Genomic DNA, 107,317 nt, shown 5'->3' with positions numbered 1-107,317 from the left:
TTTTTTTTTTCAAAAGAAACTTTAAATATTATGGTGTCTATTACTAATGTTATTCGCATTAAATGTATACAAATTTACATCATTGCATCTTCTAAATATTCATCAGTACTACGGTAACATTTATTTATAAGAAACAGTTTCAACTTTCGCGAAATTTCATTTTAGTACAAAAATATGCATATCAATTAATAAATTATCCAAAACGGTAGTTTAAATCTTTAAATGTATCTCATTAAATATTAAATCAAACATTCACAAACACAATTATCTTAAATTTACGGCCAACTAACTGTTCAAAACGGTTTCTCCTGTTTCCAAAATCAGTATTTATTTTTGATTGTCTGTCGGTTATTGGAATATTAGCTTAGTTTTCAAACATTAAAAACCAGTTATACTTTTTAAAATACCGTGTTAGAGGATATTTTTCCATAATTAATAGGTTAGTAGCTGGCTTTTATGTTTACCTGATAAACGAGAAACGACATGGTCCAAACAAATACACGCGTAAAACTTTCGATTAGATAGACAATTAAGAAAGTACCGAATGTCTGTAAGCTTTCTAAAATGTTATTTTATAAATTCATCATCATCATCATCGAAACCTTATCCGCACCTAATGATGCATAAAGCACTGTATTGGAAAAGTGCATACAGCGTATCTCGATCATGCGTTACTCGATACTGTCGTGGCATGATCAGATAAACTTAAATCTCAAGTCCGGCCATTTCAAAAGCAGACGCAACCGAAGGGCATGTATGACAAGATGAATTTGGAAGAAGCTAGGAATGTATGTCAGGATGAACGCGTGTGGCGGTTCATCCTCTCCGCCTATTCCAACTAGAAAATGATAGTAGTACTACGGTAAAATTCCAATTATCTTGGTGCCAGACGTTATCCGGATATCTTGAAATCCGAATTAGCCATTAAATTAAGGCAATTTTTTTTTTTTTATAAAACGCTCAATTTTCTATAAAATCACTTTTTTAATGCTTTTGAAATAATTCAGCAAATTGGAATCACATTATAAACATGCCTAGGGCCAGTTGCATTATAAAAAAAGGGAAAAAAATGTTTTAAGTGTAATGGTTGCATTTTCGTAAAAATGGACAAAATAAGTTTCTTAAAAAAAATAGATAAAGCTGCTCTTTTTTGCAATTTTTTAAAACTTTATTTAACTTTTAACGATGCAACTGGCTCCGTAAATATGTCCAGAAAAATTCATCGCTTTGACTAAGAAACTCATTACAAGTTATTATAACAGTTGTTTTATCTTTGGCAATCCGAATGACTGGATAAACGGAGTTCTATTGTCAACAATGTTTGAGTACGTCCAAATGCTTGCAGATTGGCTGGATTTCCTCCCTAGGGAGTTATTCATATTTAAATTTATTTCAACAGAGAGGGAAAACATTTTTGAGAAGGGAATATGGAACTCTACAGGGCTTATGACCTGTCATCGGCTGGTTCAGTCAACAGATGGAACAGTCGAGGAAATGTGGATTTTCAAACATGGGCAGAATGGTGAATGTTACACAATGTGTTAAGTGGCCACTTAAACCAGCCAATAACAGGCCCTGTAAATGCCTAGACTTCCATATTCCCTTCTCAAAAATGTTTTCCCTCTCTGTTGGAATACATTTTAATATGGAGTTATATTGTACCTACAGTTTTAAATAATTATTACAACCATTATTTTATGTAGTCGGGTTCGTTTCAATATTCCTTCATCGTGTTTTATCAGAAATTGTTGACAAGTGTACTCACGTGAAAAAGGAGATCATGTTTGTTCGACTTTTAATACCTGCGACATTCGGTAAAATATGTGTATTTACTCAGTTTGTTTTAGAATATCAATCTCTGTGAATAGTTATGTTTGCTTGCAATATTGTAGGAGTGCATATCGCTTGATCTATTTGCCTCCTTTCGTGTTTGCTCACCCAACACGTCTTTGCTTTCATCCGTTCTGTTTGTTAGTCACATCTCCAGTGTGCAAACTCCAAACTTCTCCAGTAGTAAAGTATCTCCGCACCAGAGGCGATTTCTTAGCGCGTACATAGTTAGTTATTTTCAAAAAAATCATAAAATATTACATAAAAATTACCAAAACATCGACATTCCCCTCTTTTGTGACTTGTTATTTTTTGTTATTATTATTATTTATATATACGAGGAAGTTCAGTGTCTTTTCTTTTCTTTTTTTTAAATTTATTTATTTATCAAAACCATACAAAAATTAACAAATAAATTATTAAGTCCTACTGAACTGCTTAAAATGCAGTTCGTCAGTAGGTGCTTATAGTTAAGTTCTAATATATATGCATAACCTTATCTCTTCAATTCTATAAACATATAAAAACTCTTATTATTATGGAAAAAAATAAAAATATGTACATCGAAAATAAAAAAATTGTCCAAATAAAAAAGAAAAACACAAAAAATCTTAATATAAAAAACCACGTACTAAAAGCCAGATTCTCAGACGTCTTTTTCTTAAGCCAGATAAGTTTTTTTGATTTTTAATATAAAATGGGAGCATATTATAAATTTTTGGTATATTGTACTCTAGTGTTCTTTTCTCGTATTTTTTATTGAATTTAGGAAGATCTAGTCCATCTACACTAGTAAACCGAGTATTATATATAATATTATAATTCTAGGGGATAGAAAAGATTTATAATTATTGCAACCCAGAAGTACATAATCTGTACTTTATTGGATTGTATAAAAAAGAGATGTGGATTATACACGAGGATATCTGTTGGACTAAATAAACCCATGTTTTTTTTAAATTCTTTTTATATTCGGAAGCCGCCTCTGGTCCTCACACTTCACCTCTCACCCCAAGTTCCCCATGTTCCGTGTTCTTCCATCTTCAGCCTTCACACTAACTTTAATCTAAAAAGTCCAAGTACTTAACTTACTTGCATTATTGCTCACTGTAAAATCTTGCAATGTGAGCTTTTCGTAACAATTTCATTTGATTAAAATAACCAAAGAACAACAGCGTATTTTTGTCTCTCCTCTTTTGTCTTGTGGTTGGATTCGAAGAAGATTTTCACTGGCGCTGGCTTGAAATTGAATGGCGCTAACACGTTTCACCACGCATTAATTTTTTGCAATTTATTTTTACTTCACAGATGAAAATATTTGATAAACGGTAACATGAAACTAGACACGGAACAATAAAGGAAACAAAAACAAATAAATATAATGGATACACATTATGGGGTCCAGGTCGATTATCATAATCACACTTTTCAAACCTAATGGCGCTGTGTTGATACACTAATCGTGGCATCTTAATTAAGTTTGTAACATGAAGGTAAGATGATCAGTCTTACGCTTCAGATGCCAGTCCAGGAACTATGAAATATTCATGTTTAAAATTACATTTAAAAAAATATATTTAATGTCAACCAAGTCGGATTCGAACCATAGACTTCTTGCATTGTAGTTAAACGTGCTGACCATCGAACCATGAAGCAGACTATGTCAAACCTATATGATTTTTTTTTCTGCACCACGGCAAGTCAAGAAATCCAATTACAGTGGTGATGTATCATACAGAATACACTGGCTTGAAAATATGAAAAAATCACAATTTGAGTATAGTGTTCTTACCGGGATCTTACCGGTAACTTACTGGGAACTTACCAGGAACTCGCCGGGAACTTATCGGGAACTTATTATAAAACTTCAATTCATTAGTAAAGTGTTTTAATTTACAACCGAAATAACTCAGATCCTGATTTTCGTTAACGAGTCTGATAATTTTGGGTAGAGGTGCCTGAGGTGGTATTCTGAACGATATTGCGCCCGTAGAAAACGCTTTTTAGCGCGTTTTACGTACGTGTTTTATTAGTACGTGGCAACAAAGCGTTCTCTACGCTCGTTATACCGATCAGAATACCAGCCTGGAAACCATCATTATTTTTATGATCACCGAGGAACAGAATTTCATTATTTCTGAGTCTTCGTAATGGAACATTAAGCGGTATTTGTTGGAGAATAGTCGGGACATCAGTTTATCATACCTTCAATTTTAAATCAGAAAATATAAAATCTAACTTTAGCTCAGTTATAATGTAAGTTTGCGTATACAATTGAAAAGCGCCCTTAAGGTGATTTTTCTCAGCAATGGCGCTATATAAATCAGCCAAATATTGGCATTATTATTATCAAACAATACATTAAGTATTTTAAATAATTCCGATTCAATCTGCATTTAATCTGCGTTTTCAAAGACTCAATAGATTGAGAAAAAGTTTCATATCGTGTGATTCACATTTTTTTGGTATTTCTTTTTCGGCAAATAATATGTCATTTTTTTTTTTAATAAAGCATTTTATGCAAATCCACTGAGTACAGTGTTTGTTTTTATTTTGTTTAAAGTGATTCTTCGAAAATAAATTGTTATGTCATTTACTTAAAATTAAATTTTCCTCTAACTTTGTAGGCCACTAATATATATATATTTTTTTTAAAAGAAATATTTGCGTTCTTATAATTTACCCAACTATTTGATTTTGAGGGCCATTTTCAACGAGTTGTAAATAACTGACTATTAGAAACTGGGAATCAAGTTGGGGTAGAGTGGGATTCGAACCACGGACCTTTGATACGTAGGTCCGAGACCCTAGCCACGGGACCGCAACCCGATTCTTGTTACTGTTTATAATCGTCTTTTTTATATTTTTTTTTTTTTCAAATTGACTATGTTCGTAAATGTATTAAAATAAATAAAATAAATGAAGTTGCTCTTTATTTTTATGGGCATCAAGGTGTTAGAGCGTACTTGACTCTTTGCAGTCACGACTGACCCCACGGTGTTTACTTTGACCTTGTTGCACTGTTTGTCGGAAGATAATTCCAACTTCGTACCGAGTGCTTATATGCTGCTCGGGAACCCTCCCCAGCCTCGAGTGCAGGTGGGTTCGTTAGTGTGGAACCTCTCAATGCTCAATATGGATCACCAGTTCCACCTTGTTCTACTATTTCGTCCACTTCTTTATTGCCAGCGACTTTTTTCGTTCGATTATTTATATCCCGCTTCGGTTTCTAAGCTGACTCCATTCCTTCCTTAACGCTCTAACAACCAAAATGAGTTTAAGGCGTGATAATAATTTTAATGACTGTGTCAGTGCCGCATGCCACGGTACAGCAAATCGTTTTATTTGTCTTCCTCGTGAACTTACGATTTGGTCAATGTCATTTCTCGTGCTATTTAATAAGGTTGACTAAGCACCTCTAATTTTAATGGTTTTATTACTGCTTTTCACCTGGTTTTGTGTCAATTTCAAAAAGTTTAAAGCAATGTTTTTAACAGTATAATCAGTAATAGATTTCATCGCCCTCGCGACTCTTGAATAAATATGTGTTGGTCTTTTTTTTTAAATTGAAAAATGCCCTTTTTTTGTCCGTTTTCAATGGAAATTTTACAAAACTTGGTTTGCGGAAACTTATTGCGCCATCTATGAATAATTATTTTGTATATTATCGTTTAGAATCACCTTAATAGTTTATTGGGACAAATTTTCGGTTTATGGTTTTTTTTTTTTATAATGCATTATATTGCAATAACATCTGCATTTTATAACATATAAAATTTTGACATATTGTTAACATTATGGGGTAAGGTTATGCAAAAAAAATAATTGATTTGATTATTAACAGAAAAGTTATTGAAAGAAATATGCTACCTGAGGGACCCTCGATACCCTTAGACCCGAAAAGGTTAACGAGGATTTAATTTCTGGCAACTCAGGACATTAAAACTTTAAGATATCGTGTATTTACTGTAAATAACAAAAAATAATTTTATTTGGGTATGTCCAAATCTGTGTAGACAAACTCTGGATTTTTCCTTGACTGGATTGATATCAATATTTGAAAGATGAATGTTACAGTGAACTAAACCCAGCCGATAACAGATCATAAGATCTGTAAATATATAAACTTCAATATTCTCAACAGCGTCATCTCTGTGGAAAAATATATTTATCTTTTTTTTTTTTTTTTTTTTAATAAATATTAGCCTTCTTATAATATACCCAAATATTTCAATTTTGGTGACCGTTTTCAACGAGTTGTAAATATTTAAATTTATTTCGACAGAGAGGGAAAACATTTTTGAGAAGGGAATATGGAAGTCTTATGCATTTACAGGGCTTACGACTTGTCATTGGCTGATTTAAGTCGCCACTTTACTTACACACTGTGTAATATCCACCATTCTGCCCATGTTTGAACAGCCACATTTCCTCAACTCTTCCATCTGTTGACTTTTGTGAAGTAAAAGAGCTGAAACTTTTATTACGTGGGTGAGATTCATCCGACTGAACCAAATCACCTACTGGCAACGCTTGAAAACAATTTTCCAATTTTTATATTTCTTCTTTTACCAGGTAGTTAATTCAACAATGTTTGGGTCTGTCCAAACGCTTGCAGACTGGCTGGATTTCCTCTCTAGGGAGTTATTTATATTTAAATTGATTGTAATTTATTTTATTTATTGTGGTTTCACAAACAATTAACAATACTTAAGAAATAGGTATTATAATCACAATAAGTTATGTTTAGATATTGTTCATCAGTTATATGTGAACACAACATGCGCAAATAAGTTTTAAAAAGTTTATATATAATTTCTTCTGAAAACTTACTAGCTTAATTAAATTCTATTAATATTATGAAAGTTATAAAATTAAAATATACTAACAGTTTATTAGAATTATTTTACCTAACTAATTTAAGGGACTATTTTATTTATTTTTATTTATTCATATTTTTCGCTTACAAACTATAAATTAATAATAAAAATAATGTGGCCTCACTGGGGTTTCCCGTGCCGAGGACACTTAACAATTTAGTTTTTTTTTAATTACATTTGAGAATAAACAAAGAAGACTCACTTAAAAAACAAACATAATTAACAAATATTCAGACAGTTTTAAAAACAAGGTATTTATATACATCTATATTATTTATATTACAAAACACACAATGAAAACAACAAAAACCTAACATAAGCCATACAGTTGTGGAGCAGTTGATTCAGCATTGGTATGGGCGAATGAGACAATCCATTTTACTTCTACCTAGCTCCACTATCCATTTTTTTATAGCCATTTTAAACATTTTCTCATTACTAATTGCTTTAATAGATAGTGGAAGTAGGTTATAGATTTTAATTGAATAATACTCAAAATCCCTTTGTCTGAAAGTGGTATTAGTTTGTATTTGATTTGATTTAATACATTGCATTACAGTTATCCTTTAATTATTTAATGTATCGTTAAACACATCAATATCAGCATTACCGTCTACATAATTATATAATCTTAACATACGTGATAATGCATTAAAGTGAGCCATATTATTATTGAAGGTTGGAAAATAAAATGTAGTGTACGATCTCAATCGCCGACTGGGGACATCCAGCGGTACATTCTCTAAACAAAATGCCGAATCAACATTACAATGAATTATTATATCAAGTTACATCAAATATATAATCAGTCTCCTAAATTCCAACTTATCTAGACCAAAATGTTCTAGGCGGCCTAGGCGCTGATCATTAGACTGAACGGTTCTGCCCAGGCTACATTTAAATGTTAGGTTATGAAGATTTTTTTTTCGCACAGATTTAATTAAATTAATGTGAGTTACGTTATGTGGTGACCAGACTACACATCCAAATTCCTACGAACTTATGAATTGTACAAACAAATTATCGATGATACATATTTAAAAGGTTTACATATTCTGTATATGAATCCTAACATCTTTATGGCTTTTTCTTTGATGTTAATAAAACGAGAGGAAAATGTAAAGCGTGAGTCAAGAGTTATTTCTAGATCTTGAATCGTGTTAACTGAATTAATGCTCATATTATTAATACTGTAAATTATATATTTTGTTATTCTTTTCCTTGTAAATTTAATTATATCACAGAAACACTCAGAATTGAAAAATCACATTTATTTTTGTGATTTTATGGGAATCCAACCCGGAATTCACCGTGCGTGAGGCAACGGACAACGAAAAATGGACAAAACACATAGACGGACTCACTAAAGTAATGGCATCACTACATAGCCTCTTCTACAAAATTAAAGATTTTATACCAAGAAAGGAAAAAATTATGATGTACGAAGCCTATGTCAAAAGTAAATTGAGTTACATGATCGCCTTCTGGGGAACTGGCAACAAGACAGAGATAACAAGAATACAAAGACAACAAAATAAAATTCTTAAACTAACATACAACCTACCCTACCTGACCTCTACGACTGAACTGTACAAAAAAACACACCAGTTTGACATAAACGACTTGACTAAAATTGAGACCTTAAAAATTGTGCACAAAATAACACTGGGAAACATACAAGACGACGACATAATATTAGTAAAAAATGCTGACATACACACATATAACACCAGACAACAACAACACTATCATATTGAAAAAGCAAAGACAAACACAGGACAGTCAAAAATACTACATAATGGACTTAAACACTACAACGACCTATCTTACCACTTGAAAACTTTTAATGGAGACAAATTTAAAATCAATCTGAAAAAGCACATGATGACTGAACTAACTAGACTAGACAATATTAATTTTCTAAGGTAACCCTAACGGGTTTTTTAAAATTGTAAATAAATAAAAAAATATAAAAAAACCATCTTTGCCATTGCACAACGGAAGCGCCAATATTAATGTCATGTTACGACTAAATAAAATTTAAAAAAATAAAAAATACTGGAGACCCTATTCCACATTGTGGCATTCGGAATAAGCTAATTCGAATTTGGAATATCGTAAGTTTATTTTAGCTCTACTGAAGAGTGATTTTCTGTGTCCATGCGGATGAAAAATACAGTTTTGTCTCTGAAATCGATCCAGAATCTTAAACGAGTATTTCTGACTCCATATGTGCTCTCATTTAAAAAAACATGGATAAGGAAAGTGAGTGGAGATAAGTCCGCATTGTTGTGTATTGGTTGTCGCGTTTGCCTACCATGTTTGAGGTCCTGGGTTCGATTCCTGGCAGGGTGGGCGTGAAATTTAATTCTATTCCACGGTTCCACATGTTAGCAAACAAACATGGAAACTTAGACTTATTTAATTTATCTTTTTACCAATTAAAATCATTACTTTTTAATAACTTATTTTCTAAATTATAAAAATGTACTAAGTGTTATACTTGTTTTACTGTTTATGCTACTATGATACATCGCCTCTGTTACTTCGATACTTTTGTATTTAAACCCTTTATTTGTTGTTAATTTGCTTCATATCTATGTTATGATTTCTTATTTAATTTTTCTTTATTATTTCCTTATTTTCTGCTGATTTTATTTTATGTATCTTTATTTTTTTTACTGTGTTCAGATATTTTGTTTGATTATAAATATTTTTCAATATTATTTTATACTTTGCCAAAGGCGTAAGCCGTCGAAATAAATAAATAAATATTGATTTAAAGGTTATTTAAACCACAATATTTCATTGTACCTGAACTGGCACCTGAGACGTGGGACTGATCACGTTACCTTCATGCAACATATGATAAAACACGCGACGTTTGGTTTGCAATTGCAGCGCTCTATGTACCACGGGGTGCGGAAAGAGGTATGATGATGAAAAGTAAAGTTTTTCGACCCATCCCTTCACGCAAACCGTCGAAGATTTATTATGCAGTTAATGATGTTGTGAAAGACAATCAATGCAGCGTGAAAATAATGATGCTGTGAGGTGCTTACTACCAGGACCGCGATCATAAAGGCTATCTCCATCGGTACGTGCCGAGACGGTATACTCAGCTTATGTACTATCTCTGTCTACCTCGGTATGTTCTACCGACTTGTCGTCTCGGTATCACATGATCGAATCCCCTGAATGACCCTGAAAATTTAGTCCGCGTCCCTTACTTCATTAACATTTAAAATAGTTCTCATTCATGGGCTTCTGTTAAAAAATATGGCCGCTTCAAAGCGATTATAAACTCAAATAAATCCCAATTCAAGCAAAAAATGCTCGCTTGAACATAATTTTCATATGACTTTTATGTACGTATGCTTAACTTTTGTATGTATTTATCTACCATGCGATTACAAAGCCGGCTCTTTTAACATCTAGATACATACAATTAGGAAAATAGTAAAACAGATGGAAAAAATATGATATCTTCATTATTTTTTTTAATTGGAAACATTTTTACGGCTAGTTGCTCTTATTTATTAATAGGTCAAAACTAAAAGTTATGTCAGAATTTAATTCGACTTAAAAATTTACTTATTTCTTCATCATATTTTAAATGCGCTTTTAAGAAAAAATTGGCCATCTGAGAACGATTAGGAAATTAAGTTAATTGTAATTAAAGCAAAAACTGCTCAGCGGAATATTTTTTTTGTCACTTTTAATGAATAGATATGTGTACCGTAAGATACTAGACCCGTAAAACTTAAAACGGGGGGGTCGGTACTGTGTCTTCGTAATCGCTCGGGAAAATTTATCTTCAACTATGGCGTCATAGTAAAGGTATGTCACTTAAGTGCATAGATATGTGTACCGCGACGTACGCTTCCCCTTGTTACAAATCAATGTACCTACTCAAAACACGAATGCGGGGGATCAGTAGTGTATCTTCGTAATCGCTCGGGAGAATTTATCTTCAACTATACCGTCATGGTGAAGGTATGACGTCCTTAGCTTCCCATTGTAATCGCGGCCCAGCTATCGAAGAAGGTTGTCGCTATCATCCATTAGCTATTAGCCATTAGGAGAGAAGAGGTGATTAGGAGACCACAGGCTCCACACCACAATCCGCTGTCTCTTCTCTGCCCTTTCTTTGTCTTTTCCTAGGTTAATGTTCCGCGACGTAAAATGTACCAGCGAACGATGCAAAAAGATGGATGTAACAATCGTAAAGTCGGATATCGTTCCGTGGTAATGTTGCGGATAGGCAGATGAGAGTTCCGTACCTACAGTGCGTTCAAATGTTTAATAACCCTATGTCAAAAGTCGGCATATATATGTATTATACAGTGTGGTCGGCTGTTTGCCTACCATGCTGTTGCATGCATGTTGATATGAAATATTGATTTAAAGGGGTGTTTTTGCACTAAAATATTTCATAGTCCCTGGACTGGTACCTGAAGCGTAAGACTGATCATCTTGCCTTCATGAAACGAGCAAGGTACGCTGCAATTGGTGTACCAATGCAGTGCTCTTTGCATCTCTAGGTGCCGAAAGTAAATGATGATGAGATATCTCGGTAGATAGTCAGATGGCAGAAGGCACCATATGTGGTTTTCAAAATTGTTCAGCAGAGCTGAAATAAGGCTTTTTTAAAGCCAATCAACAGCTTATATAAGCCTTAGCAGATTGGCATCAATGAGTGACTCTTAATCTAAACAGTCTTAAAATTTATGAAAATTTACAAAAGTTAAAAATATGGCATAATCTAGGCGGACATGGCAAGTGTGTGTAAATAGCGAGTCAGGAGTGACAACACCGCTTGCTTATTGAATGCTTGCCCTTGCTGTAGGAACACATCGACAGTACCGTTAAATGAGATTTCGTTCACTATTTTGAGGATCATTGGTAGAGGGGAAAAAAATCCGATGTTACTTTTATAATATCCCACAGCAAAGGCAGGATTGGTACACAAGTTACGGCGAGGTACATTCAATCCGTGTTATATGAATATTATAATTAGGAGACCATATTAAAGAATTAAATTCAAGCAAACTACGAACAAATGATTTATACAAAGTAATTGCAATTTTCGGGCTTTTGAATGGCTAGATATTCGCAAATTAAATCCACAGATTTTGGACGCTTTCTTAGAAATATGGTCAATGTGATGGTTGAAAGACTTAATTTCATGACTTTAATCCACAAACTAAAATATTTTAGCATTACTTTTCAATAATAAATTACCATTCCAGATGGTGCTGTTTTTTTTTTTTTTTTTCTATGTGTATTTACTGAAATATTTATTAAAACTTTTGAAAACTGAAAAGCAAAAAAAAATACTGATGGTGCCTTCTGCCATCTGACTACCGATCTTCAGTGTGTTAAAAGGTAACTCCTCTGGTACCATAATTAGGAAGTTCATTCAGTAGTAATTTAAAAGTTACTAAACCTTAAAAAATCATGGCGCTGAAAATACGATACATGAATTTATTTTTTTTAGCATGGAATTAACAAGTAAATATTTTTTAAACCACTGTTAGGAAGAATATACCAGAATACGTTTGTATGAAGAAAAGTCAGGCCGCATTTCCTCTTAAGGAACATCCAGTCCGATTCCTTTAAAAATGATTTTGTCATTTGGTCTTATTTATTTATTTGACTTATTTTTACAGAAACAAACAGTCGACAATGATATAATAACATAAAAATGACACGGTTCGAAGACAGACCGGCAAAGTTCCTAAATAAAAATCATATGTATTAAATGGTGGTACAACAAAATGGTGTGTTTGTGTGTAAGTGTAGAGGTGTGCTTGTGTGGGAGTAAGTCTTCAGGTGTGTGTAAACGTGAGCATCATTAAATAGCAAGTGGGAACGTATCGCAGCCAGAAAGAATGAGTCTTAATTTATTTTGAAATAAATTAAGGGGCACTTTAAATATATTCACAGATGAAAAAAAAAGCATTATAGTCTAAAGCTAGGGTTTCCTAGGACAGCGGTGCTCGTATCTTTACGGCCGTAGTGAACGGTGATGCGGTGGACAGCCGTCGTAGAGGTGGCTAGAGAGTGGTTTTATATTTTAACGGTGTTATCAACACCGTTTTCCCAGGAAACAACTCTCTAGTCACCGTTACGACGGCTGTCCACCGCATCACCGTTCACTACGGCCGTTAAGATACGGGCACCGCTGTCCTAGGAAACCCTAGCTTAAGCAAGAACGATAGAGGAAAGAGTGTTGTGCATAGTTAGTGCTACAGACTGGCAGATGGAATAAATACTTATTTCTTGTCACGCGAAAGGGGAAATTAAGATTAATTTTGGAGAGTTTGTTAAAAGAGTCTACTTTATTATTTAATAATTTATATAAATAGCATAATTCAAATATAGCGCGTCTATTTTCAAGGGTAAAAAATCCATTTTGTTTAGCAGATTGGCTGTAAGTGCAAAGCGTTTTATTGTTTTTATAATCTAGGTATTTAAAAATTTTCGTTGAACATTTTCAATCCTTTCAATGTTTTTTATGTATAGTGGGCTTCACACAACGGATGCAAACTCCAAGTTACTGCGTACAAGTAAATAATTCGTTTAATAAATTCATTCGGATCGTATGCGACGGAACGAGAGCGAAATATGGTTTTGATTGCGTTAGAATGAGATAAATATATGAAGACCTGTAATAAAATTGGGCCTAAGCACCAGAAAAGTGAAAAAAAGTTACAAGGTTTTAAAGATATACTCAGTTTTTTTGATATTCAACATATATTTTTTAATTCTTAAAAATGTGTACAAATGTGTAAGAAATAAGTTTAGTGAAAATTATATACTAAAATATTATTTTAAAAGGGTTTAAAATAACAAAGTAATTGAGAAGGCCTTAAGACCAACTGCTATTTCATTAGTCAGGCCTAAGTGCCTAGCGTAAAAACATAAAATAGGGCCTATCACCAACATCCATTAAAATGTCTGATTTTTAATTCAAGGATGCGTAAAACTTATAATTTTGAACAAAAAAATACATAATTTATAATGTAGGTATGTAAAATAAAAATAATAATTATTAATCAATGGAAAAAGATATCTATCATAACTCTCTACTGGAAAAGATTTTTATAGAAATTTTTGTGCTCTTCAGAAGGCATATACTCGATCATGTTGAGTAAATCTTTTTTTTTCGTCCGTGATCCGGCTTTGGTAATCTAATTAGCGTAGTTCATAGGTTTTTATATCGCCAATTAATTTATTTCTTTTTAAATTTAATTAATTTATTACTTGTCTTAGCTCGTGAATATTGGCTTTCTTGTCGTGGAAACAATTTAACATGCCCGATGACTTGGTTTTCGTCTTCAAGATCGAATTTTCGATATTTTTTTCTTATTACCCCTTTTTCGGTGAGGATAGTCTCTCCGCGTTTTTTTCTCTATTAGTAGCACTCGAATTATCTTAATACTTACTCCAAATATATCAATAAAAGTGGCACGACAGACATTGACTACTTGACCATTGTCATTAGGGACAGTGAAATAAACAGTACACAGCCTTTTGCTTTCTGATGGGTTTTCGAATTTCCCATTTCTCCGTCTTTTAATGTTTGAAATATGGAATAATCCCATTAAATATACACTTTGCTTCAACCAGTCACCAGTTTCGTAAAATTATTTATGCAACTGCAGTTTTTGATCATAAAGAAGACTTTTACAGTCATTCTGGCACTTGCAAGTGAACTGAAAAAAAAAGTCAACTATACTGAGGACTGTCAAAAATAACCCTAAATGCCACTTTCTAAGGTTAACATTCAAGCAATACTACAAATTATTTACCTGGGTGAATATGTATTTCACTTTTGACATTTCGAAAAGCCGTATTTTTATCACTTTCTTGCCAAAAAATAAATATCCACCCACCTATCTGATAATTTCGCAGGAGTAATTAGGAAAATGCCCAATGCTTCTTGTAAATTAAGCTATAAAGCTATTAATCTTCTAAATTATATATGAAATACATACTAAATTATACATGAATTTTAGTTAAAACGTTTGAATAAAATTTGTAAAATTTGGTATAACGGGGTCAATTTAGCACTTAGCTATAAATATAGAAAAATCCTTTTAAAATCTCAGAATAAATAAGGCAAAGTATCATGCGAATGAACATAAAATACACCGCTATTCTTAAAACTTTAGTGATTCACTCAAAGATTGTATTTTAAGCCGATATTTTTCTATAGTAAAATAATTGAAATATCAGACGCCGTGCAATTCGAAAACGAAATTCACCGACAATTATTTCGAATTCCCCATACAAACATAAACATTTTGACAGCCGGTTCTTCATTTAAAAAATGGCAAAAAATATCACTCACTATAAAGTGATCGTGTTCACTCGATTTCTCCTCCCAGGCTTCGTGCTTTGATCCCTGTGCACCTCAGACATCGTTTGCACATCCCTAGATTTTGAACGCTAGTTGAAACTTGTCAAAACAGATTTTTAAAAACAAATCGACTTACCGAAGTATTCGGAGGACTTATTGCTGGTACAATCACATTTTTAGTAGAACAATATTGTTTTCCTTGGGTTTTTAACTTTTTATTTTCACTTAACTTATTAAAACCACTTCTTTTCCGCTTTATTGTAAAAGGCGTATCCGGATCACAAGTCTCGCGTCCAGCCATTTAGTTTGAAATGCTTAGCGCTGCGATTAATCACGTAGGCCCTTATATGCGTTAATGGGTATCGTACTTAGGCTCCATCCCATATACATGACTTCAGATTGATATAAAATATTTTTTTCTGGTACATAAGTTCTAATTTGTGTTATTGGCGTAGGCATATAGAACATTTCCTCATACTCAACTTCATTTTTGATTTTTTGGTATTTAAGCCCTATTTTATTACAGGTCTTCATATGACGAACGAACGAACTTACGAAACGAAATTGTGACGGAATAAGCCTGCTGAGGTAATATCTAATATCCGTGTCGGATAATGGCGAAGATCGCAATGCGTAAATGAGATTCATTGGGTTTTTTTCCGCAACACGCCACAGATACAAAGTAAATAAGCCGTTTTTAGATCGGAAACTATATTACGGAGCGTGATTCAAGTGACAAACTTTATAGACAAATTATGATTCGAATTCCTGTGTCCGAGCAAATGAATAATACAGCTATGTTTGTGTAATAGAACCAGATCCCTGAGCAAAAACTGTGTGTTCACACTGTTTACCCTGAAGATATAAAGCGGCCTCCGTGGTTTAGCGTCTCAAGCCTGGGTGTTCTGTGCTGTAATTTACCACTTTAATTAAACATAGTTATGCAGAAAGCAGCCAGTCCACAATTTTGAAAAAATAAGATATTGGTGTTATCGGGTGCAGTACGGTTAATTCTATGTTCTGCTAAAAACAGCCAGACCGCTTTCATGCAAAAAACTGGTACAATCACCTTCTGAAAATGGTGTCGATCACAAAAACGGCATTTCTCAATTTGCAGAAAACACCCACAGCACTAGGAAAATCTTACAGTACCTTAAAACTCGTTAAAACTGATATTTGAGCTAAAACTAACCATATATTATTGTTTGTAATATAACAAAAACTAATTAATTTATTGTTTATCATTTGTTAAAGTCAAAAACATTCCAACTGTTGTGTAGATTTGATTATTCATAATTTTCAGAGGAGTGCTATTATCTCAGTTTCACTTTTCTATAGCTGGCTGCTTTCTGCATAACTTCGTTCAATTAGCCTGTAGTGGTGCAAAAAAAATGGAACAAAAAATAGCTCCTGCAATGGTAGCCGAAACGTCGGAACGAATCCAACTTACACGGGATCACTAAAAAAATATATATATTGATAACAGTGACCTACGCACATATTTAAGTCCCATCATCATCATCATCATCATCATTCCATGTCCACTCCCTAATTGGAGCATATGGTGTCCTCGAAGATCCTCCAGGCATCTCTGTCGGCTGCCAGCTCCTACGCATTCTCCCGAGTCATTTTCGCGTCCCGTAGTTCTGACATGAACTGCCGGCGAACAGTCAGCCGTGTATGTCCAGGACGTCAAGAACCTGATGTCTTATAAAGTAGGCAAGCGTGGCTAGGGCTCTCAGGAGCCAACTGTATCGCCTTCGCTTGATGATAGTTGTCACCGGAGTTTGCTGCATCCGTTCTTTTATTACTTCATTCCGAACAAAGTCAAACCACTGCACACCCAAGATTCTTCTGAGACGCCTATTCTCAAAACTTAGTATTTTGCTGTTTTGGGCCTTAGTGAGGTTCCACGATTCGCATCCATAGAGAAGAATAGGTGTTATGCAGGCGTTTAGGGATTAAATATCCGATCTCCAGACAGCCTTCATACTGTTGAATGTGGCGTCTGGTATTTCTAGCCGTTTGAAGTCTATGAATCGTGTATATTGCCAGTGACGACATACGGACTAGAAATCATGTCTGTGACTTAGAAAAGTTGTCAGAAATTAATATTCATGCAACGATCCATGGAAAGACAGATGCTCGGTGTATGTCTAAGAAACAGAATAAGAAATAAGACGCCGAACCGGAGTCGTAGATATTATAGATCATGCAGCTAAATTAAAATGGCTGTGGGCGGAACATTTAGCAAGACAAAATGATGGCCCAGAATAATAAAGTGGAGACCATGGGCAAGCAAAAGAAGTCTTGGAAGACTACAAAAAAGATGGGTCGATGACATTGTCTCGATAGCCGGTAAAATATGGATGGTAAAAACGGGTGATAGGAAGGAATGGAGACGTTTGGAAGAGGCCTTTAATCAGCAGTGTAGAGAACAAGGCCTACAGTAAAAAATAGTTTAAATTCGTCATTATTAGTGATTTCCAGTAATCCAGCGTTTCCAGTAATCCGGCAGTGCTCTGATCCGATATCTACCGGATTACCGAGAGACTACTGGATTATTTTTAACAGCAAAGAAGTATATACATTAAAAAGTGTTTTCATACATTGTCTAGTAGGTAAAACAGTTCAGCTTTTTTACATTACAAAAGTCAAAAGATAGAAGAGTCGAAAAAATGTAGATGTTCAAACATAGGCGTAATCTCAATGAGATATGGGCGTAATATAATGTAATGTATTTATTTAGATAATTGTAAAAATAAAATTTAAACACTTAGTTATACCCTAACTAATAAACAATATAATATATACAAAAATAATTTGAAAAACAAAACATGATTATAAAATTCAGACGCTTTCCGTAATGGGATTTTTACGCAGTGAGTAAAGTGGCCACTACTAATTACCATCACCATACTGCTTAATGCAAAATTAAATAAAAATAAATGGGTTAATGCGTTGTATCAGATTTATAACCTTATTTGCTTGGATGTCGGCCTCGTGGTGTAATGGTCAGCACGTTTGCCTGCCATGCAAGAGGCCTCGGGTTCGATTTCTGACATGGTTAACATAAAACACTTATTTTAAAGGGTGTAAGACTGATCATCTTACCTTCATGTAAGAAAAAAAATATCAAGATGCGCTGAGATTGGTGTACCAATGCAGTACCCTATGCACCATTAGGGGCAGAAAGGTAGTGATGATGATGATAATTTGGTTTGTCAGTCTGTTTTTTTTTTTTATTAATTTTAATATGTGCTAAATACGTTTGCTTTTATTTCGAATAATAAACATGTTTTTTTTTTACCTCTTTACCGACATCTGTCGCAAATATTTATAAGCTTAACGAAATCCTTATAAAAGCGACATTTTTAGTTTACTTTTGCAATCACAGAGTGTTTTTTAACAGCCTAATCTTCAAATAAACATACTATCACCGAAGGGTAGGCGGAGAGGATAGAACGCCATATCACTCTGTCTTTGCATACAGATTTCGCTTCAAACATTTAATGCACATGCGCCGATTATGCCGACTTTTGACATGTTCGTATTCAAGTATTTGTTGACTTTAATTTATTTATTTATGTATTTCACAGTTTTAAAACGTACAGAGTTTCTTTGTTTCAGGTCCCGACTAGCTAGGAAATTCCTGTGTTTAGGAATGACCTTATTTTTTACATGCGTTTTTTTTATCTATTATTTCATTAAATGATGCTTAATAAATTCAAAGAATAATAATAACATAAGAAAAAATCAATATAAATATAAATTAGAAAACATGCAAATAATAATAATAAAAATTGAACCATAAAAATAAATTATAAAATATGGCATTAATAGTAAAGAAATGAGACATAATTATTATAAAATAGAAAACTTACCGATAATAATAAAAATTGAAGCATAAATACACATTATAAAATATAACATTAGTAATAAAGAAATTAAACAAAAATATAAATTGGAAAACATACTGTTAATAATAAAAATTGAAGCATAAATATAATTTTGAAAATATATCGTTAGTAATTGAAAATTAAAGAACAAAAATAAATTACAAAATATACCATTTATAATTAGAAAATTAAAGATACGTGTAAATACTAGTATTAATAAGAAAAATAAAATATATGTAAATTAATAAACATAAAAAGTAAACATAAAATATACATAATAACTTATAAAGATTATGCCATGCCTTTCTTGGTTTTCCTCAATTTCTGTATCATTATATCAAACTTTCCATACTACAATATTTATATGATTCTTTTTTTTTATTTTTGATAAAATACTAAATGCATTGGTGGGGAAAGCAAATTCTCCTCGCGGGTGCGGGATGATATTGGAAGAGCGGAATGGACTGTAATTAACTTTTAGTATCGTAATGTAGCGATGCGGTATACAGCATTAATCGTCGTTCACAACCTCGAAGAAGGACGATGGACTCGGATGGGAAGCCGCTTGCCTGTTCCTGTCGTTTCTCATTCCTGCAGGGATCGTCGGATCTCTGTTGGATCCCGTCAGTTGACGCTGTTGAAGATGCAGCATAGAAACGCGTAACGCGGAAGGCCGTCTGCAGCGAGCTTCGGGATACCACACTGTCACAGTCCACAGGATAAATAAATGTGAGGTTGAACACAAGGTTCAATTATGGAGGGTGACAAAAGAATACTGGGATATGGAAAGCAAGGTTGTAGGTAGATTGAATGTTGAGATGAGGACAATAATTGACACCAGTGCATCATCATCATCATTCCATGTCCGCTCCCTAGCTGGAGCATAAGGTGTCCACGAAGACCAATGCATACGTACATAATATTCTAGTTTTTCCAAGATAGTGAATTTTAAATTTTCTTCTTGTATATATATTATTATTAATTTGGTTAACTTTTATTTTATCATCATCATTCCCTTTCCGCACCTTATGGTGCATAGGGCACTGCATTGATACACCAATTGCAGCGTATCTTGATCATTTTTATTACATGAAGGTAAGATGATCAGTCCTACTCCAGTCTAGGAACTACGAAATATTCCAGTGTGTAAACACACTTTTTCAATCAATATTTCTACCATTTGGGGAATCGAACCCGAGACCCCTTAAACGGTAGGCAATTGTGCTGACCATTACACCATGAGGCTGACATAAATTTATTTTAAATTGTTTTAAACTTCTACTGAATGTGTTATATAATTTTCGGGTTTAATTTTTTTTCTAAATCTTGAGTATAACGTAATGTTTGTTTTTTTTTAAAATAATTCAACCAAATATGTTAATATTATAAGTTTTATAAACAGTAATCTTGCCGTTTATGTAAATAAAATATAAATAAAATAATATGCACTGCCATTGCTTTTACCCATGTCTGGGCGGATTAGAACACAGTTCTATGTGTGGTACCCGTAGACACAAAATGTGCGTAAGCGGTTTTATTCTAATATTTACTAATATTAGTTATACATTATTTATTAAAAAAACACTTCAAGATTTTTTTTAAAATTTATATTACTTATAAGCAATCAATTGAAATGTTTTTTCTTTAAACCTTTTTTTTTATTGACAGTTAAGAAAGCCTCATTAGAACCACCGAAATTAAGATTTTCAGAAACATTACTGACAAAATCCTCCGTGACAGAATACAAAACACAGAGATCCAGATAATATGCGAAGTTGAGGATATTGTGAGACTGAGATGGAAGAAGGTTCCAGAATGAATATGTGACCAGAATGGGAGAATTAAGAGCTGGAAGAACAGCAAGGGACGGTTATCGTAAAGAAGCAAATCTCAAATACGACCTTCAAAAGGTGGAGAGAGAGTAACAGACTAACAAAGCCCTTATTCTGTCACTATTTCTTTTCGTAAGTTCATCCGTTTTTTATACATTCATTTCACTCTAACACAATTGAAATCGTATTTCGCTCTCATTCTCGCTCATATGATTACAAATAAAATAATTACAGATAAAGGGCTCAGGCCTAATATAAGTAGAAGAAGCAGTAGAAATATAAGAGTAAATTAGTACATTTTATTTTATTATAATCAAATATGCATATTTAAAAAATATATTAAAATTTGTCTGTGGGCTGTAGTTTGCATATTGCTGTCCTTCACCATACACATACACATAGTAAATCGCAGTCAATTTGTTTCACATGTTCAAACGTAACCCATTTCTGAATTTCACTTTTTTCATATTATTAAATAAAACAACAAAATATTATAGAAAACATTTATTATCAAAATCTACACTCCATAACATTACATACATAGTGTTGTTTTGCTAACACGTGTTAAACATTGTACATATAAACAAATTCTTCTGCACTCTCGGTTTTCTACTTCTATAACTCGAAGCACTAATCTTCTCATTAAAGCAATCCTCTCGCTAAAAACAAATATGATTAAAACTAACTGCTACAGGAAGCTCGCTACTTAGGAGTATTTTTAAATATTTTCTTCAATATTAAAAGTATCGACTTATTTATATTAGGTCCTTATGTATTGATAAATAATTTACACTATAATATAGTCTTTTCAATCTTTAAAAGTATTTTTCGGTCTTCTTCGTTGTACTTTTGTATAAAACTAAAGAAATTCGATCAATAATCCAAGAAAGTTGGTCATGTTTGCTGTTGAATCTACTTTATACGGAGTCATTTAAAATAAATTTTGAAAGCAACATTCATGATTTACTCCATATGATAAATAAAAAAATTAAAAAAGGTTTTAAAGTCAAACTAACACTAACTTTGTGTATTTATTTGTATTGAAATCAACCTATTTCTTTATATAAACTATTAAACAATATAACTTGGAAGGTCATCTACACACATGCATCGAATCAAAAAGATATTTAAATATTAAAACTTACATTGTATGACTGTAATAAATAGATTTCTTAATTCTATTTTTTTTACATAAATATAACATACTATTTATGTTACTCAAAATGGAATACTAAAATACAAATTTGTTTTAAATACATTTTTGATAAAACATCTGTAAAGCTTTTTTTACACATTTAATAAAAGTAGATGTTATATTTTTTAAACATAGTTCAAGAAATAAATATAATATAATAGTACCTACTACTAAATGCTAAACATTTGGGTGGGAATAACTTTTGGCAAAATTAAAAAATATTTTTCCATACTGTTCTTTTGCGCTATTAACTCGTAAATTGGGTAGTTATGCATTTTCATTTAATGTTTGTTTTTTTATTTTTTGATGGCACCCAATACACAATTTTAATATTTTTAAAATACTAATTCGAGGTATGTTGTTTAACATGGCAACTACGGATAATACAAAAAATAAATTAAACAAAGAAATATAAACAAACTTTGTAGTAATAAAAACATAAATTATTTCATAAATATATATCTTCACATGCTGGAATGACGTGCAAGTATCAAAATTAAAAACAAAAAATACTCAAATAAATAGGTGCAATATATCTACGCTTCAGTCTCTTGGCACTTTCATTGTTTTTCTTCATTTAACTGGTGAAATCACTTCGCGTCATAACAATTATTGTATGCGTTGTTTCTCTACACTTTTCACTTATTATTTACTAATACGTCGTCACTCAACGAACACCTATTTCTTTCATTAAATGTGATCTTTTTTGATACACAGCGGTACTCAAATTAAATTCAAAGTTACTTTGGAGTTATTTGAAGAAACATTTTACATTACAATGGTTAAAAAAATTTAAAACTCATAACGAAAATAGCAAATGATTGATTGATTTGATCGGTAAAAATTTGCTTATGTATCTCTAAAATAAACAGCTGTCGAATTCGTTGCTTATATTTCGAAAAACTTAAAACTCAAACCATATAATAAATATAATAGTAATTTTGAGATTTTCTATGTTGTCAAATATAAATTTTTTATTGTGTTTTCAGATTTGTTTATTTGGTTGTTACTGTGCATTATATTGTTCACTTTCAATTTTAGTTTTATTAAAAAAGCCATTTTATATCACATTGGGCAGAATTTCACTTTTTGGATAATGTTTTGTCTTTAAATAAAAAGCTTCTGATTTTACAGTGAATGCCTAGAATATTCATTATATCCATTGCATCCGTAGTGTTTTATTACTTTTTTAAGTGCCTCTTAAAATCATTCTTAAACTTTTGTATTTTGAATTTTCCTTGGTTGTATTCAAATTTAATTTTTACTTTGTTACAAAAGCCACTTAAAATCATTCTTAAACTTCTTTTTTACAGTGGATTGGGGAAAATATTCTCAGTTTTGTAAGGTGTTTAAGAATTTGTCCATTGGGTAGTCCTCGCGTCGCACCAGACCTCACTCCGGGGGTGTCATGGGCATGCAGTAGCCGGAGTATGTTCGGATGGCTTCCTCGGTATACGTGCGGCCCGGAAGGACGCCAGCGGACGTGTGGCGCCGCGGACACCCGTGGTCCCTCGGGCACTGGCACAGCACGCTCGTGTTGACCTCGTCCAGAGCCTCCTGTCGCTTCCTCACCGTGAACAGGCGACACGGCTCTTTTCGGGAACATCGAAGCCTCTGTAAAAATATAAAAAAACATTAATTATAATGTATTACTTGCATTGATTTTGTCTTTTAAAAAAAAACGTCAGATGGCAGTAGGATGAGAAACTGTATTTCAAGTCATGGGCAGAGTTGTAAATGTACATTGTATAATATCGTCATAAAATTATCCGCACTTAGTGGTGCAACTTGACCATTTGTTACATGAAGGTAAGATAATCCAGCTTACTCAGAAGTCTGTCCAGACACAATGAAATATTTCGGTATAAAACTGTACTTTAAATGAAGCGGTCGGCGCACAAGTGACGTAACCCACAAACATGTGGAACTGAGATAATTGCATTCAATGTTAAAGCATGTGTACAAATCGGTGATGGTGTGAGCCGCACCACTTATTAATGGATGAAATGAAGTGGGTCCGATCACTTCTACTTTATAAAACGCATGGTTAAGGACCCTTTTCAATGTTTAAGACAATTTATACTTCTGCGCCGACCGCTTCAAATAAATATTACTCGTCGACTTTGTTGGTAGGGTCAAAACGCCTACCTGGATAATGAGTTATTGAGTTATAGTATTTATGAGTTATTATATGAGTTAGCGAGTTATAAATTATGAAAAATGGGTAACATTGGTAAGATTACCAATGACACTTCATAAATCTTGTGAATGCCTAAACTTGCATATATTTATTGATTGATTTACTGTTTATTTTGTAGAACTCCATATTTAAACTTATAATAAAAGAAATCAAACAATGATTTGAGTCTACTGAACACTTTATTTTATTTTTATATTTGTAAAAATAAAATATTCAGTCGACTCAAATCAGTGTTCGATTTCTTCTATTATAAGTTTGCATATATTTTATATATATTACCATTTCACCAAAATGGTATTTGCTTTTGTAGCAATATTTTTTATAAATGCAATGTTAATCGTAATTTTCAGAAACTCGCCCTATAAGTCAACAGAAGTATTTTAAAGGTAAACAAATTAAACTATTTGCTGACTTTTTTGTTGTATAAAAGCGTTTACTTTTTCATTAGGATTTAATAAAACAAAATGAACATTTTTATTTTATTAAAATTAGATGATCAAGGGTATTTAAACTTACTTGACTTGTGGCATTTAAATAACGACTTATTAAAATTAATTTAATATCTTATGAAAATTAGCCGATACTCAAACCACAAAATAAGAATAACTATACTTACACTTTGCGGCGAGCACGCGAAGGTGTACTGGTAACCAAAGTGGCCGCTAGATGTCTCGTACGCCTGCTTCTTGAGCAGATAGGTGACCGAGTTCTTGGGGCAGTGGCAGTGAACTATCTGCTCCGTGGCGTTAGCGTCAGGACTGGAGATGAGCGTCCACGTGGGATCCTTGAAGTATCGACACTTGGTCAACTTCTTGACGGGCTCGCACGTCTTGTAGTGCCGCGTCTTGTCCACCAGAGTGTGGCCGTCATCCGACGACAGATTGCTGCGAAAAGACCATTATTATAGAGCGGATGTTGTATAATCTTAATCGGATAAAATGTAACGTAATAATGACCGGTTTCCTAACGCATGCGCGGTAATAATGAGACAATACTTTTTTAGACTGCGGTTTAAATTGTTTTCTGTTTCTTGTATGTCCGCTCACTCCATAATAATATAATATAATACAACGTAAGTAAGTACCTCCCAGCTTCAAAAATGCTTATGATACCTTTTTTATTCATTTTTACGTTAAAGTATTTGAAAAAAATCATTAGACTTATATTCACTTTGGTATGGTTACCATATCGACCCCTTGAAATAACAAGGTTCCAACTAACAATTTGAGTTACCGAATGAAAACAGTTCCATTTGTAAAAGTCTTAATTCCTTCCATACGCACTAACACCATATACTGGATATTAAAGAAATTACGTAGTTTAGAAAGGAATTAAAAAAGGTTTCAGGGCCCCGATTACAATGGAAAGTTAACAGAGTTATCTTCGAGTATATTTGCATGAACATTTAAAGTATCTTCGTCGGTAAACTATAATTGAACATGTTTAGAAGAAAAACTTTTATGCTTATTCTGCTTTTCATACAGAAAACTTAATTTTACTTTGTAGATGAAGTTGAAGATAAATGTTAACTTTCCATTGTAATCGGGGCCCTGCTGCATCCAGTTATTTAATACCTACAATTTGTAAAAATAGGTTCACAAATTGTATCAAATAATAAAGTATCAGTGTAAGGTGGAACCTTGTTATTCCAAGGGCTCGATATTAAAAAATAATCATTTTAAAACTTTTAATAAAAAGATACCTTAGTTTATTCCAAAGTTTTTCGATCGTTATATTGGATATAAAAAACTTTTTCTTACACGCGGTAAAAATTAGAACATTTGATTGAATATTTATCGAAAACGTGTGAAAAAAATAATGAAAATGAACTACTTTGAATTTCGTCACAAGGAAGTGTTGTGATATATTTCCGATTTCGGGAAGCCAATTCATCAATTAGCAGAACTCTCCGACTATAACTTGTGACGGCACAGGCGGAGTAACCGATTCAACCCGCGTTACAGAAATATTATAATTAGGAGACCATATTATAGAATTCGAATGTAATGCAGAAAACATTTTACTCTATCTTTACCACTACACTCAGTGAAAAAGACGAATCACATCAGTGTTTTTCCACTACCGAATAAATACCCTAGCTTAATAAAAATGCGCTTAATTTCAATGTAGATATTTAGTAACATTTTCACTACTTGGACAAAAATAAATAAGAAAAGAATTACGTTCCATAATGGCTTGAAAAAGTAAGACAAAAGAAAATATTTCAGTAAAAACTCTTTAATGTCTCAGACATCAAATCAGAGTCATCATACATTACATGGTAAGCAAATGCGCTTTCCACTATACACGGCTGACACTAGGGCTGGTATTCTAAACGTAAAAGCGCGCGTAGAAAACGCATTTTTAACGCGAATTTACTTACTAAATACACGCCGCGATACCTTCGCGTGAAATTCCGTTAAGAATGCCAGCCCAGGGCTGCCATCGCGAACGCTCTCGCATCCGTAGAAAAAGCTTTTATAACACGTATTCACATACTAAATACGCGCTATTAAAGTGCTGTCTACGGCCACGATTTTTATTTTCATTTGAAATCCTATCTTCTAACTTTACAATTTACTATCTAATAAATTAATAGGGCAAAGAATATAAATATTGTTTACCTCTTACAAGCGTGATGTCCTGCGCAGCGGCATTGCCTCTCCACCCAAGGAAGGTTCTCGTCATACAAGTCTACCTTATTGCATACGGCATGGGGACTGCATACGGGGAGATCTTCTTCAGAATTCTGCAGACAACATACAAAACACACATATTAGTCTCACTGACATGAACTATGTATCAAAACTGAAATTACTTTAAAATGGCATCACAAAAAAAAACAATATTTTTAGTTGATTTGCTTTCCGCATCCTAAATTTTCTGGAATTCTAATGTACCTAAATAACCCTAAAAAAAACGTGACGTGTTTTGTCCCCTCTCATAACGTAGGTACTTTTTATATGAACTCCGAGTTTCATTCTTTACCATTCGTTAAAGTATTTCCTACTTGAACCGTTTTTTTATTAAATGAATAAAAAATAATAATATGAGATATTAAATATGTATCTACCTACAATAAATTATGAAAGCAATATTTTCGCCATGATGTTCAATAAGTTTTCACATTAATTTCCAAATATCGACAGTGAAAATGTTTAACTGTTTAATCCACATTAACGGCTCTCACACTAATCATACAAATTTCAGTTGACATTCGAGAAAATACATCGTTTTCTAATCAAAACTACATACATATGGGATGGGGAGGCACTGATAAATCAATATTCAAACCTCTCAAATCTGCTCAAAAATCAGTCATCTTAGATATAAGGGAATTATATATTTTTAGAATAATAATGTTCGTGAAAGCAAATTATTCTACCAAATCCCAAAAGGAACACTCCCACACTACCAGAAGTAAAACTAGAGGATGGGTCACGGGGTTTACCACAAACTCTGAATTCGGGCAAAGAAATTTCAGGTTTCTGGGCTCCAAAATATTCAATATGTTACCCAAACATTGCAAAACCATGACCCGGATTCAATAAAATAAATTTGTAAAAAATTGGCTACTGGATTTAGGTCGAGAAAATTCGGAAAATTTACTCAAAAACATTCTTAAATAATAAATGGTATAAATTAATATTGTATAACTGTATGATAAATTAACTAGTAGGTAGTAATTTTATTGTTTATTTTGCATAAAAATGTCTGCCTTAAAACAGGTTGTACCTAGTTAGGTAGACTAGACATGATTCAGAGAAATTTATTACCTGAGTGTGTATGTAGTAGATAAACCATGATTGTTATTATTTTTTTATTAATATATTTTTTTAAATATCTCATCGTTTAAGCGATACATTTAATAGAATCCCTCGTATGAAGTAAAAAAAAACGAAATTATGTCAAAAAGTTCTGTATTGTGTGGTTTTTTACTGACAATATATAATTCCCATTTTTTCCGATTGGTAGATTAACATTGAAAGCGCTGTCATTATTATGCATAAATGAATTCGAGATTTGAATGAAGACGAGCATATTCACCTTATCAGCAGATGTGGTAATAACGATACCTTGTGGTTACGGTTACAGAAGCAATCCTCAGCTCGACATTATCTATGCACACACCGCGTATCGTCTTACTCTCTCCGCTTCATTATTAAAATATTGTTATTCATTTTGTTTTGTACGAATAACGACTCGTTTTCTCAGGTTTCGAGACTCCCACCGGCCACCGCAGGTAATATTGTGGTATCGAGTACTAAGTATCTAGGTATATGATCACGTGTCGGCTGTCTGCTCATACTTCGTATTTTATTATTTTATCAACATATACGGAAAAAATGCCTTTTAAAAAATTATAATATAAACATAATTGGTTTAATTAACGAATACCTACAATATATATTTATTCAACTTTTTGTATATAATGTTATTTGTACATTGGCAGGCTTATTGCCAAATGGGAATTTCTTCCAACCAACCAACAAAATAATAGCTTTATTTTTGTAATTCAAGTTACAGAACATATTCAATAGAAAATAAAGATTAAAAAGCGAAGATATATAAAAATAGAAATATACGTATTTGTTTATGAAAACCTTAATTCAAAACTATTATTCAATGGGCAAAAGGAAATGAGAGGAAAGAGGAAAGGAGAAGAGATAAGGGAGAGAAAGGATGAAAGAAAGGAAAGATGTTTCTTCAGACGTGATTTAAACAGAGATGATGTAGTAACATCTTTGATGGTGGATGGGAGATGATTCCACAGCCGACAATACTTTTTACCCAAGATTTTGAAACAAAAATTAAACCTAATAATTATACAACTCATTCAAAAGAAGTTTAAAACAACTTAAAAATAAATATAAAAGTCAAATTCTTTAGTAAATTATTTTAAGGGATTACTATAAAAATAACATCACAAAGCACTGTTTAATAAAAAACGGGTACAATACTTTTTACCCAAGATTGAAAAACAAAAATCAAACCTAAAAATTATACAACATATTTACTAGAAGTTTAAAACAATTTAAAAATCAAATTAAATAATAAAATATTTTAAAGGATTTAATATAACAAGAAAATCATAAAGAACCGTTTCATCTAATAAGTATACTAGAGAAATAAGTGCGAAGGATTTCGGTCACTGTTATCAATATTTTTATTGTCACCCAAAAAAAGAAACATAGTAAAGTATACTAGAGGTTAATTATCTTGGAAAAAGTTCAAAAGGTTTGTTCTGTAAGAACAATACTCTACACTAAATATATCCTATTCGTGGAAAATGTATATACGGTTGAAAATGGCCCTCAAAATTAAATATTTGGGTAAATCATAAGAACGCAATTATTTTTTTTTTTTTAAAAATCTTCGTCGGTAAATACTGAGACGGTATAAAGTGATATCGATTCTTATGTGCGAAAGTGTTCATATTTGTATGAAAATTTAAAGTATTTTCTTCGGTTACCGGTAATTGAGCATGTTAAGAAAAAAAATTGGAGACATATTATATTTTTCATACAGAAATCTTAATTTTACTTTGTCGATAAAATTGAAGACTAATTTTAACTTTTAACCCATCAGAATCACCCTGGAATCTATTTAATACTGCATTACAAGTATACACTGTCATGTACGTGTGTTTACAATTTATTTATTTAATTCTATGGCATAAATACTTTTTTATTTACTTAAAAATACATCCGAAATTAATGTCTTATATCTGTGTAGATAACTGTGTCATTGTGTGAAGTAAGAACGTAAGTGAATATCGGTTTCTGTAGATTTTTGTAATAAGGAATTTTATTATTTCTTATTAACTCGCTACCTGGCTCACATTCTTCGTCATTTAATAATTATATTATATAATATAAGTATTTATATTATTTAAGTTTATGAACAAGCATTATCTACCCACTAAGAAAATATCCTTTTTATAAAATTAGTAATGCAATTTTTTTATGTACAATTTTTTATGAAAATGAAAAATGTGAAAAATTTCATACAAAAATAATTAAACAGTTTTTATGTATTTATCAGTCTTATTTTGTTCTTTAATTTATCAAGCTTGATAATACGTCCATAGATTATATACATGTAATATTAATATTGAATATACCGATTTATAAATATGTATAAAATAAACTATTTCCATAATTTACTTTTTGTTTTTATGCCCCAATGTCCAAAATGTGTGGTTTAGTCAATTCGTCACACAACTTGAAATTCTTTGGGATAGACCTTCCGGTTTTTCGTAGATATTTTTCACCATTAAAACAGTGTGGGATGAGAAGATTGGCATGGTTTAGTTCGAAGTCTTGTATATTTATCGTGTTTATGAAAATATTATATACCATTATTGTATTGCCTATGTTTGTCTTTGCTTTATAGTTGTGTGTTCTTTTTGTTCAGCTTCTTGTTTATATATTTCTTTATATAACTGTTGAGAATAGCTAAGGCCAATACAATAAATTAATTAATTATCACGCCGTTCGCGTTCGCTAGCTAAACATCGTATTATTTTTTTTTAATATCGACTATTTATGTCTTAATTATAGCATTTAAGAAACAATAATTTCGAAAACACTTTATGTGCCCGATGATTATTTTTTTAATTCAATCAATAATTTTATCTGCAAAGCTTTTAATATTATATCGAATGTACCTTCAGATACAACTTATAGGTATGCGGTTAAACTTAATCAAGTGTTTATATTAATAATAATTTTAATTAAAATATTGTTACAGCATAATAAAAAACCCGTTCAATTATTTTAGTTATAAATAGTCGTGAGATTTGATTGATTGAGAATATTGAGATTTTCTTCTATACATCTAAAGCAAACGTTTACATATTTTTGTGTTACGAATGGATAAAGGTACTGCATTAATTTATAGTTATTTACATCGGTGTAATATTCTGTCACTTCACGACAGAGGACCGTGTCCGAGGGAGATGTAAGTTTAACGCTTCATTGAGCCAGAAGGAGATGAAACCACGAGATTGTGACCACTAGCTGTGGCGACATGTACCGAGTACCATTACCGTAGTTATGGTTACCCGACACCGAACCTTCTCGAATTCACTCTCCCATTATTCCTCTACTTTTCCTCCTAAAGTTATGCCAACATAACAAAAAAGCACATTAAAAAACTCGACGAATAACAGTTCGAAAAAATGAAATTATTGTTTTCGGACAAACGCGTATAGAAAATTCGTTTACACTTTTTTCTTTCATTGTGCGCGCGCTTTAAACCGTATTTTTGCTGGTTCGACTCAGGCGTGAACACGAAGCTACCACGGGATCATAAACTCTACATCAACTTAACACTGCACTTATAATATTTATCTTATTTTTATTATTTTATTTATATATATTTATATATTGGTTTATCATATGTTCATTTTTTTTTCACTTTCCCAGCTAACAAGTGTACATACCCCGTTCCAAGCTACGCAATCACATTTTTATACATTATAATAATCACCAAGTTAATAGAACCAACAGATAAATAAAATATAAACAATATTTAAAACAAAATATAAACTTACTCGTATATGCATATTGATACATATATACACACACATATATATACATATATATATATATATATATATATATATATATATATATGTATATACATGTGTATACATAATGATTGCTATTTGTATTTTTAAAATTTTTATTTATTTTCATATTTTATTTTTAACATTCAGTTAGAATCTCCAATCCGCGGCATGCATCAATCTCTCTGACTCCCACGACCAATGTCATGAAAGAGCGAGGTCAACACCTTCCTCAACTTGACAACACTCCCGCTTTTCCACAATTCCGGCAAAAAGTTATGGACCTTCTTGCCAACATAATAGTGTTGCCTCGATGCCAGAACAGTTTTGACCCCTTCACTTAGTATCAGGTCCCTATTGGAGTATCTTGTATTATGGTATGCATTACGCTTTATGCATTACGCTATATATGAATTTACCCATTTTTGCATTCGAAACCATTTTTTAAATTATTAGTTGCTTGGTTGGAAATGTAAACAATATCTTTTTTTAATCTTATAATATTATAAATCAAACACTGATTTGAGTCTACCAAACAGTAGACTGTTCAGTAGACTCAAATTAGTGTTTGATTCTTAGATGTATAAGGTTTGATTTCTAATATTATAAGTTTAAATATGGAGTTCTACAAAATAAACACCAAATCAATCAATATCTTTTTTTAATGTTTGATATTTTAAACTCGAATATGATTTGGGACAAAAGATGGGATAATTCGTATTTGGTGTTGAGATATTTCAAATTCTCATGTGATTAGTGTCTGGAAGAGATATTTCAAATTCGAATATTATTTGTGCCAAAAGATAATTCACATTAGAATAATTTGTGTCTAGTTTGGATATTTCGAGTTTAAATATATTTTGTCTCGAAAAGAAATATGTGTTTCAAATTCCAACTTGAATTTTGACAAAAAATAATAATTACATTATAATTTGTGTCAAGTGAAATTTTAAATCTGAATATGATTTATGATATTTGATATTTCAAGTTCCAATATGATTTGTGGCTGCAGAAAATTTCACGGGAATACGCATAAATTAATTTATTGACAGTTAAAGCTCTTTCAGTACTCCTAGACTTAGAAATGAAAAGGCGTTAGCATTGACCCAATAGTCGGCTTCCACTCGAGTGGCGTGGTTATTGCTTGAATTTCTCATGACGTGACATCTGTTGGTATCTCCGTAATCTTCCACGCACGAAGTACAGACACTAATCCGCAATACTCGACAAGTTGCTAATTACCTCTAATGGATGGATTTCCTTCCAACAGCCACTAGCGAGTGGAAGAAACTGCCTAAAAAAACATCGATAGAAACGTTCTTGCTTCATTCGTTCTCTGCGATTTCCTTGTAACAGTATTTTCGTGGTAATTAGCGAGAGATATTTACGAATCTACAAGAAGTATAGAAAATGGTGCAAAGTATGTCACAGAAAGGAAACTCCGAGTACAAAATTGGATAAAATATTCAAACTTTTATATCATTTCTCCGTTAGGGTAGGCAGAAAAGATATAATGCCATATCAATCGAATTCGCTTCATTAGTATGGTCCCCTCAGTATAATGTAAATATTAATCAAATTGAAAACATTCAAAAGAAATTTAAAAGGAGCCTGGAATATTATTTTGGCAACATTGAAAATGATTTCGGCGCATCTTTGATCAATTTTAATATAGAATCACTACAAAAAAGGCGCCTTACATGTGATTTAATTTTTCTTTTTTAAATTCTCAATAATATAGTTGATTCGCCGTATCTTTTACAAGATATTGGTTTCCGTTGTCTTCTTCGCTATACCAGATTTAATTCCCTTTTTATGTACCAACTTGTAAAAACAATTATACCTCGAATTCATTCATTAGACGTACCTGTAGAAATTATAATGGACTCAGTATTGATGGAGACATTGCACGTTGCATTTGTACAGAAAATTTCTTCATGGGGTCGATTATTTGGGATAGTTGCTGAATGTGCATCTTGAGTGGTTTATGCTATGTATATGTGCCGCATGTAATGTATATGTTTGTGTATGTTTTATATGTGCGTTCATGTGTGTGCGTGGATGGCTCGGAGTGTACATTCGGTATTTTTATTTATTTTAATTTATTACCTCCATGGAAAACTCAAATGTTAACAATTATTCTTTTCTCACTTAAATTCTTATTTATTTATTTTTTTGTCACATTTAATGTTTATATCTTTTGGATAGTTTATAAAAATTTAATTTGTCTTTTCATGTTAAAAAAATGTTGTTTTTAATTCTTATTATGTATGACTGTATGTTTTTTGAATAAAATAAAATAAATCACTCTGTCTGTATACAGATCTCGCTTCCTCTATATTATTCTATCTATTCCGACAGACGGCGATAATGCTCGTCCCAGCCTCACATAACGCATGGATCTCGACATTGTGCACCTAGCATAAAAAGTTTTACCACACAATCGCCTGAGAGATTGTATTTCGACTGCATTCAGCTTCTTTCTTCCTCATTTTGACAATTTCATACTTCTATGTATGGATGCGAAACTTCAATAACACGTTTCAACATAACTGAATAACGCGCATATTATTGGTTGATTGTTTACGGTGAATGATATGGCTTCAGTTTGGTAACATAACGAACTCTTTTTAACCGACTAAATTTTCTTCTTTTTTTTGAGAACATTAAAGGGTGAAGTGGGGTTGTTTGTTGGCGCGAAACAGTAGCCAGTAGCAGCTGTTAAAAAAACTCTAAACCGGTAGCTAATTTCAACTGTAATGTGGTTTGCGGTTCTTATAAATACATGTGGGCACTGGGCACAGTAGACTATAATATAATGGCCATATTACATGGATAAGAAAACTAAACAAGAAAATAAACAGAAATTCAAACAATATTTTGTTTCCCGATTCTTCGGCCTAAGTAGTCCTGGGCCATAGCCGTTCATAATCGCAGCCCTGAAGATGCCTACTTAGGCAAAGGCGCTTGTAATGATGTTTTATTGGTATTATTAAAATCATTAACTATGGAGTATCCAGAAATGTGAAAATTTACTGTTTATTTAAGCACTTTATATACATTTACACTTAACATACATACATATGTATAAGTGCGTGCGTATTGCTTTAAGGCGATTTCTTCCTACCTACCCAAACCGTTCAATTTGAAACAATCAGTGGTATATGTACATATTATACGTACAAGTCAAAACATAGATGTATATATATTTTTATAGAAATTTAAATTGACTAAATATCTACACTATACTATGATAAGTGGAGGAGGTAAAGAGGAAAGGAAAGAGGGAAGATAAAGGAAAAACTCAAATATTCAGGAAGTGATATTTCATACGTGATTTGAATTTAAATAAAGAAGGGGCGTATCTGACAGTTGTGGGTAGATTATTCCATAATCGAGCAGCTACTACTGTGAAAGAGAAGGTAAAAAAAATAGAGCGGTGAATGGGTATTGAGAGGATTAATGTTAATGCCTGTTCTAAATTTACTATTTGTCCAGGCGGATAAAGAATACAGTTCTGTGTGGGAAATAAAACCAGAACGCTGGACGAATGTTTTTGACTCGATGGCTGCTCTTAGCTAAAAATCATGAATAAGGACATATCGAGTGGAGTTAAGTCCGCCTCGTTGTCTTCAGTGACTGGCGTGTTCGCTCACCATTCTTGAGGTTATGGGTTGGATCTTTAGATAAATTAAGATTTCAAACAATTTGTGTATTGCGTCACACAAATCTGACTCAAAATCTCATCAGTTTTCTGAACCATATAATTCAACCATTATAGACTGGCCACTGGCTATACAAGTGCCCAAGGGCAGTTTAGTCACTAGTGTTGTATTTTTCGCCGGCAGTTCCATGCCCCGAGATGTTTACATTTAAATTATAACTACATTCAAAATTACCTTCGTGTTGTAATCGCATGTTTGGTTTTTATCATTTTTACCTTTGTGGTTGTTATACCACAGGTTTGTGTGTGATTGTGTGATAAAAACTCACATTGCACACCATCTTCTTAACTTCCCTAGAAGGGATATTTATTTTACGTGCACCAGGGCCCCGATTACAATGGGAACTTAACAGAGTTATCTTCGACTGTCTATAAAGAACAACCGATATTTGTGTACAAAAATGAGTACATTTACATGAACATTTAAAGTATCTTCGTCGGAAACCTATAATTGAACATGTTTGGAAGAAAATTTTTTTATGCATATTCTGTTTTCCATACAGAAAACTTAATTTTATTTTGTAGATAAAATTGAAAATAAACGTCAACTTCTCATTGTAATCGGGGCCCGTGGCCGCGATAACAATGGGAAGTTAAGGACGTCATACCTTCGCCATGACGTCATAGTTGGAGATAAATTCTCTCGAGCGAATATGCAGATACACTACCGACCCTCTATCTTCAAGATTTGGGTAAGTACATCGTTATGTACCAAAGGGACGCGTACGCCACGTTGCACATATCTGCGCACTAAAGTGACATACCTTCATTATCACGTCATAGTTGAAGATAAATTCCCCCGAGCGATCACGAAGATTCACTACCGACCCTTCTTCTTCAAGTTTTGAGGTAGATACATCGGTATGTACCGAGGGCTCAAGTACCCCACGGTACACATATATACTCATTTAAAGTGATAAAAAGTTTGTCCCACCTAGCAATTTTCGCTTTAATTACGATTTTTTCAAATTTTTAATCGTTCTTAGATGGCCACTTTTTTCCTTTAAAGCCTATTTAAAATGCGAAAGAGTATATGTCGAAGTTGAACAATAATTGTCGATCCATCCTTATTTTACCGTGCCGTGAGGATTTGGACGATACGTGAGGAATGAGCCATTCAATGTTCGCTAATCGCCACATTCACAGATGCTATGTTAAACGCCTATTTTTAACCCTTATCTTGGCAGAACGAAAAAATATGTTTTTACACATTTGATGATTAAATCCCACAAAAGTACTTTTATTTTTTATCAACGTTTATTATGAATTGTGATAATACAGTTAAGAATGAAAAATATGGTAAAGTAGTTTTGGTTGAACGCTTTTTTACACGTATTTTAGTTCATGAGAAAAAATTAGATCATATTTATTTATTAATGGACATTGTCCATGTATACAATTTATAGGGTTTAAATATTACAATAAAATAATAGTTTAAAACATTAAAAAAAAAAAAAGAAGCATTGACAAACATAAGGGACATCGAGACAAGATCTGGACTATTTATTTAGTGCTCGTTTAAATCCTTGTAAACTTAAACCAAAATAGTACAGATCTTGTCTTGAGTTAACAATACGACAAAGACGGGTCATTGGAGAATTTAGGTCATAGTTTGTTCTATGCTGATCGATGAACAGTACTTCATTGTTTCTCAATCTACGAGTCGGAATATTGAATTTTACTTGTCCCAGTAATGATGGAACATCGATTATTCCATTTAGTATGCCGAACATATACTATATATGGAGTCAATATTAGTTCTACGTTTTTGTAGACTAGAAATATTTAACATTGACTCTATTTCAGCATAAGAATAATTATCTCTCTCTAGTCCAAGCATCCACGCTATTTTTCGAAGGAAGCGATGTTGGACTGATTCAATGTGATTTATGCGATTGACATAGAATGGAGACCAGACCACGGAGGCATATTCTAGAAGAGGGCAAACAGTTGAGCAATAAAGAGTTTTGGTTGTACGGACATTTGTAAAATCAGAGGATATTCTGTTAATGAAGCCAAGTAATTTCAGTGATTTCAATATGTATCCTATAGGATACGTTGCCAAGAAAGGGGTTGAATATGTAAAAATCATGAGTTTTGCTGATTGAAAACACCTGAGATATTTTAATTTTACAACGAAACTCAATTTAAATTGAATAAATTATTACAGAAAACGTTTTGTTAATAATTTAAAGCTTCTGGTGTTACCAGCTGGCTTTACTGTAGTTAATGTCAGAATTATTTTTGATCTTACATAAGGATAATAAATGTCCTTTTAAAAATACATAAATTTTCGTGTATTTTAAATCCGTGACAGCTAATTTCGTACCAGGATTCACGGCGAATTTTAATTTATAGCAAATGTTAATATTTTCACCTGCGATAATATAAAGTGGCAGTGTTTTTTTGGCACCAATTTACAAACTCGGAGCAATAAGGCAGATAAGTTGAGGGGGTTCGATTTTTTTAAAATGTTGTTTTTTTTCTTTTCCATTAGATTCTCATTTATTATTATTATTTTATTTCTATGATAAAAATCATAGTATAGTATTTATAACATAATATTTTTATTTTTACTTCTAACGCTTGTTTAGTTTTTGTTATTTATTGACAATTTTTCAATCAATTTCACTGTATAAAATGTTTTTAAATTTATGTATAACTACTTGCCGACGTTTCTATGTCTACCGGTTTCGAGACGTACCCGTCTCTTAGTCAGTACACTAATATCCCATATGCATTTTCACCATGTAGTGTCACAAAAATATCAAACCAACGTGCTGATAGGACACATGTCATTGGTAGCTTACACTAATGTTCAATGTTTTTTTATACGCTTGGTCTTATGGAAGCAATAGTTAAAAAGGTAGAGATAGAGGAATGAAGTGTGAATTTACAAGGTATGTATAATATTTTATATGGCATGTTTCAAAATCATTTTTTTTTCCTTGGCACGAGACACCCCAGTAAGGTAAAATTATCTAAAATAACAATATGACAAAAACACTTGTCTTAGACTTCATAATATGTAAAAATAAAATATGATAAAATTCATTAGTTAAGTATACCTCGATAAAGAATTTTGTGTAGCTTTGAAACCGGTCGGTAGAAAAAAAAATTGTTTAAAAAAGTTTTGTGTTTATTTTACTATTGTACACACTTATTTTCCTTATTTATAAATTTTTCACTGTTGTTTTATGTGTGCACTAAGAAAATAAGAAATAAAAGAAGTATACAGAATAAGAATTATAAGAAATTCCGTGGTTTTATATAGGCCGTTATCAGTTTATCGTCTTCATTGAAGTATTCATGAATAATTAATGCGAATTTTTAATTATTACTATTTTATTGCTAACAATAATTTAAAATATCTGTGAGATTATTAATTTAGGAAATGAAGATTATTTAATTACGATGCGGCCATTAAAAAATCATCCCCATTTACCATCTGCGAGAACCGTGAGAAAGTATGTATATCCGTGTCATGTGACGGGTTGGAATTATTTATAGAAGGGTTGGAAGTGCGAGGGTGGAGATTATTATTGATAGATATAAAAGGAAACGGCTTCTTCTTCATCTTGACGCAGGAAGTACTGTACTTAACATGTACCAGATGAGACATGAAGAATGAAAGCACCGGAGTACTAACATTTGGTTGATTTTTATAAAGCTTCACTAAAAACAATGAAATACGCATATCTTACTGTCGTCAAAAAAAAAAAAATGTTTCGAAAAAATCGTTATTAAAACGCCAAATTAAGCTTTTAACTTAGTTACATAGTACAGATTATTAAAAAAAAAACATATTTAAGGTCTTTATTTTTTTTGTGCACAACAAAACATTATGTTTTTATATGAAACCTCTTATTAAAAGTAATATGAAACATGGTTTTCTATGCACGGATGTAAGTGGGAGTCATTATCACATTTCAAATGTTAAAATTGACAATACACTTTTTTTAACTAGGGGTGGAAGGATTTCCATCTACATATTCACAATTAGATATTTGCATATAATTTTAGGTATATCTAGATGACATCCCATGTTATTGTACGAACGAATATTAAAAAGGGTCCTGGTTAATGTAGATGTTTTATGAATGAAGAGCAATTTCATTTATGTTTATGTAAATTACGAAAAAAGGACAAAAATCATTGAATTGTTTTTTATTGTAAAATAGAACCGAAGTCCAATTGGAAATATTAAATTCCCGGTTGGAAAGGGTTCGTTTTAATGCGAAGGTAGTTTTTATTACATTGTATTATGAGTTGTGAGGATTTAAAAATCGATATACTGGCCGAAAGGTGTAGTGTGTAAAGTGCTGGACGGGAAGCAGGTGGAAGAAAGAGAGATTAAGTGAGATTTGGACAATGAGCAATGTAGGTACCGAATAAAACATTGAAATAGTTACATCGTCAACAAAGAATATAGCAAAACATCTAAAGTGCAAGTTAATAAAACTGTGTAGATATTAAAATTAAATTGATAGCATTGAATTTTCCATAACATCGTTATTGCTATATTGTTATTTTATAATTTTGATACATCCACGAGTATATTAAAATCGAAATATTAAATAAATCGATAGTAATTTTTATCCAGGATACAGTTTTTTTAAAATTAATTTTAACCAAATTATTTTTAGACGTAAAAAGTATTTATTGACTTATTTTTTTTGTAACACTAAATGCTTTTACGCTATTTATAAAATGGCTTACCATTAAATTTATTACTTTAAAGCTTTATAATTTTGCCGATCAATGCTCATCTAATGGAATTGCTACTGGAATCAATGAAAATAACAACCGTTTATGTAATCGTAATTTATTAATATTCGTGTGATTAAAATTTGTATAATTCGATGACCAAAAACCTGTGGATCTAAATTGTTGGACTCCTCAATTTAATCAAAACATTTTTAATTCAATTATGCGATTATAATATAACCGAGTTACGTATCACAATTCATGATTCATTGTCATGTTTTAACATTATTGGTCATCGGTCATTAGGTATATTATAAATATTTTTTAAATATGTTTATACTTCTATATGCAATCAACATTCGAATTATTCTAATTCACCTAAAACACATTTTCATTAAACGTCGCTATTATGTCGGTGCAGGTAAATAATTGGAATAATTAATTAGTTTACCGGACGTAAAACCAAATATTACGTAGGTCGTATGTATGGGTATGTAACGCAATACTAAATCGGATGTGAATTGAGGGCGTCAAACGTATTTTATTCTTAAGAATTTTAAACCTCTCTTGCAATGTAATATTAAATGCAATGTGATCTCGACCTGGAGAGAAAGTTAACGATCGAAATATTATATTGTCCGATGGTTGAAGGAAAATAACGCCGAAGAAATAAGACTACCTAAACCTATACAGTACATAATCCAATAATGTTTTAGTTATCTGAGGCAATAAATTATGTGTTTTTTTTTCAAGTTTTGTAAACTTCTCAATCGATTATTTGAAATTACAAATTTTTATTTTATTTATAAACTAGTGCGGATAATTTCCGCTGGATTACGTGTCAGTGTTTGTTTTTAAAATACAACAACAACAAGAAACTTTTCAGTTTGTTCCTTAGAGTATATACATCTGGTTTGTTCTATTTTCTTGAAGTCAATTTTTACACTATAAAGATGCGCGTATAATAGTACCTACGTCATATAACTTTGCACTTTTTACTACTTTGAAAAGCTTCAAGTTCGCAGCAATAATTTATTTTTTCTTTTTTTGTTTTATTTATTTCTTTTTTCATTGTTTTATATTCCCTTACTATTTCTTCTTCTTCTCTTCCTTCTTTATTTTCCCATCCCACTTCCTTTCACCCCTAGCGAACTGCACATTTTTTCTGTTCCTATATGAAACCCATATTTGGTCTTGTTATTGGTTGTTATTCTTTATCTATTGTTTATTATTGTCTGTGTTGGTTTCAAAAAAAAAAAAAAAACCTTAGCTTATACATCATTAGGTATAATTGAGAGTAAAAATATACTATAAGTTAATATTGGCGGCCTCCGTGGTGTAGTGGTCAAGACGCTTGACTCACGCACGGAAGGTTCCGGGTTCGATTCCCGGTGAGAACACAAAAAAATAAAATGTGAATTTTCTCAAGCCTGGGTGCTCTGTGATGTAATTCACCACTGTAATTAGGTCTCCTGGCCTGTTGTGGTGCAAAAAAAAAAAAAAAAAAAAAAAAAAAAAATGTAAATGTAATGTAAAATGTAATAAAATAAATTAATATTCAATATATTTTTATAATATTTTATAAATGAAGTTACACATTTGGTCATAATATTCATAATTACAATACGCGTTATTCGGGGAATCTTCATGTGTCTAAGTTTCGCTCAACAAAGTTTGGCAGTAGGTCCTCGGAACATATTGGCCATTCCGAATATAATAAACTGCCTGATGAGCTAAGACACGAAAAACTGAATAAAAAATCCAGAAGTGTCGCAATCAAAAAATATTTCTTAAATATTTTTGACATTTAAAATTATTAATGTAGTTTATATAAGATCGTGTTTTATGTTTCTTATACAATAATGTTTTCTTTTTATTTCGGATGTATTAATTTGTATGATATTATGTATTGTCAAAAATTTTTTTTTTTCTTATGTACGGTCCCAAATGAGTTTCTAATAACTCCTGGGAGTATAATATGTCATTTTTTTATTATATGTTTTGTAATTAATAATAAAAAAAATATGTGGAATATATAATATATACTACTCCTTTAAGTAATTAAAATATTTTAAATATCGTGTTTTTATTGTATCTACGAATATCGCTAATTTAAGCGAAAATCGCTCGCGTTAAAAAACTTCAACAGACCTATTTACTCAACCTGCATTCTTAATTTATTTTTAAATGACGTACTCGTAGATAATATAAGCTCCATTTATTACAACGGATCAATAGCCCAAATAAAAATAAGTGTTGTTATAAATATGAATTGAAATAAAGTTAGGACATGTTAAAAACGCTAAGTAATAATCGTGTTTTAAATACCAGAAATGCATCTATGGAATAAATAGGAAGTTGCTCCATGTTATTCAAATTGGAGATCTTCCCATCATCCATATTCAGTAAGTCCGTATCTGTAGTGTATTACGTATGTCGTATGTACAAGAGTACGCCTTGCGTCTGCATCTTGTAGGAGATGCGTGTCAGGTTATTCTACTCGGAGCACTTACTTCCTCCTATTCACGTGCCCCCTTTTATGCTCCATCTCTTTATCTCCCACAAGACACTTCGGCCCATTCAGCCTCACAAAGGAGCGCACATCCTTCCTTGTATGGAGGAACTCTGAATGGCCTGTCGATGTCGTCGGCGGAGTACCTTTTCAGTTCTTCGCGAGACCTCGGAATACGGGCGATGCTTTTTATTCACTGACGATATTCTTTTACTGCGATAATAACATAGACACGGTGACGTAATGATGTCTAGCGTATTCAGTTTTTCGCCAGACTTCAATTCTACCGTCCTCGCGAAGAGTGCAAGACATTTAGTTAAATGCATGTTCGGAATCGCGAAGAAAGATCTTTATTTTAGTCTTACGTATCAATATTCTTTTAAGAACCGTGAAATGCAGAGAGCAAAACTGCAGTAACTAGATTTTCAGTTTATCATTTAATAATCTTTAATTTAGTTTTATTTATCTCTCAAACTTAAATATTATTAAACAACATTATTTTCTTTTACCGCGTTTTTCTCAGAAACATGTCTAACTGAGATACTGCACTCTTCTTACGAAGGGCGGAATTGACAACTCTAAAATTAAATTCTAATCGAATTTTTGATTCCACGTTTTTTAAAAAGAAAAATATTTTTAAAACAGATAGGTAGTTTTTAGTTCACTCGTGTACAAACGAGTATATAAACACAATGATCGTGAAGAAAAGGGAAATATTCGAGATAGAAGATGTCGTCAGGTGGGGGAGGCAACGAAGAAGACATAAGTATCCATAATTGCATTGCACGGCCAACCCTAAGGTGATGGACAGATAACTGGGAATCTACCTCGTAGGAGGCTAATCTCTCTTGAAAAATTGCCACAAGGCTTAAACTAAGAAAAAGGTTTTCTTGTGTGTTATTTTTTAATTTAAAAAACTATATATTTGATTACGGTTTAGAACAATCTACAAGTTGTGGAAACAACAATAAAAATGACGTATTTTGTTGGGTGTGTTTACTATTTTGAAATATGACACTGTTACGTCATGTTTTACCGTCATCACAAAATTATCGTTTTCCTCAATCGATTTTAAATATAGCAAGAAACAACCGTTAAACCGAACGGTTATCGATGACTCAAATGATGATGTTATTACGCGTGTTAACAGGGAACCCTTAATATCATCGTATTATAAAGAAATCTAATCAAAACACAATTTATTTCTGCAGATGGCAATAATCAGTGTAATAACAGAGGAAAATACATCTTGTATCGCTGATTTATAGTTGATCCTTAAACTAATGATAATCGTGACGCGATACATGCTCGTCTATAATTTAAAACCGTCTGTATAACATATCATACAAAACTGGATCTGAATATAATATGTAGATGCCATGACGAGTTGGGAGAGTGACGCATGCAAACTTTTGTGCTAATGTTTAGACGTTTCGTTCCCTATCATTACCTTCCTATTATTATTTATAGCCTAATTTACCCGTTCATTTTCGGATTATAATTTTATGAATAAGATTGCGGAGAGCGTTCGTGATCTTGGATTAAAGTTGCATTGGATAAAATTTTCTTTTCGTGCGATGCATTTTTTTGACGTGATTTTAATTTGGCTTAAACATTTTTGTGGTATTGAAATATAATCCAAGCTCTTATCGTCGTTCTCTCTTTCGTTCTCTTTTTATTCTTATAAGGTAACAGATATTATGACAGTCATAAATATATATGTATTATTTATAAAACAAAACATTTTAACTCATCATTTCAACACGTGCATAGATGAAAATATAAAAAAACGCTAAAGAAAAACAAATTAAGTCCAATGTAAAAATGAATCCAATATTCTATTGCAAGGTACGTAAAAAAATTTCCCTTTCATTCTGGGGAGATTTGATTTCCAAAAAAAAAAACTCTTTAGATATTTTATGTGTTTGCTTTTGATGGACTTATACGGTAAAATATTTAACATTAGCATTGTAAAATAATGTATGTAATAAAAATGTCATTTTTAATTTTTATTTAATTTCAGTAATGGGTATATTTTTTTAGCATTTGTGGTATTGCCATTCGTCGAAAAGAATATTAGTTTTAATGTTGCATTAAATCACCTTCGTAATTCTCCCTTAAGATATTAAGCAAACTAAAATGGCTCTGTGTAAATTATGCATAGTAACTTCATTGAAAGTAGCATTTTACGGGTGAACCTAAATTATTTCGCATCTTAAAAATAAATTAAATATAGCAATAATTGGCATTCCTAGAGTAAGGTACGTATAATATCCAGCCAGTTGTGGTGGCTCCACTTTCGCCCCGAGTTCTTGCAAAAAAATGTATCAGGGAGGATGCAAGGTGCTACCCTCGAATCGTGGGAACACTGCCACTTATTTTTCCCAGTGGACATACGGCTGACGGGAACACAAATGGCCATTTTGCCTCAGGCGGTTTGACAGCGTATTTTTTTTTAGAGAACTCGGACCATGACTCATTCATTTTATGAAATAACAAATATGTTATCTAATCAACAAATATAATTAGAATGTTTATGTCTCGAGATTTTTTGCGCAAACAAATTATGCTATTGCGTTGTTTTTGTTTAATATACAGTTCATACGTAAATAATTGAAGAGTGATTTTTCAAAGTGGCCTTACTAAAAAAATATCATTTAGAGAAAAATATTTGTTTGTGTTTTTATCAGATCAAGTGATTTTTTTATATGACATGTCAAATTGATTTTAGACTCGAGTTATGCAATCAGTTCAATCAAATACACTTTCATAATTTGATATTACCAAAATGCTTATTAAAATAAGGATTTTTGGGGGCATTTTGAGGAAAAATGTGAAATTTTATAGCTTTATGGGACCAGATATAGTGCTGTGAATTTTCTTGATGGTGATAGTGGTGCTTTTAATTGTGATTATAATGGCATTCTTAATTCTACCGTTTAAAAAATCAATCTTCAATTCAGACATAATAGATTTGTTTGTATGATAAATTGTTTTTAAATCGTAGTATTTGTATGAGGTTCGCAGTTATATTCATGAGTAACCTGTTCGCTATTATTCGATACTTGGTTATCGACAAATTCGATATTATCGTTTACATTCACAAGCCTCTCACCGTCTCTTCAAATTCAAAGGCTAAAAGCATTATAATATTTTGATTTAATCAAATTATTACTGGAAGTGAAAATTAACATTTCGAATTATGTACATCCTTATTTTACAAATATACGTATATTGATGTTGTTAAAATTGTGGTGGAAAATAAATTACCAGTTTAAAAACTATTTTCAATTTTTAAAGACGAAACACAAGATACATATGTGAGAAGCAAATTTAATGTATATGTTTTAGTTTAGATTACATCGATTAAATATCTATATTATTATTCTTGTTAGAGAGCCGTGCGGCGTATCAGTTTCGCACCAATAATATTCTGGCGAATTGATATCTCAGTAATCAAATTCCTGGAACTTAACACTGAAAAAAAGGATGGTTAATAAGAGTTCAAGTCGAAAAGATTAAAACATGAATATAAAAGTTTTAAATGTGTTCACCACTTATTACCCCATGTTGCACGTGCAACGCGGCGGAGAATTTACCACTAAAATATATTTTTAATGATTCACGAAAATGTTTTTCAATTCCTTTAAATGTATTATTATATGTTCATGTTGCTTGCTCGTACAATTTTGGTATTGAATGTTTGTCCTTGTGTTTTCAGGCCAACTTTAATAACGTTTCAATGTATGTACTATATGTAAAATACAATTCCAACCGATTTTAATTTTCCAAATGATTTATTTTTTAAGAATCTTATAAACGCGAGGAATTCATAAATCCCTACTGGGATTAGTGATCTTTAATCGTACCTCAGCCGCCTTAGTGAACAGAAGACCCACACCGGATATTATTAAGCACGAAACGTTTTTGATTTGCTTAAAAAAGCTTAAGTTAGCTTTACTTCGCATGTGTCATATTATAACATGCGGGTGGTGAAAACTAAGCCTTATTACATATTTCTGTCGGGGTTACTTCATACAGCATACCACATATGTGCACGTGGTAGTCATATTTTATATCTTCTTCTTCATCATCTCTAAGTGCCCTGTCAGGTATTCCCAACGCTGAAAATAAATCACTCTAGCAAGGGCTCTGTCCTGTGCTATCCGGAAATCTGCTTCACAGTACTGCAGCCAGTCTAGTCTCGAATATTACGCAGCCAGGACAACAGCCTTCTTCCAGCCCATCGGCGACCCTCGATATTTCCCTTCAAAATTAAATGAATGAAGTGGTACATACCCCATATATTATATTTTAAGAAATTTTTCTGTTGATAAAGAGTTCTTTGCTTGTTCTTCGACTTCAACTTATTCTTCGAATTCAGGAGTTTAAAAAATGTAAGTAGATTTTTTCGGAAATGCTAATTACATAATATTTTATTTTATAACTGCAACCTTCAACTTTTGCCTCCAACTTCGCCTGTCCTCAGCAGCCATTTTCCAATTGGCAACTTGTAGAAGCTGCGCTGCATCTTTTTTGACGTCATCCTTCCATCTCAGCCTGGGTCTTCCGATCCTTCTTTTACCCCTGGATATCCAGTCATGATTGTCTTGTGATACCAGGGGTTTCATAGATCCTGTACAAAACGTATTAACTGCACGACCAAGTAAATCAATAAATAGCTCGCATACAACTATGTTTAATACAATAATTTATATGTTTTGTTGATAGTACCGTATAATATCTACTTCTACAAAACATAAATTTATTAATTTATTTTTCTAAGGGATAAATATTCATGCGAACAGAAGCAAAAAATGCCGGAAATTGTGTCGATAAAGCGTTTAATTTATTCACGAACACCGTGTCTACATACATAAATAAAATAAAAAATCTAAATTCTCCAGTCCCACGCGTATAATTCTTCAAACAAGTCCACCGTACAATAACTTGAAACATGTGCACGTTTTTCTATATTCTACAAGAGGTATTTCTATTCTATAACTCGGGGCTCTAAGAAAGAGTATAATAATGTAATATGCACATTTAAAGGATAAAAGGTCTGCCTTGGGTGTCCGGACGTCCGGTTGTGATTCCCTATTTTTTGTTCGCATTTTGGGTTCAGTTATTTTTTGGACCCCGAGGCAAACAACGCACCTGTGCCCTATTTTTTTCTTTATCTTTTTCGGCTCGGTTAAATCAGTGCCACTACTGCGGGATTTTTTTCAGAAAGAGGGTTTAATCCAGTATTTGTTCATAAAAAGTTAAAGATGCATACTCAAAATATTTCATAATTTATTTATATTCGAATTATCTACATTTACAAGGAATATTCGGATATTTATAAAAATTAGTTATGGTAATCATTCTCCATGATAAGTCGACTGAACATCATATGTAAATTTGTCTGCCGGAATGTTTTGTATGGCATTTAAAACATGTTAAAGGTGTACTTTTCTTAATATGCTTTTGCATATCATTTTTTGCTGTGGTTGCAAGAAACAACAGATAAATAATTATGTGTCTACAAAAACGGGAAAAAACTTGAAATACTGTTAATAAAACACACAGGTCCTAGATCATAATTATCACTCCTAGTCCGCACCTAATAGTGCATAGGGCACTGCATTAGTACACCAAAGAGACAGGCGCCGTGGCGTAAGTGGTTAGACAGCCAGCTGTAAAACTGGCGTCGCGAGTTCAATTCCCGCCAGTTGCAAGAAGGGTTTTTTTCCTCAATTGGTCTAGGTGTTGCGGTGTATTTTTCATTACCTCCTTCCATATACCCTCTATCTCACCTGCTGACAAGCCTCAAAATAGAGGATTAGCGGGTTATTACTTTTTTTTTTAATGCCTGTCTTGATCAGTTTTTGTTACGTGAAGGTAAGATGATCAGTCTTACGCTTCAGGTACCAGTCCAGAGACAATGAAATATTCTAGTGTAAAAATACCTTTTTAAATAATTATTCCACATCTACCATGTCGGGAATCGAACCCGAGACCTCTTGCATGGTAGGCAAACGCGCTGACCATTACACCACGAGGCCGACTGGTCTTAGAAGAAGTATAAAAATTAAAAATATTTTCAGGTGTTGCCTAGAACGTAGGTGAAATAATTCACTCAGACGAATGTCACTCGCATCAATAAGATTTCAGCTTTTGCAAAGTGTGCAAAGTGTAATTTCTCAAAGATCAGCAGACGGAAACATTGACATGAGTGAATGAAGGCGTTATGTTACAATTTTTTTTTTAATATACCTACTCTTTCACATACATTTTTATTTACAGCCCTTACACATAAAGCCAACTACACCGTCAAAAAGTAGCAGAAGATCTATTTTAAGTGGAAGGAAGGTGTCATTTTATCAGTAGTTGTATTGGTGTTCAAAACATTAACTCCAGATATCTCAGTTCTTTGTTTTTGTCACATAACACCTTTTTTCACTCATGTCTTCAATTCTGTTCAATACTTTGGCTTTCACTTACAAGTTGAAAAATGGACTGCTTCCTGGATACATGTTAAATGATATACAATACAATAAGAATTTTCACGTGTATGAAATAAGAAATGGAGATGATTTCTGGCTTCCTAAGGTGAGACTGACTGGAACTCAAAACAGCTTTATCTCAACGATTCAAAAATGTTTTATGACTTGCCAGAAAGTCTCAGGGAAGCTGTAAGTTATCTTCGGTGAGTTCTAATGATTGGTGAATTGGCTTCCCGTAAACCGAAAATCTATCACAACATCTATCGTTGGTTGATTCGAAAGAAATAGTGGCGTCGTTCTAAGTAGTTCTTATTTACTGAAATCATTTTTTTCCCATACATCTTCAAGAAACTTCGCCTTACAATTTAATGCTCTAATTTTTGAACTTCGTCATTGGTACGTCAATTAATTTAGCATTTTTAAATGTAAGTTTCGTAGATTAATAAACACACAAAAATAGCATTAATTTGTTTTTAGCAAGAAGCGCCTAAGGTAACTATGTTTGGTTAAGATCAGTTGACGTCACAAGTCGAGGAGTTAAAAGTTGTTGTGAGGGTATTGTTTAAAGACAAACAATGGTTGTGTTTGAACAGCAAAAGCCTTACAACTGTTAGGAGGACTACCACTACCCACTACAAGGTGACCTGGTTCAAATTCCTAAACACAACAACACAAAGTCTCTCAAACCGTTCGCGTCCTGTCGTGGGTCATGGGTGCTTTTAACGATCAAATAGCAATAGCAATAGAAAGGTTCATTCTAGCAAGGTGTTTGTTCATGAATATTATACAGTGTAAGGATAATTTATATAAAACCAAATATTATCTTAAGTGTAGGTACATTTTAAAAATAAATTTCAATGGAAATTAAAGTTTAAAACATCTTAATTTTTTTATTTCCTGAGAACGATCCGGCTATTTGGCAATCCGGATTACTGGATTTCGGATAAACGGAGTTCTATTGGTTTTTTTTTTTGCCTAGTTTGATAGTCTATTAACTTTTTAAAATTATAAGCCACTGATCTTCCTTATTGCCGTGAATGAAACTCCGTGTTTTACCTTATTTAAATTCGGAATAATTTATTACGGTATTTTTTTTTAAATAAACCATTTGAGAAGCGCAGTGCTAATATATCATTATACAATGGAGTACCGGGGGCACTTCCTTCGTAAAACCGCCATTACTACTGGTTTATGGGCGAATTACATTATCGCCTTCATTTCCTATCTGAGCACAGCGCGATAATTCGTACTAGGCTTATTTCCTCTGGTCGTGGACATAATGTGAACAGGTGGTTTTTTTCTCTCCGTAGATTACATTTGCCAACAGAATGTTTCATTCATAAAATTCCTGTTTATTCTGGCGTAATCGGTCTACGCATTCGGACAAAGTGTACGAGAAATAAGCTAAAAACAATATTATGACGAAAATATAACTATAGATACTCATTAAATATAAACTTGTATCCGTAGTGTTTAAAACTGTCTGAATATTTTGTTAATTATCTCTGTATATTAAGTCTTCTTTGTTTATTGTCACTCGTAAAAATATTTTTTTAAAGTATATTGTTAAGTGTCCTCGGCACGGGTAACCCCAGAGAGGTCACATTATTTTTATTATTAATCTTTGTTTATAATGGGAAAAATTGATAAAGTAATAAATAACAATTGATAATAACAATAATCAATAACCGGTTTGTTGTCCTGTGATAGTATCGTGGACTCACGGGTGAAATGTCCGAGGTTCAAATCCCACAACTCGATTTCCATTTTTCCAGCACAAGGTATTTACGACTTTTAGGAAATGGTCTGAAAATTTAAATATTTGAGTAAATAATAAGAACTCAAGTATTTCTCTTTTTACATACTGGGTGTTCTTTAAACCCTGTCACATCCGAAACCTCGATGATCAGTATGAGCTAGAAGACATATTGGCACATTAAAATAAATTTTTTGAACGACTAAAATCTTAAAAAATAAAAGATAAATAAAAAACAAATGGTTGCTTACTCCTGTAGGGGAAAAACAAGGAAGAGGAAGGGGGAGCCTGATACACTGTCAACCGCACAGCCGCGCCCCCCTCGCTTCTCTCCTGCAGAAGGCAACCATTTGTTTTTTTTAATATTTTTTTTATTTCTAAAAAAAAATAACAAAATTGGTTCAGTTTTTAAGTGCGGAAAACGGGACAACGAAACGTTTATTTTGGTTAGGCATAATCAGTCCCACGTGCAGTTGTCTTTTTTACACATATTGCTTTTTAAAAAGCTAAGTGGAAAATTGATCTACCGTGTACGTTAACGATACTTTTGTGACATAAGACTTATTTTATTTTTTCTACTACTACTACTACTACCATCACGCCATTTCCCCGTAGGGGTAGGGCAGAGAGAATGGACCGCCACACACGTCTATCCTGGCATACAATCCTAGCCTCTTCCACATTCATACATCTTGTCATACATGCCCTTCGGTTCTGTCTGCTTTTGACATGACCAAACTTAAGATTTTGGTTTATCTGATCATGCCACGTCTTTCTTGGTCGTCCTCGTCTCACGTTGCCGTTCATTTTCGCCATATAAACCATCTGAGAGACGCTTTCTTAAATTATCAATTATACTTGACTCAGATTTACACTCTCGCCTGATTTCATCATTCGTAACCCTGTCATACATTGATATCCCACACATTCGTCTAAGAGATCGCATTTCAACCGCGTTCACTCGGCTTTCATCCTTCCTCTGCCATGTCCATGTTTCACTTCCATACATAAGTGTTGGGACTAAAACTCCGTTGTGCACTGCCAGCTTCGATTGACATATTTTTATTAGAAATTACTGTGTTTAGTGCTCCGTTCATTTTTTTGCCCACATTTATTCTTCTTTCAACATCTTTTTCTACTCTTCCATCTTTTAAAAACATGCTTCCCAGGTACACAAATTCTTTTACTTGCTCGAGACATTCTTTGTTTACAATTATTATGCAGTCAGCGACCTCACTATCCCTTTCAAATACCATCAAATACCTCAATTTTGGTGGTACAGTATTTACCACTTTGTTCCAGGCGTCCCATTAAGGGTTGATTTAAGAGACGGTCATAAAAATAAAAGAAATTGATAGCTAATTAAAATATTACGTTATTGATGAATTTTGATATTAAATGTGATGTACTTACATATGATCTAATTAAATGTTTATATAGGTTCTTCGGATCTTATAAACTAATTTTAAAATACATAAATAAATAATTACATACGCTGTTACCTTTATACCCTCCAACTAGTTATTACAAAAATTGTGTTAAATTGGTTATTACAGGTTTTTAACAAAAGTAAAATAAAAAAGAAAGTTAAAACTAATTAACTTATTCATTACTGTGATTATATTCATTTATTTATTTTATTAATGAATAATGACAGACAACTGAACATAATATTATAAACAAATATTACACACAGGATATCGAGGCTATACTGACAGAATGCATTAAGTCAATAGTATTTATATATTTCAAATATTTTTTTAATATAGGTGCAAAACGTTGATTAAAAATTTTATGCTATGTCTAGAATAAAGATTACTCTTAACATATTACAACAAAGATGAAAAATATTTTAGAGAAGGTAATATAGAATTCTAAGTATCTTCAGGACTTATGACCTGTCATTGGCTGGTTTTAGTGGCCACTATACACACTGTGTAACATTCACCATTCTGCACGTATTCGAACATCTATATTCCTTTAATTTTTCCATCTGTTGATGTTTTTGATGTTAAAGAGCTGAAACTATTTTAATGCGGTCGAGATTCATCTGATTGAATTATATCACCTACATACTAGGCAACGCCTGAAATGTTTATTTTTAAATTTTAATACTTCTTCGTGGACCGGGTGGATTTATCAACAATATTTTGAGTCTGTCCAAATCACCTTCTCTAAAATGTTTTTCATCTCTCTTGTAATATGTTAATATTAACAGCTCTCCAGGGAGTTGAATCCAGTTCTTGTCTACAGGGATTTGGACAGACTCAAAATATTATCGATAAAGATTACTCTTTCACAGCTTTAAAAAAAAGAAAATTGTGGGAGAAATAATGCGTCGAAAGAATAATAAAGCTTTAAATGCGATTATCTCGAAACTCTGTCGGTAAAGCTCGATATACTCGTATATTATTATTCATGAAAATAATAACAGTCGTTTCGTTTAATTCGTTGAGCAGTTCTTTTCTAAACTAAAGCGTTAACAGTTTTTTGTAAATTTCTTTAGACGACAATTTTTTAAAATGCGTAATAATATTTTGTGTTGTAAAGAATGTGGACTTATTCCGGATATAGCAAGATTCTGGCATTGTACGAGACTCGGACAAATAAACCTGTGAATAGCCGAGGAAGCTGCCCTCAGGATATTGTCTGTGGACCGGATGTAGGAACTAGCGAACAATGTCGGGAGAGTGGGAAGGAACTAGGTGGGTATAGTAAGGATGTTGGTAGAATAGGCTCTACAGGACCTCGGTCGTAATGAGACGGTAAGAGATTTATCGATATTTGCTGATAAAGGTAATAGAATTATATGTTTTGTTATTTTGTTTGGGTAGTCGAATTCATTATTTGTAGTTGGCATTTTTGTTATTTTCAATGATAAAAATGCAGTGAAATAGTGGCTTGTCATCGACTGGTTTAAATTTATTTATTTTTATAATTTTATTATTACCTCAGTATCTTTAGAATAATGTTTATTTTCTTGTGATTTACCAAAATATTACGTTTTTAAAATCCATTTTCAACGACTCGACAACGAGCCTCGGACCTCTAATTCATAAGTCCGCGACACTAGCCACGGGAGCACAACCTGGTTCGACTTCTTGAACATGTTGATTTAAGCAACAATATTTTGAGTTTGTTTAAATTTTGTAGGCAGGATTTAACCCCCTAGGAAGTTAAAGATATTATAAATAAATAAGAAACTCTTTCTATTATGTACACTTTTTTAATATATTTTTTTTTTTAATACACAAAATTTAATACGTACATTTTGAATTTTGTGTAAAATATTAAGAATTATTGCTGAATCTCTTACCGCCTTATTTCAATCGAGTGCCAGGTTGTTCAGTGAGAGATGAGCGAAGAATACAATCAAGAAAAATAATATAAAACTCTTATTTCCGGTGGTGCGGTGGTTGCTAGTTGCTAGTTACAGTCAGCGTTACGTCACTACTCCCTGCAAAAGGCTCGTGAAGCCATTACTTCAAATATTAAATACACCATTATTTCAATAGGATATTCATTTTTATACGAAATATAAATCGACGTTTTTTGTTCAGTTTTAAAAAAATATTTGCCTAGATAGGGATTTAGAAGAATGCTGAATAATTGTCCTATCCCAATATCCAAGATTTATTTATTTGTACAGATACATATAATACAAAAAAAACGTATTCCTAACTCTATGAGGCTAAGAGCCCTGTGTTGAGTTACAAAATAATGAAGAGTGGAAGCATGCGTGTTATTAAACAGTGCCCAAAATAAAAATTACTACAAAATCATATATTTTAAGAAACACCTGGACATCACGCTTAATAGTAGCTTAATAAATCTATACAACATCTCGCAGCAGTCTCCTGTAATGGTCTCTTTCCTTGGTATTAAATAATTAAAATTACAGGAAAACCTCGTACGAGCATTTTGCTGGGATCTCCTCTTGTAACCGCGTGACCAGAAATGTGTCAATGACTTTTAAAAAAAGTCTTATGTCCAGAACCTTCGTACAGTAGCACTATTTATTACGCTTGAAGAAACATCTCTATTCTATTTATCAATATCTTCTCTTAACTTCCTTGTTACCATTAAAAACTTCCATCGATATCAATTCATTTATATCGCTGCTGTTTTCATTATTATCCATATACGTATATCGTATATATGTATGTCATCACTGTTATACGTATTATTATATAACTTTTGATTCCATTTTCGACATGTATTGTAAATTTTTATTATTTTTATTTTTCTATTATTATTTTGTATATTTTGTGTTTTGATTATTTTGCATATTTTTTTTGATTACCTGTATATTGTTTTAATATGTCAATAAATATTTTTGATTTATATATCGAAGAGTCCCGACTTAACACGGAATTTTCTAACAAGTCGGGACATAAAAAACATATAATTGTGTCTATGTAAAATTGTGTATTTTGTGCATTAAATAAATTAATAAATAAATTTTAGAGTACATACATTTAAGATTTATATAAACATATTGTTTGTTCTATTTTTCTACCTATTTAATTCTTTTTCTCACATTTTTTTTGAAACTATTACACGAATATCAATTTTCATTTTATTGGTTGATTGCGAGAAATTGTCATTTGGCAATAAGCCCGCCAATGTACAAATAGTGTGTACAAAAAGTTTAGTAAATATATTTTTTAAATGTTTATAACCCTTAAACGCCCCTATTGGGAAATCAATAACTATTTGAATTTCATATTTTATGTACGTGTTTAACACTGCAATATTTCATAGTCCCTGATCTAATTTGAAGCGTAAGGCTAGTCAACTTGTCTTCTTGAAACAAAAAAAATAATCGAGGTACATTGCGAATCGTGTACCTGTCTTACCGTATGACCCAGGAAAAATCGATGAAATCATTTACGTAATTATGTAATAAAATATTCGCACCTTTTAACTGTTTAAAAATTGACTAGTAACCGACTTTAGTCGTAACCAATATTATCAAACTGTTCGGGTTTTTATTTTTCAGTATATAATCTTATGTACATGTTTAATGAATGTTTTTAATGTTTCTGAGAAAAAAATATTTTCTTTAGGATTTATGTTTTCTACGTGTTATTTTGCGTATCAAAAATTGATTCAACCGCAAACTACAAACCGTTGATTTCCAATAACTTTCCTAAATAATACATAATATTGTGAAGTATTATGTTTTTGTCTGATTTTTTTGTGTATGCGGTGAAATATAAACAATTTAAACCTTGAACTTGTCACAATATTTACATTTTCAATCGTTATTACGTTTGATTTCTATTATCAAGTATTGCATTTTGTTTAATAAAACAATGGCATAATTCAATAACACAACATTCGTTGTAAATGGAACATCTCTGACCGGAAACGGTGGTACAAAAGTACGTCACGATTAGTTCTGTAAAAAAACGACAATCCGTTGAATTCCTCAAGAGTCGTGTTCTACACTGGATTCCGTTCTCCTCCACACCGAGTTAGTGAAGTTGGCGGACTCAGATACAACAGACCGTTGAACAATGCTTTAGCCATGGTACTTTAGCCGCACAAATCGCGGGAAAACCGCCATTTTCATGGTCAGTCTCACTCTACAGAGGAAGCCAGGTTGTGTCAATCATATTTCGAGGATTTTCTGAGACCGAAACGTTCGCATCTCAGCAAAGATTTTTTCTCCTACAAAAACATTTGTATTCGGTCCGGATTGTCTAAGTAAATATAGTGGGGATGGTGTTTATTGAGTAATACTTACAAATTAACCCATCGTAGGTGAAGTGAACCAACTGAAAAAATAGTTCAACTTTTTTATTCAAAGTTTCAACTCTATGAGCTTTATGCCTATTTTTTTTTACTAAATTGTTTTTATATTTTTAATTAACATAGATGTTTTGTACATGAAGATCCAGCAAAAAGGGTTTATAAATTATACTGATTAAAGAAATGTAATACCCATAACCGATAAATTTACTTCACTATTAACACTCTGAAATCTGAATTAATTCTGGCAGTTGTAAAAACTATTTGATGTAAGAAATTTTTAATTTGTTTGAAGTTATTTCCGTTAGTTTAATTCATAAATTAAAGGATTGTCTTTTATTAGTGTGGGAAATAAATACCAGTTGCAAATACATACCAAAATCTATTTTATTAACTAACAGTTACAATAAAAACATTTATAAATTTAAACATAAATATTTTACCTTCATAATGGTTTCGCCTTCTTAGGACATTTTCAAATAATGATATTATGTAAGTTAAAAAATTTATGCGAAAATCAAAAAAAAATAGTCTATAAAAAGCGTTTAGTTAAATATTTAAGTTAAAAAACTTTATTATTGTAGCGTTTTCATCAAAATGGGCTAAACGAGTTGTTTATCATAAAACCCATTTCGTACATTTCAACGAAAACATAGGAATCATTTAACTTTAAACTTTTTTTAACTTAACTTTTTTCGATGCAACTAGATAATACCTTCAGATGTTTTATTTCAATTAGGAAATATAATGAATTTAGATTTTTTTAATGTGTACTTTTAAATTGAAATTAATACCAAATTACTACAAACACAATAAACCAATAATGGGGGTTCTATGTTTTTTTTGAATACATAATTACATTTGCTTAATTCTTTGCTCCCTGGCGATACATTTTTTTCCAGGTGTAAAGTAACTCATATATCTCTTATGTGATAATGCATTGGATGTAATTAATCACGGTCGGTGCGCGTTTTTAAGTTGTTTTGGCCATTTTTAAGTAATTAGTTCCAAAAAATAACTCATGGGGATTAGTTTTGCTTAGAGCTGTCACCCGTTTTGCTGTATAAAATGAACCTCAATATTATAATTATGATAACAAATAAGTTCTTTTTTTAAAAACATTTTTGTAGTTTGAATATAATGCGGGTTTTTTTATTTATTTTTATAAATATATCGTTTTGGAAAAATAACAAGTTATTTATATTGTAATTACCTGGTGGAACAAGTTTGTTAAACAATTTTTTAAATGTTTTTTTTTTTAAAAGACATAAAAAAATATACATAATCATTTTCAGGCTATAAATAACATAATTCAAAAACAAAAAATTGTCAAAAACCCCACCAAATCTACGTTCAGGGAAAAAAAGGTTAATAATATTACATGCGTGATTACGTGAAAAAATTGTAAATGTCACATATGCTTAAAATATTTTAATAATTATTTATCTCGCAATCGTAAATAACTTTTTAAAACGCGTGTGAAGTTTGGGAGCCGCTGCGAAGGCAGCATTTATGAATGGAGCGGCCATTTCTATCCGATGATCATGAATGAACGTAGTAAAGTAGTAGTCCCTGAGTCGGCCATGTATGGTTACACTGGTTCATAAACTTCATGCCGTACGGTAGGTACCTGTCCAATTTTTATTTACGACTCTTTTGTGACATGTTGTTTATTCGATTCGTTATTTTTCCTTTTTTATATAATAAACAACCGGTTCTCCCAACGCAACGGTCGCCTGCGTCTGCGCTCAACGGATGTGTAAATATCCTGGAGGTACTAACTACAAACTACTGCTGCCTACATAACTACTATATACCTATACTGTGTATGTATATAGTACATACCAACTCTAGACCTCTATGGCCGATCGCCAAGATGGATGGATTCATTGACTTGTATACATAATACCTACATACCAAAATACTACAATTTAACCCTTTTACCACCAAAAATTTAATGTAACATCTGTGCGCGTTTCAATCGTCCACTTTTTTTTTCGTTAGTATGTAGCATAGGTGACGAAATTTTTCATAGATATCAGATATTATTTTTCGTTTTTTGCCTGTTTCCATTAAATGTACATAAACTAGAGTGTTTATTGCTTATGTGGGATTTCGGCTTAAGTTTTTTATAACGAAATGTAATATCAAAACTATTCAACAAAAATTTGAGCGTTCTCAAAGTTTTGCTGACCTAATATCGTAGTCTTTGAAGAACATCATCATCATTCCCTTTCCGCACCTAATAGTGCATAAGGCATTGGATTGGTTCACCAATCGCAGCATATCTCGATAAAAAAATACATGAAAGTAAAGTGATCAGTCTTACGCTTCGAGTACCAGTCCAGGGACTATGAAATATTCTAGTGTGAAAACACCCTTTTTAATAAATATTTCGTATCAACCATGTCGGGAATCGAACCCGAGACCTCTTGCATGGTAGGCAAACGCACTGACCATTTCACTACGAAGAATATAATTTACTAATATTATTTACTTATTATTAAGTTTTTAATTTTATTTTTCGAAAAATAGTTTGAATGTCTTACTTTCATATGTTTGAATGTTAAAATTATTTTATTTTATTTGTTTATTTATTTATTCAAATACCAATATTCTGTTACATTCGGTTAAACATATTTATTTATCAATTAGTTCTTTTAGAATTTATGTATTACTTTTTTAACATTAATGATAATGTTTTGGGGTGTCCCGTCCCGAGAGAGACATTTTATGTAATTTTGAAACATGCCTTATTAAACATAATTAAATTATAATATCAAACACATATAACACACAAAACTCACAAATAAATCATCTTTCTACCTATTTGGCCTGCTCCACTCATCGAGCCGTGCTCATCCCACCTCCAGTATCCATTTCCTAATAGCGATTTTATAGTGACAGTATTTACTAATTGTCCTTATGGACAATCGAATTAGGTTGAACACTTCAATGAAGAAGTAGACCAATCCTCTTTGACGGAAAGTTGATTTAATTTTCGATATAGTTTATTTATTTCACATAAAACTTTATATTTTTTCTTTTCTATGTAAACACCTCACTTGTTATAACCCGTGTCGAGGCATTCATTTACATTACTTTAATTTTATGTTCTAGTACATAATAAATAAAATATAATAACAGTGTATTGATATAAACATTAAACATAAATAGCAGACATGCAACAATAATTCCGAGTTCAAATAGACTATTGTTTTGCTGGGGTGACCATCTCAAGGCAGTTTTCAGGACCCAAATCCAGAAGCCATTTTTTAACAAATAAATTAAATTCCTGTTTATTTGTGTTCAATTTTAAATCAAGAAGTAAAATGAGAAGTGCCCTAGCGTACAGTTGCCTGACGTCCAGAACACCTACTCGTTCAAACACCTCCGTTGTGGGTTTTTTTTTATAGGGAGCACCAAGCAGAGCCTTGCGTACATACTTTTGTGCTATTTCCAAGGTATGCACTTTTGCTGGCTCCACCCCATACAATTATTCGGTTATCTATAATGGTTTGACACATCGAGTAGTATACTTGATTTAAAGTTTTTTGTCAAGAATGTTTCTTACGGCATTGAATACATAAACAAGTTTTTTAACTTTTGCTGAAATATTATCTATGTGAATCGTACAGTTAATATGAATATTTTAATGAATTATCGATTTCATTCGCTAACGTTTATTATTTTTAATTATTATTTGCGTGATTTATCTAAAAATTGGAAAAGCTTAAATTTTACTTGAAATAACTCTGTAAAAATATTGCACTTGAATTTCATTAAAAATATATTTTTATTTCTTGGTATCAACGGGTTATTGAATCTTACCAAATCCACCTGTAGATTATTTTCCTTCCAAATAATTTATGAAATTTTTATTTATGTAAATCTAGTATTGTTGGGTAACAGGTAACATAATAATAGTATGGTTTATGGTCGTTTCTCACTGTACGGTCAATATATTCATTTTTATATTCAACTTCATAAATTTATAGATAAGCAATATAATAAAATAAATCATATACTATGTAACTTTTTTATTCATCGTTACTGTCAAAATAAAGACTTTGATGTAGTATTTACCAATAACTTTTATGTGAATTTTTTAAATATAAAATATTGTTTTTTATGTATCATGTACAAAAATAAAGCCTACCGTTTTGACCAGACACTTGCGTTTTTTTTTTACAATTCCCAGTAGTAACTTTATTCATTTACAGGTCGGAACTTCACTCCATCACAATTTGGTTCATATTTTAAAACTTGCATTGCGCGGGTCAAAAATAATAAATTTTAAATATTTGCAAAAAGAATTACAATATTGATAACAAAATATATGAATCGGGCGCTTCTTCTTTTGGTTTGCTGGAGTGTAGTCTTCTTCTACTGTACGCCTGTGGCTACCACAAAATCAAATAAAGTGTTTTAATTTTTGTTTTTGTCGTAATCTGTATACCATGCACAAGTATTAAGTATCAATCTTATCTACAGTTGTTATCGACATCGATTAAAATCGTGTTTGTTCATTTTCTGACATTGACAAATGCAAGTCGTTATTAATTCGGGCTTTTCTTCGCTCATGTATCTTGTATCTTCATCTCGTTAAAGACAGAACACGAAATGTAGATTGTCGATACTGTCGCAGCCAAATAGTTACATCAGCCACTTCACTGAGCCACTAGGCTGTTCATCAAATGCCGGCATTCAACTGAATGGCTAGGCAGTTGAATGAACGTTTTACGAAAGGGTTGCACGTCGCTTCATCACTATCATCGTTCCCTTTCTTCATCTAATGGTGCATAGGGCACTGCATCGGTATCGAAATTGCAGCGTATCTTGATCATTTTTTCTACATGAAGGTAGGATGATCCGTCTTACGTTCCAATTGCCAGTCCAGGACTATGAAATATTATTGTGTAAAAACACCTTTTTAAACAAATATCTTATGTCAACCATGTCGGTAATCAAACCCGAGACCTCTTGCATGATAGGCAAATGCGCTGACCACTGCACCACGAGGCCGAACGTCGCTTAGCCTCTTTAATTTTAATACAATAATAATAATATTTTTATTTTTAAATTTATTTTGTTTGTAAATTTAGGTTAGTTAATAAAAAAACGATAGATTTTTATTTCATTTAACCCTTTATTTAACGTTTTAAATTTCACTAGAATATGTCATAGTCTCTAGACTGGTATCTTAAGCGTCAGACTGACCATCTTACCTTCATGTTACAAAAAAGATCAAGATTGGTGTACTAATGCAGCGCCCTATTCACCATTAGGTGCGGAAATGGAATAAAGACATCATCAGTCAATATTGCTTTAATCTGTCATTCTTTCTTGCTTTATTTTGATCATTATTTTACATGCTTAATTCAAGTAACATCAAAAATCATTATTGTATTGTGACTTGTGCAGCGAAAGGATGTTGGAATATAACCGAAAAAATGAAGGAAACGCCTCAGTTTGATAATCTTTGATCAGGTATTTATCAAATATTGTAAATTTTCACAATATGTAATATGTTTTCTTCAGTTTTAACGTAAAATGTACCTCAATCATTTACTATAATTTGAACAATAACTTCATATAATATGTGTTTATGTGTGACGCAAATACCTTAACTATTGGATTTATGTTATTTGACTAGTTTTTATCCATCGTTTAGATCAAAATATGTTTGTATATGTTCAAGAAATGGGAACCCGATGAACTTTTACCTAGTAGCGGGCAATAAATAAAGCACATCGTCCACCGTCCACCGTCCACTGGTGGAACTCAGAACGGACGTTCTCCTGTTAGACTACATTTCAACATACAGTTTAATTTTTTAGCTGTCGATTTACCGCTTCACTTATGTCTTATGACTCGTGTCATGTAACTTGTCCCTAATGCCTATTCTCTTCACTTGTATTTTGGAAGAATTCTTTTACTTTAATTTGTTATTCGATAGATCAAAACGCGTGTCCGGAAGGGACATTGGCATTATCATATGCTTAAAATTATTTTGATATGTTCATCTGAGAAAAAAATGATTTAAAAAATCACCTTATTTACTAATTATATCAAAGGAAACAGGATGCCTCCAGATTCAAATGTCCTGGAGCTGGTAGCCTAGTCTTGTCTAGTGAAATTTCTTAATTTTATTGGTAACTCATAAAATTGTAAGTATAGTATGTGATGCAAAAATGCAATTTAACTGATTTTTAAAGTATAAAATTGTGAAAAAATAAGTACATCGTCTTTACTACTTGATGATCAAGGGAAGTAATATTGTATCAATATTTTTTGATACGTCAGTTTTATTCATGAGTATACTGCCCTCGTAACCAAAACAGCAGCAATGTGCAAAAGTCATATTTTGAGATACGACACTTTGGTATTTATAAACTTTATGCAAATTATTAAAAACATACGTAAAAACGCAGTATGCCAATTATTTCTAAGCATAAAACCAGTTTGTTTCATATCATATACAAGTAAAATGTGTTTTTACTTTCGAATCTTTAGATACTGTGTTATTTTTTAAAAAACTTTAGGTATATGGTTCTGTATTGAATTATTTTTTAATGTTTTTTACATTATATCAAATAAATCGAATTTTATTATTTTTTATTGATTAATATAATTACAAAATTGATACATGTTTTTTTTTACTATACAATCTACTTTTAATTTTTTTTAAATGTTAAAACTGTTACTTTCCAAATAAGAGACAAGCTCTTGTGCTTGGAGAGTGACTTACACTATTTTATTTTATTTAATATACTCGTATATTTTATTTATTTACACTTACATTATTTTATTTATTTATTGTAGAATATTACCTCATATTTAACTCATTTTTTGATTTTTATCGAAAACCTGCCTTGTTCGTTATGAGAACGGTGTATTACATTTTTTAAATATATTTTTCTATGTCTATGTTGGAGGTATGTTACGAGTACATAGACTTTTCCATTCAACAAGAAAACGTAAAGCTTTTTGTAAAAAAAACACACAAAAAATGTTATAAGTAAATACATGAAAGTGAATTTTATGAAGCCAGGGGACCAGTTCCGAAAATATCAAATTTCCGTATCTTTAAATTTTTATTTGATTAAATTTCTACGCCTTTAAAACAGTACAAATAAAAAGTGCAAGTTCCATTTTATGCGATGGGTACACAATGTATACTTACTGCTTCCACTTACTGTGTCTATAGAGCGACCTTATACGATACTCGAGTCCACTCGGGGCATGGGAAGTCAACTGGTATTCTCATATACGGGACCTTATTACTTCTGATTTCCACGTCCATATTCGTGTGCCTCGATGGCGATGGATTGAACAGCTTCATTTATATAAATGTAAATGCGTTCAAGTTCGACGTATTAACCGTTATTTATTTATAATTTTTAAAAACATGTTAAAGACAACATTACTTTACCCAGAATACACGGGTTACCTAACAATTGCCCCAGAATTTATTATTTTGGTAAAAAATTATGTTTCTTCGAATTTAAATTTATCAACTTCGAATATAACCTTTTTTTGTTCTTTCCATATCAGTTCATGGCATGTTTCTTTAATATTATCTTCAAACATATTTTTTAGTAAAATCGAATTTTTTGTATGAAAATGTGTATATTTCAAAAATATTTTGAGTATGTCCAAATTTTTGTAGACAAAGACTGGATTCAACTCCCTGGGAAGCTGTTTATATTAACATATTACAACAAAGATGAAGAACATTTAAGAGCAGGTAATATAGAAGTGTAGGCATCTACATGGCTTATGACCTGTCAATGGCTGGTTTAAGTGGCCACTTTACACACTGTGTAACATTCACCATTCTGCCCATATTTTAACATCTATATTCCTTCAATTCTTTTATCTGTTGATGTTTGTGAAGTTAAAGAGCTAAAACCTTTATTTATGCGGGTGAGATTCATCTAATTGAATAATTTCACCTACATATTAGGCAACGCCTAAATATGTTAATTTTTTTTATATACTTCTTTATGGACCAGGTGGATTTATCAACAATATTTTGAGTTTGTCCAAGTTTTTGTAGACAAGGGCTGGATTCAACTCCCTGGGGAGCTGTTTACATTAACATATTACAACAGAGATGAAGAACATTTAAGAGATGATAATATAGAAGTCTAGCCATCTACAGGGCTTATGACCTGTCAATGGCTGGTTTAAGTGGCCACTTTACACACTGTGTAACATTTACAAGTAGCCACTCAAACCAGCCATTGATAGGTCATAAGCCCTGTAGATGCCTAGACTTATATATTTCCTTATCTTAAATGTTTTTCATCTTTGTGGTAATATGTTAATGTGTATATTTTTTTGAAAACTTAAAGTAGTTTCGTTAGAGACCTTTAATTTTATGTTTCAATAATTATTTTTTATGAATCTTAAATTTTTCATACGGAAGATTCGATTGTACCCTAAAAACAAGACACCTCTGATTCTTTGTAACTTCGCATTGCAATACGGGCAAAAATGAACGAAATGAAAAACTGAAGTTATCGAAAAAACTATTCTCACTCAACGTCTTTACCACAAACATACATTTCACAATCGTTTAAATTCAATAACTTTAATTAAGCAATTTGTTTTGGAATAGATTTAATGCGAAACTAAAGTGATTTTCACCTTCATCGTTTATCTCATACGAGTTGTTGTTTAGTTTATAAATATATTCGTATCTCTTTTATAAATAAAAAACACCCACGTATCACTAGCACGCTCTCAAAATATAAACATTAATGTTACGTCTTATATTTATTTTAATCGCTATTAAGTACTTGATATTATGTTTACGAAACAAATATCTGCATTAAACTCAAAGATACATGTCATGCATACCCAACGATTATACGTAGATACATATATTATATTATAAACTTACTGTTTCGTCCTAAAATGTGAAGGTACTAAAATTTACCGTTTTCCTCATTCAGAAAATTCAATTAAAAATATTTTTTTCATTTTTAAACAAAACGTTTCGCACGTGTTATCGTAAAATCGGTTTAAATTAATGGGACCGATAAAATCTTTACTTTATGTTTTTGATTATTATACGCCTTTTTTACTCGTTATTATCCTCATATCTGATCCGAGTTTATTCCTCGTCCCTTTTTTCATTTAAGGCACGTCCTGAGTGCGTAACACAGGTGTATCCTTATAATATTATGTTTATCCTTCGCAGGTAGTCACGAATTAAAATGGCCCCATTGTTGGAATACAAACCACATACAAACCTTCGAGGATTGGAGTCCGTACTTTAAAAATTCGTTTAACCTTTAACTGACAGTTAAATAGATCACAAAAAAGGAAAAAAAACAACGGCCTTATCATAAATAACCGAACATGAAAGGCTTCCTGTTTTTCTTTATATCATTATGTACTTAAAAGATTAAGAATTTTTTTGTTAATTTTTATTTCCTATTTATTGGAGTACCTTCGACCTTTTCCTCCATATTATTTATGTATTTACGACCTTTATAAATCGCTTTCTCTAAAGGTCATCCAAATGCCCCGGAAAATCTGTTACGTATTACAGGTCATCAATCAATTTTTGAAAACAAAAATGAAGTTCGGTATTTTTATAGGAGTTCTGGTACCGACTCTTATGTATGGGTGCGAAGTATGGTATTGGAAAAACAAGGATGAAATAAGGCTGAATGTTTTCGAAATGCGATCTCTCAGGCGAATGTGTGGTAAACATATATATATACATTTTTTATTTTTTATTTATTTTAATTTTTTAATTGCATTGTACAAAAATAATACATAAGTTGCAACTACAGAAAAAAAAACTTTTACGTTAGCACAAAAAAAAAACACAAAGGCATGGTCTCTGTGTGGGTATACATTTTATTTTTAATTGAAATATATGGTGTAAATATATATGATAGGTGCCCAAATGTCAAGATCTGTACATAACGCAAGGGTCAGGTGAGCATTATCGACAAAAAAAGAGAAAGGAGTGCTGCGTTGGTTTGGACATGTACAGCGAATGGACAGTGAAAGAAAACGAGGAAAACTGAGAAAGACATGGCATGACTAAATTCAACAAATACTTGAAGAGGGACATGCCAAAACTCGGAATAATCGGCGTGCGTGCATCAGAAGATGCATAAATGTAGAAGAAGCGTGGTCTGTATCCAATAATGTGATGCAGAGTGAGGTGGCATTCTATCCTCTCCGTCTACTCCTACGGGGAAACGGCGTGGTGGTTTGTTTTTTTGTTGTTTACATAAATGACGAAGCTCAGTGCTACGGGAAATTTGATTTTTTTCCCCTTACACACGGTAAAAAACTAAAACAAAACTGAAATAAACCTAACTATTAACGACGTTCTTACAAGGTCACATCATTTTGCAAAAACGTTTGAGATGGGACAAATTGATCGATGTAAATTAATCGAATAAAAAAATAATTCATTTGATGTTGTTCGTGAAAAAAGTATAAATGTTTAATTTTTTGGTGAATAATTGTGTTAAACACACTATAATAGGCTTGTTTTTGCGTTTTTTATATCAATTTTCGGAAACAGAGTTTCATGATTGCATAAAATAACTGATAAAATCGATTAGATCAGTGATCAGTAATTTCCCATCACTAATGAAGTTAGTTTGACAGCTGTCATTCTAATTGTTAACGAAAAGACGGACTGTAAATGAAAATCGAATTTCATTCAGTTTTGTGATTGGGAAATATTTGAGAAAGGATAGGAACGTGGAATGGATATGATCTGAATGTTCTTCAATTTCTGGCACTGGATCAAAAAATGAACTATAAAATATAACAATGTTTTCCACGACGCGCGATGATTCCAACCACTTCTTTATCAGATTTTATGTGAAATCAAAAATGTTGTTTTGTTTTTGTTCTAAATCCGAATCTTTTAATTTTGAATATCTTCTATCTTGATGTTAGGTAGGTACCATAAGGATGGGTCAAAGGAAGGATGGGAACGAAAGGTAATCGGCCAGGAATAGTATCGATAAATGCTGTTATTTACTTAACACTAATCAAGCTATATTTTAAGGACTATAGTTACATTGTGTGATTTTTATTGACCCCTCGCCTCGTCCACGGATTTTGATAGCATGACTAGTTTCTTGTATTGCACCAGTGACGTGTCGCGGTTTTTACTAATTGGCTGTCGGACATGTCACGCTCAGCAGCCGAGAGTAATAATAATCATTATTATTCATTCCATTGAGCACTGGTGCTGTAAAGTGCAACGCGATTTATAAACTGCCGTATCTCGTTGTCTTTAAATGCTGCGTAATTCCATTTTCTGTCTGTGCGCAGGCGGATCAAAAGTCAAAAACAATCGTCCAGAATTCTGGTTATATTTCACACATTGAACTGTATTCGCCCGGACATGTGCATGACTTGGATGGTCTTTTCAGTGCCCAAATATTTGTGGATTAGTAAATACTAGAAGTTAATTCAGTATGTCTCTTTTGAGCGACCCGTCTATCTTACTACTAACTTTTGGGATTTTTTGAAAAGTAAATCAACTGTCTAAATTAGTATCCTAAAATTACTTGCCTACGCAATAATACCTAGCTAGTTTATCTTATTGTTTTTATTTAATTAAAACAAACGGAACTTCGTGCCTATTACATATTAAGATCAAAATACATTTTTAATATATAGATAAATACACGTAAGAAGAGTCGTCGGCCTCGTGGTGTAGTAGTGCGCGTTTGCCTACCATGCAAGAGGTCTCGGGCTCGATTCCGACATGTTTGATATTTATTTATTTATTTATTATTTATTATATATACGGCCTAAGCCAATTACAACAGTTACATCAAGAAACATAAATGCAAGAAACTGAACAAAAAGAACAGAAAACTATTTAGCAAAGACAAACAAGGGCAAAACAATAATTGTATACAATATTTTCAAAAAAACGAAAGACCTAAAACTTTGAGCTAAACCATGCAGATCCAACTTCATCCCACAATGTTTAGTCGCGAAGAGATCTACGAAAAGCCGGAAGATCTATCCCAAAAAATTCCAAGTCGTGTGATGAATTGACTAATCAAATATTTATTTTAAAATATGTTTTTGCACTAGAATATTTCATAGTCCCTGGACTGGCACCTAAAGCGTAAGACTGATCATCTTACCTTCGTGTACCGAAAAATTCTAGGTGCACTGCGATTGGTGTACCAATGCTCTATTACGTGCTCGTTACTTCTAGTATGTGCGGAAATGAAATGATTATGAGGAAGAGTGAAGTTATCTGTAAAATATGACAATAAATTAATACCGACAGTTTACAAATACTCGATAAGTGTGTGGGGATAAATTGAAGATAAAATTAATAGTAACAATGTTTTTTTGCAGATAGGTGGTACGGTATCTTATAAGAATATCGTAATGGATCGTAAAGATCGTAAAAAAAATAATGTAAAGAATAAGTGTAATAAGACCTTATTCCTTAGTTAAAATTTACCAACCCCTTCATTCTTGAAAACGTTTTTATATAATTATTCAGTTTGTACATAAAAAGTGTTTTGGATTATGAATTGTTGTGATATATTTAGTTATAAAGGTGTTATACTTGCTTTATTTTTTTGTTGTTCTTATGTGCTTTAAAAAAACGGTTATATTATTTAAGTCCCAATTTGAGTTTTAGTAACTCCTTGGAATGTAATTAGAATGTATTATACTTTGTATTAAATGATTTATTAATAAATAAGAAAGTGTTTATGTTAAGTCGAGAAAAAAAACGTTGTTATTTAGAAACTACGCAGTACTAGTTTCTCCCTCAGTTTATACTAAGCTGCACTCGGGACTTGTACAATATCTTTCTATGTAAACAAGGTTAATATTTTTGCAAGAGGAATTCGACGCAATGCGTATCAGTGCAATAGCTGCGTCACCACAAGTGCACATTGCGCATTATTTCATATTCACCACATATTCAGAATTCTTTCATTTCTGTCGAAGGACAAGTGTGTAAATATCTTTAATGGGTGCTGTTTGTGTGACGAACTAACAGATGCTACCATATTTTTGTGCATTATTACATATTATACCCCTGTTCCGTCCATGTGGTGTAATCTTGTTTCGTCTCGTAAGTCTCCCTCATAAGGAATTCGGAAGTGACGCGATCCAGGCCAAATAAAAAATAAAAAAATCCGCCATCTTGATGTTTAGGCACGACCGCGACCGTTGTAAATATATATTATCAAATAATAATGTTCTCTTAAATTATTATTTGAAGCACTAACTTTGTGGTTGTTCATTATAATTCAAATGATGCTTGGTTTTTAACCAAATTATATATATATATATGTGTTATTACTACTGAATACTAAATATAATCTAAAGATATTTGTTTTTTATTCATTTATTTATTTGGTTTACAAACCTAATATACAGAAAATGCAAATAAAAAAAGACGCTACTTATTTTTCATCAATTACATGTAAACACTAATAAAATACATATTTAAACAAAATTAACAAGATAAATTACCAAAATTTAAATTGAATTATTTTAAAAATTATTTCATTAATATAAAATACACTTTATAAATATATGTAAACACCAATAAAATACGCATTTAAATAAAATTATTAATGTAAATGTTTGAATTTAAATTATTGTAAAAAAATCGTTAATTAATATAAAACCAATATAAACAATAAATAATATGTGTATCGAAATAACTAGAAATGTAAGTTATCAAAATTAAATTATTGTAAAAATTAATATATTCATTTATATTGTATATGATACTTCTTAAACCTAAACAATCCAGTGTCAAAAATGTCAATCTCTACGTTTTCAATGCGGTTGTAAAATCTGAACATTCTTGATATTGGATTGATGAAGGACACATTATTCTTAAACGAATCTATGTAGAATGTTTAAGGGTTCCATAAGGTATGTGTGACCTTTAGGAACACTATTTTTTAAATTACTTAAACATCTTTAACTTTACAGTTTACCATTAACAAACTTATAAAAATACAACAAGTCATCCAACTTTCTTCTAGTTTCAAACGTTTTGAAGTAAAAGTGTTGAAGTCTCTTTTCGTAACTATGCATGTGGAACTTAATTGACATGGAGGTTATAAACCTTTTTGTCCTGTAATGTTTTGTCTTTATAAACGAGGAGGTGCGGGATGAGGGGAGTTTGATCCTTATTACTATTAGACAGGAATGGACTTCACGGAAATATTGTTTTAATTTCTTGGATTTCTGAGTCGTTTAATTTTAATGTTTTTTTTTGGCATGTAGAACCTTTTACCCAGTGTCTTTATGAATAATAATTTTTTCCCATCAGATGGTTTGCGAATTAAAGAAAATATTATTACAAGGGCCGATAAAACGAGGTAACAGTCAAAAATTGCAGGAATATAGATGTTCAAATATGGGCAAAATGATGAATGTTACACAGTGTGTAAAGTGGCCACTTAAACCAGCCATTGACAGGTCATAAGCCATGTAGATGCCTACACTTATATATTACCTGCTCTTAAATGTTCTTCATCTTTGTTGTAATATGTTAATATAAACAGCACCCCAGGGAGTTGAATCCAGTCCTTGTCTACAAAAATTTGGACAAACTCAAAATATTGTTGAGGTAACAGTCGACTGTTGCTTCCTTATAATTATTATTTAGGCTCTTTCTGTGTTCTTTTTACTCCAATATTAAAATTTATTTTACAATGAATCGCAATCATTACAATTTAATTGGTAAATGGCAGATTTATTATATTTTAGGGCTTTATCTTTGTGATTTTTTTAACAATGTACCTATATTGTTAGTTGTGTAGAGTGCAAGTTTAATGTTTGATGGTGGGGAATAAGATAATAAAACCGTTCGGCGTTTTTTTTATTTATTATTATATCAATAAACTAATAAACTAAGCCAATTAAAAAAATGTATTTATATCTATCGTATTATCAGCGCTATGATATTTTAAAGTTTTGTAATTTAAAAATTACTCCGACCGTGATGTCACATGTTCTAGTACGTGATACGTAAGCTCTACTGATTGATTATTTTTTTTCATTGATTTTCGTGAAACTTCGACGTACAATTTTTTTTTTCTTTTATTCATAAATTTTATAAAAATTACAAGTTTTTTGTAAAATTTTAAACATAACTACTTTTACACATCTAGTAAATTTTATCACTGTAACTCTCCAAAAAAAGAGACTAACTCATGTGCTTGGAGAGTGACTTACACTGTTTTAGTTGTTTATTTATAAGAGCCTATATAATTTTAATACGAGTACATGAAAAGAAAAATAAAAACAAAGAATATATAAAGAATAAACATAAAACAATAATACATTCATACTAATTAAAATTAAATGCTCTAATTTTTATCACGTGTCAGAATTTTTTTTTTATATCCAATTTCCCATAGGACTGAACACTCTGATTGTTTAGAAAACACTGTTAAAAATAAAACAGGAAAATGTTTACTAGTAAAGTATGTAGTATGTCGTATTTAAAAACAAAGTTGTTTTATTTTTGTTTTCATTCTGATGTTCTTATTTATTGAACACTACAACTGACTTAAACTGAGTCATCGCTCCTGAACTGTATATTGAATAATCCAAAGTATTACAGAGAGACGTAAACAAGTCCGTCAAGTGTCTGCACGTGTAGTTTTGTAATGTTTTCTTATATGTGTTTTTATTGATAACAGCGGTCAACATTGAGATACGGCAAACTATGTGTTGATAATATTACGTCGACATTCATTCAGAAGTCTCGCTTCAGAAAATAAACATACAGTCGAACTCGGTTATAACGATCACGGAAATAGCGAGATCTCGGATGTAACGAGGAAACGTTAGTCAACACTTTAGTTCATGGTTTTCTCCATACAATTATTCACTGGTATAACGAGCTAATTCTCGAACATACCGAACAAAAGTATTGTCTAAAATTATACAAAATCTTAAATTGTTAAAAACATAATTCTCGAAATAAGAATCTTAGTAATAAGTTCTAAACGGTCAGCTAACGTAAGGGATAAATATTGCCGAACATTAGGATAGGATTTTTTTAAGGATAGCTAGGAAAGTGTCTAAGTACCTAATTGATTTTTTTGCCGACAATATTGAAAAATGAACACACATGGTTTTTAAAAAATCCAAGGTTTGTGAACTTAGTAAGTGCCGGTTCGGCACATTGTTACAATTTACAGCTGCTTCTGTAGTTTATAAATGACATGCTTGTTTCGGGGGTTTTTACCGGTTTTTTTTAGATTTTTAATGTTCTAGGCTTTTTTTCAATACACAATAAACATTACAAGTGGGTGATATCAAATGAGTTCTAGACCAGATCAGTTAAAACCTAAACCATGTAAAAAAAATTGTATGAATTATATCTACACATATGTATTTACTTGTTTACTTAGTGACAATGTGCAATAGCGATTGTATACAAAAAAACCTTTCTCTGGTATAACGAGTAACGCTTATAACGAGCGAATTCAATTGGTCCCATCTTCCTTGTAATAACCAAGTTCGACTGTATTTACGTTGGGTTTTACGAAAAAAAAAAAACATTGAAATACAATATAACAAAAAATTCAAGTATGTAAGTTAATAAAATAAATGCTGAATAGGAAACAAAGTAAATAAAGTATTATGGTAAGCAAGAAAAAAAATTAGTAAAATTAATAATCAAGCAAGAATATTATCGGGAAAAAAGAAATAAGAAGAATATATGAAACGCGTATTTGCCAATACTTAGCACGATTGGATATTATGGCAAATAAAAAGAAGTAATTTTTTTAAATACGTACGAAGGTTTTCACGGTCACTTTAATCAATTTGTTTCTTTTTTGGGTGATACTAACGGATAGGTCTAACAAACACGGTATCACCCAAAAAATAAACAAATTAAGTATTTTTTTTCGTTTATGGAATTAAATTCTCGATAATAGTTTGACGAGCAGCTGCAAATAAACTTGATATTGTGGACTTGTAAGATAATAAAGTATTGAATGTAGGAGAAAGGGAGATTTTTTTTCTTTTTTTTTCTTTTATTCAGGAAACATACAGTACGGTTACATAGTTTTATATTTTACACAGACAGACCTAACTCTAATGGACCAGTGAAGTTTCCATATTATATAATAATTATATTATGTAAGGTTATCAATGAAAGTACAAAAAAGGGAAGGAAAAAAACATATCCATAGGAGTTGTTTAAAAATAAAAATTTAAGTTTAAAAAGTTATTTAAAAGTTTCTAGTTAGTATTTACAAAAGGAAATTATATTAAAAATGAAGAAATTTTTAATATTATTTGTAATTGTAAGGTAAGAATTAAAATTAAGAGTAAAAAACATGCTCAGATATAAAAAATAAAAAAATATAATTTTTTGGAGATATGTACCTATGCAAATATAGAGCGATGTGATGTTCTATCCTCTCTGCCTACCCTTACGGTGAAACGGCTCGTTGCTTTTTTTGTTTGTTGTTTATGTAAATATATATTTTTTGCAATTTCTGAATTCCTTACACCTAAATGTACTTAATGAATAACTTGCATAACTGTGGGAAATTTATATTGACTGGTTTTCAATTTGAGTTTATATATACTCTTATTTTCTGTATGCAATATATGTAAAAACTGTTGTTTTTTTTCCAAATTCACAACCGTTTTTTCCTTTTTCTCGACGGGAGATAACCACTGCTAAATGTTTAATACAACTTTAATTCAGCTTTTTAATTTTGTCCCTTTCTTGGATTCGACACTCTTCGTGGGCTTTATGGCGTTTTTTATGGTATTATTCCGTGCCGGCCGCGCGCCTTCGGCCCCGGGTGCCCGAATCTAATCGAGATTAAAAGAAGAAAATAGTAAAATAAGAAATGCGCGGCACACGAAATACGGACTCGCGCGCAGGTGTTCAGCGCGCCCGGCCTCCCCGCCGCGGCCGCCCTCCCTCCTCGCCCGTCCGGTGGACGGGGAGGGAGCGAGGGAGACGGCGCGATGGGCGAGTCTCGGAGAAGAAATCACATCACGGAGATGGGAATATTGGGTGAGCAATGGGGCACATCGGATCATTAGGGTCAAAATTTATTATCTTCACAATATTTTGAATAATCCCACTTCGCTTGTTTATCTGAGAGAGCTCTTTTAACCTCTAACACAGCATGGGCTAACTCTTCGTTTAAGTAACGAGAGAACCCTTTCAATACCCACTCACCGCTCTAATTTTTTTGACTCCTTTTTCACTGTAGTAGCTGCTCGATTATGGAATAATCTACCCACATGGGCTAACTCTTCGTTTTAGTAACGAGAGAACCTTTTCAATACCCACTCACCGTTCTATTTGTTTTGCCTCCTTTTTCACTGTAGTAGCTGCTTGATTATGGAATTATCTACCCACTAATGTTCTGACATTCGCCTCTTCTTTATTTACATTCAAATCGCGTATGAAATGTCACTTCCTGAATATTTTAGGTTTTCCTGTCTCCTCACTCTTTCCTTCCCTCTTTACCCCTCTTCTCTTCATAGTATAGTGTATATATTAAGTCAATTTTTATTTCATAAAAAAATATATGTTTATCAATATTTTGTTTAATAATAAAAACGTAATAATTTTAAATTATTTACTCGAATTTATACATTAAACAGTAAATACATTTTTTTATTAGAAACTTTGCCCAGCCAACAAGAGTACATACTCCGTTTCAAGCTAGGCAATTACATTTTAATATACCAACAATATGTTCATATTGTCGGCCTCGTGGTATAGTGGTCAGCGCGTTTGCCTACCACGCAAGAGGTCTCGGTTCGATTCCCGACATGGTTGACATAAAATATTTTTAAAAAATTAAAGTTGTTTTTACACTTAAATATTTCATAGTCCCTGGACTGGAACCTGAAGCGTAAGACTGATCTTATTACCTTCAAGTAACAAAAATGATCAAGATACACTGCGATTGATGTACCAATGCAGGGCCGTATGCACCATTAGGTGAGGAAAGGGAATGATGATGATTTGTTCATTATATTACTGATATGCTCAAATCGAATGGCATGGGCTGGTAGAAAGAAATTGCTTTAAGACAAAATGTTAAGAAAATGATTCAACTTCTAGATATCATGACAATTGATCAAAGAATCAAATTCAATGTTGCCAATGAAATAAACAAAATTATTAAAGGAATAGTTCCGAGATATTTTCAAAATAAACTAAAAAATAATGAGTTCTTTCATAGAAACTATGCAACAAGAGGATCTAAAAATATAAGACTGGAAAAGAAATCAAAAGCAATGTCCCAGAACTGCCTTATGTACAAGGGAATAAAACTATTTGAAGAAATGCCAGAAAGCATAAAAAATTAAATTAATGTAAATATATTTAAAATTAAAAGTAAAAAGTATATATGTGAAAAATATTAGGTAGTATATAGTGTAAATAGTGAATATAATTAATGAAAATGTACATATGAAACAGTTAATATTATAAATTAGGATACTAAGTGTATAATAGTGATAAATAATGTTAGAATAAGTATAGATGTAAATATTGTGTTGTAAATATATATTAGACTATGTTACATAGAACTAAATAAATAAATAAAAATAAAAAAATTAAAAAAAATATGCCCGCCCTTGTGCATATTTATGTAAACTGTATGTATATAAAGTGTTGAAATAATAAATAATAATAATGATTATTTTGAAATAACGTACTGAGGTTGCTTTTAATTTATTTCTTGCTGTGAGCTTTCCTTAGGGGTCAGACTGCTTTTTTGTGCCGTTTGTAAATGTTGTTGTGCTCAATGTACCTTTTAGTATTAAATTTTGTTGTAAACCTTTAAAAAATATTAAGTTGCCAGAATTCCACTCGTCCATGCTCTGCAAGATTGGTGATTTCAACTTTCATACATATTATATAAATAAAATTACAAAGAATTGTCTATAATTTAAACTTCTATTGTAAACATATTCTAGATATCCAACCGCCCATGCGCTCTGTAGCTGCAGGACATGTAATCTAGATTCTATTTGTAAACGATTATTTATTGCATTTATATGTTTATTAATTTGTATAAACCATTTTAATTTTGCGTTACACTTAGACCGGTTTCCAGGTTACTACCTCATCGTCAGGAATTAAACTGTTTTCTCATAATAAATAAATGCTCGAACTTACGTTAAAACACGCGAAAATGGCCTTTTTGTCATGCTCCGTACGCCATGTTACTAAAAAATCCTTTCATTGTCTCAGATAAAATAAGTTTAAAAATACTCTTAATGTATTAAATCCACTTCAAAGTAACTAAATTTTCACTGTCATTAAATCAAACTTTAGGAATATTTCGGAACGCTGGAGTCACCTGCCTCCAGACAAATTTATATTGGAGATTTGTCGCGTGGCCGGAGGCGGTGTGCCGAAATAATTTTAACAATACGTTAATTTATTTGTCAGTTCGGAGAAACTCTTTGAGCAGGACGCGCGTCGGTTCGAATAGTTGTTTGAAAAATATAAGGCGGGATGTGGGACTGTGAAAGTACATAAAATTCCCAGCGTCGGCGGCCGGCTAGTTTGTGTTATGCGCCTTAATATTCTTCCGATTGAATATCTCCAACCGGGCGTATTTTCGGAGAATATGTCCAGAATATGGGCATCCACAGAGCTCTGCCTTACCCAGCCAAGGTGTGCGGCGAACGCCCACATACGTAATTGAAAAATAATTCTCCGCAGTTAATTAATAATAGCCAGGCATTTCCTGCGACAAATTTCTCTGAATCGACAACATTTCGAGATGACTCGTTAAAATGATCTCAAACATTGAATTCTCGAGCAAATTATAGTGTAAACAGGAAGTGAATTTTAGCAGCATTCGAACTAAAGCGTAATTTTAATGATTTCAGTATTTTTTTCTCGAAAGAAATATCCAAATACCTTTACTGTGAGACATTTATTATTTTTAATGAATGCTCATTTCTATATTACGCTGTGGATACTTTGTATCTCTGCAACACCTACTACCTAGCTTATCAAAACATGTTTTGTTTTTTATGCAATCTGCGTTGTATCATTATAATATATAATATTCACTATGCGCGCGCACGTGGTTAGTGCGCATATTAATATTAATTGTGAACAAGCCGTTGTTGACACTCCCACAACGACAGCTTGATATCGTTACTATTGCGCGATCCGAATATTGATTCCTTTATCCCCGACTGACTCGGACACAGGTGTGGATCTGTGGATCTGTGGATAGTGGATACGAATAAGACAAGGTTGATTCGAGAAGTCAGTAAAAAGGATAGCCAAAGGTTCTGTAAAGTAACCGATTCTTTTTATTTTGTGCTCTCCTCTCCGAAATGAATTAACGGTGTTCAACCGATAAAGCAGTTCTGTCGAAATTGGTAAACAAAGGAAAACACGCTCCATTGACTCATGAAAACTGCATCAAATAATGATTTTTTGAAATGACTATTATCGTTAGTCTATTCGCTACGGGAATCGCTTTCATCGCGAACATTGTTGTCGTTTTTCACGTGCGCACAAACTGGTTTACTTGTCAGCAAACTCGCTCAGAACTCGGTACTTCCAACGCACATGGAACGCAACGGCGATATCCGGCGCCAAGCTCACTTACCATAAGTATTCCGCGATAAAATAAATAAAACATTTTGTTATTCTCATTGCTGCCACGGGCACCGCCATATCGCCGTGCGTTTCGCCAATACCGCGAGCTCCGCAGAACGACCGCGCTCCTGACGGTCCTGACCGTCGACGGCAGTCGGTAGTCAGTAGTTAGCGGCATGCTGCGCCGCGGACGGCGCGGGTTTTTATGTCGCTCAAGCGACGTGACCATCCGGCGAGAAGTATCATAATACGGGCTCTTATTCGAGGCGAGAATCGTCGCAATCTCGATTCGAGTTAGCCGCATCGTAAAACTCCCTCCGCGACCGGCTACCGGGCTAATCGCGTATGGGGGACGCCGAGCGGCGTTCGTATTCGCGAGCGAAGGACGCGAGCTAAATACTAATCGCCTGCACTCGGGAGAAGTTAATATCACTTTCATATTGCGACTGGCAGTTCAGGAGCGATCCAAACGCAAGGGGGACTCGCTACGTGTGACGGTGTGACATAGCGTCACGTACCATTTTCGCAGGACTAAAGGACACGTTAATGCTAATGGACTTTCATTCATATTCATTTAGGTATATATTTGTCCACATATTTATGCTGTGTTCCTTAATAAATCCCCCTTTTAGTGCTGACGATTCTATGACCGAGCTCTAAGAGTTTTTCGTGTTTGATTATTTGGGCTTTGCTGTTGCCATAGTCAACAGCGAAGCCCAAAAGACCATTCATCCCGCAACCTATCAAAATATGTTTGGTTTGACGAGAATTATACAATGTTTTAAGTAGTATTATGTTACCAATTAATTTAACCAGAAGCGCTCCTTGATTAGCCCCCCCTCTGTGATAATTATGATTTATTCTCGTGAATTATGCACCTAGTCTAGCTGCTACCTGTACCCTGTACCGACAACCGACACCTACGCATCACACATCCGCTGATACTCGATGCTCGAGATTACGGTCAGAAATTAATATTTCTAGCTGTGTGCTCGACTTTTGTATATTTATTAACAGTGAAAATAGGATTTCCTGTTTATGCGCAATATAAACAAAACCATCGCATCGCCCTAGTGTGGCCCGTTCGTATGAAATATTAAGCACTCGAGCGGGCGCGGGAAAAATCAACTAATGCACCAATGCACCAAAGGTGATTTTTATTTATTTGTACATTTATTTTTCTTTTTTTTTAGTATTTATATAGTAGCCTGAAACTAGCATTAGAAGCTTTAGGGAAATAAGAAATGTACCCATCATGCGCAGTCCGTCCATAGATTGGATGGAACGTATGCTTCCCTAAAAAAATTACTTCTAATCTATCATTAGGACCTACATTTGTTATCTAATCATTTTACTGCTAGAAGTCAACTAGTATTTTTAGTAACTACAACAAAATATTTTTTTATTAGTTTGTTGTTAATCGTAACGATCTGAGATGGGTTCGATATTCATTAATCAATAACTTCGTGAAAATTGCGCCAAAGCCACACAAAACCTTTTGCCTGCGCAGTTATAAGCTAACTCAAGTAAAATTCATTGAGCTCCGTTTAATTCTGGAATAAGGAACTGCGTAAGTCTGTTGGTTCCTATAAGGTGGTTAATCAGTACTGAATTCACAAATCGGCGCACGCGCAATTTGAGATCTTCTAAGCTCTGTGGAAGCAGTTCTAACAAACCAATATATGTTTATTTTTCATATATTGTGACTATTTTAAAACTAATTTAGCATTGAAATCAGTCCACACTGTGGTATTATAATATGAAACTATGAAATATAACTCTTTTTGCTGTAATTATGATATGAAATTGCTTTTTAATTTATTTGAAAACACTAAACTCGAATTACTGTGTAAGTAGAAGGTACATATTTTACCTTTGTACTTAATACCAAGTGACTGCTTCCCTAAACGAAAACCTCACCGCACGCCCTTGGTACCCATATATAATTTTTAATTGAATTAATAATCTATGATTGCTACTCAATAATGTTCGTTTGGTGACATATGATATTTTGACGCCTTTATGAAGATATTTTATGAAAAACAAATGTTTAAAAAAGGTTTTTTTATCGTGGATATTAAGTCAATATCATTCAATTAAAAAAACTCACGTAACAAAAAAGGTCTTGCCTAAACACAGGAAGTTCCTAGCTAGTCGGGACCTGAAGCAAAGAACCTCTGTGCATTGCAAAACAGCGAAATAAATGCAGATATCTAAATGTGCAATATTATGTAGGCAATTATCCAAGCTAACGTCAGTGCATAGAGTTGGCCAATTTAAAATGTGCAAGTTGCACTAATAAATTAGTTCTCTCGCGTAAATTGATCGGGGCTGTGTGTCTAATTGGAGTATTTATAAGCACGTGGTATTTAATATGGGAAACTAGAAAACGCAAACTAGACCACTTTATTTTATGGGTTCATGCAGAAATGAGAACGGTTTGTTCAGTATCATCAAATTAAGAGTAGATGCGAGGTACCTAATTCAAAATAAGCGTTATCATTTTTCAAGTGGCCACTTAAACCAGCCAATGACAGGTCATAAGCCCTGTAAATGCCTAGACTTCCATATTCCCTTCTCACACGTGTTTTCCCTCTCTGTTAAAATAAATTTAGCTATCATTAAATTAATACCCTCTAACGCAGTGTTTCCCACGGTGAGGCGTACGCCCCACTGTTGGAGCATAACGCCTCAGAGGTGGGGCACCACTCTTCAGAGATGAGACACGTCGGCATTCCGCATATAAAGGGGAATACTTATCGGTCATACGAAAAATGCCTGAGATGTACAAAATTGAAATATACGCCAAATTGTACTTTAAATAGAACGTATGCCTCATGCGTATGGAGTCCGCAATATCAAAATCATATAAATTCAATAGAATCTGTTCAAAAAAAGTTCTTAAAGTACCTTTTGTATAAGTTCAATTTCCAACCCACGTTCAAATTCAAATTACGAGCAACTTCTAAATCTTTTTCATTTTAATTCTCTGATAAAACGCCGCGTTGTTTTCGACATAAAATTTCTGTATAAAATATTAAACTACAAAGTAGATACTAACCTCTTAAATAAAATACAAATAAATGCGGGATTGAGAACACTCAGACATCGGGAAATACTTAAACTGCCTTTGTTTTCAAATAATGCTAAATACCACACACCTATGGCCCGCATGTGTCGGGAATATAATATATACTGCCGAAACAATAAAATGGACATTTTTCATGATACTCTCTCAGCTTTTGCGAATAATCTCTTACGAATAAATCTTATTCAATAAGTACACACGTACAACTTATTTTTTATTGCATTATATCCTGTATAAAAAAAAATATTTAAAAATATGTATTACAAATTAATGTATAAATCTATTTTGTGTAATTCTATACATGAAGATATATATGCATGTAACATTGTATCGACGAATGCTTTCAAATTGTATGTTTTCTAGTAATTATCTTTGTTGAATTACCTTATAAAATAAAATAAATAAATTACAAATAAAAAATCGTTACAATTTCAATAGTTATCTAAAAATTTTCAATTTGTTTTTTGTAATAATTTCAGTTATAATATATGTATTAGAATATGTTTTATTTCATTTCATCAAACATCCATCATCTAAAATAAAAATCTCCTAGATTTGTTCCGCCGCGATCTCAGTTCAAAAAAATGTAAATCAAAATAGATTTTATTTTATTAGTATCATCTTTGATATTTTGAGTGTTTCTGTCGACAGTGCCCAAATGTTTTAATGTAAAATTTATCAATATGTAAAAATGAACAAAATGTGACGTAGTAAAGAGTGGAGATTTTTGTTCGTTGACCCTTGACTGGGCAAGTTGGAAGAATGAAGTGAATGAGCGAGGAATTTCTTCAATGGTTCATTCATAGATAGTCACAGAGGTACCACAACCGTTACATACTCTGCCGCTGCAAACATTCAACTGTTATTCTGCGTCCCCTCCTCGAACAAATTAGAAACTATTTACATGTACGGCTTTGTTTAGCAACAAATTTATTTATTTATTATGGTTCACAAACAATAAACAATACATACGGCATTGGTATAATAATCACAATTTGTTATCAACAATATTTTGAGTTTGCCCAAATGTTTGTAGACATGGACTGGATTCAACTCCCCGGGGAGCTGTTAACATTAACATATTTTTTATTTTTTTTGCACCATAACAGGCCAGGAGGCCTAATTACAGTGGTGAATTACCTCGCAGAGCACCCAGGCTTGAGAATAATCACATTTTTAATTTTTGTGTTCTCACCGGGAATCGAACCCGGAACCTTCCGTGCGTGAGTCAAGCGTCTTGACCACTACACCACGGAGGTCGCCACAACAGAGATGAAGAACATTTTAAAGAAGGCAATACAGAAGTCTAGGCATCTACAGGGCTTATGTTATGTCATGCCTCCGTGGTGTAGTGCTCAAGACGCTTGACTCACGCACGGAAGGTTCCGGGTTCAATTCCCGGTGAGAACACAAAAATTAAAATGTGATTTTTCTCAAGCCTGGGTGCTCTGTGATGTAATTCACCACTGTAATTAGGCCTCCTGGGCTGTTGTGATGCAAAAAAAAAATGTTAAAAAAAAAAAATGTTAAATGTCATTGGCTGATTTGAGTGGCCACTTTACACACTGTGTGACATTCACCATTCTGCCCATATTTTAATATCTATATTACTTCGATTCTTTCATCTGTTGATGTTTGTGAAATTAAAGAGCTGAAACCTTTATTTATGCGAGTGAGATTTATCTAATTGAATTATTGAATTGAAATATTTAATTTGTAAGAATAAACAGTTTGAGAGCCAGTGGGGTCCATCCATAAGAAACGATTGGTCTGTGAAGTAACTGAATTGGATTTCCAAGAATCGTTGTTGACCGATTCTCACGGTCCTAATGTTATATGGCGCACTATGCGCATGTGCATTGGGTACCAAGTACCGACCAATGAATTCACTTTGCTGATTGACAGAATTTCACCAACCGATACAGGGGTGTATTTTAAGTTGCTAGAATTCCACTCGTCTATGCGCTTGGTAATCTAGCTTCCATATGTTAATGTTATCAACTATTAAATACCTAAATGTTGTATATGGCAGGGGCAAACCGTGTATAGAAGCGATTATGCGCAGCTTACCATTATATTTGACTAACCATAATAATGTTTTATTGTAACTTTATTTACAAAAAAACGAATAAATAATTAACATTTATTTTAAATCATTTCCACCGTTTGTATTTTTATCCTAATATAAATATAAAATTTAATAAAGCGCGCCCAGCGCCAGCGGTGAGCCAAGAAACTAGCCGATTATTCCAGCTTATTTTTCATACAAATAAGAATAATATATTTTAATTATATTATCCCCAGTGCGGGTTTTTTTTCCTAGATTAAACTTGCAGATTACACAAATTATTTCAAGATTCTTGATTTGGAAAACAGTATTTCAAACATTGTTTCTTAAGGACTATTTTTCTTTGAGATTGTACTTTTGACATAAGACCATAATTATTTTCATGCGTCATATTGCAGGACATATAGTGCTCCACGCGGCCGTTTTTAGCACTATTAATTACTAGAACAATGCGGCCAGTCGACATTTCAATTGAATACCTAATATCGACTGAATTCATAGTGGTATTTATTTTTTTATAAATTATATATGAAAATAATGGATAATATATCTATATAATATAATATATCACGAAGTTACATCGTTTGAGTTGATTTCATGGATGAGAGTTGTTGTATCACACAGAACCACGGAAAAATGTCAATTCATGGTATATATTACTTACATTACATTATGTACCACCTATGTAGGTACAAATATATGATATTTTTTTATATCTTACCTCTAAATAATAATAGTAATCTAAATCCTGTTTTTATAACCGATTTTTCTTAATTTTAATAAACATGAAACTTGATAATCTTTTTTTATAATGTAAATGGAGGCTAGATTTCAACTATGAAGTGCGCCCAGCGCGCAGCCCGTTCTTTGAGAGCGATGAAACTAGCCCAGTACCTCAGCTTATTTCTGCATACAAAAAAGTATACTATATTTTACATCTTTTCTCAGTCAGGTTTTTGAGTACTGAAACAAGCTTGCAGATTACAAATATTATTTGAAGATTCTTTATTTAGAAACTGGTGTTCCGAACATTATTTTCGAAGGACTTTTTTTTTTATAGGATACCGTTAACATATTATATACCTTTGGCGTGGAATGCTCTACCTTCAGAAGTTCGAAATTGTGCAACAGAATCCCTTTTCAGAAAAAAATATAAAACTTTTTTTTGTGAAATCGTTTCCTGACTTTAAGTGCTACTTTTCAGATGTAATTTTAAGAAGTACTATTTAATGTGTATTACTTGATTTGTAAAAAAAATATTGTTAGTAAATAGTTATTAAGAGTTAGCATGTAGATAGACCTTATTTTTTTTTATCTAAGTATAATGTACAGCGCCCTTGAAGTGATAACTCACGAAAACGGCGCTAGAAAAATTGTCGAAATTTGTTATTATATATCACAAAGGACATGTGGCGTTCAAAGTGGCTTTTTTGGCATTATTCGTTTTAAAAGGGTACGGCCAATAGGTACTGGTGTTGAAATTTCAATCATAATGGAAATATCTGCTGAATGTTATTGTGATATTTGAGTATTTTTAAATAAACTTTTGCACAAGTGTTGGAATAAAATTGTATATAATAAAGCTACGTTTATTGCATGGTTAACAACAGTCGTTGATTGAGTTGATTTTCACAGAACCACAGAAAAAATAGTAATTTAAAATTATATTACTTGTATATTATGTACTTATATGTACCTAGGTGAAAATTAATTAGATTTTTTTCTAGATTACCGATAAAATAAATCACGGCTTGCCACTGCATTCCTCATGGTAAACTTCCTAGTAATCTTATTTTTTTTTTTTTAACTCATCAATAATTTATTTAAAAAAAAAAAAGAAATATTTGCGTTCTTATGATTTACCCAAATATTTAATTTTGAGGGCCATTTTTTTGAGGGAAAATGGAATCAAGTTGGGGTAGAGTGGTATTCGAACCACGGACCTTTGGTCTGTGAGTCCGAGACACTAGCCACGGGACCACAACCCGACAATTATAATTTGAGCATGAATAAAATCCTGTGTCTCGTACTAGCATCCTTCCCTCATACCCTTACCCCTCCCATACCCAACCGCTTCAATAGTTCGCTCAGGTGCGTATTGTTTCATTGGTCAAATACGTTTCTAATCTCTATTTTGTACTGTTACAAAGAATTCACTTGGATATTATTAAAAGTACATCATGAAAAATGTTCTTATGAAGTTTCGCGGTATAGCCTTGAAAATCCGTGTATAATAAAAATATTGTACATATATGCGGTTAAACAATGTTTTGAGCATGTCCAAATGTACTTTCGGCTGGACTCCCTAGGGAGTTATTTTGATCATAGTTTGTTTCAAAAGAGTACGAAAGCATTAATGAGAACGGAATATAGAAGTCCACGGATTTACAGGGCTCATGACCTGTCATTGGTTGGTTTAAGTTTACACATTGTGTAACATTTACCATTCTGCATACGTTTAAACATCCACATTTCATCAACTCTTCCATCTGTTGTTTTACAGTTTTATTGCCAAGCATTATTTTTTTATCTTCCTTGTAGTTACTAGTCACCAAGAGTTTGATTGAGTGTGTATCAAAGTTGTCAACTAAAGGGTTTTATAAAGACATTTATATAAAATACAGTTATATTAGATTAAGATATTTTTGCGCAATTTTTGCGCAATTTTTGTATTAAATGTAGGTATTTTTTTTAATTTTAATAAAACAGCAAAATGCAGTATCGCATAAACATAAAAATCCCAAAAAGGCATGGCCTGTGTGTATAATACATTAAAAAAATCATTCAGGCTACTGGAAGAATACGATAGATATAAAAATAAAGATAAAATGCTAATACTAAAACATCAATGTTTGTTAAATCGAAACAAATGTAAATAAAGAATATCTGTCATATTAACATTGAACTGGAATGCATTTAACAGTTTTGATGCTATTATTATTATTTTTTATTTATTTACATACATAAGTTTATTGTACATTATTTGAGACATAAGTCCCAACTCCATGCGACTAAAAGTCCTGTGTTGAGATGGGACTATACATAATAAGCGTCTTTGCTCAAGTCTTGATTTACAATTCGGGATTCTTAGTACGCTATTCGTTCTTTGGGTAGATCTATGTATAAATAAAGGTAATTACTTCGATATTATGCAATCGTTAGAACACTGAATACAGCAATTACCAACTAGTTCAGTTCGAGTAGCGCTGTGCCGGTGACTCGTACATGCGCAAGTGATTGATTCCATTCAAACTTTCCCTCAAATTACCAGCACTATGGACATTGTATCTATTATAATTAAAGTAATAAGTCACTTGTGGACGCTATCCCAGAGGTGCGGTTTACCTCAGTACAGACCTATAGACTATAGAGTAACAGGTCGCGCAACAATAGTATCCAGTTTCTAATTAGCGGCAAGAGCGTCGTTAAGTGGATTAGACAGCCATTGATAGGCCTCGTTCACTTCATTAGCGGAGGTTAAAGGTGATATGACGAGCATTAGAAGACTTACTGGCGACTGCGACCGGTGAACTAGATTTTATTATTTCTAAGAAATATCTATAAAAATCAAACAGACGTATTGATAAACAATGACAAACGAAGACCTTACTATGTTGACTAAATGGACAAACACAAACTTACTAGCACTTAATGAAATAAAATGCAGTATTATCCATTTTGAATCTAAAAAAATGTCATAAAGTAAATGAATGCATAAATAATGAATGACTAACTGAAATTGAACATGTTAAATACTTAGGAATAACAATAGACAGACAATTGACATGGACAATTCATATCAACAATTTAATTAGCAAAGTGGCGACATAATCGAATCTTTTTTTAAAATCAAAAACTTTGTTCCAAAAACGGAAAAATTCAAGTGTACGAGCCCTATGTAAAATCTAAAATATGTTATATGCAACTGCTATGGGGAACGGGAAATCAAAATGACATAAACAGACTACAAAGACAGCAAAATAAAATATTAAAGTTAGTATACGACCTACCCTATCTAACAACAACTACACAACTTTTTAAACAAACTAAGCAATTAAACGTAACTAAACTCTTTAACTAGAATCCTTAAAATTTATTCATAAATTATCCACTGATGTAATTGTAGATGAAGAACTAAAACTTGAAAAAAAATGTAGTAAACATGGACACAATACGAGAATATCAGAAAAATATCATAAACAACCTTCTAAAACGGGACAAGGACAGTCGAGACTAATAAACCATGGACTGAAATTATACAATAAACTACAAGACAAAACTAAGCAAAAGACTCGGACAACCTTTACAAAAGATGTTTAAATATTATCATTAACAGTAGAATGTGAATTTCAAAATTAAAAATATTTTGTTAAATGTATGTTATTTTACTAATGAGAATTTAAAAAAAAAGAATATTTGAATTCCCGGTGAGACAACAAAAAATTAATGTGATTTCTGAGCTGTAATTCACCACTGTAATTGGGCCTTCTAATCTGTTCAAAAATAAGAATTTTCGCTTAACTGATTTGTTCGACATCATCATCACCATCATAATGTCTTTATCCGCCCCCAGAGTGTATAGGGCACTGCATTGGTAACTGCAGCGCATTTTGATATAAAAAAAACATATTTACAAAATTTTGTCCGAATTCGTACTTGTTTGACAAATAAAGAAAAAAGTATTTGCATTGTACATATTACGTACATGTATCTAGATCCTTGTATGCTGTGTATTCAATATAAAATAATACTAATACTATCATCAATAACGAGAAATACACGGCTAGTATTTATTTATTACCTACATACTATGTCTCCGTACGATATAACTACTGTTTTGTTATTGAAATGTTTTTGGTGTTTCGAACCGTTTAAATAAATAAACAATTTCGCAAACTGATCGACAGTTGAATCAAGATAACCCAAAGCAAAGTTCAACACTTTGATAAGAGATATAAAATCAGCCATAATGCGCCTAAAGTTCCGGTATTTTCATGGCCCTTTTCCTGGGATTTTATGCCGCGTTGTTCGTATTTCTTGCCGACGCACAACGTTTCGAAAAAACCCAGAAAAAATCATCAGTAATGTCCATCTTCAAATCTCAATTTATTTATTTCTGTGGTGAGTTATTCCTGTTATTACCATCTTAAATTTTTGCTTGAAGTTGAACTATGTAAATTATAAAATTTTAATTTAAAAAAAACTAATTAAAATTAATATAAAAACACTTTATTTGAAACTACTTTTTTTTTTACTACGGACCGGTTTCTAAGCTACACAAGCTTCTTAATCGAGGGAATAATTTAGTATTTTATTTGAATTTTGTTTATTATTACCTACCTGTCTAATTGAAAATGCATAGATACTTGAGTTGATAGTACTTACCGGTTAACTGATTTTGTAAAATATTTCCAAGTTTTGGAGAACGTCGTAATGTCGCTATTAGAAACAGGCAATAGAGAAAGGTTTTCCTGTAATTTAGTTTATGGACCTTCAAAGCACATCCGTAATTTTCAATTGAAAATCGGTCGTAATTAGTGTCACTCGAAAATACAGCAATATTTAAGTATGTGCCTCCTCTGGAAACACGTATCCGGTAAAAGTAAAGGAAATCATTTCCTTTTGCTGTAATTACAGCCTTATTCAAGCAAATAAAAATGTTAGAATTACCTACGTACCAATTACCTTTAGATAAACCCAATAATTTCATGAATTCAAATACTATTTACATTTATTGAAAATAAAACAATTAAGATTATGTTTTTTTATGCAATTTTCATTTATTTATAAAATATTTTTTTGCATATAACTAATGTGTTTGATTTAGATTCGCAATAAGTTTGACACTAGACTTTTTTATATTCATATTTTTTATCTGAATTTTTTCATTACATTTTAATTTACTAATTTTTTTAAAACCCGTTGAGGCATATTACTGTTTGTAAAAAAATAAAATTAAGTGACTGGAGTTAAGATTCGTCAACTAGGCAAAAAAATCCTGCATAGATTAAATTTACCCACAAAAATTGTAAATGTCAAAATAATAGTAATTGTAATATTAATTGCTGGCGGTTTTAAAAAACTTTATTTTTGTTTTTATATATTTTAATTCGATATACCTATTACATATTTTTTGTATGTGGGGCGATACGGAGCAGGCCGTACACAAGGTTCAACTTTCGACATTGTATTTATTATTTTGTAGAAAACAATAACTGGCCTTATAATTTTGGTTTATTTGTAAATATTGGATTTTGTTTTCTCCAAATAAATAAATACAAATAAACAGTTGGAAGAATCGACGATAAATAAATTTGTTTAATTTATTTAATTAAATATATTACGATGATAACTTACATAATTTAAGGTTTAAATATATGTACAAGTAAAGTATGTTTTTAAATTCAATTTAACGATGATGTTTTCAAAAACAGAAGTTTTTGTGCTTGAAGAGGGACTTACACTGGATTATTAGTACAAGTTTAATTAGAATTTGCATAATAAAAATATAAAATATTGTCATTTTTCAGTAGTCCTTTATATATTATCTAATTGTTTTTTGGCAGTGTTCCTTTAATTAAATTTTTAATTTATTATCTTAATTTCTGTTTGGAGGCTATTACAGTTTTTTTAATCCCTAAATATACGTAAACTTTCCAACAGTGTATACAATCCTCATCATCCTTGTGATCCTTAAACCAGCCGTTGGTATGTAATAAATCCTGAAAGTTCCTAGATTTTCATACGTGTGAGGTTTCAGTTTATTTATTCTGAAATTAAATTGACTTAAATTTATAATTTTTTCTCCGACCCTGTTGAGGAATCGCAGTACGTTTTTTCAACTCACCCCGACTTGGTACAGCGTCTTGTACGGCAGGCCGGGCCGGTGTCCAGGGCGGCGCTGCAGCTGGGGACGCTCGGGGCGGACCCTCGGCGAGGGCGGCCCGCCCAGCCGCCCGGAGCCCCCGCCCTGCTGGAACACCTCCAGGGGTATCCGCAGCCCGGCCACGGCGACCGCCAACCCCGCCCACACTTGAAGAACCACCAGCGTGCTCCACATCTTCATAACGGAGGATAGAAAACGAGAGAAATCGATACCCGTTCGGTATAATTATTCGAACTCCCCGTCAATGTCCTCAAATTTGGTCGAAAAATTAATTATTGAACGACGAGCTATCTCGAAACCATATTTTTATATCTTTGTGTTTGTCGATTCGACGAATTGAATCCGTCCACCGCTCTATACGACAAGTGCGCGGTCTTGTCACGCTCGGGATGTTTCCGATACTTTTTACAATTCATAAATCTGCGGTCTACAATTTATTCTAGATCATTTCATATTACGTTGAACTGAATTAATCTCGTTTCGTAGTTGTTTTCACGCAAATCGGCGAATCGTACAAGTGTGTTATGCTAGCATTAGCTAATCAAACGTCAAAATGGCACCGCGCCAGATACATTATATCAATCGATGCCGTGACCCATGATCGAGTACTATGTATTTGTTACGTTCGTTCAAGTATTGTCAGATTGGAAGTTGATCGAATTTACGCGAAGTAACCAATAAATGCAGTTGAATTCTTGCGACAATACTGTCTTTGACCGAGTTATACAAGTTCACAATGTTTATAAAATCTTACACTTTAATTTATGAAGTATACTAAATTCCGTATACCTTATTATTTTAAAAAAATCGATCAAACGTCGAGAAAATTATTTTACGTCACTGTCGGAAGAGTTTAAATTTGACAAATAAATCACGGGCAGTTCGATGTGTATTTTTGGCTATCGGGAAAAAATAACGTTCCCGCGCTTCTTATCGGCGCGTCGGACGAAGGGACTCGGAAATGTATTAGCTCGCGACGCGACCTGCGGACCCGACAGATTTCAGTCGACTGGCGAACGCGAGTCAGGCGAGCCTCAGTCAGGCTCCGGCAGTATCACCTCCGAGTGACTCCGTGTGTCGAGCTTTCAGCGGAGGGGGGGAGTTAAGCCGCAAAAGCGTATCTACCTACAGAACCCATTGGCTCTTAAGACGTTGCTCCCTCGGGCCTCCTCGGCGTTCTTGAATGGGGATTTAGCGGGGCGGAAAGGGGCGGAAGGGGAGGCAGGTAGGCAGTTCGGCAGGTAGGTACTAGGTACGAACGGAAATCTTCATAATATAAGGGTTGGCCTTTCGGACTCTGATATTTGATACAACTTGACAGAATAGACTTTACACGTTGGCCTGTGTTCTCAGTAACTCGATACATTGCTACAAATTAAAGGGAACACGCGAAGCTTCAGGATACGACAGGGTTGACTTGTAATTCCATTGTATAACTTCCACTTTACCCTCTGTCTTTATTGGACGAGGCAAGTCGGTGGGCAGTTAGTTAGTCGTGGGTCGCGGTGCCTCCTCTGTTCGCCTTTATGACATTTTACTTGTATTTATGACCCGATTAGGGCTGCATGCTTGTGTATTTACGAGCAGGTACGTTATTTTAAGGATTATAACTTTTCATAGTAAACAATTTATTCATAAAAAAACGTATTTTTCATTAAAAGCGCCGCGTACGTCAAATCCAAAATTCAAAATACAGCGGTATAAAAATACATTAATTTAGATCATTGAAAATCTAATCATTGAAAATTACATTGAAGACGAAATGATCTTCAAATGACGATATGTAATTTTCTATCATTTAATCTTGTATGATAACCATTTTTCGAACTTTCAGAAAACAACTCGAATTTCAGTAACTGGCTGAAATTTTACTATAAGTATTGGACCTTGTGTACTCTGTAATAGTGTACGTGTCTATTTAACCATATCTCCCCTTGATGTAAATATTAAACCTGTTATATATGTGTATGTAATGATCAGATATTTATATTTGCAACAAATCCATGTAGGTAAGTAGCAGTTTGCACTACATAATATTATATACTAATACTCAATATAACCAATCGACCTCGTGCTAATGTAGGTACTGTGTGGATAAAAACTATAGCAACTTACAGTTTTAAAAAAAATATATTTTGTTCACTGCAAATTATTTTTTTATAAAATATACATTTGAAAATTATGGTCAACTTACGTATTTTTTTTGTAGTAAATATTCTAATTTAAACAATGGAATGTTAAAACATTTAAGTTTGTTAGTTTAAAAAAATTGGTAGAAGTTCATTGTAATTTAATGTAGAAGTAAAATACAATTTCGCAATATCTTCGAAAGTTTGTGACCAGCCTTAGGTCGCTGGTTATTTTGAATTTGTGGATTTAAGTAACACTCGTATTTGATTCCAGAGTAAATAGAAAGCTGCTTGTGTCATGGTTAAGTGGTCATTGCATTTGTCTACCGTGCAAGAGGTCTCGGGTTCGATTCCTGACATGTTTGAAATAAAATATTTATTTTTAAAAAAAGGTGTTTTTTAAACTACAATATTTTGTGGTCCCTGGACCGGTATCTGAAACGTAAGACTGATTATCCTTTCTTCATGTAACATAAGTAATCAAGAAAATGGAATGATGATGATGATGCCTGTGTCATTCTCAATTTAAAATTATTATTTAGTTAATATTTTGTTCATACGAATCATCTTGCACTACAACGAAAATGATATTTTCAATTAAACTTCAATATTATTTCATCATAATTCCTCCCTCTGCCATAGGCCACTGCATTGCTCTGTCTATGGTGACGTATCTCAATGTTTATATTTTTTTAAATGAAGATAAGTCTTAAGCTTTGGGTATGAAATATTCCAGTGTGAAAACAAACGCCTTTTTAAATCTGCCTATGTCAGAAATAAAACCTGAGACCTCTTGCATAGTAAGCAAATGTGCTTACCTATATATAGGTTGTAGGTCATTTTCAGGAGAAGAAGAAAAGAAGAAGTATACTAGTGTGGGTTTTGTCTAAGGGGAGAGACTATTGCAGGAGACTGCTGCAAGACATTGCATAGATTTATATATGGTATTATTAAGCGTGTTGTCCAGATGTTTATTGAAATTTATGTTTATGTAATATTTTATTTATTTGTAGTATTCTTTATTTCATAACAACATGCATGCTTCCATTTCTATTTCGTTGTATCCCAACTCAATACAGGGCTCTTGGCCTCAAAGAGTTAGGGATAAAATTTTATTGTTTTGTTATATGTATCTTTATATGAATAAACACATTTTTAAAAATTTTAAAAAAAGATTTCTAAGTGAGACATTATTATCCAGTTATTTTTTAATACATTTTTTATGAAATTAGCTTTGAACAATGTTCTGCGTAAATTATCCCGATTTTAGAAGACAAGCCAGACCTTTATTTATTTGATAATTACAAACATCATCATTCCCTTCCGCACCTAGTGTTGCATAGGGCACTGCTTTGGTACACCAATTGCAGCGTATATTGATAATTTTTGTTACATAAAGGTAAGATAATCAGTCTTACGCTTCAGGTACCAGTCCAAGGACTATGAAATATTCTTGTGTGAAAACACCCATTTAAACAAATATTTCAACCATGTCGGGAATCGAACCCGAGACCTCTTGCATGATAAGCAAACGCCCTGACCATTACACCACGAGGCCGACAAATTTAATTGCATACACTATGCTTCAAACAAATCATTATTCGTTCCACCAATTTTCGATTGTTGGTTTCAATGTCAAACGAAACACGAATGAAAATTGTAGTATCATCTCGACATCCTTAGAATAATCCTTTTTTTTTAAAAATATTTTTTTTCTTATAATTTACCCAAATATGGTAATTTTGGAGCCGTTATAACGAATTGTAAATATTAGGATATGGGAATCAAGTTGTGGTATAGTAGACTTCGAGCTTAAGACCTCTTATCTGTGAAACCCTGACACTAGCCACAGGATCACAACCCAATTATTTACTTGAATACGGTTGTAATTGCTGCGAAATGAAATGATTGCCTTTACTTTTACCGGATACGTGTTTCCAGAGGAGGTTATTTTATTTAATTATAACATTTTACATACATTTAGTAGGGACAGAGACACAGTTAAAAGTGCCACAATCAGGAACGATCTATGCCTATGAACTCGCCCCGACTTGATAGAAAATCCGTATTGAGTCGGAGCCTTTGTAATTCATTCATTAACATACATACACGCATATATACATGTATATATATGTGCTGCAATTTTATTATTGTCTGTTTATTTTTGTTTCATTTCTTAATTATTAATTGTATATATTTTTATTTATATTTATGCTTCAATTTTTATTATTATCGGTATGTGTTCTAATTTGCATAAATTTTTCATTTTCTAATTAATAATGATATATTTTATAATTTATATTTATGATTAAATTTGTAGTATTACCTGTAAGTTTTCTAATATATAAATATTTTTTGATACTACGTATTATTATTATTTTAGTTTTTTAACCATCATTTAATGAAATGAAAAAAATGCATGTTAAAAAGTAGGTCCTTCCTAAACACATGAATTTCCTAGCTAGCTGGGACCTGAAACAAAGAACCTCTTTAAATTTTCAAACTGAGAAATAAATCAATTATATATGTATTTATATAAAATTTTAAATTCGGAGCTGATTGTTGTGAACTCCTGAATCTCAGTAACTTCAAAATACCTAATCGAGTCACTTGAAGTACGGAGTTGTTTGCAATTACGAGTACATACGTGGGTACTAACTATGCACGACACTCTCCGATTCCGCGTTTACATTCCTTAGCCAACAAATTTACTTGTGAAATAGACATTTTTAATACGACAATTATCAATTTTAAAACGTTCTTAATGCATTGTTTGAAACAAATTATTAATGTCGTAATAAAACTTTATTTTTCATACAATTCTTTCTCTGTTTTTGATGTGTATTATTATTATCTTATCTCTTTCTGATAATAATTTATCAAATATTTTTGTGTACCGTATAGTATATTATTTTCACATATATACTTACTGTTAACTAATTTTCATTATTTGTTTTTAACAATAATTTGTTTATACCATTTTTTTTATACTTATAAGTATATGAAATGTATTTATTTTTTTGTTTGAATTCTTTACAAGTTATTTACAATTTGCTTTTTAATTCAATTACTTTTATTATTTCCATATAAAATATTTTTTTTCTTTTTTACTATGTAAAGTTTCACTTTTTATTTTGCATGGCAGTATGCTTCTTATTGTTTATAAATGTATACAAAAAAGCATTGTTTATCTTTTAAATTTTTACGCACTATGTTTGTACTTAACTGTATATTTTTTGTAAATGCCCCTTGGGCGTATTGTAAAATTAAATAAATTAAAAATAAATAAATAAATATTATATTTTTTACATTCATATGTATATACATACATACTATCATACTACGTATTATCATTAATATGCAATATATTATATAATCTATTACTTTTATATTTCTGTGTTTCCGATCAATTACAGCTATAAATAAAAAAAAGGTTAAGCGAACATTTATATTTTTTCTGTTTTTACTACGATTTTTTTATTTTATAAAATTTAATATATTTTTTTCATTTATTAAATAACCTACGATTTTTGACCACCGTGTGCTAAGTCACAGTACTCGATCGTGCGCTTCTGTAAATATTTAAGACGTGTTAGTGTTCTGCATTGTCCATGTATTGGTGTCTTGTAAACGGCCAGTCCTGCCCCCTTCTCACGAGTCAAGGTGCCCACTCGAGTAAGTTATGAATGAAGCTGGTTTTATGAATGGAAATGCTGCGGTACCTACCTTCAGGTGGATATTGTAGAAACTCCGAGCATTATACACGAATGTGCTAAACGCCAAATGACCAATCAGTGTAAACGCTCGGGTCAGGATATCGGCACTTACGCATTTTTTCTCATATACCTATGATACTTTTTATCTGACTACGATCTAAGCATACTACTTGATTTAAAAATATTTTTTTACGTTACGTCGACTCGTCGGCTGACCATAATATCGAAACTGTCATGTTTTGGTGCAGAAGATACACACAGCGTCTATGGTAAACCCCGTCACATCCGAAACAACGGCGATCGGTAAGAGCACGGAAACTAATGGCATACTAAAAACAGCGCGACTTATTTTTGGAATTTCTAAGTTCAATCATATCACTCCACTACTTCGGAAATTACACAGGCTATTATTATTATTTTGTATAACTTATACAGCGCCATTTTCGGAGAAAATGTTCGGGAGAAAAAATATACCCTAGGGATACAATATTAAAATTGATAATTTAAATTTAAATCCTGTGGACGGAATAAAGTATCTCGGGGTTTGCTTGATTAGATATTTGAATTTCAAAACACATTCTCAATATGTAACAAAAAATTTAAAAAAAAAAAACATTTATGGGAAAATTGCGAAATATAATAGATGTAAAGAGTAGTGATCTTATATAAAAAACAATCATATGTCCACACATAAATTACTGTTGTTCTATTCTTTTTTTATGTAATGAAGGAGAAATTAAAAATATACATCATCATCATCATCGTTCCCTTTCCGCACCTAATGGTTTATAGGGCACTGCATTGGTACACTAATCGCAGCGTATCTTGATCATTTTTATTCCTTAGCCAACAAATTTACTTGTGATATAGACATTTTTAATAAGACAATTATCCATTTAAAAACGTTCTTAAATGCACTGTTTAAAACTAATTATTAATGTCGTAATCTTGTATATACTCTAAGGTCGTAATAAAACTTTCTTTTTCATACAATTTTTTTTCTATCTTTTATTTATTATTATCTTTTTCTGAAATTAATGTATCAAATATTTTTGTGTACCATATAATATAAATATATCTTATATTTACATACTGTAAACTAATTTTTATTATTTGTTTTTAACATTTATTTGTTAATACCATTTTTTATACGTATATATGTATACATATGTTTAAATATGTTTAAATTCTTTACAAGTTATTTACAATTTACTTTTTAATTTAATCACTTTTCTTATGGCCATTTTTTTTTCTTTTTTACTATGTAAAGTTTCACTTTTTATTTTGCATAGCCGTATGCTTTTTATTGTTTCCACATGTATACAAAAAAGCGTTGTTTATTTTTTAAATTACTACTTACTACGTTTTGTACTTACCTGTATATTTTTTGTAAATGCACCATGGGCGTATTGTAAAACAAAATAAATAATAACAAAAAACAAAAAAACTAATTAATCTATTATACCTAATTATTATTAACAAAGTGAGCAATATAAACTAAAAAAAACATTAAAAAACATGTATATAAAGTGTTCAAATAAATAAATAAAATACCTCATGAGTTTGAGAGTTACGGCGTTCTGAGTTTAACAGACCTTCATGTACTCAAGATCAGTTTTATATTCATACCTTGTCAAATAATGTAGATTTGTATGGTATTTTCACATCACCGTGTATAAACTGCCGTCCATTCTCATGCACTTGAACAAATCAGACGGTTGTTGAATGTTTTATTAATCCGTTCAAGTTGTGCACACATACAGGCGCACACATACAGGCACACCCCTACATTGTGTGTTACCCACACGTAAATATTGTGTACACCCTGTACACTATTTACGCACGTATATACATGGTGTTGTTGAGTAATCATAATCGTAATACCTCTCTCCGCACCCTATGGTGCATATGCCACTGCATTGGAACACCAAACGCAGCGTTCTTCATGCTGTAATGGCTAAGACGCTTGATTAGCGCATGGAGGGTTCTGGGTTCGATTCCCGGTGAGATCACATTAGTTTTTATTGTGGTTGAACTCAAGTCTGGGTATTCTGGGCTGTAATTCATCACTCTAATTTGGCCTCATGACCTGTTGCGGCGCAAAAAAAACAAAAAAATTCAACTAAAGAAAAGGTGATCACTGTTACGCTTCAGTAAATGATGAAATATTGCAGTATTTAACAACCCTTAAAACAAATGTTTCACGTCGACCCTGCCATATATCGATTCCAGTACGTCGAACATGGAAGGTTAGTAAGCCAACCACTATACAATAAGACGAACTTTTCTGCACTCGATTTCCAATTTCAGGATTTTTATCTGAGAGTAGCCATAGTTCCTTAAAATGTTCGTGTGGAGTACAGACCTGTAGTCTTCGACCGCCTGGACGCAGACAAATGTTGTATAAATTACAATATGTTTACAAGTGTTGAAAAATATTATTTCAACATAAAACATAAATTCTTTTTTTCGAATGTACCCACGATATATTCACCAACCGCAACGTACCTTGATTATTTTTGCTCAATGAAGATAAGAGTTAGTCTTACGCCTCAGGTGCCAGTCCAGGAACTATGTGTATATGTTTTTGTATGTTTATACATATATATATGTATGTATGTGTGTGGATGCCAATGTATGCATTCAGTATTTTTATTTGTTTTTAAACATTTTTTTTTTTCAATTTAGAATATTGTGTTTTGGATGACGTACTATAGTATAGTATGTATAGTATGAAAAGCATGTGTACTCATGTGCATTTTTTATTATTCTTTACAATTTTCTCCTTAGAGAACGTCAGTTATTTTTTTTAAAATTGGCACATAATATTATTTAGTCTGACGATGTCGGTCACGACAAAACCCGGTCGCTGGTAAAAATAAATTAATTATAAAATAATTATAAATAAAAGTTGAATAAAACTACAAAGTATTTTTATTACTATAATTAATATTATTTACTTCATATTATTTACTATAACAAACTACTGACAAGTCAATTCCATAAATTAAAAAATTACTTACCTTTTACCCTATACTTGCTAAAATATCCAATCGCGCTAAAGTATTGGTAAATGCTCATGTTGTGTATTTTTCTTATTTCTTCCTTTTCGGGATAATATGCTTGCTTGATTATTATTTTTACTAACATTTTTCTTTCTTGCTTACCGTAACAATTTACTTTGTTTGCTAATCAGCATTTATTTTACTAACTTATATCTTTGTATTTTTTGTTTATATGCTCACTATTTTTTCTTGCTTACATGTTTAAAAAAAATTATTTAAAAACCTTTTTCATAATATATTTTCTTATTAATATGTTTCTTTTTTGGGTGATACCGTGTGTGTAGGATTTGTTCCAACGTTTCGATTACCATTGCAGGAGCCATCACTCAGTTTACCCATATTGATAACAGTGACCGTGAAAACCTTTGCATCTCTTTTCTTATTTTTTTTTTTTAAATTTCTAACTCTTCCAACTATTTTCACATCATTTGCTCTATATTTTGTGTTTTATTTTTAAATATGTTAGCGTGTTTTTTAATATTTTTTGTAAATGCCTTTAGGCGTTAATGAACAAAATAAATAAATACATAAATAATATTCAAAATATGATTGAAATAAATAAATTAAAAAATTATTCAAAATTTGTTTTTAATGAATTGTCTCATTTTAATGAAATGTTTAACACCATGTATGCATTTATGTGCCTAAACAGCTGGTTTGTTATACTCGTAGGTACACCCTGTGTATTATACGTGTTATGATTTGAAATTCTAAGTGCAGTGTAAATATTTGTACTGTTAGGAATATTGAGTGGTTTTCAGAACAAGTTAATAGCTCTGATCTCCTCATTTCTGGTGCATTTTACTAAATCCAACGTAGAATTAACTCACGAACTTTATTTTTATAGAAACTTCAACGGCGATGGGGTAAGTTGTAACACGTTGTTCGTCGATATTTAAACACAGACGGATCAATATTTTTGACTGAAATAATGTGACGATTTTTACATGGGTTAAAATCCTTAATGCCCACACTTTTTGCCTGCCACTGGCTGCTCCAAATGATTGGTTTCATCACCGCCATTGTTATATTCCACAGGTGGCCGAAGCGTCGACCGTGGTCGACCGGTCGATCACGTATCTATTCCTAGTCGCCCGCCGCCTTTTTCGACTTTCCTCTGCTAATTTACATTTCCTACAGTGAATGCAATCAAAACAAAACATCGCTCCAGTTTGACAGATGACTATTTGGCAGCATGTTTACGGATACATAGGAGTAAACTTTAAAGCAAATATTTTACGTCTACCCTGACAGGAATCGAACCCAGACCACATGCATGATAGGCGAACGCGACAACTGCACTCGATATCCTTATTTAGATTTTTTTCTGGGACTAGCCATTGCATCGAGTGAAAAAAAACTCACTCAAGGTTCTAGTTCTATTTCACACATAACTATTCTTAATCTGCCGGTATACCAGCCTATCTCGATCATTCTGTTTACTACTACTACTACCATCACGCCATTTCCCTAAAGGTGTAGGCGGAGAGAATGGACCGCCTCACACCTCTATCTTGACATATTCCTAACTTCTTTCACGTCTTGTCATATATGTTTTCGGTTGTGTCTGCTTTTGACCTAACCAGACTTAAGATTTTTATTCATTCGATCATGCGTCGTCTTTTTTGGTCAACCTCGTCCTTTTTGCACCATTTATTCTCGCTATATATATCTGTTTTACCATTCTTTCGTCATCCATTCGTTCTACATGACCTTACCATCTCAGTGACCCTTTGCTAATCTTATCATTTATACCTGTCTCAGATATTTGCACTTTCGCCTGATTTCATCATTCGTTACCCTGATGACAGGGTATGAACATTTTTTATTTATTTTTTTAAAATTTTATTCAGATAACAAATATAAGTTTAAAGTATTACTTTTAAATACAATTTTCATATCAATTAAATACATATATTTACATTAACTTTTCCCGTTACGTAAAAGAAAAAACAATTCTTTTGTATATAATGGAGAGTGACGTCTTACAATAGTTTGTTTATTTTATTTTTAATTATTAATGTTTTTAGAATAACACATAAATTACATAAAAAGTGTTTTTAATCAGTGCTACATAAAAATTAATTATAAATGTAACTTTTCACTTCTTTCTTAAATGTATTTTATTCCTGACTGCACTTTTTATTTTCTTTGTTCATTTCATAAAGAAAAATATTACTTTTGAAGTATAATGATGTTGTGCTATAGTTGTTTTTAATTTGGGAATTAAGATATTACCACCTGTTCTAGGTCGTGTACTTACGTTTTGTAACGTAGAAACGAAAGTATTTATTTTATTTCCCACACATGTGTCTAAGAAATTGCATTTTAACCGCGTTCACTCTGCTTTCATCCTTCCTCTGTCGTTTTGTTTGTATGGTTATTTATAGCCTCTTAAAAAAATATCAACATTTGTTTGTGGGTTGAGTTAAATATTACATTACTTATATTTTACTAATAGCTAACCTGTATTGATAAGAAAATTTTAATTTTAATTTTGCCAATCACGTGTTTATTTTTCGCTGTTAATGAGACATTTATATGTTTTTCAAAACGCTTATTTTTTGGAATTGTTGTGTGCCATTTGTAAATTAATAAAAATCGTATTAAAATGTTGTAAAAGTCTTGTTCATTATATATGCATTTTATCTAATCAAAACAAAACTATTATGCGTAGATAATTATGTCCGGGTCTGGTAGAAACCTTGATATTTAAATTTTCAAAAAAACTTCACGATTATATAACGTTTTCCTTATTCGATCTTTTCTTAACAGTTCTTAGTTCGGTTAGTATATTTAAGTAAAATGCTTGACGATTTAAACTAATTTTATAATTTTGTTTCCAGGATAATTAATAGTAGTCCAATAAAAAGTATGGAAATCGTACGATTTTTCATTTCAATTCCAAAACCGGACAAATAAAAGAATATGTGTTATAAATTAATTATTTTCTAATGTATTTCTGATAAAAAATATACCTAAATATATGGCGGCTAGCAGATTCCGCCCCTTAAAGTTTAGTCTAAACTTAGGTTCATTGGTACTCATATTAAGACTAAATTATTTAAGTATAATTTGTTTTAATGATTTAAAGATAATACAACAAGTTGTATAAACAAAGTCTTATATTTTTTCTTATGGAAAGAAATACAAACATTTTAAAACACACAAATTTCGTATTGTTTTCTTAAATTTGGTTTGATGATGTATTTATTAATTTAGTTTGTAAATTCATAAAGTAACTTCATTTTACTTACTATTGAACTCTATAAAATAGTTAAAATAAATATGCCTAGCCCCAATTCATATTTAAATCTACATTATATACAAATTACTAATCCCTAATAATTCATAATTTTTTAAAACTTAAGTAATAAGTTAGCGTCCACGTCGCGAACCCTGGGCAATGGGATCAGACTCATAACAGTATGATCACAGCAGATAACAAGAGGATGAAAGGCGAGTTTCTGGCGCCTCCAAACCAGAATCAACCAGCTAAGGGTAGGTAACCCCGACAGAAAAATCCACCAGAGACGGCAACGGGAAACCACTCCGGCCATCTTTTTCCAGGAATCACTTTGGCGAGTACATCCAGTTGTCCTGGCTGCGAAAAATAAGAGTAGCCCAGGACCTAGATGCTTCCGCTGTAGTGATCGCCAACGTCAGGCGGACCCGATCAGACACTGTTAGAAGCAGAAGTAATAAATAATTGTTCAAAACATTCACGCATTTCAAACTTTCTTTTCAAACTATTTTATAGAGAAATTATGTTTTTTAGGAAGTAGGTTTTGGTTGTAAGATTTGAACTAAAATATTTTAATTGTTTTGTGCCATTTGTAATGCCCATACCGAGGGACCAATTGGCCGAACTTTCACTGTTCATACATATCGTGTAGTATTAATTTCAATGCCCTTGATACAATGTCCCTCGTGTGACCGCTCTGGATTTTAAAACAAAATTTTAAGAAATGTACATACATTTGAATAAAGTCTGATAAATTTACAACCTTCTAATAAAGTAAAGGAACGCATTATATTATATTTACTGAATTGCTTCACCATTAGAGAAAATACACATCTTTTTCATTCAAACGAGCTCTTTCAATAGGGTGACTAAATATTATAATCCTGTTCCCGGCATTGTCTGTCTTCTGTGAGATCGGTCAATACGACAATGCTCGCAAAGTTCACACACATAAATAAATTGTATCGACTTTTCATTGTTTTCCGTATCCAAGTAAAACGAAGCAAGTGGTCTTAATGTTTTTGAATGCGACAAAAAGCCTTTTATAATATTTTAAAAAACATACCTTCATGTTATGTTATTAATTTTTAATGATTTATTTCGTTGATTCTCGTGTTTTACTTAATTTCAATAGTGTCTTAATTTCTCTGTAATGACATGGTGGCTGGAATTTTAGAATAATTTGTATGAACAATATTTTAAGTGTGTCCTTAATTTACATGTTTTTATATTTAATTTTATATTTTAGATGTTCTCCTGCTGTAGTTTATTAATAAGCTGTATATTTTTATGTATTTTTTCGTACAACGTGTGTAGATTTTTTTTTTACAAAATTAATTTAAGTGTTCTAACTACAGAAACCTGCTCTAAATGATCAGTGTTCAAAATTTAACCAAAACCTTGCAGAGTTCAAAATGAACGAAATTTCATCATCATCATTATTCTCTTTTCGCGCCTATTGGTGCATAGGGCAGTGTATTGGTATACCACCCGCAGCGGATCCGCGTCATTTTTATTACATGAATGTAAGATTATTAGTCTTACACTTAACAGACTAATTCAGGAACTATGAAATATTTTAGTTTAATAACATTTTTTTAATAAATGTTTCATCTCAATTAGATATTTTACTTACATATTATAACTGAGATGAATAGCACTTTCGAGAAGGGATTATTGAAGTCTGGGCATCTATATAGCTTATGACCTGTCATTGGCTGGTTTAAGTGGCCACTTTACACAATGTGTAACATTCACCATTGGCCATTGGTAAACCAGCCAATGGCAGGTAATAAACCATGTAGATGCCTAGACTTCTATATTCCTTTCTCAAAAGTGTTCTATATTTCTGTTGTTATATGTTAATATAAATAACTCCCGGGGCGGGTTGAATCCAACTCTTGTTTACAAAAATTTTGACAGACTCAAAACATTGTTGAAGTAGATTTATGTTATTTATTGACAATACTTAATGGAATTCTTATATTTGAACATAAGTTATAAATTAAAAATACTTGATACACTTTCACTTATTTATTTGACCAATTTGCTCTTTCACCCTCTCATGGGCATCTTTGGACCGCTGCTCTAGTTTAATATCACACACTACGAATACCAATAAACATGTATTAAATGGATTTAGAATAATTAATTGTATTATCAAAATCAATACGGATACCGTGGAGAAATGTTTTTATATGTAACTTAAAAAATAAATTGTTAAAAATTATGTCACTAAAAAAACGCGACATACGAGTATTTGGCATTGATAGTTGTGACGTCAAGATTTGTGACGATGTTGCATAAAAATTTGAATGGTTAGGAACAAAGTTGAAAACAAACATGAATCGTGACGCATAAGGACCGTGGGCCAATCCAATGACTGTTTTTGCGGAAATTCAAAATTTAAAAAGACTTTTTATGCCACTAATAAGAAGCAAATTTTTTTTGACGGACAGTATTTCATATACCTATATTGCTTTAAAGGTGATATTTCTCTATTATTGAGAACATACAAACTGTATATTTGGATTATATGTGCTTCCAGAAATGTAAACTTACTACTTCGTGTATCCTTGTTGAACTTCCAGCCGACGACAGTTCATAAACCCTGTAAATGATTTACTTCTATATTCATGCTTAACAATGTTTTCTCTGTCTGTCACAATATTGAAAACTGCTAATAATGGTCACCCTCACATAATGACTTGTACAATTTCGACCGTAAATATCTAATATACGTTGTTTTTCATACATTTGCGGTCTCTGACGTCATGATATACCGCACGTGGCAATATAAATAGTCAAATTGCGTGTTTTTGTTCCTTTTTAAGACACAATTTCGGTACCTACACGTTCCGCAATACGCGGGAACGAGACAAATTACTGACCACACAGGGAGTCGCCGAAGAATGTTCGCCTTTTTTCACATTGCATTACTTTAATGTCGTTTTTTATCGATACTTTACATTAAACGCACGAATGATGATGGGAATATGATTAACAAGATGTGGATCGGCGAACATACGGTGTGGTTTCATACAAAAACCGTAAAACTGTAAAACTTGTGTACGTATTCCCTAACTCGTACATAAACGTTCTTCTCAAACGGAAGTGGCTATGTTCTCAAAACTAGGTCTCTATACTTTATAATGTAATTCAACAATGATACATATGTACTTTTAAAAACATACTATTGGTAGATATTTCTCGAAAACATGGAATACCATCACAGAATACCTATATAGAATTACATATCGCATTTAACATTTACATGTGTGTGTAAATATTTCATAAGCAAAATAAATTGTACTAGTCTTTGGCTGGTTTAAGTGTCATTCATATTAGTGATATAAGTGTAACATTCACCATGTTGCCTATGTTAAAACATCCAGATTTCTTCAACTCTTCCATCTGTTTTATTTTAATTTTTTTTATAAAAGAAACATTTACGTTCTTATGATTTACCCAAATATTTATTTTGAGGGCCATTTTCAACGAATTGTAAATAACTCACTATTAGAAAATGGGATCAAGTTGGAGTATAGTGGGATTTGAACCACGGACCTCTGAGCCGTGAGTCCGAGACGCTAGCCACAGGACCACAATCCAATCTAAAGTATCTATTGTGATGTAAATCATATCTAAATAACTCCCTAAGGAGGAAATCCAGCCTGTCTACAAACATTTAGATATGCTTAAAACATTTTTGATTATAACAACATTTTTTTGAAGCACTGGATTATGGTTTTCAATTATTTTATCAAAATTATCATAGGAACATTTTCATTTATTTATTTTAATTATTAAATATTAAATAATGTTTTGAGTTTGGCCAAATTTTCGTAGGCATGAACTAGACATGAACAATGAGAGGTCACATTTTCCATATCTGTTGTAATATGTTAATATTAACAGCTCCCTATCCAAAATGCCTATCCAAAACTTGTCTACAAAAATTTGGACAAACTCAAAACATTGTTGGTAAATCCACCTAGTCCAAGAATAAGTCTCAAAATTAAAAAATATTTTCAGGCATGTGAGTGAAATAATTAAATCAGATGAATCTCATCGACATCAATAACGGTTTAAGTAATTTAAATAGATCAAGTCAAAGAAGGAATCATATGTTAGAAATACCTCATTGTAAAACGAGGCTCGCACAGAGACACGCATATTTTATAGGCCCAAAAATGTTTAATTCTTTTTTACTGATAATATTTCATTGATACCAAACTTTCAAAATTTTCCTTCTTTTAAAAAACACGCACTATCCTGGAATCAAACTAAAGATATGAACACTTTTTTCCATGATATATTTTGTTCGCCCTTTAATAATAAGGGATATGTTTATGTTTTTTTAAAATGAGTTTTTTGATGAAGTTGGTTGTAGTATTGCCCGTTGAAAAAAGGCTAAGATAACACCATTTGCCGGAAATCAGCGATAATTTGTTCATGTCCATAGTTTCAGTTATTATATAATTGTAGGTACATTTTTGTTAGCTTTCATTGTTACCACATATTGCTGTTTTACCATACAAAAGCTCTTCAGACAAATGCTTTTTCTTTGCACGGGTGACTACGTATCGACTTAATTTTCTGACATCAATAAAGCGCCTTAAAATCTCTGAAAATAGTAAAAGTATCTCAGACAGTCCTGTAGAAAGAAAACTCGCGACCTTTCGTGTTCTGTGTATTGCTTGTGCGCGTATGTATGTGATCCTTGACTGAATACTGAAGTGTACTCTTACACGTGTCACGTGGCCACCCCC

General features: G+C 32.2%; 1 protein-coding gene across 1 annotated transcript; it reads right to left on the bottom strand.

Annotated features, from left to right (window-relative positions):
• Window positions 1–22,241: 22,241 nt before the first annotated feature.
• Window positions 22,242–91,402, bottom strand: aos (protein argos). The gene is made up of 4 exons (XM_088228798.1): window positions 90,353–91,402; window positions 26,829–26,953; window positions 24,821–25,088; window positions 22,242–23,618 (listed from the first exon to the last, which is right to left on the bottom strand). Exons 1-4 carry the CDS (start codon window positions 90,569–90,571, stop codon window positions 23,397–23,399), a joined length of 834 nt encoding a protein of 277 aa, XP_088084924.1. The 5' UTR covers window positions 90,572–91,402; the 3' UTR covers window positions 22,242–23,396.
• Between the last annotated feature and the right edge of the window lie 15,915 nt (window positions 91,403–107,317).

The sequence above is a fragment of the Micrasema longulum genome, unplaced genomic scaffold, assembly GCF_059751315.1.
Source record: "Micrasema longulum isolate JH-2025_06_02 unplaced genomic scaffold, ASM5975131v1 h1tg000608l, whole genome shotgun sequence".
Lineage (NCBI taxonomy): Eukaryota > Metazoa > Arthropoda > Insecta > Trichoptera > Brachycentridae > Micrasema > Micrasema longulum.
This window is presented reverse-complemented; position numbering and strand designations above follow the sequence as displayed.

Bases quoted from the DNA above. Each gene is read 5' to 3' on its own strand.
- aos (XM_088228798.1), bottom strand. From the start codon at position 90,571: ATGAAGATGTGGAGCACGCTGGTGGTTCTTCAAGTGTGGGCGGGGTTG. The intron at 26,954-90,352 runs GTGAGTTGAAAA...TGTTGTCTGCAG, and splicing joins AGACGCTGTACCAAGTCGGG to AATTCTGAAGAAGATCTCCC. The intron at 23,619-24,820 runs GTAAGTATAGTT...ATATTTTTACAG, and splicing joins TCGCGTGCTCGCCGCAAAGT to AGGCTTCGATGTTCCCGAAA.